The 144179-nt window shown below is 40.9% G+C and overlaps 8 protein-coding genes across 12 annotated transcripts in view; 4 read left to right on the top strand and 4 right to left on the bottom strand.

Moving 5' to 3' along the window:
• sacs (sacsin molecular chaperone) overlaps window positions 1-26218 on the top strand; it is a 34773-nt gene extending 8555 nt beyond the window's left edge. Inside the window, exons 4-12 of the mRNA XM_080428837.1 lie at window positions 1536-1626; window positions 2258-2343; window positions 3774-3885; window positions 4604-4750; window positions 6039-7234; window positions 7730-8019; window positions 8610-8701; window positions 12000-12026; window positions 13146-26218. Coding sequence (XP_080284963.1) covers window positions 1536-1626; window positions 2258-2343; window positions 3774-3885; window positions 4604-4750; window positions 6039-7234; window positions 7730-8019; window positions 8610-8701; window positions 12000-12026; window positions 13146-24697 — 13593 coding nt within the window. The 3' untranslated portion in view covers window positions 24698-26218. The remainder of the gene's footprint in view (window positions 1-1535; window positions 1627-2257; window positions 2344-3773; window positions 3886-4603; window positions 4751-6038; window positions 7235-7729; window positions 8020-8609; window positions 8702-11999; window positions 12027-13145) is intronic.
• Window positions 26219-28615: 2397 nt separating this feature from the next.
• On the top strand, window positions 28616-36208 carry LOC308085399 (uncharacterized protein). Of its 2 annotated transcripts, none has more exons than XM_080428554.1 (5): window positions 28616-28913; window positions 32869-32952; window positions 33299-33394; window positions 34128-34378; window positions 35864-36208. In XM_080428554.1, the coding sequence occupies exons 1-5, from the start codon at window positions 28684-28686 to the stop codon at window positions 35950-35952; spliced, it is 750 nt and encodes a 249-aa protein (XP_080284680.1). In that variant the 5' UTR covers window positions 28616-28683; the 3' UTR covers window positions 35953-36208. The 2 variants fall into 2 exon arrangements, with proteins under 2 accessions (XP_080284680.1, XP_080284679.1); XM_080428553.1 differs by having other exon boundaries at window positions 34128-34476.
• Window positions 36209-37727: 1519 nt separating this feature from the next.
• Window positions 37728-59727, bottom strand: sgcg (sarcoglycan, gamma). Of its 2 annotated transcripts, XR_013933174.1 has the most exons (9): window positions 59505-59727; window positions 52713-52907; window positions 50167-50268; window positions 48309-48396; window positions 46736-46855; window positions 43895-43964; window positions 42440-42563; window positions 38414-39051; window positions 37728-38375 (listed from the first exon to the last, which is right to left on the bottom strand). XR_013933174.1 is itself a non-coding variant. In XM_080428630.1 (8 exons), exons 2-8 carry the CDS (start codon window positions 52905-52907, stop codon window positions 38884-38886), a joined length of 867 nt encoding a protein of 288 aa, XP_080284756.1. In that variant the 5' UTR covers window positions 59505-59727; the 3' UTR covers window positions 37728-38883. The 2 variants fall into 2 exon arrangements, 1 of the variants encoding a protein (XP_080284756.1); XM_080428630.1 differs by having other exon boundaries at window positions 37728-39051.
• A 6662-nt stretch (window positions 59728-66389) lies between these two features.
• rps25 (ribosomal protein S25) lies at window positions 66390-71357 on the bottom strand. The gene is made up of 5 exons (XM_080428632.1): window positions 71310-71357; window positions 70724-70813; window positions 69425-69608; window positions 67280-67463; window positions 66390-66451 (listed from the first exon to the last, which is right to left on the bottom strand). Exons 1-4 carry the CDS (start codon window positions 71310-71312, stop codon window positions 67285-67287), a joined length of 456 nt encoding a protein of 151 aa, XP_080284758.1. The 5' UTR covers window positions 71313-71357; the 3' UTR covers window positions 66390-66451; window positions 67280-67284.
• Window positions 71358-73797: 2440 nt separating this feature from the next.
• On the top strand, window positions 73798-76799 carry trappc4 (trafficking protein particle complex subunit 4). The gene is made up of 5 exons (XM_080428356.1): window positions 73798-73984; window positions 74997-75171; window positions 75606-75709; window positions 76166-76292; window positions 76624-76799. Exons 1-5 carry the CDS (start codon window positions 73810-73812, stop codon window positions 76700-76702), a joined length of 660 nt encoding a protein of 219 aa, XP_080284482.1. The 5' UTR covers window positions 73798-73809; the 3' UTR covers window positions 76703-76799.
• Window positions 76800-77795: 996 nt separating this feature from the next.
• Window positions 77796-86800, bottom strand: slc37a4a (solute carrier family 37 member 4a). The gene is made up of 8 exons (XM_080428774.1): window positions 85652-86800; window positions 84395-84627; window positions 82724-82970; window positions 81167-81325; window positions 80966-81051; window positions 79753-79866; window positions 79114-79252; window positions 77796-78040 (listed from the first exon to the last, which is right to left on the bottom strand). Exons 1-8 carry the CDS (start codon window positions 85797-85799, stop codon window positions 77874-77876), a joined length of 1293 nt encoding a protein of 430 aa, XP_080284900.1. The 5' UTR covers window positions 85800-86800; the 3' UTR covers window positions 77796-77873.
• A 576-nt stretch (window positions 86801-87376) lies between these two features.
• On the top strand, window positions 87377-97290 carry cfap45 (cilia and flagella associated protein 45). The gene is made up of 12 exons (XM_080428723.1): window positions 87377-87484; window positions 88263-88385; window positions 88851-88993; window positions 89564-89708; window positions 91150-91320; window positions 92137-92315; window positions 93078-93207; window positions 93681-93827; window positions 94430-94543; window positions 95496-95689; window positions 96727-96951; window positions 97175-97290. Exons 1-12 carry the CDS (start codon window positions 87482-87484, stop codon window positions 97248-97250), a joined length of 1650 nt encoding a protein of 549 aa, XP_080284849.1. The 5' UTR covers window positions 87377-87481; the 3' UTR covers window positions 97251-97290.
• A 1895-nt stretch (window positions 97291-99185) lies between these two features.
• LOC308085725 (clathrin heavy chain 1-like) lies at window positions 99186-143043 on the bottom strand. 3 transcript variants are annotated; one of them, XM_080429001.1, is made up of 32 exons: window positions 142667-143043; window positions 139553-139760; window positions 136306-136574; window positions 135519-135680; window positions 135058-135171; window positions 134649-134822; window positions 131448-131645; window positions 130329-130529; window positions 129637-129789; window positions 129340-129462; window positions 128829-128966; window positions 127533-127697; window positions 126896-127076; window positions 126527-126690; window positions 126090-126215; window positions 125242-125384; window positions 124656-124890; window positions 118081-118203; window positions 117771-117916; window positions 116825-117008; window positions 116183-116375; window positions 115243-115400; window positions 114439-114603; window positions 112943-113050; window positions 111825-111992; window positions 110883-111032; window positions 110148-110279; window positions 109574-109684; window positions 109150-109320; window positions 108279-108500; window positions 101635-101710; window positions 99186-100977 (listed from the first exon to the last, which is right to left on the bottom strand). In XM_080429001.1, the coding sequence occupies exons 1-32, from the start codon at window positions 142706-142708 to the stop codon at window positions 100841-100843; spliced, it is 5040 nt and encodes a 1679-aa protein (XP_080285127.1). In that variant the 5' UTR covers window positions 142709-143043; the 3' UTR covers window positions 99186-100840. The 3 variants fall into 3 exon arrangements, with proteins under 3 accessions (XP_080285127.1, XP_080285125.1, XP_080285126.1); XM_080428999.1 differs by having other exon boundaries at window positions 110148-110289; window positions 110884-111032; XM_080429000.1 differs by having other exon boundaries at window positions 110148-110283; window positions 110884-111032.
• Between the last annotated feature and the right edge of the window lie 1136 nt (window positions 143044-144179).

Below are 144179 nucleotides of genomic sequence, written 5' to 3'. Positions count from 1 at the left end.
GTGCAAATCTTTGAATATGTATTTTTTTAAACAACATTTTTAACTCAAATCTTTGCTTCTAGGGGGGGGGGGGGTCCCTGGAACAACATATTTCGATGGGGGTCGGCGGCCAAAAACATATAATCTTGGGGGTCCTCGACATGAAAAAGTTTGAGAACCACTGGTATAACAACATGTATTTTTTTTTAAAACACTGTTAGGATTCAGAAGACATTTGTAAAGATTTGTACAAATGTTCACGTGTTGTTCACACAAAGTGGGGAGTGAGTGCACGATCACTACTGAAAGTCCCCTTGAAAGATAGATGCTTGCCTTAGTTGGCTTATAAAAGGGTTTATGGCAAAGGTCATTTGTTTATCTTTTGAGATATTTCCAAGGCTGCTCTTTTGCTACCATATTGCAGCTCACAGCTGAGCTGTGAATGTTTTTATTTGATAACAGTTGGTGGTACAGTAAATCCTTTATACATGTATTATTTTCTGATAGAACCAAAACATAAGCCAGTTTGGTTACCGTAAAGCTGTAACTTTCCTCTTCTACCCCGGATTTGAAATCCTGCGCGAGTGCTGACATGTTTTACCATTGAGCTAATAGAGCCTGCCTGCTTGCTCAGGGGATAAATCTGAATCTTGACCATCAGGTCAAAATCTGTGTCAGATCCTGTGTCTAGGTGAGACATGACCTTTGACACGATCTAAATATCTCAATAGAAGAGCAGGGAGACAACCACCCCAATTCTATAAGTTATATTGTATTAAAGGAGAATTTCGGACTAGCCTTTTTCTTACTTTTATATGATATTATTATATCCTAGGACGAGTGGTGCTGTAGAAAATGTTCATAACTTCATCCCGAGTCCACCGCAGCTAAAAACATGAGCGGACGGTCCATGCGATAGATTACCTATTTTTATCGCTCGAAATGTTTTGGTGATATCTGACGTTCATAATGACAGAAACCTCTGTTTTTGTCCCAAATTGGCCGCCGTAGTGTTTACAAGCGGACTTGGATGAAATCACAGGTGAAATCTTGTCTTGCGAGTCTTCCGGAGGGGCACATCTAACACAAACACTGTGGATAGTTTTCTGTCATTATGAACGTCAGATACTGTATCACCAAAAAAAGAACCGAAAGAAATTGATAAAAACGCATGGACCGTCCGCTCAGGGTTTTTAGCTGTGGTGGACTCGGGATGGAGTTATGAAAATGTTCTACTGTACCACTCGTCCTAGGATATAATAACATCATATAAAGGTAAGAAAAAGGCTAGTCCGAAATTCTCCTTTAACATACTTTACCATACAGATTGGACAAAATTACATTGTATTCATTAAATAGTTACATAGTGCCGTGCCGCTTTAATAGGATGCTATCAAATAGGCTAAGTAAATAAATGAGACACCAGTGAATAAAATCCATCATGTTCAAATGTTTTGACACCTTTTTGATTTCTGTTTTCAAATCACAACTCTAAAGGTTTCATTATGCCATGTTACTGAAAGGATGTTGTCCCCTGCTCCCCCCTTCTGTTTTAGCTGGATGACAGCGTGCAGATTGGGACCCTGGTGCCCACTGGGAGCCCAGAAGTATCCTTCACACTGGAGGGTAGAGGCCTGAGAGGGGGAGGTAAGCCTAAAACTGACTGCAAATTTTGATTTAGTTTTAGTCATAGTCTTTTGAATACAATTCTATTTAGTTTTAGTCATATTTTAGTCATCTGAAATGTTTTAGTTTTTGTCTAGCTTTAGTCGACTAAATATCATAAGAATTTAGTCGACTAAATGTACAGTTGATTTAGTCGACTAAAATGTATTTTGGCGGGTCCTTGATGGCGTCGTAATGGCTGATTTTACACTTGGTTGCATGCTGAAAATAGCCGATCTACAAGCTCACAACGATTTGCAGCGCGACACGTTGTGAGCTTGTAGATCTGCTATTTTCAGAGCGACACCTGAGCGCAGCCAAACATAAAATTACATGTCTTAGTTCTACTGGATCTCTTCTCCTCTAGTCCCTCACTAACATTTTAGTCTAGTTTTTATTTGTCGACGAAATTGTCAACATATTCAGTCTTAGTTTTAGTCATCATAGCTTAGTTTTTATTTCGTTTTCGTCAGTGAAAAAAGGTGGTCGACGAAAATGTTTCGTCATAGTTTTAGTCGGCGAAATCAACACTGCATCAAACCACATTCGAAAATAATTCTACAGTGGACCAGTTTTCAGAGCAGAAACTCTTACACCAAGTCTTTTTTTTCAGGGAGGTTTGGACAGACTACACCACCACTGGTCGAGTTTCTAAAAGACATTCTCAGAAGGTATCCCGAAGGTGGACAGATTTTGAAAGTAAGTGCTATGTCTTGTAAGTGCAAAATCAAAGTCTTGGATTAAGTAGCTCTATGGTGAATTATTACAGGGACATTTCCGCCACTTTTGAACCTAAATCCCATTGTTCTGAGGTGGGGAAATCATATACACGGATATATACACACGATATACGTGTATATAATGTAGGGAAAAATACCCTATGTCACAACGACACATTTGATGTAATTGGGCTTTTCCACATTTCACTGACAAATACACAGAAGGGATAGTGACATTTCTTCCCTCTTTATGATATCACATCAGTACAATGGGATTCAGGTTCAGAATCAGCAAAATGTTCCTTTCATCTGTAATTAAGGTTTACTCTGTGTCTGTTAAGTTGACCATTTAAATTCAAGGTAGTGTGCGGTAGATGTCTCCAAGGAGAGAGAAGGCTCATACAAGCTCATTTAGCTGTTATTGTGTGAATGAGCAGCCATGTATTAGAACTGCTCCTAGGCAAAGGCGATCCTCGAGAGGAAATGCAGAGTCATGGGGTTTGAAACTTGAAATCATGTCAGGCCTGTTGTTCTTCAGCCAGTCACTAGAGTCATTGTAACCATTTCACACTGCAATAGAAGCAGCAATAGTGCAATTAAATTAGATCTGTTAATAACTAAAGTACCATACACATGTACACTTGATACGCTACAATAGTATACACAATATGTTAACTTCAAAGTAGTGCTTGCCAATATGAATAAAAAGCAATATACAGTATTTATGGGCCAAATGTCAATATTTGTTATGTGTCAAATTATCTTTTATATTTCCTTCATTACACAATTCATTACATTGAGATGTTGAAAATAATATTTTATAATACACTTTCCATATTCTTCATTAATATAATATAATATGTAGCAGTGTTTTGATTTCGTTTTAGTCATAGTCTTTTGAAAAAAAACATATTTTAGTCATCTGAAATGCTTTAGTTTTTGTCTAGTTTTAGATTTTAGTCGACTAAATCTACAGTTGATTTAGTCGACTAAAATGTATTTTGGCGGGCTTTGATGGCATCGTAATGTCTAAATTTAACTTGGTTGCATGCTTAAAATAGCCGATCTAAAAGCTTACAACGCGTTGTGCTGCGACGCGTTGTGAGCTTGTAGATCGGCTATTTTCAGAGCGCAACACCCGAACCAAACATAAAATGACTTGTCTTAGTTCTACTGGATCTCTTCTCCACTAGTCCCTCCCTAACATTTTTGTCTAGTTTTTATTTGTTGATGAAATTGTCAATATATTTAGTCTTAGTTTTAGTCATCAAAGCTTCGTTTTTCGTCACAGTTTTAGTCGACGAAATCAACACTGCTATGTATTGGATAATTCTATATATTGTCCATTGCTACATCGAAGCCTTGCTTTGATGGTTGTGTATCTTTGTTGTCGTGTGTTTTCATGAATAGGAGTTGATCCAGAATGCGGAGGATGCTGGAGCGACAGAGGTTAAGTTTATGTACGATGAGACAGAGTATGGAGTGGAGTCGCTGTGGTCGCAGAATATGGCTCAGTACCAAGGTAGTGTGTCCTTCCTAACCACGTTCATCTTTATTACAAATTACTGAAGCCTAAAGCAGTGACATGTAGCTACACATTTAATCCTTAAAAATGGCACAAAGCATAGCTTGCAGTAGTGGTTCTCAACCTTTTCAGACCGTGACCCCCCAAAATAATCATATTTGAACTGGGGACCCCCCCACCCTGACAAGCACTTGGAATTGTAAGAGTTGAGGCATTACATTTAGTTAGACTCGGTTCCACAGATACAAAATAGCCGATCTACAAGCTCACAACGCCTTGTGTTGCGAGGCGTTGTGGGCTTGTAGATTGGCTATTTTCAGAAATGTTTCCCTCTTTCTTACATTATTTGACAATTTATCATTTCTATAGTATAGTTTGTTGATCGCTTTTGTTGCAGTAATGGTCTTTTTTCTTTTCTTTCTTTCTGTCTTTTTTTGGAGGTATTAAAAAGGTCTTAAAAGTCCTTAAATTGTCACTTCACTGTCATCTGGCGACCCCCACAAAATCATGTGGGGACCCCCCTGGGGATCCCGACCCACAGGTTGAGAACCACTGGCTTACAGAACAAAGGAAGCTGTGTAAATCATATACAATACAACATATACAATTATACTGTATACCGACAGAGTAGACTACACATATGTATTATATACTGTAGATACAGTAGAAGTAAAAGATTAATTCAGTTTCTTTCTGGATTGAAATTGTATTGCAGGTACAGCCTTGTATGTGTATAATGATGCAGTCTTCACAACTGAAGATTGGAATGGAATTCAGGAGATCGCGAGGAGCAGAAAGAGAGAAGATCCTCTGAAAGTCGGACGATTTGGGATCGGCTTCAACTCTGTCTACCACATCACAGGTAAGGGTCGTCCCAAAAAATTGCAAATATACAAGCTCACAGAGTGCCGCGCTATGAGCTTGTAGATCTGCTATTTAAAAAGAAAATCGTGAACATTAAATGTTGTGCAAATCTTTGAATATATATTTGTTAAAGCGAACATTTGTAACTCAAATCTTTGCTTCTGGGGATTCTACAAATGTCTTCTAAATCCTGTTTTTTGAAAAAAACTTACGTAGCTATAATATCAGTGGTTCTCAAACCTTTTCATGTCAAGGACCCCCAAAATGATATGTATTTGGCCGCTAACCTCCATTTCAAAATATGTTGTTCCAGGGACCCCCCAGAAGCACAGATTTGAGTTAAAAATGTTCCCTTTAAAAATATATATATATTCAAAGATTTGCACACATTTTATAGCGTGGCACTCATGCTATGAGCTTGTATATCTGCTATTTTTGAATAGCCAAAAAAAGGTGGAAAAAGTACTCAAATGTTTTACTTAAGTAAAAGTATCAATACTGAGATGTAGAAAATACTCTGTTACAAGTAAAAGGCCAGAATTCAAAATGTACTTGAGTAAAAGTATAAAAGTATTGGCATCAAAATATACTTAAAGTACCAAATGTAAAAGTACTCATTATGCAGAATGTCCCATTTGAAGTTTTCAAAATGTCAAAAACGTTTTGTCAAAAATTGAATTTTGAAAATAGCAGATCTACAAGCTCACAACGTGCTGTGATGCGACACATTGTGAGCTTGTAGATCGGCTATTGTCAAATAGCCGAAATATATATAGAGAGCTGAAGTGGTTAATGTATGTTTAGTAATAAAATCTAAATCTACAAAGTAACTATTAACTAAAGTTTTCAGATAATTGTAGTGGAGTAAAAGTAAAAGAAATCCTCAGAGATGTAGTGGAGTAGAAGTAAAAGTATTGAAAATTGGAAATACTCCACTAAAGTAAAAATACCTCAAGATTGTACTTAAGTACTTGAGTAAATTAGTTTACACCACTGCATGAAGTTATATCAGCCAGGGGGCCTAGCAATTAAAGTGTATTTATTTTTCCCACATAAGGCTTTGTGGCATACATTTTGTAATATTTAATATTTCAGTGTTATTGGTTAAATATAATATTAACATGATTTAGATGTATTAATAGCAACTATCTCACAAAATCTTAAATGTTTGCACTTTTTCATGCTGTGGTATTAGGGTTTGTTACTGTCGTTTTTTTTGTTTTTTTTTGCTTAACATTTTGAGCTCATCTATTGTTGTTCCATTGTCTGCTTCCTGAATGTTTCAGATGTTCCAAGTATATTCAGTGGAGAGCAGATCGGCATACTGGACCCTCATCAGACCCTGTTTGGTGTCCACGAGTCTGGCCAATGCTGGAACCTGAAGGCAGACATAAAGGAGATCACGGAGCTTACCGATCAGTTCAGTCCGTACGTCGGGATGTTCGAAAGCTCCGACAAAACCATCAAGGACGGCAGCTTTCCCGGAACGCTGTTCCGCTTTCCGCTTCGCATGACGCCGTCGCAGCTGAGTGCCAACATCTACAACAAAGAGAAGGTATTGGAGCTGTTCGAGTCGTTCAAAGCCGATGCGGACACCGTGCTCCTTTTCCTCACGCACGTGCAGAAGGTCTCCCTGCATGTGCGCGAGTCGGACGGCACCGAGCGCATGCTCTTTCAGGTCACGGCGACAGAGAACAGCGACGATAAGCTGGAGAGGCCCACCTCGCTGAAGACGCTGGGCCAGGCCATCGACAGCTACAGCAACGGCGTGCCCAGCAGCACCGTCAGGTGTGCCACGTACCAGGTGAACATTGACACCCAGGACGAGATGGCTAAGGAGAGTCAGAGGACCACCTGGCTGGTGTGCAACGGGGTGGGGGGCAGAGGGATGTGTACGGAACTGGACAGTCTAGCGGACGACCTGAAGTTCATCCCCACCATCGGCATCGGCCTTCCTCTCACCCTCATCGACACGGAGGACAAAGGCGCCGCGTCGCATTTCTCAGGGCGAGCGTTCTGCTTCCTCCCCCTTCCCCCCGGAGATGAGAGCCTGACCGGTCTCCCGGTCCACGTCAGCGGCTTCTTCGGTCTGACGGACAACCGGCGGAGCATCAAGTGGCGGGAGGTGGACCAGTGGAGGGACCCGGCGGCCTTGTGGAACGAGCTGCTCATCATCACGGTCATCCCGAGGGCTTACTTCACGCTCATCACCGAGGCCATCGACAGGGTCCAGACCAAGAAGGACCAAGACTTTCCGCTGTCGCCCGCAGGGACCTACGGCGCCTGGCCGGACCCCGAGCAGGTCAAGGCCCGCTGGAAGCCCATCCTTCAGCCTCTGTTCCAGGACCTGCTCCAGCAGCACGTCATCTACTCCCTCAGCGAGACCTGGATCCGGATGGACGAATCCGTGTTCTCGGAGTTGCACGACGACGAGGACATTGCGGAGACGGTGATCAGCTACCTCCAAAGCTCAGGAATGCAGGTCAGTGTTGATTTCGTCGACTAAAACTATGACGAAAAATGTTAGTCGACTACCTTTTTTCACTGACGAAAACTAGATAAAAACTAAATAAAAACCAAGCTATGATGACTGAGACTAAATATATTGACAATTTCGTCAACAAATAAAAAACTAGATTAAAATGAGATCCAGTAGAACTAAGACAAGTCATTTTATGTTTGGTGTCGGGTGTTGCGCTCTGAAAATAGCCGATCTACAAGCTTGTAGATCGGCTATTTTCAGCATGCAACCAAGTGTAAAATCTGGTTTTACGACGCCATCAAGGCACCGCCAAAATACATTTTAGTCGACTAAATCAACTGTAGATTTAGTCGACTAAAAATCTTATGATATTTAGTCGACTAAAACTAGACTAACAGTAAAACATTTCAGATGACTAAAATATGACTAAAACTAAATGGAATTTTGTTCAAAAGACTTATTCAAGATTTGCTGTCAAATTCAACACTGTTGCAGGTGGCCAAAGTGCCTGCCGCGGTGGACACCGTGATGGCCACGTACGCGGCCGAACCCAGCATCGTGAAGAAGTTGACCCCTTCGCTGGTGCGGCAGGCGATCAGGAAGTCCAAACACAGAGGCTCCTCCCAGGAGAAGCTGCGGCTGCTGGAGTTCGTGCTCAGTGACGACTGCTACACCGAGCTCATCGGCCTGGAGCTCCTTCCACTGCAGGACGGCACGTTCGCGGCGTTCTCGTCCTCTGTCAGCGACAAGGACGCGGTTTATATTGCATCGGAAGAATACCCCAGGTACATAAAAAGTTAAAAATGTTATACTATTTAAAAACATATTTCTATGCTGCCCATTTTCTATTATGAATGTCTTGGTTGTCTCAGAAAAAAAGGAAAAGAAATCTTTAACCTGTCTCCTACCCTCCATCACACTGGTTCTCAACCTTTTCAGGCCGCAACCCCCCAAAATAATCATATTTGAACTGGGGACCCCCCAAAATAATCATATTTGAACTGGGGACCCCCCAAAATAATCATATTTGAACTGGGAACCCCCCAAAATGATGCGGGTACCGACCCACGGGTTGAGAACCACTGTTCTATCACAGTTACAGGCTTTACATTAAACATTTGTTTAGTCTCTTCATTGTTAGAGAAGCTTTGAATATTTTTACATTCAATGTTTTTGCAATATCCATTATTCTAAAACTGTAAGTACAGCTTGTGTATACAGAGACTTGTTTGGCTTAGCCACTGTATAACAGTCTTGATACTGATTGGCATCAAGAAACATACAATACAACTAATGGATATAAGTGATAATGCCTACAATAGCCTGAAAACCACGACAGAATATTGTTTGAAACGTGTTTTTTCCCTGTGTTAAGGTCTCTGTACCCAGGACTGGAGGGCCGATTCCTATTGGAAGACATTAAGCCGTCAGTAATGAACAGCTTAAAGATCGCATCCAAAAGCAGAGGTATAACCTTACAATACGCTGTTACAATCTCTCTCTCTCTCTCTCTCTCTCTCTCTCTCTCTCTCTCTCTCTCTCTCTCTCTCTCTCTCTCTCTCTCTCTCACAAGCATTCTATGATAACATGTTTCAATGAGTCTTGTATGCAATTGAAATACAGTGATTTTACATGGTTAATGGGTGCATGCCTACTGGGTGTTCCCCTTAATTCAGGGGTGGGGGTCTTCATAAGTATTTCTTTTTGAGGCATTTGTCCTATACAGACACACCAGTCTGAAGCAGAAGTGCTTACTCTCCTAATATCTTGCTTCAGACATCATACAGGCACTCTGGCTCCAGCCACAAGTTAATAAGCTTTTATTCCGAAGGCTCCGTTGCCCATTATGCTTCTTTTTTTTTTTAATTGACATAAATGGGATAGATAATGGGGATACAAAACAAACATTTGTTTTGGCCAAGTGCCAGGCTCTCATTGGCTAATGCTAAGCATTGGCACAAAGACTGCTGCATCATTCTATAGAAAATATTTGATTTATAGCTGCTCAATAATAATAATAATCTTTATTTCAGACCTGTGGGTCCATATAAAAGAAGACAGCACATAATATAAAAAGAGACAGCAGTATATAAATATGTACAATATATATATATAAAACAAAACAAAACGGATCACTCAATCGCAACCACCCCCCACCCCACCTCGCTCACACATACACCAATTCATGAGGCGAAAAATATTCATCAAGGCATATCAATGCCCGACTGGGGTTAACAATCATGCCTCTGCATTCAGGATTTTGTCCCGCCCCCCAAAAAAACTACACACATACATTGGCCAGTAATCTGAGTCTGTCCTAAATCGTGCATTTAAGAGAGCTAATAAGTTGGTCAAATATAGTTTCTCACTCAAGGGCAGCTGAAAACCCTTGACAGATGCTGAGGATTTATGTAGGCCTTGAAATTGGCTTCTTCTGACACTACAGTAGGTCACCTCATTCGCCTGCACAGCGTCCAGAGGGATGGACTGATAGATTCAGAGAGAGAGAGAGAGAGAGAGAGAGAGAGAGAGAGAGAGAGAGAGAGAGAGAGAGAGAGAGAGAGAGAGAGAGAGAGAGAGAGAGAGAGAGAGAGAGAGAGAGAGAGAGAGAGAGAGAGAGCTGGCAGAGTTGGTTTGGTGCCTCACATTCCACTGGCTTTCAGATCCTGGCCACGTTTACTTGCATACTCATTCCTGGAGTTTGCCAAAAGGGCCATTAGCCAAGCAATGAGAATATGCTGAATTTACAGATTTGTCCTCTAAAACCCACTTTGAAAGACACAGAACAGAACTAGGCCTACTACTTCCATAATGAAACAACAACATTTTACATAGTCAGAAATAGCATAATTCTTAACCCGCGTTTACATGGTCACAGTATGTGTGGTATGTTTCTTTTCTTGAGCCAAGAGAGAGAGAGAGATCTGTGGATCTAGTGGGTCACTATGTTAACCCATTAAGACCGGGAAAGGATCTATCATTTTAGATTTTAACCACTTTAACCATTATCTTATACTTTGGCTATTCAAAAATAGCAGATATACAAGCTCATAGCGCGGCACAGAGAGTGCCGTGCTATGAGCTTGTATATCTGCAAAAAAAAAAAAAATCATTAACATTTTTGCAAATCTTTGAATATATATTTTTTAAAGCGAACATTTGTAACTCAAATCTTGGCTTCTGGGGGTTCTATTCAAAGATTTGCACAAATGTTGCCGCGTTATGAGCTTGTAGATCTGCTATTTTTTAATAGCCAGAGTATAAGATAACGGTTCATGTGGTTAGATGCGTTCCCGTTTTTTAATGGGTTAAAGCTTACACAGCAGCTAATATAAATAGCCAGACAAACTCGATGTTACACTGACCGCATACATGTCGGCATTTTATATACTTGAGGCGTTCTGATATGCTGTAGCATTAATCAGAATTGAATCTTGTTAATGCAACCACACCCCTCCCACACACACACTTCCCTGGCAGAGCGCACAGCACCCCCCCCCCTCCTCCTCCCCTCTTTCCACCAATCTATAAGGAGGAGTTTCAGGGCTCCTACTGAACATTGCTATGTCATCATTACTGTCTCCTGGCCAGCAGATTGATAGGTTGCGGTGCTATCAAGGGAAATTAAATCCTCTCTGCATTGTATTTCTTGCTTATTGGGGGGAATTAATAGTCTCACGTAATTTACGCATTCCTACGATTCCTACCTGGGTCACGGTCACTGAATTCCCATAGACGTGTTTAATATCGCGTCATATAAGAACTGTGTTACAAAAATAAAAAATGTGCACAGCGGTTTGACTCGTATATGGATATGAAGCATCAACCGACGGCGAGAAAACGCTAACGTTACCGCCGCCGAATTAATCAAATTTTCGCCAGAAACAGACTGTAACAAATATGATTGACGGGTATCATAAACGATACAGAGCCACCTCCCTGACAATAGCGCCGGGACAATTTGTTTATTTTTGGACCACAATTCTTATATGAGACGATTCTAAGCTGACCCAATGTTATTCTCCATAGAGAAATTACTTCCACGACCCAGGGGATGAACGAGTGACGTCAGGACTTCGGTACTCTATTAACCCATTCAATCCGGGAACGCATCTGTGTAACCACTTAAACCATTATACCATTATACTTTGGCTATTCAAAAGTTGTAGATATACAAGCTCATAGCGTGGCACTGAGTGCCGCGCTATGAGCTGCTATGATCTGCTATGATCTGCTATTTTTGAACAATCGTGAAAACTCAAATCTTTGCTTCTGGGGGGTCCCTGGAACAACATATTTTGAGATGGGCCAAATACATATCATTTTGGGGGTCCTTGACATGAAAAAGTTTGAGAACCACTGATAGCACTGATAGCAACACACGTTTAAAAACAAAAATGGATTTAGAAGACATTTCTAGAACCCCCAGAAGCTAAGATTTGAGATAAAAATGTTTGCTTTAAATATATATTTATTCAAAGATTTGCACACAATATTAAAAAAATAGCAGATCTACAAGCTCATAGCGAGCTTGTATATCTGATATTTTTTTATAGCCAAAGAAATCAAAAAATTACACAGATGCGTCTTAATGGGTTAACAGAGTCATAGCCTAATAAATAGCCTGAAATAAGTAGTGATGTTGGATGTGTGAAATGTATTATGTTTGATTAAATAGCAAGGAAGCTAAAACAGGAAATGAAAGGGAAAATATTAAATGTAAGTGTCATGGTCTCTAAAACATGTCACTTGAATTGAATTTCAGTGCAACAGTATCTTTGGGGGTGTTCTGGTAGGTATTCTACAGTGTGATGACGAATGTTACTTTTTTAACATTAACCCAAACCAATGCAGCATTCTAAAAGGCATCTCTTCTACAACATTCTTAGAAATGTGCATGTGAGAAATACAACTAAAAAACGATGCCTCCGGCCACAGCTGTTGCCGGCGGAGGCATAAAAAACCTTGAAAGTCTATAACATTTTCCTTGAAGTGTGTGTGCTCCATAATATCCTTCATAACTGCATTGGTCTTCTAGCTTGGTCTTCTCATGGTGTAGTAGCTGTCTCTCTTATAGCCTTAAAGCTGCATTATGGCTGTACATTGACTGTTTATGGCAGAAGGAGCGAGTGCATTCTCCGGCAGCGGCAACAGCCGCGGAACGTCCGCGGAACTTCCGGTGGAGGAGCGGCAGCTCCCGGCAGTGACTGCCGGCGGTGGAGCGTCAGCTGCCGGCGGAGCAGCGGAACTGCCGCGGAAACTGCCGGTGGAGGAGCGGCAGTCGCGGAACTGCCGGTGGAGGAGCGGCAGTCAACTTCTTTTTCCGCCGATAAAGTATAGTTTTGGACCATGACGGAGCCGCGCCGAATCAGCAGAACTTGAGGCCAAGGAGTCGCGCCCGAGCGCCTCCAGGCGCGAGTGCCCGCGACGACCGGCCGATGGTCTGCTATTCGACTAAGCGGCGTCCGAGTTATGTACCGATAGGCACAGAATCGTAAATAATATTAGTGGGGACTGCGTTACACAAACGCAGCACACTCCCAAAGCTGACGCCACCGGCAGCTCCAGCCGCCGCCGCCGCCGCCGCCGCCGCCACCGGCAGCAGCCGCTGCCGGAAAATGCACTCGCTGTCCCTCGTTTATGGTGTGAAATTAACAGCTGTGTGTGTGTGTGTGTGTGTGTGTGTGTGTGTGTGTGTGTGTGTGTGTGTGTGTGTGTGTGTGTGTGTGTGTGTGTGTGTGTGTGTGTGTGTGTGTGTGTGTGTGTGTGTGTGTGTGCGCGCGTTTGTTGTGCAAGTTTGGTGTGTTTCTACGCACCTGTCACCAACCTTTGAGGTTATAGGAATAGTAATATAAACAAAGTTATCAAGAAATGATGATACATTACTCTCTCTTCTCTGTCTTCTCAACAGGAAGACCCTGTACTCAGTTACAAGTGCTCACCCCAGAGCGCTCAGCTCGACTCATCAAGGAGATCCTCACGACCGCATGGCCGTCCAGAGACTTCACGGTCCACTGGGATTCTGAACAAAAAGAGCATCTGACATTCTCATGGTTAAAGATGGTTTGGAAACATCTATACATTCATTTTGCTGACGATTTAAGCACCTTCGAAGACATGCCTTTGATCCCAAGTGCGCCGCTTGAGGACGGCATGGACAAAGTGGAGCTCATGCGCCTCAAAAACCCCTCCCCCATTGTTCTCATCGATCACGAGGAAGAGGCGCCAATTTCCGAGAACCTCCTTGACATCATGAAAAAGCTGGGAGCGGTGACGATGAGAAAGCTGGACCCTTCTTTGCAGCACCCTCTTCTCAAGAATTACATCCATCCATGCTCTCCCAGTGTGCTCTTGCAGATAATGGATAGAACGGCGACGCAGCGCATATCCAGCACCGTCTCGTCTTTTTCTGTCAAAGAAAAGGTTGCACTCAGAGACTTTTTAGCAGGGCTGTCTGACATCACAGAAAAAGAGAGACGTCTTCTGCTGGAGCTCGCCATCTTTGAGAAACTGGGACCCTGCTCCGAGAAAGGAACCCCAACATTTACCTCACTGAGAGGCGCCAGAGCATTACATCACACCGCCAAATATCCTCCGCATGTAAAGCTATCTCTCAATGTTGTGGGCTGCGGTGATGAGGCATCAATCCGTCTCATCAAGATGCTAAACGTAGAACAAGTGAAAACAACAGAGTGTTTGAAGCTTGTCATTCAAGATATTGAGAAGGGGTTCTATTCAAAGGACGAGATCACCAAAATCATGCTCTGGGCCCTTAAACATCTGTCCTTCCTCAAGAATGAAAATTCTTCCGTAATCGGATGGCTTTCCACCCTGAAGTTCATTCATATCTCCCCAGGAAAGCCTGTCACAGCCACAGACCTCTTTGACCCTGAACTGGAAATTTTACAGGATTTGTTTTATATGGAGAAGACCAGGTTCCCCACCAGTACATTTACCTCAACCCCTGATATTCTCCATTCACTCAGACAACTGGGACTGAAAAATGAGGTGCAACTCACTGAAAAAGATGTTATTCAAGTGGCAAAGAAGATAGAGGAGTTGCAAAACGACAAAGAACCGGAGTGGGATTCTGTGGTGAAAAAGGCGAAAACACTGCTGCAAATACTTAATAAACAAACCAAGTTGGTGAAGTCTGCAGACACTCAGACATCATTGTTAAAAATGAAATGGGTGCCAGTTTGCAAAGAGAGACCTCTAAATTACCCTAAATCCCTTGCTTGGTTGGGAGACACAGTCAACATCTGCTCACTATCTGAGATGTGTGATATATCTCATGCAGTGCTTGTGGGGTCCTCTGTAGCACTTGTTGAGCGCACATCTGCAGGGATGAAGAAGGCCCTGAAATTATCGATGGAGCCGCAAGTGGATCAAGTATTACAGCACCTTAAAGCAGTGAATGACTGGCATAAATCTCAAGCGTTCAGCACTGAGGATTGGTATCAGTTTCAACAGATCCTTTTTGAGATCTATGGCTTCATGCAAGCTCACCTAGAGGATGCAAGAGAAGCAATGAAGTCATTGCCTTTTGACTGGGTGTGGACAGGGAAGGCATTCTCATCACCTGCCCACACTGTGCTAAAGTCCATCCCTGATTTAGATTTGCAGCCCTACCTGTACTCCCTACCAAAGACCATTCGAAAGTTTCAGAAACTTTTTAAGTTTTGCGGCTCCGTCGAAGAGGTTGTGCCAAGCCATGTGTTTGGGGTTATTAAGACCATCCAGCAAAGATGTGCGGAAGAGATGACAAAAGAGGAAAGCAAACATGATCTCCTCCTTTTGATAAACATCCTGAGATGGCTATACAGCAGTCAGATATCAGTGGATATTGACATGCACGTGCCAATCCTCTGTTACAAAGAACCAAGTAAATTAGGTATGAAGCCCATTCATGAATGTACCTACTGTGACATTAAAGTGGATGATCTGAACGACTTACTTGAAGATGCATCAGAACCGATTATATTAATCCATGATGACATCCCAATGAAAACTGCAGAGTGGCTGAAAGTGCCATGCCTCAGCACGAGACTGATAAACCCAGAGAACCTTGGCTTTGAGCAGTCAGGCCAACGGGAACCTCTGACAGTGAGAATAAAGAACATTCTGGAGGAGTATCCATCTGTATCAGATATCTTCAAAGAACTTCTCCAGAATGCTGATGATGCCAATGCAACCGAGTGCAGCTTCATGATCGACATGCGCAAGAACACTGACATTCGGGAGAACCTCCTTGATCCCGGCATGATTGCTTGCCATGGCCCCACCTTGTGGTCCTTTAACAACTCTGTGTTCTCCGACACTGATTTCCTGAACATCACAAGGTTAGGAGGTTCAATGAAGAGATGTGAGGCAGACAAAGTGGGCAAGTTTGGCTTAGGCTTCAACTCAGTATATCATGTCACTGACATCCCTATCATAATGAGCAGAGAGTTCATGATCATGTTTGATCCGAACATCAATCACATCAGTAAGCACATCAGAGACAGGTCCAACCCAGGGATCAAAATCAATTGGAGTAAACAGCAGAAACGACTTAGGAAATTTCCCAACCAGTTCAAACCATTCATCAATGTCTTCAACTGCCAACTTCCTCTAGCTCAGGAATCCCCTTACAAATACAACGGTACACTGTTCAGGCTACCATTCAGAACAGAGCAGGAAGCTTCAGGGAGTGAAATCAGTAGCATGTACTACAACACTACAGACATCTACTCTCTTGTCGATGAGTTCAGCATATGTGGCCACCGGCTCATTTTGTTCACTCAGCACGTTGGAACCATGGTGTTGAAATACCTGAAATCTGAGGAGCAAAACCCTGCTGCAGCCCAAGATGTTGTGACCATAAACAAAAGTGTATGGTCAACCAAAGCTTCATACGGACCACTGAGCATCCTGAAATCTGCTGCCAAACTCATGAAACGGGTAGCGAGCACCAACAGGGTTCCGGCTGATGTTCCCAAGTCGGGCTGCATCATACGCATTATGGTGGAGGAGTTTCACAATGTGTTCAAACGCATTGTTGATCTCCAGTCTCCTCTCTTCAGAGGCTCGGAGGAAGATCCCAATCAGTACTTTGAGATGGCTGCTAAAGGTGGTCAAAGTAGAAGACTCACAGATGAAATGCCCCAAAAAGCAGTCGAGGTCACTAACTGGCTAATTTGTTCTTGTATGGACGTTACTGAAGCTCTCAAATTCTCACTGGGCGAGAGTGGAAAAAGATTAGGACTGGTGCCTTGTGGAGGTGTGGGCGTTCTCCTCACAGAAGAGGAGAATCGTAAATGGACTGTGAAGACAACCACCTCCCCAATCGGAGAAGTATTTTGCTATTTACCACTCAGGATAAAAACAGGCCTGCCAATCCACATCAATGGCTGCTTTGCTGTAACTTCAAACCGCAAAGAAATCTGGAAGACAGATACTAAAGGACACTGGAATTCAGTGTTTATGAGACATGTCATTGTCCAGTCATACATGTCCGCGCTAGGTATGCTACGTTCAATGTCTGAGAGTGGAGAACTGCTAGACTACAGCTACTATGCTACATGGCCCGACCCAAGTCTGGTGCATGATGACTTCACACTGATCAGCCAGGGGGTCTATCAGGAAATTGCCAAAGGCGGAGACAATGAGCATGCAAAGGTTTTCTCAGATGGGAAAATGTGGGTATCAATCAAGTACGTCAGATTCCTTGATGACACTTTGCTTTGCAGACCAGACATTGGCCCTGCTGCATTCAAGATTTTCTTAAAATACCTCACGAAGAGTGGCTCACAAGACCTCTGTGCCGTTGAGTTGCCTGATTGGGTGAAGGAAGGTTTTGACGATGCTGGATGTAAGGGGAGGTTAATGGAAAACACTCTTACGGAGAAACAGTTTTTCTCAGATGTCTTTTTCCCTCATATCCAGGAAATTGACAAAGAGCTCCGAGATCCCTTGATGCATTATGTCCTAAATGACAAATTGGACGAATTTGAATCGATTCTAAGAGTGACTCCGTGCATCCCATGTTCTGGCCCTGAAGAGAACTTGGTTTTGCCTTCCAGGCTGATCCATCCTGAGGGAAGAGTGGCTAAGCTTTACAATGATGACGATGGAAGATTTCCTAAAGGAACCCCAAAAGACTACCTAAACCCTGTGTGTTTGGTGAAGCTACTGCAACTGGGAATGGTAAAGGATGACCTCTCATGGGAAGATCTGATTGAACGTACAGAGTCTGTGATTGATCTGAATGAAAAAGATCACATAGCTGCTTGCGCTCGTAGCAGCATTCTGCTCAGTCTCATTGACGAGAAACTGAAAATTAGAGAGACAGTAGAAGCCGAGCTCTTAGAGAAGCTACAGGACATCAAGTTCCTTCCATTCCTTACAAAACCTGCAGGGTTTTCCCTACCATGGCATGGGAATAACTTCTCCCCTACTGCTATGTTCCCTGCCAAAGAGCTCTTCACAACTGAACATCAGGACACGGTGTGTCTGATCAAGCCAATCCTGAATGAGAACTCACCATCTTTCAAAGGTTGTGGCCCTATCTCTTTGGCTGTGAAAGACTTCCTAGGATTGATAAGAAAGCCCATCGTTGGCCTAGTCATCGGTCAACTCAAGGAACTGTCTAAATCATTTGATGGTGTCACTCTGTACCAGGAGAACATAACCAATGCCTGCTATAAATATCTACATGAGGAGATGCTACAGCAAGATAGTGCAAAAGATCAAATCATGGAGGAATTGAAAAACTTCAGCTCCATTCTGGTGGAGAACACATACGTCAATCCCTCCAAAGTTGCATTCCACCTGAACTTTGACGCTGCTCCATACCTTTACCAGCTCCCTAACAAGTACAGAAACAGTTGCCGTGAGCTGTTTGAAAATGTTGGTGTCCAAGCAAACTTCGCAATTGAGAATTTTTCAGCCATTCTTGAAATAATTAAGGAAGAATGTGGGCGAAGAGCACTCACTGAGGAAAATTTTCAGCTGTCCCGAAGAATCATTAGTGAAGGAATATGGAGCTTGATCCGGGACAAAAAACAAGAGTACTGCCAAGCAAATTATGAAGGGATTCTCCTACCTGACTCCCATATGATATTGCTGCCATCAAAGTCATTGTGCTACAATGACTGTCCCTGGGTTAAAGTCAGAGACACCACTGTGAAATACTGTCACTCTGATATTCCGAGAGAGGTTGCTATTAAGTTAGGAGCTGTTCCCAAACGGCACAAAGCCTTGGAGAGATATGCCTCCAACATCTGCTTCACTACACTTGGGAGTGAGTTCGGACAGAAAGAGAAGCTCACAGGCAGGATTAAAAGTATTCTTAATGCATATCCATCAGAGAAGGAAATGCTAAAAGAGCTGCTTCAAAATGCAGATGATGCCAAAGCCACTGAAATATACTTTGTTTTTGATCCAAGAACGCACGCCACAGACAGAATATTTGATGATAAATGGATTCCAATGCAAGGCCCCGCACTCTGTGTATACAACAACCAGCCTTTCACAGATGATGATGTCAGAGGAATACAGAATCTAGGAAAAGGAACAAAGGAAGCCAATCCTGGCAAAACTGGGCAATATGGCATAGGATTCAACTCTGTCTATCACATCACTGACTGCCCCTCCTTCATCTCAAACAATGACATCCTCTGCATCTTTGATCCTCATGCTCAGTACGCACCTGGGGCAACATCTGTGAGTCCTGGAAGGATGTTCAGGGATTTGGACTCTGACTTCAGATCTCAATTTTCAGATGTTCTAGATCTTTATTTGGGAGCTCATTTCAAGCTAGAACGCAGCACAATGTTCAGATTCCCCATACGCTCTAAAGAGATGACAAGAACATCTGAGATCAGCTCTGTTCCGGCATCAGACAGAATGGTACAAAACCTTCTAGATAAATTGAAAACGGATGGTGCAGAGCTTCTGATGTTCCTCAACCACATGGAGAAAATATCAATCTGTCAAATTGAGAATGCAACAGGAGAGCTGAAGGTGCTATATTCTGTGACTGCTAAAATTACAGATGGTGATCGACTAAAACGCAAGCAGTTCCATGCTTCTGTCATCGATAGTGTCATCAAAAAGAAACCGCTCACTGCTATCCCAGTCCAGCAGATAACCTACACAATGGATATAGAGGACAAAGATGGTAATTTAACAACGTGGATGATATGCAACCGATCTGGCTTCCCCAATGTTGAAAGTGTTTCCAAAAGTGTGATTTCAGCCCACAAAAATGAAGACATAACTCTCTTTCCACGTGGAGGAGTAGCTGCATGTGTAAGCCACAACTACAAGAAACCTCACAGAGCTTTCTGCTTCCTACCCCTTTCACTGGAGACTGGCCTGCCATTTCACGTCAATGGACATTTTGCTCTAGATTCTGCAAGGAGAAACCTGTGGAGAGATGACAATGGAGTAGGGGTAAGAAGTGATTGGAACAATAACTTGATGACATCACTGATAGCTCCTGCCTATGTGGAACTGATGATTCAACTGAAACGTCGATACTTCCCAGGTCCTGATCCCACCATGACCGTGTTACAGGGAACCTCAATTAATGCGGTTAAAGACACTTTACGGAAATTCCTGTACTTTTTCCCAGTCAACAGGGTTGATATACAACCAGATTGGTACTGCCTGGTTAAAGCCGTGTACAGCTGCATTCATGCTGACCTGAAGCGTCTACTTCCTGTCGTCAGGGCACCGCAAATTGATAATTCCGACATGCACTCTGTTATTTACATCTCGTGGGTGAACACATCCACTGCACACAGAGGCAGAGCCTTTTTTGACAATCTACTGCAGGATGAGCTTCAGCACCTGAAAAACACAGAGTACAACATCACTTCAAGGAAATCTGTTGCAGATAATGTTTACAGGCTGAAGTCCTTGCTCTTAGACATTGGCTTTAACTTGGTCCATGGCTGCGATGAGACAGCAAGTCTTTACTTCTGCTTGGAAGATGCAGGAATTCCAGTGAGTTATGTGACATCTGAAGATGTTCGCAATTTTCTGTTCACATTTTCATCTCCAGACACATCTTGCCAAGTTGGGAAACTCCCGTGTCGACTGCAGCAATCAAACTACAAGCTTTTTCACAGCTTGAAGCTTCTAGTCGACTACTGCTTCAAGGATATAGAAGGGGATGACATCAAAATAGAGGGGTTGCCTCTGTTGATAACAATGGACAACATGCTTCAGGTATTTGACTCCAAAAGACCAAAGTTCCTGACGACACACCATGAGCTGATCACGCCAAGGAAGGAAATGTTCATGAACACATTGTACCTCAGGTACAGCGACCTCCTGATGAAAGCTGGCGTTGCAAAGACCTTTGATATCAACAGCTTTGGTGAATTACTGAGTTCATTTCTTCCTCGAGAGTACAGAACACGCATCCCTGTAAAGTGGAGAGATGGCTATGCAAGTGAATCCTGGCTGAAAAGTGTGTGGAACTTCATTAGCGAGAACATTGCTGTCAAAGAAGACCAGGAAGAAGTTAAACCAAGTTTTGACACAGTGCTTGAGATTCTGAAGGACTGGGCTTTACTGCCTGGCAACAAATTCATGGCAAGAGAAAAGCTGGTTGTGCCTGAGCATGATGTACTGTTGCCCCTGAGTTTGATTAATGTTGCCATCTTTCCACAGGGGCAAAATGACAAAGTCTATCACTGCCTTATGAAAGCAGGCTGCATTCAGCTTGCAGTGAACAAAATCTCTGGCAAAGACACTCCAATCATGTCTTTTCTGGCACAGCACACAGCAAACATTGATAATCCATCCAGCATCTTGAAAGCACTGGAGTACATGATTCAGACATCAGCATTCAAAGCAGCAAGCTTGACCGACAAAGACATAGAGGCTCTTCTGTTGTATTTTAATTGCAACCTGGTTAATCTCACACAAGAGGATGCACAGAGCCTCAAACTGATCCCATGCTTCAAAACAGTGAGCGGCAAGTACATCAGCATTGCAAACTACGGTTCATGCTATGTTCTTGAAAATTGCATTCCTACTGCTGATATGGACAAATGGGCACACACAACATCTTTTGCATTTCTTGCTGACAATCCACAAGTCAAAGAACTGTACAGTTTCCTTGGATGCTCTGCAATTGATGATATGGAAGTCTACCATAAACATCTCCTGCCAAAGTTTGAAAGTCTCTCATATGATGCAAAAATTGAGCACATTGTCTATTTGAAGGAAAGACTTGTGTCAATGGAGGACTCGTGTGAGATAAAGGACCAGCTGTATGAAAAGCTGGAAGGACTGTCGTTCATCTATGACTACACAAACAGGCTCAAGTCAGCCAAGTTGTTCTATGATGAGACGGTGAAAGTGTTTGAAGTTATGCTGCCTGCAAAATCATTCATACCCAAAGATTTCTTCAAGAAAATAGAGCAAGTGTCAAAACCCAAAAATGGAACTGCATTCATAACCTCCTGGATCACATTTCTAAGAAACATTGGACTCAAGTATGTAGTCTCACAGCAGCAAGTTCTCCAGTACGCAAAAGAGGTCAGCATCAAAGCCCAAACCGAGAGCTGGACCAAAGAAAAGGCACAAACCATTGTTGATGTTCTCCTGAATCACATATTCAATGAGAGGACTGATCTGTTTGTTGGTGCTTTCCTCAAAGAGCTCTCAATGATACCATTCTTGTGTCCTGAGCGAGCTCCCACAGAACTCATCCGCCTTCATTCACAGTACCAAGAAATGAGTGGCACACTTCCACTGATTCGTTTTAGTGGCTCTCAGGTCAATCCAAAATTTAAGCAAACGGATATAATCCACTTACTTTGGACATCTTGTCCTATTCTACCAGAAAACGGTACACCATCAAGTTTAAAAGATCAGGAGGATAGTACACTCACTGGGCAGGAGCAGCTTGACCAAGTGCTGACCATGTTAAATGTCAACATGGAGCCACCCCTGGAGAAAGTCATAAATAACTGCAAGAACATCTGCAACATATCTACCCCAGACGATGATATGGTGAAAACAAGGAACAAAGTTTTAAGGTCCACCTATGAATTCCTCAATGCAGATAAAAGAGAGTTCCGCTACCAGCTCCGTGGGGTGACCTTTGTCATGGTTGAAGATGGCTGGAAACTACTGAAACCGGAAGAAGTTGTCATTAACTTGGACAATGAATCTGACTTCAAGCCCTACTTGTACAAATTGCCACTGGAGCTTGGCATATTTCATCAACTGTTTAAACTCCTGGGCACAGAAGATGTTGTATCAACAAAACAGTATGTTGAAGTGCTGTGTCGCATTCACCGAAATTCAGAGGGCAAGCAGCTTGATCCAAATGAAATGAGAACTGTGAAGAGGGCTGTCTCCGGTCTTTTCAAAAGTCTCCAGAATGATCCAGTGGAAATCCGTAAAGATCTCGAAAGCCTCAGAGATGTAACTTTTTACCTGCCAAGCCATGATGGTAGATTAGCCAAATCTAACAGCCTAGTGTTTGATGATGCCCCACACTACAAGAGTAGGATTCAGGGCAATGTTGGTGTTCAAATGCTTGTGGACATGAGCCAATGCTATCTGGGCAAAGATCATTCTTTACATACAAGGCTGATCATGCTACTTCCACAGAAGCTAAGACCAAGACTCCTGAGTAACATCCTGGAAGAGCAACTAGATGAAGACTCTCCCAAAATGTGCCAGTTTGGAGCTCTGTGTTCACTTCAAGGTCGACTTCAGTTACTGCTGTCTTCAGAGCAATTCATCACTGGACTGATCAGAATAATGAAACACGAGAATGACAATGCATTTCTTGTAAATGAGGAAAAAGCCATTCGACTCTGCAAAGCACTTTGTGAGGGCCTGAAAGTCTCTTGTTTTGAGAAACTCCAGACAACGTTAAGAGTCAAAGGATCCAGTCCTATCCCGCACAGCCGCAGTGAAACACTGGCTTTCCTGAAGAGGTATGGGACAGCTGTGATTCATCTCTATATCCAACACTCAGACAGCAAAGATATTAACTTTCTCTTGGCGTTGGCTATGACATTGAAGACGGCTACAGACAATTTGATATCTGACACTTCCTATCTCATTGCTATGTTAGGCTGCAATGACATTTACAGAATCACAGAGAAACTGGACAACCTGGGTGTAAAGTATGACTCATCAGAACCCTCAAAACTTGAGCTTCCACTTCCTGGCACCCCTATACCCGCAGAGATACACCACTTCCTCCTCATGGATCCCATGAATGTATTTTACCCAGGCGAATATGTGGGTTACCTTGTAGACTCTGAAGGTGGAGATATCTACGGGTCGTACCAGCCTACCTACACGTATGCCATCATTGTTCAAGAAGTTGACAAGCAAGAGGAAGACAACCCAAGCTTCCTTGGGAAATGCTTCCAGATTGATATTGGTTACAGTGAATATAAAGTAGTCAGTTCTCTCGATTTGTACAAATTCTCCAGACAGGATGAAAGCAGTAACGTGCGAGATAGCGGTTCCCCATCAACTCCAACGAGTCCAGATTGTCGTTCCACTGGACCACGAATGGTGCCTCCTCTTTTTTCTGCCGGCAAGGAAAATCAGAGACCCTCTACCCAGAAACAATCACCGAAAAAGCTCAAACTTCACAAATTGCCTGAGATTCTGAAAGAAGTGACCTTAGTAGTTGAGCAAGCTTGGAAACTTTCTGAGACGGAGAGAAAGAAGATAATTCGCAGGTTGTATCTCAAATGGCATCCTGACAAAAATGCAGATAATCTGGACATTGCCACAGAGGTCTTTAAGCACTTACAGACCGAAATCAACAGGTTGGAGAAGCAGACACTGACAGATCAACAAAACACAGAGAGGGCCTCCAGGAGACCCTTCTCGTCGTCTTCCACACGATTCCAGTCAGAGAAGTCCTCCTTTCAAAGGTTCTACACATCATGGAACCAGGAGGCAACAAGTCATAAATCGGACAGGCAGCAATTCCGGGAGCAATACACTAGTTATGCAGGTACTTCACATTCTAACCGTTTCTTCGTGCCCCCAACTTTTAAGTCTGTCGGAAACCCTGTTGAGGCCCGCAGATGGTTGAGGCAAGCAAGGGCCAACTTTTCCGCTGCTCGAAATGACCTTCATAAGAATGCTAATGAGTGGGTATGTTTCAAATGCTACCTGGCCACAAAGCTGGCACTGATAGCTGCTGACTATGCAGTCAGAGGAAAGTCGGATAAAGACGTGAAACCCACAGCTCTGGCACAGAAAGTGGAGGAGTACAACTCCCAGTTAGCAGGACTTAGCAATGACGTTCAAATCCTGGAGGGATATGGCGTGGACAGCCTAAGAACTCGTTATCCTGATCTTCTTCCGTTTCCACAAATCCCAAATGACAGATACACATCTGAGGTGGCGATGAGAGTGATGGAATGTACCGCACGGATTATCATAAAACTTGAAACCTTTGTGCAGCAAAAAATATAAAACAGTCTTCATAGCACTGTTAAACATCAGAAAACGTAATGTAAATCAAGTAATTATGCATAGATCATCTGAGCAAGAGAGGAACGATAGCGGCTGTGTGCAATATAAATCATGTATATTATTGTTTTGGGGCAAATTGAAGTTTCCAGCTGGCAGCTTATGGTATATTTGCTGTTTCTACTTTTGATGATGGAAGGTGGCCCATGCACCGTGTTTAAATGTACGGCTCCCATATCTAGGCTGTCAAAATAATGTTGCTACTGTATAACTTGTGTGAACAGACACATGTTCTGTAGATGCTGTACATACAAAAGCCTCAGCAATACATTTTGGCAACCAAAGTCCCCGTATTGAATATATTTGCTCTGAGTTATATTAGAAAATGTATGCTGCTTTTTTACTTTATCTTTTATAAAAATATATTTTTTCTGCCACAGATAACCCAGTTTACTGTACTGGGTGTCCTAATCTGTTATATATGTTATGAAACCTGTTATTTCTCTGCAACGGTCAAATGCCACAACTATTATCATGCAATGTGTCCAATTTGCAAGATCTCAAATCAAGTCAAGGAAATTACAATCACATTTGTATTTGTACATTACTTATTTTGTATTTTGATGGTTGATTTCATATTGTTTCTGTAAAAGTTGTAAATGTTATGTATCATAGCCAATTGCTTGTTAATGACAGCACTTTCGTGAAACTCATGTAATTGCACTTGCACTTCTAGAGCGCTTGTGTCGCCCCAGCAACTAGGGAGAATTCAACTGTGAACAGAATGTTCTTTGATGTTACACTAAGCTTAACTATGACCTCTCTCAAGATATAATAATGTTAGCTGTATGTTCAGATGTGTCTCCATATAATTATGATGATGACATGGTGTCTGATGGCTTTGTATGATCATGATCATTACCATTTGGTGTTTGTATGTTGATTGCTAGCACAAATTACCTTCATGTTCTATGGCATTCTCTGGAGGGAAGGAAGCAGGCTGAAAAATAATGGGACAAAATGGTATAGTTATTAACAAATGCTTTGAGAATTTTTTATGGATATTTTCATTTGTATGTACCAAGACAATTAAGAGCCAGTTATTTTTCCAGTGATGGCCTCATCATGCATAGTGTAAAATATTTTTGGTACATTATGTTACATGTTGATGATTTAATTTGGGTACGTTTTTAACTGGTTTACTTTTGCCAAAGCAAAATCATGTTCATGTCTATTTGGTTATTTGACCTTTTCTGGTTTAAGGAACATATAGTACCCTCCAGTTATGGTGCTTGTTAGTTGTTTTTAGTGCTTTGTTTTTCCATCATTTACAGTACTACAGTACAAAATACAGCATACTGTAGCATAATGTAACTTCAAAAACACATTTCAAATGTTGTGCTTATTTTCTTATATGTCTTGTTACACCTTGATGTTGAGGTCACTCAAGGGAACTCATTGATGACAAATTTTACTAACATTAGCAAATGGAAAAACCTTGTATATCACATGTTGATGTACACTGTGCCATTGGTAATAAATCTCCCTTAAATACATTTTGCTTGTTTTTCATAATAGTTTAGTGGTGGTAGACCGTGGGTCTTCAACATGGGGTCTGGGACCCCTAGGGGGTTCTCAGAGTTACTACTCAGAGTTACTACTCTGCCAAATGTTTGTGTGATTAGAACTTTTTTTTTTACATGAACCACTCGAAAGCATCTCTATTCTGCGGGGAACATTTGCCGAAGAATAGTCAATCTACAAGCTCACAAGGTGTTGCGAGCTTGTAGATCGGCTACTTTCAGCAAAGAGATTTGGTGTAGGGGGGAAAAGAGCAGACCAAGTACAGAGCCAAAGGTCAAGTTTACCACATATTGAGGGTTTAAAGGGATATTTCACCTTTAAATAAAATAAACATCAAAACAATATATAAAAAATAAACAAAAAAAGCAATGGAAAAATCACGCCCCCCTCACGCATTAGAAGGACATTCTAATGCGTGAGGATGCTGTGATCTTTCCATAACTTTTGTCTTTTTTAATTTATTTTGTTTATGTTTATTTCATTTGAAAGTGAAATATCCCTTTATGTGGTTTAATGTCTGAAAATACATAATAACATGAATCCAACATATTAATAGAAAAGATGATGTTTAAACAAACAAACAAAAACACAACACTGATACTAATAGTGCTGTAAAACAAGTCTATGAAGCTATCTATGAAAAAGTGTAATATGCAGCACAATTATACTACAATATGTAGTGGGGGTCCCTGCTTAATCTTTCTCTCAGCTAAGGGATCCTTGGCCTGAAAAACATTGAAGACCCTGATGTAGACTATAGTAGTCATGGAGAATGTTTTCCATCATTTTGAAAGTTAATTGAAACCATGCTTGCCCTGAAATATAGCTATACCTGCAATGTACTTCATATCAGCTTCTTTTTCCCCCACTGCCCACAAAATATTATACTTAAACTGTTAAGCATCAGAATCCAGTTTAAGTAATGCTTGTTTCACCAAATATTAAAACTATAATCCCATGACGTGCTGAATCATATTATAGTGCTGTGTACAGTAGGTTAAAAAAAACAGAAAACTAAATTGCTTAAGTTGCAAAATATATCTTTCCTATCCTCTACTATCTTATCTAAACAGAGGTAAAGAAAACCTGCCTAAAGAAATTATAGGCCTATTGTCGTATAATAGTATAGTACTACAGTGTAGTATAGTATTGGTTGTATTATTTTGCATAGTGTCTTTAAAATTCGTTTTATATCTTTTGTTTTCCCAGTGGAAAATGTACCTTCCATTAGACAGATTCAACATGAATGAACACAGAAATACAATGCAGTGTTGACCAATGAACAATAACATTTGCTTGAGACTTCATCCTGCAGATATAACAAATACCCACTAGATGGCATTAGAGAGACAAGAATATTTTTAAGAAGGAAAAAACTAAAACATTGTCCACTTATTTTAATGAATTAAATTGTATTTAACCAATCTGTATGGTAGAGTTAGTAGGCTTTGTTAATATAACTAGCATATTTTCAGTGGTTGAAGGGTGGTCACCTCACCCTGACACCCTCAGCCTCAGTGGTGAAAAAGGTACTTCTTTTTTTTTTTTTACTTGAGTAAAAATATCAATACAACAACGCAGAACTACAATGTAATACTCCGTTACAAGTAAAGGTCTGGTATTAAAATGTACCTGAGTGTATTGGCGTCAAAATATACTTAAAGTACCGAAAGTAAAAGTACAATATGCAGAATGTCCCATTTCACAAGGTATCATAAAATGTATTAGAATATTTTGAAAATAGCTGATCTACAAGCTCACAATGCAACACAAGTACAGTACTCGAGTACATGTACTTAGTTACTTTACACTACTGAATCTAGCAGAAATTCTATCCTCATGGGTACTTGTTGACAATAATGGCCAATAAAGTTATTTGAAGCAGACGGCGCACCGGAAGTTACGCATTTCTCGTAATTACAAGTGTTGCCATGTCTGCTTATTATAAGCGACTTTGGGCTTATTCTTCTGTAAAGTTGCTTGTAAATATTGGTAGTTAATTGCGGGTTGCAGTTTTTTGGGTCTTGTTTCTAAATATATATATATTATTATTTAAACCGGTGGTTCTCAAATATTTTCATGAAAATTTTTGTGCCAGGGGGAGCATTTGTCAGAATGTTTCAAAAGAATATTCCAAATATTCCACATTTTATTGCAAAGAGTTTGAAATTAGTTGAAATTAGCAGATCTACAATCTAAAAACGTTTAAAGTGCTCATGTGGCCTATAGTAGTTGCTTCTTTTGGCCTTGTTTTCCAAGACCCGGTTGCTTATTTCTCTCACAAGATCTGGCAACGCTGACAGCAGCAAAAAATAATAATAATAATAATAATAAGTGGCGCTCCACTGCTGTAAGTGCAGCAGAGCTCCTCTCTTCCTCTTAATGTTTCATTCAGTTCCATTACTATGGAACATTCAAGCACCAAACGGCAGGCTTCCTCCACACAGCCTCAGGGCAAGAGGAAGAAGAAGCGCTGCCGGTCCGAGGCGGGTCAGATCGCCAAGAGAGAGGCCGACCGGAGCCGCGCTCAGACCCGGATCAACATCGGAGCCTCCGCCTACCCGCGCTGGAAGCAGCTGCAGCAGGACAAGGGGCTGAGGCTCGATGCGGACGTCGCTCTGCTGCTGCTGGACACGTAAAGATATTATTATTATTAATAATCATAATATAATAATAATACATTGTGTAGGCCAGTGGTTCTCAAACTTTTTCATGTCAAGGACCCCCAAATAGGGCTGGCAAAGTTCGCTTGGGTGGGGGAGTGATTTGGGGGGCGTGGCCAAGATTCACCATGTTGGTTGGGTCACTACCAGTCTACAGACCCATCCAACAGGGTACACTACTATATAGCTTGTACACACAGCGGCACATACAAAGAATGACATCAACAATGTTAAAAGCCAACTGCAAAAACACACTTTCAAATGTATAAAATGTATAATAATTTGAAAATAGCAGATCTACAAGCTCACAATGCTTGTAGATCGGCTATTTTCAAATGGCCGAAATGTATGGGCTGAAGTGGTTACTGTATGTTTTGTAATAATAATCTAAATCTACAAAGTAACCACTGTAAGTCAACGTCACATGAAGGTGTCTTTTATTTGAAAACAAGGTACATTTACAGGATACTATGTGTATAAAAAAGGAACCTCATCAGGCTCAAAGAGGAGTAAAATGGTCTCTGCCCATCCATATTATAATGTGATCATTAACAGGTCAGGCAACTGGTGACTTGAGCCATCATCATCATCAGGATTCGGTTATATTTGCATTGAATGAAAGCACTGCATAATAATATAATGGCCTATGCATTTTAGCCATGTGAAAGAATGCGGTTCTATTTGCATATAATCATTTTATGTAGAAAGACTATGTATTTTATTTGAAAACATGTACAGGTTACTATGTACATAAAAAGGGAACAGATAATGTATCTACAGAGCATAACCTCATGTCTGCTTTTACTATGCAGAAGGGTACTATTAAAAATAGTTTCAGACGCTCAGACAACTTTGTCAAGGATTGTCATGTCCTGCCCACTCCTGGTTTATGCTAGCCTGATTATCAGCCTGTTTGGAACCAGGCTAGGTGTATGCATCAGAGTGATGGGTACCCTACCATTTAATATATGGTACTTGTTGCGTATAGTGCCTATAACTCTCTCTACATGGATCCTGAGGTGTGACTTAGGCCCTCATTGGAAACATAAAAGTCCGCAAGGACTTTTATGAACGGACCTGTTAGACAAAGTATTTTAAATGTAACTGTGCTGTTTTACATTTTTTGCCTAATAAAATATTCAATCAATCAATGACAACCAAGCCATGCATCGTCTCTTTGTTACGTCGGGAGACCTGGCTGGCTTCCATTTGGGAATGCAGTGAAAAGTTAGTCCGTTGTCCATTTTAGCCCCTTTATTCTCAACTCGTCGATGGTGAGAAGCCGTGGAACAGTTTTCATACAACAATTCATTCCCATTTTGGCGAAACACTGCTGAAAGAGCACCAACTAGCAGGCTACTATTAGCGAACCTCAGAGTGAAGGGAGATGTTGACCCCACCGACCGGGGGCGGGGCTAGCCGCAGCCGTGGAGTGACACCAGCCTTGCCAGCCTAGGGCTGGCAAAGTTCGCTTGGGTGGGGGAGTGATTTGGGGGGCGTGGCCAAGATTCACCATGTTGGTTGGGTCACTACCAGTCTACAGACCCATCCAACAGGGTACACTACTATATAGCTTGTACACACAGCGGCACATACAAAGAATGACATCAACAATGTTAAAAGCCAACTGCAAAAACACACTTTCAAATGTATAAAATGTATAATAATTTGAAAATAGCAGATCTACAAGCTCACAATGCTTGTAGATCGGCTATTTTCAAATGGCCGAAATGTATGGGCTGAAGTGGTTACTGTATGTTTTGTAATAATAATCTAAATCTACAAAGTAACCACTGTAAGTCAACGTCACATGAAGGTGTCTTTTATTTGAAAACAAGGTACATTTACAGGATACTATGTGTATAAAAAAGGAACCTCATCAGGCTCAAAGAGGAGTAAAATGGTCTCTGCCCATCCATATTATAATGTGATCATTAACAGGTCAGGCAACTGGTGACTTGAGCCATCATCATCATCAGGATTCGGTTATATTTGCATTGAATGAAAGCACTGCATAATAATATAATGGCCTATGCATTTTAGCCATGTGAAAGAATGCGGTTCTATTTGCATATAATCATTTTATGTAGAAAGACTATGTATTTTATTTGAAAACATGTACAGGTTACTATGTACATAAAAAGGGAACAGATAATGTATCTACAGAGCATAACCTCATGTCTGCTTTTACTATGCAGAAGGGTACTATTAAAAATAGTTTCAGACGCTCAGACAACTTTGTCAAGGATTGTCATGTCCTGCCCACTCCTGGTTTATGCTAGCCTGATTATCAGCCTGTTTGGAACCAGGCTAGGTGTATGCATCAGAGTGATGGGTACCCTACCATTTAATATATGGTACTTGTTGCGTATAGTGCCTATAACTCTCTCTACATGGATCCTGAGGTGTGACTTAGGCCCTCATTGGAAACATAAAAGTCCGCAAGGACTTTTATGAACGGACCTGTTAGACAAAGTATTTTAAATGTAACTGTGCTGTTTTACATTTTTTGCCTAATAAAATATTCAATCAATCAATGACAACCAAGCCATGCATCGTCTCTTTGTTACGTCGGGAGACCTGGCTGGCTTCCATTTGGGAATGCAGTGAAAAGTTAGTCCGTTGTCCATTTTAGCCCCTTTATTCTCAACTCGTCGATGGTGAGAAGCCGTGGAACAGTTTTCATACAACAATTCATTCCCATTTTGGCGAAACACTGCTGAAAGAGCACCAACTAGCAGGCTACTATTAGCGAACCTCAGAGTGAAGGGAGATGTTGACCCCACCGACCGGGGGCGGGGCTAGCCGCAGCCGTGGAGTGACACCAGCCTTGCCAGCCCTATTGACACTTATTAGCCCGCAGACCCCCATTTGAAAAGATAAGCCAGGGACCCCCATAAGCAGTGATTCTCAATCATTGTAATTTAAGGACCCCCCCCCCCAGTTTGACATGCATTATGGCTACGGACCCATTTAATGGCATTTCTATCTCTGGGACCCCAATTCATATTGTAAAATCAATGCTAATTTAACTCTGAGAGTGTACAACTTTGGTTCCATTTGTACACTCTCTGAGTTACAGACCCATAAGGGTCCATTTGGTTCCTATACATCATTTAGCTGGGGACCCCCTGGTATCCCCTCAAGTACCCCTGGGGGTCCCCGGACCCCACTTTGAGAACCAATGGTGTAGGCTGAGCTGAGTGAAGTAGTGGATCTGACTGTCAGTCATGCATGCTGACGTTAGCCACTGGCCTCATTCATTCACTATGAGATGTCACAGTGGTTCTCAACCTGTGGATCGGGACCCCCATGCAGGGGGAAAGAGAAACGGAAAAGACCATTACTGCATCAAAAGTAACCACAAAACTGTCAAAATTAGCCAAATTGTCAAATAATATAAGAAAGAGGCAACATTTTTGAAAAATAGCTGATTTACAAGATCACATGCGCAGTGAGCTTGTAGATCTGCTATTTTCATAATATCTGTGGAACCGAGTCAAACTAAATGTAATGCCTCAACTCAAATGCACTATGAGATCACAGTAAACACTGAAAACGGTTACAGCAGTGCTTTTTACAATGAATAGTCATTGTGCATTAACTGTAGACGTGTCATAGTAGCTGAGTGGTCAGCTCAGCTGTGATGATTGATAATTGAGCTGCTGTATTTATGCTGTATTTATTGCAGCTTATGTTGTATTACACAGTTACTAAATGTTGTTATGTTGTATTACACAGTTACTACATGTTGTTATCTTGTATTACACAGTTACTACATGTTGTTATGTTGTATTACACAGTTGCTACATGTTTTTATGTTGTATTACACAGTTACTACATGTTGTTATGTTGTATTACACAGTTGCTACATGTTGTTATGTTGTATTACACAGTTGCTACATGTTGTTATGTTGTATTACACAGTTACTACATGTTGTACAACCCACTGGAATCCAAGCCCAGGAAGTCACGCCCACCGTTATCCAGTATTGGAGCTGAATCTGACAGGTTAGTTAAATGTGTTAACTCAAAAACGTTGGTTTGTTTACAGAAGCCGGAGTTTGATTGCATTAGCAATCTTAGATCTTCATCAGATGCTGATTCCTTATGAAGATGTCTTGATTGAAAGGTTATTTTTCACCAGTGTGCGGTCTCATTTTTCTTTTATCTTTTAATAGCCAGACATCTTTAGAACATAAATTAACAATATTTCGAATGTCAACCAGTGACATTTAAGGTGGGAAAATATCATACTTTACAAATAACCAGTGTGTTTGTTCACTTGTCAGAAGGGATAAATGAGAGCTTATTATTTATTACTTTTGCTTTCATGTGTTTTTTGTTTGTTTCCAAGAATCAAAATGGGGGTTACTACAAGTTCTGATGAGGACTGGTATGGCGAAGAGGACGATGGTTCTGACGATGACTATGTACCCTCTCTCTGTGCGCGGTATGTTTTGCTATTCATAAATAATCAATCTGTTTTTATTTTTATTATAGATTGACACATCCTGCTAGTCACCATCATATCGTCCATATTTCAATGTTTTTCATAAATGAATGCCCTACTTCGTCATAAATACAAAACATCACGTGGATGCACCTGGGACCTACTGTATCATCAGTGTTATAGCCTGGGGTCATAGGGTGTTTCGGATCTCGCAACATACACCCTCGCCCAGGTGACTCAGCCGGGGTTGATCAAGCCCCCGACTTACGTCCCAGTAGCTACGCACGGTCAGTCCTATAGGGAAAGACAGGGCCCCTCAGTCCGCTTCTCCGGAACTACTCTGCCGGGACTCGGGGAGGCTCTGGCACGTGGAGGGACTAGGCTCTGTGGATGGCCTCCTGTCCGGGCCCCTCCTTCGTCTCACCAGGTCCAGGACCTGAGCGTTGCATACGTCATACTAGTGTCACACAAATGTTGCAAAAATAGCCAATCTATAAGCTCACAGCTTGGCGCAATGCGATTTTCAAGTGAAAGTGGTTAAGTCTGTATAATATACAGACTTAATTAAAAGTGTAAAAGTGTAACAAGAGCTTGTGGCTAGATACTAACTACATTGGATCCATTGGTTCTCTTTTTGTTTTCCGTTTTCTTTTTGTGAAAAGTAACCGTATTTGGACATCGACAGCGATGATTAAACCCCCTGTATCTAACGTTTCTCTCTCCATGAACACAGAACGGGTGGTGGCGCTCTGCAGAGACTTTTTCAAGTGGAAACGAGCCTCCCGGCCGCCAGCGTTGACGCTACGGTGCAGCGCGACGCGCCCGACGGCGAAGAGCCCCCGACACCGGACACCATGTCCTCTTCGCCAGAGCATCCTCGAGTGTGGTGTGAGGACGATGACATTGTTGGCCAGAAAGCATTCCTCACCTACGAGAACAATTTGAGGCAACTCACCACCTTCCTCCAGCTTCCGGTGACAAAGTGTGGGTACTTGGACGATAGCACAGGAATGGAGTGTGACAGTACGCCCCCCTATGACGTGCACATTCAATCTAGGGGGACCGCAGCCATTGTTCAATGGGTGAGATTGCTTTATTACCAGTGGTGGAAAAAGTGCTACATTTCTTTACTTAAGTAAAAGTATCAGTACTGCAATGTAAGAAATACTCTGTTACATGTAAAAGTCTGGAATCAAATGTTTTGCTTGAGTAAAAGTACAAAAGTATTGGCATCAAAATGTACTTAAAGTACCAAAAGTAAAAGTGCTAACATGTTTGAAAATATTATTACTATTTTCAAATAGTCTAGGTATAAAATAGGGCTTAAGTGGTTAATGTATGTTCATAATATCATCATTTATATCTGAAAAGTAACTAGTAACTAAAGTTTTCAAATAATTGTAGTGGAGTAAAAGTATAATATTTGCCTCTGAGATGTAGTGGAGTAGAAGTAAAAGTACCGGAAACTGGAAAGTAAAAACACCTCAAATTTGTACTCAAGTACAGTATTTGAGTAAATGTACTTAGTTACTTTACACCACTGCTTATTACAGGTTTTGGTAAAGAATTGCTCTACATAAAACATGTTGTATTATGTGTGTGTATGTATTTATGTATGTATTTATTATGTAACATTATTGTTTCCAACTTATCAATGGCCCACAGTGTTGCTGTGGCTATTGTTTTGGGCCACTAATATGTACAGTAGGGCTGAAACTATCGATTATCTTCTTAGCGATTATTCTATCGATTGCTTTAATAATCGAGAAGCGTGTTTTTCCGTTTCCTTTTTCTATATCAACGAATCGACTAACGACGTGAGCTTTATTTCATGCTTTTGTCACACAAAGGTGTCATGCAAAAATAGTGAAAATACCTGATCTACAAGCTCACAATGCATTGCTATGCGACCAGTTGTGAGCTTGTGTATTTTTGGCATTTTGTGACACTTGGCCTATAATGATTTGCTCAGAATAAGGTGGGATTATTATTTGATTAACCCATTCAATCCGGGAACACATCTCTGTCATTTTAGATTTCTTTGGCTATTCAACAATAGCAGATATTCACACTCATAGCGCGCCACGAGCGCCCCGCTATGAGTTTGTAGATCTGCTATTTATGAAAAATCATGACATTTTGTGCAAATCTTTAAATATGTTCCAGGGACCCCCCCGAGAAGCAAATATTTGAGTTACAAATGTTCGCTTTAGAAAATATATATTCAAAGATTTGCACACATTTTCAAGATTTTTCCAAAAATAGCAGATCTACAAGCTCATAGCGCTATGAGCTTGCTATTTTTGAGCTTGCTATTTTTGAATAGCCATAAAATGACTGGATTGAATGGGTTAAATTATCGATTCTCGATTTAAAATAATAATAATTATAATCGATGAAATGTATTAGTTCGATGAATTGATTGTTGCACCCCAACTAAAAATATTGTGATGTTCAATCTGGTTCAAGGTGTGTTCCCGGGAACATTGCATCTGGAAGTGGAAGTCACAGCCTGCTATCAGGGTGGAAGCATTGCAGCCTTGTCTCCATCCTCCTGACTAAAGGAGCCTCTCCTCAGCCTCTTCCTCCTCCCCAACTCGCTCCTCTTCCCCCCTCAGCTGGTCTGCTACCTCTAGCTTGTCTTCCTCACAATCACATTTACTAACTTTTGTTGAGTGGAAAAAAAACAAGCGTCGGCTTCACTGGTTTCAATAAATGATTTCATATCAAAGTACAGTGATTGCTCTCTTATATACAACTCTGCTGGATTGCCGGAAGCAGTGCTGGATAGCAGAGCCACCATCTTGTTTGTAGTTCAGACATTGTTGCTGTTACCTCTCTTTGTCAGGAAAGGTAGACAATGTACATAACACTTACAAAGCTTTAATGCAAAACATGCAAAAACATGCAAGGCTTAGAGAATCTGAAATGTTTTAACTGATTGTACTGATGGACATATCTACGACTCAAAATAACTTAAAACTGTTTATTCAAAAGTGTCAAATGAATAAATACACAGCGTTCAACATTGTATCAAAATATACCAAATCCTGAGTTGAAAAATTCAAAACGGCAACTTTTCAACACTATCGGTAACACAACACAAAAGACACATGAAAATGTTTACACGTTGATGTTAATACGTTTTCTGGGGAAAAGCACTCACGTGGACTCTAAACAAGATATATAATAATAGTCACTCAAAATCATGAACTTTATAGTACATTGAACAGGCAGACTACTTTATTTAGTCAGCCTCAACTTTAAATATTTACCCAAGAAAGCCAATTACCGATGGATAGTTACAAACTCCTCTCCATAATCGTTTAATGCTTGATAGATGTAGCTGTAAATTAGGAGACAGAAAGAAAACGGACTCTTCTTTGACACTTTAAGCAGTGACCTGTAACAAACATAAATCCTGACTTGAGCTGGCAGGCTAGAAAATAAAGCAGGGTGACACAAACAAATTCAAAAACATGAAAAACTATATTTGTTTATCCCTAAAGGAATTTATTTTAAACACTGCAATTGTAATACTGTCGCTATAGAGCGGGTGGCATAGTATCCAATATGTCGTGAGATCCTATACAGTAAGTTCTAACGCCTGATACAGATATGTGTTGTATCTGGATCTTGGAAAAAAATCATACAAAAGCAGTCTCTAATGTTATTCTGGACTGGGTTTACTCTTTACTAATATCTCTTATCATGCTTTTCTCCCCAATATATGCAAAACATATTACACTTCAAATAAAAATACTACATATCGAGGGCTTGGCACCAGAAGGTCATAACTAGACTTTAACTAAATTTACAGAAAAGACAAAATACAACACACATTCCCTTCTTGTTACGGTCCAGTTTAACTCTGGACATTTTGCTGATTAATCGAAGCCCTTGATATATGTATAGTTTAATTATTGCACCTCAAAATGATATTGCATAGGATGTAAGCTGGTAACCAGCTCCTCATTGCCCAGCCATAATACCGTGTACAAAAAACATAACCTCTGGAAAGTCCTTCAATACAGGAGGAATCCACCACTAGCTACTCATTTCCAACATGATTCAGTCAAATAGTAAAATGATCATTCAGTAAAAGAAACAATTTGCATTTTGGAGATGCATAATATTCATCATGAGGAAGCACCCATTTAGACCGGTAAATAATCTGTCATTTTTAGATTTCTTTGGCTATTCAAAAATAGCAGATCTACAAGCTCGTAGCACGGCACCGCGTGCCGCGCTACGAGCTTGTAGATCTGCTATTTAAAAAATAATCGTTAAAATTTTTTCAAATCTTTGAATATATATATATATATATTTTTTTTTTTTAAACAAACATTTGTAACTAAAATCTTTGCTTCTGGGGATTCTACAAATCTCTTCTAAATCCTAACCGTTAAAAAAAAAAAAACGTATGTTGCTATAATATCAGTGGTTCCCAAACTTTTTCATGTCAAGGACCCCCAAAATTATATGTATTTGGCCACGGACCCCCCCCTCCACAGATGCAAAGATTTGAGTTAAAAATGTTCGCTTTAAACAATATATATTGAATATATTCAAAGATTTGCAGAAATTTGCTGCTATTTTTGAATAGCCCAAAGACATCTAAAAAATTACACAGATGCGTCCCTGGTTTTAATGGGTTAAAGAGTCACCGGCTGCAAGACAGTCGGACTCCTGCACCACCAGCTGCACTTACATTGAATAGGTCAGGATGGATGAAGAGGACCTTTAGAAACCCCTTCCGTGGTCTATAGGAGGTCTGTCAACTCCTATTGTCCTAAGTGTCCTTCCTCTAAATTAATGCTCTCCAGGTAGCGCCCATTTGCCTTAACACTGTGCTGATTTACAATGATCTGACTCCTGCCACTTATATTACAGTATATTGTGCTTGTACTTGTACAGAATGTATGTAATTTGTACATAAAAGATTCCTTAGATCCCCCTGACCAATATGATGCTATATATCCTTATTATTATTATTATTATTATTATTATTAATACAACTTTTTTATTATTATTATTATTACCTTATTTTTTAATTACCTTATTATTATTTTGATATTATATTTTTTCTTATATCCAATTACAATACCACCCACCAGGGGTAAATATGTGACTCTTTCCTTTTACTGAACTGTGACACTGAAGAAGCCCTGCTGGGTGAAACGTCTGTTAAATTAATCAGATTTGTAACATTCTGAGACAATCCCATATCATCCTAAGTAGTTATGGACAGTCAGCTGGCTGGTTTTCTAAAGGCCTTTTCTTTTGCCAGAAGCATCTTAGCACTGTGATCATCTTCGATCCATCCATCCACGGTATATAAAAGGAATATGATTGAGAGTGCTGAGACTCCTTTGGCAGACTCCTGGCTCCAGATATAAAGAGTTGTGCTTTCTCTTGCTTCCCAGAAGAGTTGCTCCCGGGATGTTTTGACAGTGGCGGTAATCTGTTCTGTTGTCAGAGTCTTATATCTAGCAATCCTGGCTCCCGCTGCAAGTGGACTGGAGTCCAGCCTTGGACACCACGACCCTGCCACTGGGACAGACGCACACCTCGTACAGACCCTGAGCGTTGCCAGACACCTCTCCTTCACTCTTGGGCAGGTTTGGCAGTTTCAGCATCTGGGTGTCCAACACCAACTACACAGTGGAACACATGAAGACATTTTAAAGGGCAGATTCGGTTGTCCTTTGAATCACAAAACAGAATAAATGTACGGAGCTGTGTTGGTGATAAGGGGCGTAGAGATGCACTGACAACTTTATAGGGACTACATCAGTGGTATTCAACCAGAGTAGGCAGGGGGCCACAATTGTAAAAATGACTTGAAGTCGAGGGCTACAAGAGCGTGTTCGTGGTTAATGTATGGCCGTTTGTTGTGTGCTATAGGACACAACAATGGCCATATTATGTCCATTATTGTAACTTATTAGGGCCTGCTTCATACTGCATTTATGCCTTTTGATGTTTGATAGGATCATTTCTGTTCCAGTTCTTTATAATGCACAGGCTTTGATGTGCATATTGAGAAAATAGGAAGTAGATATTTCAGTGTGTTCTGTGCAAGGGTCCTTGGCATAGAAGCATATCTTTGTGAGGAAAGTGGTGGAGGCAGGCTGGCAAGGTGAAAGTGTTTACATGTTCGTATGAAGGAAAGGTGTTTACTTTATGTTTTTGAGCACCCGGCTGATAAAAGCACAAGCTCTTACGATGTATTTTAAGAACCATCAGTTGAGAGTGTCGAATGACGAATGAAAACATACTGTGTAAAAAAAGTGGATGACGATGTAACAGATGGAAGATGGACAAAATCCACTCAAAAGCTAATGGATGCAGAAGGAGAATTCTTTCTTTGGTGTAATGGATGACAGCCACTCAAAACTCAGAAGTAGCTACAAATGGGTGGCATATGGTGTATGAAATGCATTCAAAGCTCACAGAATTCTAGTACATTATGTGCTTTTGAGCTTTTTACACAGTATGTTTTCATTCGTCATTCGACACTCTCAACTGATGGTTCTTAAAATACATCATAAGAGCTTCTGCTTTTATCAGCCGGGTGCTCAAAAACATAAAGTGAACACCTTTCCTTCATACGAACATGTAAACACTTTCACCTTGCCAGCCTGCCTCCACCACTTTCCTCCCAAAGATATGCTTCTATACCAGGGACCCTTGCACAGAACACACTGAAATATCTACTTCCTATTTTCTCAATATGCAAATCAAAGCCTGTGCATTATAAAGAACTGGAACAGAAATTATCCTATCAAACATCAAAAGGCATGAATGCAGTATGAAGCAGGCCCTAATAAGTTACAATAATGGACATAATATGGCCATTGTTGTGTCCTATAGCACACAACAAACGGCCATACATTAACCACGAACACGGTCTTGTGGCCCTTGACTTCAAGTCATTTTACAATTGTGGCCCCCTGCCTAATCTAGTTGAATACCACTGGGCTATAACCTACACTGCTCAAATATACAGTACCATGAGGACATTTTAATCATACTGAACTGAATAGAACTATACATGAAATAAATGTGCTTTCTGTCAGTCCATTTCATGTGAGACACACGGTGTCATTGTGCACATGCTAGGAAAGGTGTGATACACAGATAAGGTGATAAAGGATAAGGATAAGGATAATTCCTTTTAACAGGTCGTTCATGAAAGTCCTTGCGGTCTTGTTTCCAATGAGAACCTGTGAGCAATTGGGGTTAAGAGTCTTGCTCAGGGACAAATTTCATATCATCGGCACATATGCTGGGATAGCCTGGAATCGAACCTGGGGCAACCAGGGCCAGCTGGTTCCCTAGGCGGGCTCACTAACCACTCAGCTATGGCCGCCCCTTGTGATTAGCTCCGTAGCATCAAATGAAGAAAGAATAACATAATTTATACTATAGATACTGTAGATGATAGACAGACAGACAGACAGACAGACAGACTTGAGACTAAATCAGTGTTTCTCAACCTTTTTGGGGCCAGTGCCCCCTATCCAATATCCAGGTCCCTCCCACACCCAATTAAAATGTAAGCTTTACTTTTATTGTGTATTGTATTGCTTATATCATTTAGAATCTCATTGATTTCCCAATATCAAGATTTTACGTTAAACTGGACTATTGAGTGTGATTATTATAAGTAGAATTGTATATGGATGTCAGGCCCTGTCACATCACATCAGGCCCCTCTCATAGCACTGAATGACAGGGCTGTCATGGCCCTGTTACACGCCCTGTCAGTTACCATGGTAACATGTTACCAGCCCTGTCACAGGGAACATCCCTGGCACACAGTGCTGACAGGAGCCTGATATCACAGGCCCTGTCACCGGGATGACAGGCCCTGTCACAGGGATGTCAGGCCCTGTCACAGCCCTGTGAAATTATCATGTGATATGATACTTATTGATAGATAGATAGATAGATAGATAGATATATAGATAGATAGATAGATAGATAGATAGATAGATATTCCAGACACACAGAGGGTCCATAGAGTACATACAACAAATAAATAAAAACATTTAAAAAATGACATATAAGCATACGTAGAGGCTGACTCTCCAATGTTTACGTAGCATGGACGAGTACCGGAGACAGCTCTTGCCAGGATTGACTATATCCTCAATAATACTGTTCCGGGACTCATCCAGGCGAGACATGAATCCATCTAGGGACCTTAAGTAGTATCCTCAGGGCATCATTGTTGGCCACTTTAAGCCTCCACATGCTACCTTTCTTGTATGTGCATCACAGGAAAGCTGTATAAATGCTTTCAAAAGTGCACACTTGACAGGACCTGAACACATACTGAACCTGCGAAGCAGCATATTGGCCTGGGCATAAAGTATGTGGCACTGCCTAGAGATATCTCTATCATCATGGAGATTGTCAGTAAAAATGTGGCCCAGGGACTTGATTTCCTGGCACACAGATAGACGACTGTCACACAGGTGAAAGGCTGTTGATTTCGTCGACTAAAACTATGACGAAAAATGTTCGTCAACTACCTTTTTTCACTGACGAAAACAAAATAAAAACGAAATAAAAACGAAGCTACGATGACTAAAACTAGACTAAATATATTGACAATTTCGTCAACAAATAAAAACTAGATTAAATTGTTAGTGAGTGGAGAAGAGATCCAGAAGAACTAAAAGACAAGTCATTTTATGTTTGGTTGCGTTCGGGCGTTGCGCTCTGAAAATAGCTGATCTACAAGCTCACAACGCGTCGCAGCGTGACGCGTTGTGAGCTTGTAGATCGGCTATTTTCAGCATGCAACCAAGTCATTACGATGCCATCAAGGCACCTAAATCAACTGTAGATTTAGTCGACAATAATCTTATGATATTTAGTCGACTAAAACTGGACAAAAACTAAAACATTTCAGATGACAAAATAATGCAACACTACTGGGAAGGCCAATGTCTTGTCCTCGTGGCTTCTCACTATCATGACACTAGATTGATGCTCTAAATAGGAAGTATAAACAATTTAAATAATACTTACTCCATCCTTGGTGCTCTGCAGTAAAATGTCCATGTTGGAGACAACATCGATGTTCCCATTCAAAGCGGTGATCACAACTCCTTTAGGGCCCTCCATACTGAGAGCGCGGGTGGGGCATTCCAGCCTAATAAAATAACAATCAGATAATAATAATGCACTTTATTTATAAACTGCTTTTCAAAACAGGGTTACGACCCAGCAACAAACAGGCATTTGTGTTGAAAATAGTGTCGTGAAAGAGAGCGGGCGGTGGGGGCTTTTTTACTGTAACATATATATGAAGGAGAGGATGTGAAAGACGCTGTAAACAGGAAATGTCTTATTTGGGCATTTCCTGCTGAGAGCAGTTATTCTGGTCTATACACCTGTTGACACCAAGGGTACAGCTTCCTGCTTTGAAATTGAATCGATATAGGAAGAGAGTTCAAGTGACAGTTCAAATGAATGGCCTGTAGTTTCACTGTTTTACCCCCGCTGGTGTCAGATAGAATTTATCTTAATGCAAGCGGGTGGGTTTTAGACTTGATTTTCTTACCTTAATAAACATTGTCATAAATACTATATGCTTCCAGTCGCTAGTTTAAAGTCTTCTTTCAGTCATCATGATATGCGTTTTGGTAAATTATGGTCCCATTTATTTTAATAAATTGACGATAAAGTAGGTTATGTTCTAGGAGGGGCGGGATGATTTGATTGACAAGCTACCCAACCAATAATGGTCTGGTTGCATTGCACAGGATATAACGCGATATTGAAAGATGGCGGATTTGAAATTCCTGAACAATCGGCTTCATTTACGGTCTGTAGAAACCAATGGCGTCGCTTTGTCCATTCTTTTTTACAGTCTATGGTTGACACGCTCAGGTGAGTTTCAGTGATGTCATCAGAATCACTGATGGCAGAAGACTGGTGTAGTTAGGAATTATGCCATGGTACACCCAAGGTAATATAGCAGTCTTCTGATGCTATACCCTAGAGTGCATCGCCATCTTTAGGCTAAAATAATTATTTCACTGCCTTCAGTGGACACCCCCCTACAGCCCTGCAAAGATAAACTACATTTATTTTTCATGACTTTGAAAACATTTTTTACATACTTAACACATTTTCTTAATCATTCTAATTTGGCTGGGTCAATATTATAACATATTATTCTGTGGTCTGACAAAATGTGAACACATAATATTGCTTATATGCCTACTTCCTGTTTATAGGCCTACTTTCTGTTTACAGGGTCTTTAAGCCTTGAGAAATGTTGTATTTAACACTAACGTACTAAACACATGTTAGTTGTATTGGAAAAGCAAAAGCAAAATTGCTTTGTTATCACCAGGGATAATTTGTTGGATACTGAAGCAAAAAAAAATGGTACAGTAGGGCCTATACGCTATCCTCCAAATGGCAGTACATTGCAATATACTTTGCAGTAGATTACATTATGCTTTCAGTACTCACAGCAATTCATCTGTTCTGCCTGATATTAGAGGCACCTCTACGGAGTGCTGGAACAGTGCTCCTTCAGCTCCTGATGACAACACACACACACACACGCACACACACACACACACACACACACACACACACACACACACACACACACACACACACACACACACACACGCACGTGCGCACGCACGCACGCACACACACGCACACACAGGTTTTGTAAACGTTTAGGGACACTGCAACAACTTACATTTATTCCATATCCCCTTACTCTAACCTTAACCTTAACAGATATATGCCTAACTCTAACGGTTAGAGTTAGGCATATATCTGTTAAGGTTAAGGTATATCTGTAATGGTTAGAGTCTAAGCCTAACCATTACTCCAACCTTAGCCCTGGCAGATACGGGCCTCCCTAATCAGACATGTTGTCCCAAATGAACTGGTTTGGTCCAAAATGTGTCTGAAAGAAATATGTCTGGAACACACAAACACAAAGCATAATGGGTGCCATATGACAATAATGCAATTATTTGGGCAGTTATCTTATAGCAACCAAATGCTATTTCAGAACCAAATGTTATTTCAGAACCAAATGTTATTTCAGAACCAAATGTTATTTCAGAACCAAATGCTATTTCAGAACCAAATGCTATTTCAGAACCAAATGTTATTTCAGAACCAAATGTTATTTCCGAATGTGTCATTGGTGAGAGAGACTGCATCGCGATGCAACGCATTGTGAGCTTGTACATCTGCTATTTTCAAAAGATTCTTATACATTTTTTTCCTCTGAAAACCTCTGAAATGGGACATTCTGCATAATGAGTACTTTTATGTTTGTACTTTAAGTATATTTTGATACAGTACCAATACTTTTGTACTTTTACTCAAGTACATTTTGATTATTGACTTTTACTTGTAACAAAGTTTCTACGTTGCAGTATTGATACATTTACCTAAGTAAAAAAATTGAGTACTTTTTCCACCACTGGCATTGACCCCCAGCACCCACTATTCTGGGGCGAAGAGATTTGATGTAGAAGGAATGCAAGAGCAGCAGAGCAGTGTTTGAAAGGTTCTCAACAAGGCTATGCGCTTGTATAGGTGTCCATGATAATGGCTGTCGAAATCGATGTCAGCGCCTTGGGTGTAATGATTCTCCAAATCCACGGTTCGGTTCAGACCTCCATTTGTTGGGGGGGGGGGATTAAATCTACAATTTGTAATATCAAGAATGTATATACAAAGTTATATCCATATAGTTATATCCATATATTTTAAACTTTTGGAGCATGATCCAGAGTGCAGAATCAGTATCATGGAAGACTCCCATGATACTGACCATGACACAACAGAGTATAAATTCAATTAGGCTTTAGTAGCCTTTATACAGACATGCACCTTTACAAATCCCATTCAACACTTACAAATCTATCCAAGCTTCCATCATCATCCCAATAAAAAAACGTGCAACTACACACAATTTAGAAACCACGTCTCATTGACTTCTCTGTACTGTATGGCCCCTGGGGGGCTGTACCGCCCCCTGTTGAGAAACAATAGTGTAGAGCCAAAAAAAAGGACTGGACAAAATATAGAACCCTGGGGAACTGGACTCCGGTCAACAAAGTATATAGAGTTTAACCCATTCAATCCGGAAACGCATCTGTGTCATTTTAGATTTCTTTGGGCTATTGAAAAATTGCAGATATACAAGCTCATAGCGCGGCACCGAGTGCCGCGCTATGAGCTTGTATATCTGCCATTTTTTAAGTGGTTATAAAGAAAAATGTACCACAAGTTAGCATCTGTACCGTCTGTGTACAATTTCTTAATTCTGTTTAGTGTCCTTGGTGACAGTCCTTGGAAATACTGTATATAACTTCAATGTCATCATGACCGCTTAAACAACAGCATCCATATTCTGGGGAGAACATTAGCCAAAAATAGCAGATCTAGCTTTGGCTATTTTCATTTCTGTTAACAGTAATTGTTGTTTACTTTAGCAATGAGCTCCTTTCGCTCCACTCTCTGCTGGTTGGTGTAGCTTGAAATGACCCCAGACATAATGAGGCTATCAACTGACACGGTCCTGGCCACTAATTAGCTCTCACAGTGCCAGGGCAATGACCCATCATCAATACACAAACTGGACAGCGAAAGACACTGAGACAAAGGACAGAAAACAACGGAGGCACATATACTTTAAAAAAAAAAATCTGTTATAAGAGTCTTTACTAGTAGATTTCGACTCAGATTTCACAAATATTATACTGGAAAAGTCAGGTTTCTCACACAGTCCCTTACATTCACGAATCAATCAGTTCTTATACCCATGGATACAGTGACATTAAAAGCAGAGCAATTGAAAATCCCTCATGACTGATTCTACATTTTTAATTCATATCCATGGGCACATCTGTTAATCCATTAAGACCGGGAACGCAGCACCTGTTATCATTTTTTGATTTCTATGGCTATTCAAAAATAGCAGATATACAAGCTCATAGCGCGGCACTGAGTGGCGCGCTATGAGCTTGTAGATCTTCTATTTTAGAAAAATCGTGAAAATGTGTGCAAATTACATTTCTTTGGCTATTAAAAAATAGCAGATCTACAAGCTCATAGCGCGGCACTCTGTGAGCTTGTAGATCTGCAATTTTATTTATTTTTATCGTAAAAATGTGTGCAAATCTTTGAATATATATATTTTTAAAGCGAACATTTGTAACTCAAATCTTTGCTTCTGAAAAAATATATATTCAAAGACATGTGAAATGACAGAGATGCTTTCCCGGTCTGAATGGACTAAACCAGACAGTTTTACATATTAGTGCAGTCGTGTACCTGTGACTCGCAGCTTGCCTGGTCCGACCTCAGCCTCTTTACCATCTGCTCTGAACAGCATGTTGCCATCAAGGGTTCTCATATCCAGACTCTGTGCATGGACCTGTACCTTGTCTGCTTCTACAACAATAACAACAGTAGAAGACATTAGAAAGCAGCATTGAAATCTACCACTATTATCTCAAAATAATGTTGAATGAATTGCTGTTAAAAGTCAAATTTGTACTATCACGCAGACAGTATTTTTTTTTTAAATCTATTTAATATAGATGTAGACTGTCAAAGCTCAGGTATGCACTTACATTTTGAGGCATATGCTACAGAAAATACCTGGTACTGTAGCTGTGTGACTGAAATCATGTTTCAAACATTTAGTTTTTAAAACAAAACAGAGCCTAAAAGAATTGATATCCTGGCTTCCATTTTTATTTTGTATGCACTTCATCTTACTTTTAAGTAAATCACACCATTTTAACATAGGGAATGTGCTAAATAAATACATTGATTGATTAATATAGCGTCACCTTCCTAAACTAATGGCCAAAGTTTTCAGAAAAAAATTAAAACTGATCCAAAAAAAACTATATGATATTTCTTAATCATTTCACCCAAAACGTTTATAACAAATTATGACTATTGACATAAATATAACACTGTCTGTCTGTATGTAACATAAGAGATTTAAATAGGTTTAATAGGATTAAATCTGGCCAAATGATTTACTGATTTACTCCAGACTTAGAATTTTTTTTTGGCCTAAGTCACAAAACAATGTGAGGCAAAAATATCGTTTATTCCTCAAAAAATTACTTTAGTTTAGGAAGGTGACGATAGATGAACATCAAGGCAATAACTTCAGATGAAAAATAGGCCAACTACGTATGTGGTTGTATTCAGAGTCAGTGGGCTATATGGACGGGAAAAGGGGGAGGGGGTTATGGCTTAATGATCATTTGAAGAGGCATGGTGTCTCTGTGACACAGCGTAATTAGTTTGGTCATTTGTTGGCCTTTAAATGATAACAAAGTCCTCTACGCACCCCACTGGGTTGCCATTAAATGCGAACAAATAATAGCTTCCATAGACCCCAGGCGCTGTGTATAATAGAGAACAATGTGGAGCTGATGGCTAAGAGAGGCGGCATGTTGGATGAAATGGATTTTAAATGAGAATCTGAGAGATTTTGAATGGAGGGATGCCTTCTTGTCACTGTTAATATTGGATGGGAACCTGCTGGAGGACATCGTCTGTGAGTGACTTTGCTGTTGCCCTCATAAATCAGTTGAATGTTGCATTTTTAACATACCCCCCACTCTCTCTCTCTCTCTCTCTCTGTGTGTGTGTGTGTGTGTGTGTGTGTGTGTGTGTGTGTGTGTGTGTGTGTGTGTGTGTGTGTGTGTGTGTGTGTGTGTGTGTGTGTGTGTGTGTGTGTGTGTGTGTGTGTGTGTGTGTGTGTGTGTGTGTGTGTGTGTGTGTGTGTGTGTGTGTGTGTGTGTGTGTGTGTGTGTGTGTGTGTGTGTGTGTGTGTGTGTGCGTGCGTGCGTGCGTGCGTGCGTGCGTGTGAGCCTCTTACCTACAGCTATTCTGTCTGTGACATCACCATTCTCATTGCGGGCGTTGAGGTAGACATTGTCAGATGCGTTTACTAGAAGTGAATCATCCTGGAATGTGAAAGCACAGTATAACCTTCTACTTAATGTCCTATGTGAAAAAATAAAAAATAAATAAAGGAACACCATCCCTGAGAACCAAAGAGCCCATCTGTCGCTAAGGTGTTTAGTATAACAGAGACAGTTTCACTATCTGCTGTCTTGCCTGTTTATATATTCAGTACTCTTATAAGATACTCCGTTTAAAAGAATCCTTGCAAAAAGAAATGTGACTCAAGAAGACAACTTCATTCTTCAGATCTAGTCAGATGACACAGTAAATCCTGAATCTTGTCATAACGCATAGAACACATTATAGTGAAAGTGTCAGTCCATAAATGGAGAATACATGGCTTCCTTAACGAGCCCTGTAAAGGCAAGAATAAGGGTTAAGGGAAATCGCTGCTATGAGCAAGAAAAAAACCCTAACATGTAAACAACTGCAGCAAAGTGTTCCCATCTGCTGCTAGCTGGCTTGTCATAAACTATTTTTCCACCACAAATATCCAGGAGGTTAATAGGGAGCTTGCTGCATCGCCATGTGCACAGCACAGAGTCACTGCCAAGTCCCTATTCTTTTTCGTAAAAGTTTCTTGGCTTAATTCTACAAAGCTGTGTCAAGAAATATTCCAGATAATGGAATGTTTCAGCGTAATGAGGAAGAGGTCTGAACATGGGGTGTAGCCCCCGCATTGGATTCAACAAACAATCAGCTTTTATCTCGGGGTCCCTTGACAGTGAGTCAACATTATGTTTAGACTGTCTGACTACTTAATTCAGCTTTATAAACTGACTTTTAGTTTGTGCTAGAGGGGTTAGAGGAGCGTAGATGAGGGAGCAGCGGAAAGTAGAGGGAGAGGGGAAGCGAGGGAGCAATTGGAGAATGAAGAAAAAAAACAAGTGGATGAATAATAATAGTGGATGTTGGCTGTCAGGGCTGAGGGGTAACTCACTCTCATTGCAGTTGGTCCAACAAGTAGAACTATACTATGCAGTATGCACATGATAAAGCAATTATTCATTTTGAATAATTCGTTTATAGACTGGATATGACGCCATTCATGACGATTTTATCAATTCAAAAGGCAATTTAACCCATTAAGACCGGGAACGCATCTGTGTCACTTTAGATTTCTTTGGCTAATATACAAGCTCGTGAGCTATGAGCTTGCAGATCTGCTATTTTTTTTTAAAGAAAAATCGTGAACATGTGTGCAAATATCTGAATGTATATACATTTTTAACTAAAATCTTTGCTTCTGGGGGTCCCTGGAACAAAATATGTTATTTGTCCGCGGACAAATACATATCATTTTAGGTGGTCCTTGACATGAAAAAAGTTTTTTTCTTCTTTCAAATCTGTTAGGAGGAATCCCCAGAAGCAAAGATTTCAGTTAAAAATGTTCGCTTTAAAAAAACACATTACATTCAAAGATTTGCACAAATCAACAACAAAAATAATAGCAGATCTACAAGCTCGGTTAAAATCTAAAATGACAGATGCTTTCCCGGTCTCAATGGGTTAAATGTATAATAAATTGTAATTGATATAATAATTTAAAAAAAACATTTTAAAAAGAGTGATGGTCCTCTCGGTGAAACTCTTCACTGTCATGTCAAAGGAAGTGGCTGGTGATGTCACGTGTATCGGAGGAGACTGTTGACGGTGCCCAATCCCGAGACCCAAGGGGTTAGCAGTGACAGGGACTATATGGGGGAATTGGGAATTGCCATAACGACTAAATTGGTTGGGAATCAATTTGAATGTACTGTTTATCTTACCTTCCTGGAGTGGATCTCTTGGGCGTACAGAGGCATAAGGAACTCAGACTCGCCATCTAACTTTATCCCATCTGAATGTACTTGCAGGAGTCCCATTCCTTCCTGGAATGGCAGGGGAAAAAAACGATAAGACAAAGAACAGATTAGGCTTGTTTTTTAGCATTACAAGCACATGAAAGGGAAATTGCCCTGACATCAGTGTTGATTTCGTCGACTAAAACGATGACGAACAATGTTGGTGGACTACCTTTTTTCACTGACGAAAACGAAATAAAAACGAAATAAAAACTAAGCTATGATGACTAAAACTAAGACTAAATATATTGACAATTTCGTCAACAAATAAAAACTAGACTAAAATGTTAGGGAGTGGAGAAGAGATACAGTAGAACTAAGACAAGTAATTTTATGTTTGGCTGCGCTCAGGTGTTGCACTCTGAAAATAGCAGATCTACAAGCTCACAACGTGTCACGCTGCGACGCGCTGTGAGCTTGTAGATCTGCTATTTTCAGCATGCAACCAAGTGCAAAATCTGCCATTACGACGCCATCAAGGCACCGCCAAGATACATTTTAGTCGACTAAATCAACTGTAGATTTAGTCGACTATAATCTTATGATGTTTAGTCGACTAAAACTAGACAAAAACTAAAACATTTCAGGTGACTAAAATATGACTAAAACTAAACAGAATTTTATTCAAAAGACTATGACTAAAACTAAATCAAGATTAGCTGTCAAAATCAACACCTGCTGACATTGCCCCTAAAAATAAAGCTCAAACGTTGCAATGGGAAAGGTGTGCAGAACAGAAGCCTCTCCGGCGGGCTTCAGTCTAAGAGCACTGCTAGCCAGGAGGTCAAGAATAGCGATTTCTATCATCAGACCTCCACAGCAGGGTTCACAAATTGGCAACTCTGAGAAACGTGTAGCAATCTACCCTCTAGAGATTCGAGCATGCTATATAAACACAGCCATGGTTTGAGCGGGATGTTTTCTTGGTGGCAGTGTGTGTGTGTGTGTGTGTGTGTGTGTCTGTATTGTTGTATTATGCTTTCTGCTTTGGCAATGTAAACGTATGTTTTCTCATGCCAATAAAGCCCTTTGAATTGAATTGAATTGAAATTGTGTGTGTGTGTGTGTGTGTGTGTGTGTGTGTGTGTGTGTGTGTGTGTGTGTGTGTGTGTGTGTGTGTGTGTGTGTGTGTGTGTGTGTGTGTGTGTGTGTGTGTGTGTGTGCATGCGCATGGTGGAAGAAGTACTCAGATATTCTACTTAAGTAAAAGTAGCAATACCACAATATAGAAATACTCGGTTACAAGTAAAAGGCCTGTGTTCAAAATGTTACTGGAGTAAAAGTACAAAAGTATTGGCATCAAAATACTTAAAGCACCAAAAGTAAAAGTACTAATATTTTTGAAAATAGCAGATCTACAAGCTCACAACGCGTCGCAATTGTGAGCTTGTAGATCTGCTATTTTCAAATAGCCTAGGTATAAAATAGGGCTAAAGTGGTTAATGTATATTTCATAATGTAATAATTTGTATTGCAGAGTAACTAGTAACTAGTAACTAAATAATTGTAGTGGAGTAAAAGTACAATATTTGCCTCTGAGATGTAGTGGAGTAAAAGTAAAAGTACTGAAAATACAGTACAGTACTTGAGTAAATGTGTGTGTGTGTGTGTGTGTGTGTGTGTGTGTGTGTGTGTGTGTGTGTGTGTGTGTGTGTGTGTGTGTGTGTGTGTGTGTGTGTGTGTGTGTGTGTGTGTGTGTGTGTGTGTGTGTGTGTGTGTGTGTGCGCGCGTGCGTACGTGTGAGAGAGAGAGATTTTGCATGTGTGTAGTTGTTATGAATCTATATGTCTCGCTGCGATCTGCATAAATCCACAGTTGCCATCTGGCCCCGGGACAAGGAATCAGCACTATAACAGGCAATAACAAACACATCCATCATTTAGAAAGACAGAAATCAGTAGATCAACCAAGTCATGCATGAGAACAACATGCAAAATAGCTATATTTGCTGAGATGGCTGAAATGCTTAGTGCAGTTATAACAAGATTGCATTCCACCATCCTCTTCAAATTCAAATGCATGGTTGCAAACACTACTGTGCAGCGTCTGCGACAAACATGTATATTATGGCTTCTCATGAAAAAAGAGAGCGAGAGAGAGAGAGAGAGAGAGAGAGAGAGAGAGAGAGAGAGAGAGAGAGAGAGAGAGAGAGAGAGAGAGAGAGAGAGAGAGAGAGAGAGAGAGAGAGAGGAAAGAAGAAATTAACTACTCTACATACCTATTTCCGGTACGTCATTACAGGCAAACAATAAGTAAATTCAAAGGATTTCAGGAATTCCCTATTTCTTTCTTCCTTTTTTTTTAAAACACAGACAAAATTTCCAAAAACATTTCTAAGATTTTCATCATACAACAGTAGAGTATATAGGGCATAAATGGATAAGAAAGAAAGAAAGAAAGAAAGAAAGAAAGAAAGAAAGAAAAGCAAACACAGAGTAAACGGTGAGCAGCGCCGCGGGGCTCTCACGTACCGTGTTGAACCACATGACCCTCAGGATCCAGATGGTGAGGGCGAAGTTGACGACCAGGATGGTGACGAGCAGGAGGACAAACAGATACAGGCAGCGCTTCCTCCAGCCATAGATGCCAATCTTGTAGACATGGTCGGGCACCTGCCTGGGGACACCGCTGTCCTGGGTGGTGGTGACATACTGCTCCCGCACCATCTGTTGGGGACAGGGAGATAGACATGTAGGCTAAGACATAATGGAAATTAGAGCCATGTACCGTAGGCTACAGTATGTTGCTGTCGGGCAGAAACCTTCTATCTCCATATTTCATTCAGTGGTGGAAAAAGTACTCAAATGTTTTTACTTTAAGTAAAAGTATCAATTCTGCAATGTAGAAATACTCTGCTACACAAGTAAAAGTCCGGAATTCAAAATGTACTTGAGTAAAAGTACAGAAGTATTGGCATAAAAATTTACTTAAAAGTACCATAAGTAAAAGTGCTCATTATGCAGGTCCCATTTCAAGTTTTCAAATGTATTAAAATCCTTTAGAAATAGTAGATCTACAAGCTCACAATGCGTAGATCGGCTATTTTCAAATGGCCTAAATGTATATAGGGCTGAAGTGGTTCATGCATGTTTTGTAATAATAATCTAAATCTGCAAAGTAACTAGTAACTAAAGCTGTCAAATAATTGTAGTGGAGTAAAAGTACAATATTTGCCTCTGAGATGTAGTGGAGTAGAAGTAAAAGTATTGGAGATTGGAAATACTCGAGTAAAGTAAAAATTCCTCAAAAGTGTACTTAAGTACAGTACTTGAGTAAATATACTTAGTTACTTTCCACCACTGCTTGTTGGGCAAAACAGAAAGTCCAAAGACTAAAAACACAATACACCACTAAGAAGGTAATGTAAGTAGCCTACTGTAATGTTTAGTCATTAAATTGGTATTGGTTTAACCCTTCCATTGTGTTAGGGTCTTTTTTGACCCGTTTTCAAGTTTAAATAGGTAAAAACCTCAGAAATAGCAATTTTAACGCAACAAAATTATTTATCATAATTTTAATTAATTCTGATGGTCTCAAAAAAAAAAGTGACACTTGTGGTGTTAGGGTCCGAAATGACCCGGCAAAGAAGTGTGGCTCAATTCCCCCCCAAATTGTCAATATTCAATGTTTACATGTTTGAGAGTGAGAGAGACTTGTCCTTAATAAGCATTTGCTATCAGGAGTAAAATAAAGTTTGAGTTTATGAAAAATAAATGACTTTTTACCTTCTATGGTATACGGGTCATTTCGGACCCTAACACCACTAGTGTCACTATTTTTTATAATTTTAAAAATAATTAAAGTTAAAAAACGAAAACAAGTATTATTATTTTTTATTTTTTTTGGAAGTGTGTTCTAATTATTATTCTTAATTATTCTATTCTAGCTAGATAACATAACTATTCATTGCCTTCATTATAGGAAATTTAATGAGTGAATTTTAACATTTTTATAATAGAAAACGAGATATATGAAAGATGAAACCCTAGCCCTAACCCAACATAATATTTTAAAAAGTGTTTACATGGATATGAATGCATTACAAGTCAGCTATGAGGTGGGAGAAAAAAAATGAAGGAAAATACTTATTTTTTTAGTATTTTGGGCTGATTTAAATCACGGGTCAAATTTGACCCGCTAACACCACAAGTGGATGCAGTTTTCTAACACAATGCAAGGGTTAAGCTTAAGCAACATTTCATTAATAGGGAAACATAATGCAATGTAATAGTCAACAATGGAGTGATCATGTATGACACGAGCTGTCAGACCTATATTATATTCAAATGGCCAACGTAGCATTTCAATACACAGCCCTTTTCAGACACTTTATAATAGCACGTCATTCATGAGCTCATGCACGGTTCTAGTGCATATCTGGCCCGAGTACCAATGGAAAAGTTGAGTGAATTTCCAGAAACTGCACAAACGTAGCTGGAGGCAGAGGCAGAATGCTACTTATATTCTAGTGCATGGTCTCTACTTTCTGACATAGCCAGTGGTGGAAAAAGTACTCACATTTTTGACTTAAGTAAAAGTATCAATACTGCAATATAGAAATGCTCGGTTGCAAGTAAAAGTCCGGAATTCAAAATGTACTTGAGTAAAAGTACCAAAGTACTCATTATGCAGAATGTCCCATTTCACAAGTTTTCAAATGTATAAAATGTATACAAATCTTTTGAAAATAGCTGATCTACAGCTTGTAGATCGGCTATTTTCAAATTGCCGAAATGTATATAGGGGCTGAAGTGGTTAATGTATGTTTTGTAATAATAATCAAAATCTACAAAGTAACTAGTAACTAAAAATTTCAAATAATTGTAGTGGAGTAAAAGTATAACATTTGCCTCTGAGATGTAGTGGAGTAGAAGTAAAAGCATTGGAAATTGGAAATACTCAAGTAAAGTGCAAATACCTCAAAATTGTAATTAATACAGCACTTGAGTAAATGTACTTAGTTACTTTACACCACTGGACATAGCTATGCTATCAATGACGAAACAAAACAAGAACATGAAGCACCACGGCACATTTCAAACCACATTGAACCATAAGGCATAACACCAGTTCCAACCAACGCCCAGATGTCTCTATTCATTTCATAAGAAGGGAAATTGAACCATTTCATCGCAGGAATATAAAGCCTGCCCTGCGGGGTCTGCTCATCTGACAGACTGGTGGTGTGTGTGTGTGTGTGTGTGTGTGTGTGTGTGTGTGTGTGTGTGTGTGTGTGTGTGTGTGTGTGTGTGTGTGTGTGTGTGTGTGTGTGTGTGTGTGTGTGTGTGTGTGTGTGTGTGTGTGTGTGTGTGTGTGAAGGAGAGCATTCTGTGCTTTTCAGCTCCACTGGGTCGCAGGCATCACTTTCTATTGACTAATAAGCATTAATAATAGTCCAAGATTGTGAAAGCTACTACCAACGACGAGGGCCGGAAGAAAATGTTCCCCAGTTGGTCGATTTTTATGCCTCAGAAAAATACTATGCACTCCAAATTCTTCCTTCTTTTTCAACCAGGCCTTAAGCGATATACAAATCTTGAGAGAGACAAACTTTGACAACATGACAGCATCTGATGAATCACAGAAACATCAGGATACCAAGTAAACAAAATATTTGCCAAACTCTGTCAGGCTCTCAAAGGCGCTTGTTGTTCTCATAACATACTTTACCGCCACATTTCCACTTGATGGTAAAAGTATATCTTAAGCAAAAGTGCCTGTCGTCTCAATGCTGTGATTCACACCTGACAAGCGGATGAGGCTCCAGTGTGGCCCTTAGCATGCAGATTTAAATAAGGGGGCAGATGTTGCATCTTAACGGCATGTAAACATGGCGTTCGTCATGTGTAAGGAGTCACTTTGACTCACTCCTCACGCCCAACAGTAATTCTTCCCTGACGTTAACAGATGTTGATCCAACCCGACTATCCCTCAGTGATTTCACTATGATGATTCTACCAGAAAAGGGTGAGCTTTACAGCGACTGACTATAATAGGCCTATTGATTCTGTAGATCAACTTTCTGCTATATAACTCACAGAAGGTGCAGGCCTCAGCTACTTTAAAATGATTAATGAAAGTAAATATTTCCCTTGCTCAACTAGCTATGTCTTCCCCAACCCGCCTTCTGGAATAATGGATCAAAGTAAACACTGCTGGGTCTCTAAGTCTCTCTCTCCGTCTCTCTAGGGTTCATGAGAATGAGTTTCGGAGAGGATGGGGATGCTGATGATGACAAACGTTTCTGTGGACACAAACAGCTCGTTCCCTGCGGTTCCCAGTAAACACGGCGAATGAGTGTGTTGGCATACAAGGATCTTAAGTAGCCTATAATCTCTCCAACAAAGCCTGCTTCTCCACAGGATCTGTCGCGAGCCCAGACATGATGAATAGCCTTTATTTCGCCAACAAACACATTAATGTTGCCCCAAAGAGCTTCACCTACCTAATAGCACCCCTAAAAGTGGGAAGGGGAGTGAGGTGGAAAGTTGAGGCACCTTGTTAAGCTGGACGATTATAAATGTCCCTGTATCTCTGCTCATTTATATTCCACAATCAGACTTGTAAGAGCAAGGCATGATAGGCCTAACGATGGATTGAAGTTCTGCAAGCGACAAATTCTAACTTCTATTTACCAAGTGGCTGTAAAGTGACACAACTCTGCCAATAACTCCATAGTCACGACCACAGGCAGTTTTTCAAACACATTTTCGGCTGGGTTGTTTTTCCACCGGAGCGCTCCAGTGGTCTAATCAGTGTCTGTGAACATAGCCTATTCACCATAATCATCTCCATTAGCAACCAATGCACAGATCATTTTGTGCACGTGCGCTGTGATCAGCACATTGGGTTAAATGAAGAACCAAGGTGAACGCTTTGAATGTGTTCATTATGGTGTTAATGAAATTGTTCTCCAACGTCAATTAATTTAAATGAGGAAACTAAAAACCTCTCATTTCATCACCACCAGGAAGGCAGGGAGGGAGAGATAGACGGAGATGGTGAAGTCGTTCACTCTCACTGTCCAGGTACATACACACACATGCACATATGTGCGTGCAGGTGTGCATGCATGCATGCACACACAACACACAACTAACACACGCACACACACACACACACACACACACACACACACACACACACACACACACACACACACACACACACACACACACACACACACACACACACACACACACACACACACACACACACACACACACTGACTGAATGAATGAATTTCTGCATTCAATTCAATTCAATTGAATCAAACTGAAATTAATTGAATTGAATCAAACTGAAATGAATTGAATTGAATCAAACTGAAATGAATTGAATTGAATCAAACTGAAATGAAATGAAATGAAATGAAATGAAATGAAATGAAATGAAATGAATTGAATTGAAATGAATTGAATTGAGAGAGCGTTGCCCTCCGGGAGGTGGCTAGAGTCCATATGTGTGAAGGCTTCTCCCTGCGGCTCCGGTTTCAGTGTAGCAGCCCCGGCCGCAGACCAAGTCCTCCATAGCAACCCAAATAAACATTCTTTTAAACAGCCTCGCTGCTACTGGAGTGTGCAGGAAGGAATCTTCAACATATGGCACTCATGATCCAAAATACTGTCTACTGTCTGCCCTTTTCCATCTTTAACAGAACAGCATTTTTGTTGTTTCAGTCTTCGGTGTTATTCTTTTGTGTTAGATTATAACTAGTTAATGTTATTCTACTGCTGCTGTCCCCATTGTAAGAGACCTTTGAAAAGTACATATTAAATGTCATGATAAAATAAAAAGTTGATTTGCTTTTCTTTTCAGGCCTGTGCCTTTACTTACAAAGCTCCCCAGAGCAAGAATGCTTAATTTGCTCAATCTAAAATATTGCTCATGAGCAAATTCAAAACTACTCTTGAACTCTAGAAGTTCGCTGACCTCTACAATGAAACGTGTGCATGAGTAGGGGTCTAGGGGATATACGGTACATGCACAATACATTTCAGTTGGCCTGTGTACACTATAAAGCTCTAGTAACGGTCTTCTTCCTGTTAAATCCTGAACTCACTACTGCTACTTTGAAAGGTTTTATTATCATGCAACCTGATCACCGGAGAGATCACCACATTTATATTTCTAAGGCCCTCGAGCCCTATTATTACATGGTTCTCCCCTCCTGAGATAAAGAGTATTAAGTTTGGCAGTTTTACCAGGGCTATCTATCTTGGGGCACCCCGCTCAATTAACCTCCCAAAAAAGCAGTGCTCCCTGCCTGTTCTGTGACCTCTAAATGAGAACTTGTAGCACCAGAGAGGGAGCCTGCTGCTAAAAATCCACCAGGGTTTTGGCAGTAATTGAGATTCCAGCCTTACCTCCGAGAGAAAGCTCGACCTGACCGAATCCCAGCAAGAACCTATTGGAGAACACCGATCTCACTAAAAAGTTTTAAAATGACTTGTACAAATTGCTAGCCAGGGGACAGTCACCTATTTAATACTGATGGGGAGGTAGGGGACAATACTCTTAGGAGCTCAGAGGTTGATAGATTGAAAGCAGAGCATATATACGGTCTCTCATAATTGTCTCTAGTCTCTCTGTCTGGTGGTGAGCTGCAGCCTTCATGTCTCCACCGTGCTGTAATGCTTCCATGTCTAAAAATAGGTCATAACATTGTAGACTAAATATAAAAAGACCCCCCCCTAATATACACACACACACACACACACACACACACACACACACACACACACACACACACACACACACACACACACACACACACACACACACACACACACACACACACACACACACACACACACACACACAGCATAATGCATGAGCATAACTAACTAATGACCAGTATGACACCAGCATGAGCATTATACACTGTAATAAATCATTACTGAGGTTCTCACATTCTCTCAAGTTATTTTTGTATGGCAATATTGTCGACCATTTATGGTCAAAACTGTTAACAGCCAAAACGCTTCCCTATAAGTCCAAAACTATCTTTCAGTGCGAGAAGGTGATAAAACTACACTTAACCACAGCACATGTGAAAGAAAAATACTAGCTCAGTCAGCGACAATATACCACCACACACAGACAAGCTGATCCAGTACAGTAGGTCAAAGTTTAGACAGTTGAACACTTTTCAGTTTTCACCAACTGTACCTAGAGTTGAAGGACAAATCACAAGGAGCCTAATAATGAAAAACCACAATGACAGCAGACAACAACAACAACAAAAAAGCACCTTTACTTACCTTTTTGTGTGCTGAAGCACAGCACTGGCTTCTCTGTTGAAATGGCAAGCAGGGCTGTGTGTGTGCGAGAGGCAGCAGCTACAGCAGTAGCAGTGATAGTGGAGCTCCTCGCCTGTCTGTCTGTCAGCCACTCAACAGCTGTGTGCCATAAATCTAGCTGTGGAAATGCCCCCCTACCTAATCACCACGAGACGGCGCTCCCACTTCCTGCTTATCCAATGTACTGTTCCCTCTCTCTCTCTCTCTCTCTCTCTCTCTCTCTCTCTCTCTCTCTCTCTCTCTCTCTGTGACTCCCTGCCTAAGGCTTACCAGTTCTACATGCTACTCAGTATCATCTGAGCATGTGGGTGGGTCAGTGAGTGAGGGAGTGAGGGAGGAAGAGAGAGTGAAAGAGGGGTTTGAGAGATAGAAAAGGAGGGAAAGAGTGGGGAGAAATAATAGGTGAAATGTTATGTACAGAAAGAAGAATAGAAGTGTTCATATCCAACACTTTATTTACTTTAAAGTAAAAATCCTCCAAGTTCTTCAGCCTGTTTAACTGTTATCTTTTTCCATTTGCCCTTCAGTGATTTAAGTTATCCACTGTACTTTAAAAAAAACAGTCATTTATTTTAACTTTGTCTAATTTGTTCAAAATCCTTTTGAGAGAGGAGCTCATCACTTTCTTTAGTTGGGAGCAAAACTTAAGACTGAGATGCCTCTGGTACGCACTCCAAGGGAGACATCCACAGAATAATCAGAGTTCTGCCCTTAACTGCCACTGGAGGACCTTCCCTAAGGATTCCTTCGCCCTGCCATCATGTGCACCAGTGACTCACTCTCACCGCCCCAAACCAGGACTTCAGTCCAGTCTAATTTGAGGCTTCAGTAAAGGTTTTCAACATTGAGATTGGCCGGCCCTTCTGATACCACCACTGTGTGACAGCCGGGGAGAACCGGTGGACCCTGAAGAAGGGCAGTTAGTCAGTCAGTGTGTGACAGAGGAGACAGCAGCAAACTGGGTGTATTAATAGACAGAGGGGTGTAATTGCAACTGCAGCTGAGAGGGAAGTAGTCGGATTATAGGGGTTATTTCACAGTCATGTGAGGTATATGAATGAATTATTTCAGTAACTCTGTTTTTATCTGTTTTAGATTAAATTTGTAGTGGTACCACAATGTCAACCCAGGACTCCAGTTACCAGTTGCTATGATTTCTTATTTTTTCTGCTATTATTGATTTTATAGATCAATATAGATTTTTCCCTCAAATTGTGTATACTTTGTTTGCCGCAAAACTCTTCATATTGATCCAAATAAGTGTGCAAACTGATATACAGAATATCAAACTAGAAAATGTAATAGCAAAATTATTCTATGCTATGATATGATGTCATGTGACATGACTATGGCTAATCTACAAAAAATAGACAGTTTCTGTAGACAATCAAGCTTTACAGTAATCAAACTTTTGGCTAAATAAAAGATAGTTCCTATCAAATACAACACATTTGGTAGGAACAAAAACCTGATGCCACTGACTTACTTGAAGACAGTTTCTACCTGTTCAAGGTGTTAAAGGGATAGTTCACCCCCAAAATGACTTATTTTCTATCGATTAGTCACCCCATGGAGACTTGAATTCATGGATATGTTTTTATCGCATTCCTAAGCCAATAATTTGATGATATGCATGAATTCAAGTCTCCATAGAGACAGTGATGGGGTGACTAATCGAGAGAAAAAAGAACTATCCCTTTAAGGCAGTTACCAACCAGTTGCTTCAGTGCCTCACAATTATATATTGTACACGGCTAAATCCTGGAGTATCAAGTTAAATGTAAAACATTTAAATAACACTCAGGATTGTGCAGTGCATGAACTACGTCCAAATTCCATTTATTTGTAATAAATCTCAGGCTGAATGTTTTGACAGCATGTTTGCTTCAGTGCCCACAGGGCACCGATGAACATCATCAGAAAGCCCCCCCCCCCCCAACCCAAGATGATGGATAGATTTGTATAGTAATAAATGGATCACGATAAAACCCAAAGAAAGACAATTTTGTCAGGGGATGATGTGTGAGATAACCCGTTATGCATGTGCGATATGCATTTCAATGTGATGCGCGTGGCCCTCCTGTGTCCTGAAGACAGGGGGCCGTTCATGAGACGAATCAACGACAAGTCACATCTAAAGGGATAAATAATGGGGGCAGTAATTGTTTTTCATTCCTCGCAGGCGCACTTGCCAGAGGACTTGGTGGTGGCGGCAGAGGTGCTGCATCTGTCACAGTGGCTGTGCATGCTGCCGTCGCTGCTTGAGGTAGCGCTGCGTGTGGTGACAAAAAGGGACATCTGACAGCATCGATCAGAAAAGCTACCCTGCGTCTTCCACGCCCCCCAGAAGAAAGAAGGAAAAAAACACCCTGAGCTCTGAGCTGAGAGACGGTGAAGATAGCTGCTTCGTTTTTCAGACGCCTTCTTATCAATAACTCATGACGCTCCACTGCCTGTGGCTCTCTCTGCACAGTGCATTGGAACAGACAGAAATGAATGATGAATCCCCCCCCCCCCTGCACAAAAGAGTTTAAAAAACACACAAGCTACCTCACACACTTAAGACCAAGATGAGTCTGGATGTCCTGCTGAATTTAATGGATGGAGACACAGGCTGTAAAAAACAGGGCACTCTGATCGTGATAGTAATTGAATGAACACAACACATGCCAAATGAGGTGGAAAACACATTCAGCGACAGGGTGCCAGAAAGGAGGGGACCCCCGAGTCAGCTATGAAGCACACATCTCTGGTTCCTGGTGTGCCGTATTGATATTAAAGCTTTCAAAAAAAGCTTTTACACTCTTGCCTAATGAGCTAGCAGTACTCCATGCCATGGACCCTTTTGAAAAGCTTTTGAAAGCTTCTCCACCAAAAAAGCTGATTGAATCTGCAGCCTTCATCACAAAAGGCTTTTTCAACTTCACGTTCAAAATAAAATATTGGCTAAAACCCCATGTATTATTGTGATATCGGTACGATACCAATATTGCATTTTCAAGGCAGATATTGATATGACGACCGATAATCGGCGCATCCCTACATTGTATCACGTAGGGTTTCTTTTATCCCATGAAACATAAACCATGACCAATTTGATAACTCAGAAAACAAGGCAGAGTTTGACATTTTTGATAGGGTAGAGTGTGAGGGTGTATTTGGATTTTGTTAAATATATAATATAAACAAATCTAAAGTAATAAATATATAATTGCTCTGTACTACCCCCTGCTGACATGACATTTTCCAGGTCCAGAGTAAAAATACTGCAAAAAGCATTCAACACCAGTGGTTCTCAACTTTTTCTACACTACATTTAATGCATGGTTCATTTTATCCTGCATCTGGATATCAAATTAGAGCAGAGTAGGCCCACTAGAGAGAAAAACTGGGTAAATATTGAATTTAACTTGGTATGGATCTTTGGGATTTCTTTGAAGTTGGACTGATCTGGTTAAATAAAGTGATTATATTGTCACTAAATTAATCTCAGATTCTGCAGTTGAAAGGAACATCATTAAAAGATTATTGCTGGCCTAGCGGTCCGGGCACCTAGACTCCATTGCAGCCTGACAGTCACGGGTTCGAGTCCCGATCCCCTTCGCTGATGACCTTCGCTGCGTAATGTAATTTAAACCTTTATTATCCACTAATCATTTTCTATAGCAAAATCCTACGAGACAACTCTGCATTGACCAAGGTGGAAAAAGGTGGACAGATGTCAGTGACAAAAAAAGATCACATTTCAGCATTTGGTTTGAGGGCAATTGCCATCTTAAAGTGAGTTTCTGTATTATGCAGCGCTTCATCATATAAGCAAACCTACGCCATTAGGGCCTCTAATGGAGCCCTAAAAGAGCTACCAGGCACCTCTAAATTAGTGACCAGTCGCTCAACCAGTAGTGCACTACTACTAATCACAATGCTCTTTGTGGGTTAAGTCATTGTGAGGAGGACCTGGGTACCAATCAGACTCCTGATGTCCTGTCTCGCGTCGTTTCTCCTCTCCGCCCTAGGTTCCCCAACTCTCTACACGGTCCTATAGAAACAAGCAGAAAATTCATATCTACACCATGAACCCTTTAAGACCGGGAACGTATGTGTCATTTTAAATGTCTTTGGCTATTCAAAATTGCGAGCTTGTAGATCCATTGTTGGAAAATCGTGAAAATATGTGCAAGTCTTTGAATATATATTTTTAGAGCCACCATTTGCAACTCAAATCTTTGCTTCTGGGGGGTCCCTGAAAACAAATATTTTTTATATGGGGGTTCTTGACATGAAAAGGTTTGAGAATTACTGATGTAGCAACAATTTTTTTAATTGGTTTTCATAACCTCCTGAATGTAGCATCAATGTGATTTTCAGTAGGCACGTGAGCTATACATCTCATGTGGGTTCAACTTGCCATCAATATGGTAAAATGAGCAGCAAGTTCATGCAGTTTAAAATACTCAATGTTATGTTTTAAATATCTTACGTTCACTGCCCCACTTGTGGAAGTGTACACTCGTTTGCTGTGGCACAGCAAGTTCTCAACTGGAGGTCTCTATTCCACAAACACCAATTGCATGTATACTGGAACTTTTAAAAACCCCTATGCGAATATATTTGAACAAATACATACCAATAAAACAATGACAATGGAATACATAATTCAATATCCACTGCCAAATGGATATTAAAAAAAGGCCCAAAAGATCTGCTTTTAGAGCTGTGGGGGCCCCTTGAATATCTTGAACCTATACTTAAGCAATATTACACGAGAGGGTGTGCTTTACCGTCATTATTGGCACGCCTGTGATGCGGTCAGGAACGAGGCGAAGCCGAGTTCCGCGAGCATCACAGAAGTGCCAATAATGTAAGGTAAAGCACACCCTCAAGTGTAATATTGCGATTATACAACAGTTACCAACAAAACACATCCAAATGTATTCATATTGTGAGCAATTCATAATAAAGTTTCGCTATTATCCGTTTCCCTGTAAAGAGAAGAGTTTTTCACTCAGACATTAAATAGTCCCTGTAGCAGCGCTATGAGCCTGAGGCACCGTCTAATCAACACAGCTGAGCTATCAATGCTTGCGCAGTGGAATGAATTCCAGTAGGCTATATGCGCCGTCGTACGACAGTGTCACGTGGCCAAAATAACTGATCTACAAGCTGACAACGCATCGCGATGGCGACGCGTTGTGAACTTGTAGATCGGCTATTTTCGCCGTGTGATACCTGGCGACGCGTTGTGAACTTGTAGATCGGCTATTTTCGCCGTGCTGTTTGTTTTCCTACCGTGGGACAGAGTGACGTCTCAGCACACTTGTGCCATATATGGTCTAATCAGGTGCGGACTGCAGTGCGGAGTGATTTATTAATGTGATTAGGCCCGTGCTATGATACTGGTTTGAAGCACGGCTAGAAAGCTATTTCAACCAATCAGATTGCTTGGTCGGAACTACCTGTTGTATAATAACATTTTAAGTACAGATTGTCAGAACTATAAGGACAGTGTAAAAGAAAATGTGTATCTAAGGAATAGAAGAGTTTCCACAGTCTCTCCTAGTGTCGCCAACACCTGCTGCTAACATCTCATCAGCCACCCTAAGCCCCCAAGAGACAGTGCGGGCAGTAGCATGCCACTTGGACACAGGCCGGGGTCTGATCACAGCCAGACCCGAAACCCCCAGTGACTCCAGGAAACTACACCGATGACGTCCAAGTTCATGCATCAGTAGATGTTTTATTAAATGCACATTGTTGCTCCCTTCAATGACATTGCGGCATCCACTTAAGTGACGTTTCAAGCACACTGCTCTTCTTCAGACAGACCATTCTGAAGAAAAGCAGTGTGCTTGAAACATCACTTACGTGGACAGTGTTTGGACTCTTGTATTGCTTTGATCTTCATCCACTTTGAGTTCTGCACCCGTCTTTAGTTCTGCACCCGTCTTTAAAGAGTGTGGACATTCATGATCTCCTTTGATCCTCATTTTTTGTGTGTATAAAATAACCACTCATTAATGATAATCAAGGCATAAGTTTGAAATAATCAAGATCCTTTTTTGAAGTCATATTGCCCAGCCATAGAGCACCGAAGTCCTGACGTCACTCGTTCATCCCCAGGTTTGCGGAAGTAATTTCTCTATGGAGAATAACATTGGGTCATCTTAGAATCGTCTCATATAAGAATTGTGGTCCAAAAATAAACACTGCGTGTCGGCGTTATTGTCAGGGAGGAGGTTCTGTATCGTTTATGATAGTCAGTCACTTATATTTGATACAGTCTGTTTCTGGCGAAAATGTAACTAATTCGGCGGAAGTAACATTAGCGTTTTCTCACCGTCAGTTGATGCTTCATATCCATAAGAGTCAACCCGCCGGGGTCATGTGTTTATTTTTGGAACACAGTTCTTATTTGACGCGATATTCAATACGTCTATGGGATTCAGAACGGGGGTGGAAAACTGCAAACCAGGTAGACAAACAAAGGATGTGTAAATGACGTCAGATTTCGGCGGTCTATAGTGGTCGCAAGTAACTTTTAAGTGGTGACTTATTTTGTTTGCAATTACACTTCATCCATTGTTCCTTCAATTATTTTCATATTCAAACCTTACATACTGGTGCACGTAAACCAACAATTTAGTTGGTGTGCAGTAGTGCTTCCCCAACTCATACCAAGTAGTATCACTGGTTTCCATTCTTGTCATCTAACTGGGGACCAAATTAGAATCTGGGATACCAGGGAAGGCAAATAACACGTAGAATAGGAACTCTGTCCTCAAAGTTGAAAATGGAACACCCCTGCTGTAAAATGTATACAGAAAAAAAACAAAGTCTAAACAGACAGTCTTTTCAGTTTTTATTCGCCTCCCATTACAAATTGGTCATCACCAGAAAAACAGCAAAACCTGGACAGAAAGAGTAAAAAGATATTAAGAGTCAATTACAGTCTTAACCCACTCAATCCAGGAACGCATCTGTCATTTTAGATTTCTTTGGCTATTCAAAAATAGCAGATATACAAGCTTATAGCGCGGCACTCGGTATGAGCGCTATGAGCTTGTAGATCTGCCATTTTTGAAAAATTGCGAAAATGTTTGCAAATATTAGATTTTCTTTTTTTACGTGGACATGGGGGTCCCTGGAACAAAATATTTCACAAAAGTTCACTTTAAAAAAAATATATTCACCGGGAAAATTCGATCAGGTTTGGGGCCCTATGATTAAATATATAACTAAATTAAAGACGTTACAGGACAGATAAAGCAAACACCGCCATCGACAAGCTCTAGGTTAGTATGCTAAAGGAAGAAAATAATGGATTCCTACTTTTCTTTTTTGTATACACTCCATATGTACCATGGGGAGGGTTAGCGAGGGAAATCATAATACATATGAATTGATTATTTTTTTATTTTTTTTGAGTTAAGTGTATGTTTATGTTACATGTCTGAATGTTGTATGTTGTATGTGGGATTGGGGTGGGGGTAGATCTGTAAGGGCACCAAAAAAAAAAAATTTTGACATCCTATGGCAACTGTATTCTCATATATGTGCTGGTCAAAAGCAATAAATACACATTTAAAAAATATATATATATATATTAAACTTATTTTTGAATAGCCAAATAAATCTTAAATGACACAAATGATGCTTCCCCGGTCTTAAAAATGTTAACAGTTCAATATATAATTTGTTACACGTGCAGGCACACTACTGCTCAAGCAATGACATACCCCGTTTATGCTTTCTCTGCTTTCTCTGCTTTCTCTGCTTTCTTGTCTGCTTTGTCTTGTTTTTCTGGTTTTTCAGTTTTTTCTGGTTTGTCGCTAGGTTTGTCGCCATCCTCATCATCGCCTCCCTTGGTGTTGCGTGTGTAGATCAACTGTGCTCTGTGTTTGGACACCAATTTGATCATGCCTAAGAAAACAACATGCATCATATTAGTATTATAATCAGCGCTTATGCTCTTTTAGCACAGTTGTTACAGCATTTCTTTTATTGTCCTCATTTAGTCAAAGTGCATTTGCATTTCAGCTTCACCCAGAGCACTGCTGCTCAAGTGGTCAGACAGAGCACAGGGGGGGTTAAGTGTCATGCTCAGGGACAATGTCAACACATGCTGGGGCTTGAACATTTTTAACTCAAACCTTTGCTTCTGGGAGTCCCTGGAATAAAATATTTTGGGATGGGGGTCGCGGCCAAATACATATGATTTTGGGTCCTTGACATGAAAAGGTTTGAGAGCTGCTCTACCCATTCAGCTATGGCCGCCCAAAACTAGGGTCTGCGCTTAAGCCAGGGTAGTCACCGGAAGACAGACAGTCTCCCCTGTGCTTGCCAATCCCCAGATAACTTTATTACTTGCACCCTGGGTGAACCACCATCTTGATCATGCATCTCCCCTGCCAGAGCATGACCCCAGTATGTGACCCACTGAGCTCTGCTGTAGTGGTGGGAAAAAAAACGTTGATTTCAGTGAACACACGATTTCGTTCACGGCAATGATTTGTTCAAATGATTCAGTCTTGTCTTCTCTGCTGGAGAACTGTTGCCATTCCAGACAACAATTTTCTCCAGCAAAGTAATGCCACCATGTCTTACATTGGTTTGGCTTGGTTTATGCTAGTGACTACCATAAATACTGTCTGTAGGTCCATTTTTGAAATATAACACCTGATATTCTTTGCCTAACAAGATAGTTCACCCTAAAAAAAAAATTTTTTCCTCTTGTCACCCCATGGAGACTTGAATTCATGGATTTTTTTTTTTGTCGCATTTCTAAGCCAATAATTTGATGACCAGCAGACCGGTAGGCAGCGGTTCCGGTAGGAGACACAAAGGAGACTGTCTCCTACCGGAACCACTGCCTAGAGTAGACTATCTACAAGCTTGAGATGTGATGCATTGTAAGCTTGTAGATTGGCTATTTTAGTAAGGGCTTAAATGGTAAAGGTGGCCCTGAAAACATTTTACGCATTTATGCACGTTTCAAATTCCTGTTCAACACCAACAATGTACTGGTTGTGGAGAAAAACATAAGCTTCATGTCTAATGACGTATGCCGTTTTGAAGAAGTATAACTAATGGTAGCATCCAACTGACCTCACTGTCTGACAAACAGGCTAGAAATGCCATTTATCAACCGTCATCTATATTATAAATGGCAAAAGGCAGGATATGATTGTAGAGGTATCTGCTGTAGACATCGGGAGTCACAATATGAAATCAGATTTTTCTACCATTGAATTCCTTCTCACAGGAAATTTGAAATGACTTTGAATATGGTCAAATAGAATGTCACTATTTGCCGTGTGCATACACATGGTAAGCCAACAGTATTCCATGTATCTTTTGAACACCAATGTAGCTAGGTCAACAGATCATGAAGTTGGCATCTGTAACTGCCATAACTAGTTCAATATTGGTAGGACTCATTCAAGTCATGAGGCATGACAACACCATAATAGTCTAGCTAATGCTAGGTCAGTCGGAATGAAATACATCTGACCTGAAATAAGGACACCAGTTCATTTTCTTACGACAGAATCCTGCCTCAGCTATAATGCTGAACCATATTGGGGTGTTAACGCAAACTAAATTATACCGATGTAGCTGCATGGATCTCCAATCCAGTAGTTTTTCAGGCCACGACGCCCCAAAATAATCATTGGGGGGGGGGGCCTTAAATTGTCACTTCTCTCTCATCTGGGGATCTCCCCAAAATCATATCTACTGTGTCACACCAGTAAGCAACGGTCATGAAAAAAAGGTCTGCACACAGAGGAGCACAACTAATGACATCTATTGAACAGGCTCATAAACCAGATCATTTCCCCCCATTACATTGGAAGACTTAATGGGCAACATTTCTAGTTCACCTTTGGCTAGCAGTTCCTGGAGGGCGTTCCTTGCCAAGGAGCCACGGATCTTCAGCCTCTCGGAGACGACAGCGGGGGTGATGAGCTTGTAGTTGGGGACCTCCTTGTACAGCTTGTCGTAGGTCGCCTTGTCGAAAAGGACCAGGTTGTTGAGCTTATCCCTCACTTTTCCCTTGGACCACTTCTGCTCAGAGGGAAAAGGCAGAAAGGGAGGTTTGAATTGAGCACTAGTCTTAATCACAACCAAGAAAAACACATTTTACAACCTAGCCGCAAGCAACTCTTACGATGCCAGTTTTATAAGATATCTGGAATCTTGAGTTGCAATACCAATCCTTGACAGCCCATTCATCCAGACAGAAAAGTCAGATCTGATTGTATTAAACAGCATTAAACTCACCAACATTGCAGTTGTACAGAGAGCTTGGATTATGCTCTTAAGATCTATCTGCCAAGTTTTTGTTTCATAAGAATGCACCATAGACATATTAGGGGCTACTTTCTGGCAATACAGAAAGCTCAAAATATGTTTATGGTTGATTATTATGAATCAAAAACAGATACTAAGAGGATAATCCGTACAGCTGCAATGTTGGCAAGTTTAACATTGTTTAATAAAATCAGATCAGACTTTTCTGTTTGGTTGAATGGGTTGTCAAGGGTTGATATTGCAACTCTAGATGCCAGATTTTTTTTTTAAATCGAAGAGTTGCTTGCGGCTACTTACAACCATCACATTAGAAACGGGTATATTGTGTATTAAATATTTGCTTTGTCATGGTGCAACAACAACCTAATATCAAATGTTTAAAAGTACATGGGAATACAGGACACAGGTGCATCCATAAGGAGAGTCAAGACTAGTCATTTATGACAGTTTTTGGTGGTGTCTATGATCAGTATAGGATGCATGCACATCCTGCCCACGAGAACATTGGTTCTCAAAGTGGGCTCCGGGGACCCCTAGGGGTCCTTGGGGGGTTCCAGGGAGTCCCCAGCTTAATGTGTTAATACAGCATCACAGTCACTTTAAGCCCTTTATCCATTTATATGTTGGCTATGCAAAAATAGCAGATCTACAAGCTCACAGCGCGTCACTTTGTGCTGCAAGCTTGTACATGCTATTTTTTACATTTTCTGAAACATCTCAAATGTTGAATTTTTTGAATAGTTTAAGAATGTTTTAACAAAAATCTTCTGCGGGTCCCTGGCATAACTTTTTCAGATGGGGTCTGTGACCAAATATATATTATTTTGTTTGAGAACCACTGCACTAGAAGCCAGCCATAACAACATTACCTTCTTCTTGGCCTTGCCTCCGGACTTGTTGACTGGGTCCTTGTCCTTCTTGGACTTCCCAGAGTCCTTCTTCTTGTCCTGCTTGGGAGGCTGTAGACAGGAGAGCAGATGTCATGTGTTAAAGTGATACAATAATCAGTAGATTAAGCCGTCAACAGCACACACGGTCTGTGGTAGTAGTCAGGTTAACCGGCCTGGGATAGGCCTCGACTGCATGAAGGGGAATCAAATCAACTGCATTGATCTAAAGGTTATACTCGTATTGTATTAATACAAGGGGATTTCTATGTCTAGATACCATTAAAAATATATGGTCCCATGTGTCCATAGTAGCCGTTATTGTGTTTTAACTTTGGTCCGCGAGCACCGGACAGCATGAGAGCGTGGTGCTCTTCGCTAGCTAACGGTTAGCCACGGAGACATTGAATTATAACGTATAACCGTTCCATCCAAACACTTTATTCACAGCGTGGATGATGAACACCGGGTTTAACACATCATGATCAATTTAGAGCCGTAGCTGTGTCCTAGAAGTACATTTGTTTGATAAGTAGAGTATGTAAAAGGCTCCGGTGGTCGTTCTCACCATGTTTCCTCGTCAAGATGTCGGAGCGAAAGGAAGTTGGAACGTGCAGCGCCCGTGAATGAGTCGCTGGGAAAACCCGTACATCCGGATATAGCCCACGGGGCATTCTGGGAAATGTAGTTATTTTTTTTAAATATTTTTTATTTTACTTTGTTTATATTTCAGTTTTGGCAACTTGTACAAATATATTTTACGTATTTTTTTACAACTGTCTTTTTTTGTTCTTCAGTTGTTTACAAAAAATGTTTTAGACAAAGCAGAAAACAAAAAAAAAAAAAAAAAAGCATAACTCAAGATACATGAGTAAAACATTTATGACAATGACAGATTGACAATAATAATAATAATAATAATAAACTTTATTTGTATAGCACCTTTCATGACATGAAATGCAGCTCAAAGTGCTTTACAGAGCAAGAATACAATTACAGTTAGAACCAATTTAACAATAAAGCAAACAAAGATAAAATAAAATAAAATAAAAGCAAAGGCAAAAGCAAAGGCATAAAACAACATTAAAATAGGGAATACAGTGAGGAATTAAAAATCAACCAAAGAATCAGCTAAAAGCAAGAGTGAAGTAATAGGTCTTGAGCTGTGCTTTAAAGCTATCGACAGAGGCTGCCTGTCTTACTGTAGGTGTAATGGGAGTTTATTCCACACTGTCGGTCCGTAAAAGCAGAATGCTGCTTCACCGTATTTTTTATATGTCATTGTAGGCACCTCGAGCAGGTCAGCACTTGAAGACCTGAGGGCCCGGTTTGGAACATATCTCTCTAGGCAGTCAGAGAGGTAGGTAGGTGCCAGACCATTTAGAGCTTTATAAACTATTAAAAGAATTTTAAAATCAATCCTAAAAACAACCGGGAGCCAGTGTAGTGAAGCAAGAACTGGAGTGATATGTTCTGTCATCCTGGTTTTAGTTAAAATTCTGGCTGCCGCATTTTGAACAAGTTGTAATCTGTCAGTTGTTTTCTTTGGCAGGCCAGAGTAGAGTGCGTTGCAGTAATCAAGCCGAGAGAAAACAAAAGCGTGGATCAGCGTCTTTGCATCGTCTAACGACGACAGATAGTCTCTAATTCGCGCAATATTTCTAAGATGAAAGAAAGCAATCTTGGTGACATGATTAATGTGTGTATTGAAATTCAATTCAGAATCGATAATCACCCCCAGGTTCTTTACTGTGGTGTTACTTTCTACAGCCAGGTTACCAAGTCTACTTGTTATTGATTCTCTCTGCTCACTGGAGCCAATTATGAGAACTTCTGTTTTATCCTCATTTAGCTTAAGAAAGTTCTCACTCATCCAGCATTTTATACTGGACAGACAGGTCAACAATGGGTCTAGAGCGCAGGGGTCGTCTGGAGCTACTGAAAGATACAGCTGGGTATCATCAGCATAGAAATGGAAGTTCACTCCGTGATCGGCGATGAGTTCTCCCAGCGGTAGTATATACAGGGAGAACAATAAGGGACCCAGAATTGAGCCCTGTGGAATACCAGAACAGATGTTGTGTTTGTCTGAGTCAAAGTTAGCTAGACTGACAAAATAGCTTCTGCCTGTTAGGTAAGAGTGAAACCAAGACAAGGCTGTGCCTGACAAACCAATCCAGTACTCCAAACGTTGTAGTAGAATTGTGTGATCAATCGTATCAAAATGAACCTGCTTTTACTACAGATACCTTATTTTAAGAAAATAACGAGAATAAAAGTGGTATAGATAGAATACTGAACAAACTAATGTGTAATTAGTAGAGTGAAATGTAGTTTTTGCATCCTTTTGCGCTTAACCCCAATATTGCATACACTATATTTTTATATATATTTTTTTTAAAGATACCAAGTGACGCATAAATCCGTTAGCTGTGCAAGAATACACGAGCATTTATTATTATTATTATTATTATTATTTATTTACGTTTATCTGAAATATTTATGGTCACATGACACTGTCAGTGTAAAGACTGGTGACGCGAGGTTACTGTCAGTGTGTCAGCTTTTCCTCCGAGGTGGAAAGACTGGTGACGCGAGGTTAGTGTCAGCTGGGAGGACCAGCGTTGCCATGTCCGCTTATTATAAGCGACTTTGGGCTCGCTTGTAAATATTGATAGCTGCGGCTGGTTGCGTTTTTTTGGGCTTGTTTCTAAAGTTGTTGAAACCAGTGGTTCTCAAACATTTTCAAGTCAATGACCCCAACATGTATTTGTAGACCCAACACCTTCTGAAAATGTTTTGTGCCGGCAGCCAAAGACCCCATACAAGATTTTGTGGTTTTGAAAATATTCCAAAATGTTTTCTAAGATTTTTCTCTGAAAATAGTGGATCTACATGTGTGAGCCTGTAGGTCTACTATTTTCAAATAGTCAATGAGGGTTAGTTAGAGTGCTCATGTGATGTGGGCATGTGGCCTAATAGTCGCTTATTTTGGGCTTGTTTCCCTAGACACTGGCTGCTTGTTTCTCTCTCAAAACCTGGCAACACTTAGGACCTACTGTGCAAAGATGGCGATCTTCAGTGTGTATGTTGTGAACAAGGCCGGTGGTTTAATCTATCAGTTTGACAACTATGTCCCCAGAGCAGAGGCAGAGAAGACCTTCAGCTATCCTCTGGATCTGGTGCTGAAGATCCACGACGAGAAGGTGGTCGTTTCCTATGGACAACGTGATGGGATCCGAGGTAAACTAACATGGCAACCCGCAGGTTGGGTTATTGTTGTCAGTGGTGGAAAAAGTACTCATTTTCTACTCAAGTAAAAGTATCAATACTGTCTGCAATGTAGAAGTGCTCTGTTACAAGTCACAGTCTGGAATTCAAAATGTACTTACTAGTAAAAGTGCAAAAGTATTGGTATCAAAATGTACTAAAAAGTAGAGAGTACTCATTATGCAGAATGTCCCATTTCGCAAGAAAAAAAAAGAAACCCCTTTGAAAAATAGCAAATCTACAAGCTCTTGTGAGCTTGTAGATTGGCTATTTTCAAATGGCCTAAATGTATACAGGGTTGAAGTGGGTAATGTATGCGTTGTAATAGTAATAATATAAATCTACAAAGTACCTAAAGTTTTCAAATAATTGTTGTGGAGTAGAAGTAAAAATATTGGAAATTGGAATTACTCAAGTAAAGTACAAATACCTCAAAATTGGTTACTTTCCACCACTGTTGATATTATCATGGAAAATATATTAATTTAGTAATATTTCCACATGTGTAAAGCCTTAGATCCAGAGTTACATGAAGCATCCATAATGCTAGATATGCTTCACTGAGAGTGAGCCTCAGCCTACCAATAATTTCCAAGTGAATTGATGTGATATTGTCTATGTTGAACATTATTTACAATAGCATAGATCTTAATACCACATAGATCACTGTTTCTCTATGGTCCACAGGTCTGTATCTCTGATGTGTACAAATGGAACCAAATGGACCCTTGTGGTCCATTTGTACTCTCAGTGTTACATTAACATTAGCCTTCAATCAAAATGGTCATTGTATCAAGGCTACATTAACACATTTTACAGTATAGATTGGAGTCCCACTGTCCCAGAGATAAAAAAAATAGTTCTATTTGTACACTCTGAGTTACAAGTGTCCATTTAGACCCCTGGTGGACCAAACAGTGGCATAGATTAAATGTTATTATTTGTTTTACAAATGACATCTCTTTCTGTCATGGTGTTTGTATAGTGGGCCACCGATTGCTGTCCATCAACGGGGCGGATGTAAGTGGAAGGGACACGGCCGATGGCAAGGACATCATCGAGTACTTGAAAGATTCCGCAAACTACCCCGTGTCCATTCGATTTGGACGGTCTCGCCTGAGCTCCAACGAAAAGCTGATGCTGGCCTCAATGTTCCACTCGTAAGCTCCACTCCTAGTTCTACCATTAACCCCATTAAGAACGGGAAAAGCATCTGTGTAACCACTTTAACCATTATTTTATACTTTGGCTATTAAAGAATAGCAGATATCCTGTACAAGCTCATAGCGCGGCACCCACTTTTTCATGTCATGGACCCCCAAAATGATATGTATTTTCAATATTTTGTTCCAGCAGCCCCCCCCCCCTTCCAAAAAAATAGCATATCTTCAAGCTCTTGCCGCGCTATGAGCTTGTATATCTGCTAGGCTCTGCTAGGCTATATCTGTATATCTGCTAGGCTTTTGGATAGCCAAAGAAATGACACACAAACGCGTTCCCAGTCTTAATGGGTTAAACATCTCTTGTTTCAAAATGAATAGAGCAGGATGTTTCTAACTACAGAGCGTTGTTGTTGTGTTTTTTCTTCCCCCAGGTTGTTTGCCATTGGTTCACAATTGTCCCCTGAAGTTGGCAGCTCAGGGATTGAGATGCTGGAGACGGATGTATTCAAACTACACTGCTTCCAGACTCTCACAGGTCAGTGGTGAAAAGAAATCCGATTTATCTAAAGCACATTCTTTTATTTAGGGTGGTTAAAAGAACTAAAACCTATTTGATTGAATTTAAAGCACTGAAACAGGCAATATTGTTTTTTTGTTTTCTACATATATATTTCCAAAGCCACAATTTGATTGACTACTGTAGAGCAATTTACTGAAATAGTACAGATAACAATGCGAGAGAGAAATAATACCAACAGTATTCATTACATTCATCACTTGTCACTTGATATATAATATGGTTATCAGCACTGTTTTAGTTGTATTTATAAATCCCTATGCCAATTAAGTTGGACAAATCAGTTTAAAAAATCTTTAGAGCAAAAGCAGTAGGCGTAGGTTTGTAAAAAGGGATAGACTGCCTAAAACATATCTAAAGCACTTGTTGATGTCGTGAAATAGACATCTTACTGGTCGATTCATTTTCTTGCAGGGATTAAGTTCATAGTGCTGGCAGACCCCCGCCAGTCCGGCATCGATGCACTGCTGAGGAAGATTTATGAGATCTATTCTGACTTTGCCCTCAAGAACCCCTTCTACTCTCTGGAGATGCCTATCAGGTAACTGACACAAAAATATAGAAAATAGTGCATATGCATAGACATGTCATGGCCAGCGTAATAATACATTTGATTTGTAACGCACTTTATATTTGACACAAATCTCAAAGTACTAGGGTAAAGCTTAAGTGAAGTCATTGCTGAATAAAGGAGGAACACTTACATTGTCTTTCTCCTAGAAGATTTAAGATATTCAGACCTTATTGTCCCCTACTAAGGGCTGCCTGAAACATTGTCTAAGTAATGCTTATTGGAGCTAGGATTCAGTGTGTAACACATGCATTGTGTAAATCACTGACAATGCCCTCATTGCCTTGTCTTCTGATTTCAGGTGTGAACTATTTGATCAGAACTTGAAGAGTGCACTGGAAATCGCAGAGAAAGCTGGCAACTTTGGACCCAGTTCTTGAACCAGGAAACTGCTCATACTGTCATTTTCACCCAAATGTAAATATTTAATGTTTTGTATATAATTGAAGAATAAATCTGTCTATGTCAATGACTTTACGACAGTGGTCGATCACTTTTAATGTTGTACTGTATGTGGGATCAATGAATTGCTGTATAATGTAAACATGGGATTAAGGACAGAGCTTTGAGTTACGTATATTATTAGTCATACCAATCCATGATAATTTCGTCAAGCCATAGATTGCCATTTCTTATAAAATGACAGCATCTTGCAAAGTATATAAACTAATTTAATACATTTCAACAAACAAACAAATTAAATTAACAATACATTTCAGCACATACATTAAAGTAAGTTAAGTGACAAAGTTGTGCCAAGAGTTTAAAAACATGCGCTTCTTGGAGAAATTTGAAATGTTCTCTCCAGTTGTTTTATCTGCCGCATTAACTTTTTAATGGCATATACACTGTATACTTTTGCACATACCCAAGAAAACTTATTGCAATAAAAAAAAAGAGTAATGTATACTGGCACAATATACGTATACGTATATTAATTTTAGAAAGGAATTGGTCAGCTGGAAAACAGGAACGTGTGCTATTAACTCATTCAGTGCCAATGACGTCGCCGACGTCATGAAAAAAAAATATATAAATGCAGAACCCAAGATATGATGATTTGAAGATTTGCTGCTCCATTCACTTCTTGTTTAACTTCTTACAGAAAAAGGCTGTATCTCGGCTCCTAAGCACTTTTTTTTTTACAATGTATTTTTGGCCTTGGCACAGGGGTGATAAAGCCAGAAATAAGTTTGGCACTGAAGGAGTTCATACTCACTTTGTAACACACAATTGTATTCTGAACGACTGGCATAAGTAATGCATTGAATGAAAAAAACAGACAATGGTGAATCATCCATTCTCACTAGTTTTTTTCATCTAGTTCATACCCAGGTACGCATGCATGCCAACTAAGTGCCAACTTGGTTGGGACTACAGATCCCGTAGCTTGTGGCAAAAAATGCTAAAAACAGCTTAAACTTGGGAAAAAATTAATCAAATTCATATAAATTGGTCAACCCACAAAAGGAGAAAAATGCATGAGAATGGATGAGGACAGACAAGGGTTTTCTGTATATTATAGTAGGATAGTAGGACTTCTGATGAGTTTCAGTCAGCTTTCTTGGCAACATGGCCCATCTTGGTTCTGATATTGCGCAACAGGAAAAAGCCAACAGCGGTGGCAGCACAGACGACCTCTGCTACCCAGAATGCCGTTTCCCAGCCATGGTGCTTGGCAATGGTGCTGAATGGCAGCCCAGACAGGAAACCGCCAACTACAAATACAAATGTGATATTTATTAGTTTATTTTAATGATTATACACAGCATACTAAGCAGAGACAAGTTTCAGATGAAAGGCATATAAGAGCAGAAGGCTTAAGAATCATTTGCCTCTATTAACCCTTTAAGACCAGGAACGCATCTGTGTCATTTTAAGATTTCTGTGGCTATTCAAATATAGCAGATATACAAGCTCATAGCACGGCACCGAGTGCCGCGCTATGAACTTGTAGATCTGCTATTTTTGAAAAATCTTGAACATTTTTGCAAATCTTTGAATATACATATATTTTTAAGCGAGCATTTTTAACTCATGTTACAACTTCTAGGGGTCCCTGGAACAAAATGTTTTGAGATGGGGGTCCGTGGCCAAATACATATCATTTTGGGTGGTACTTGACATAGAAAAGTTTGAGAACCACCATGATTTTTCCAAAAAAATAGCAGATCTACAAGCTCATAGTCCGACACTCGTGCCGCGCTATGAGCTTGTATATCTGCTATTCTTTAATAGCCAAATAAATCTAAAATGACAGATGCGTTCCTGGCTTGAATGGGTTAATAATACCTAATAGTTAACTGCATTCACCTAGTGTTCTAATCTAAGTATTAGTCCCTGATTAGATGGGAACAACAATGACAGCCAGTTGTGCTCTACTGTTCTAAGGAATTCTAAATTTATCCTGGTTTAGCAACACTGCGCGTTACATGCCCTGCGCCAAGGAAATATTAAAAATGTAACTACAGGCATGATTTTTGGGAATAGCTATGCAGTTTCCTCAGCACTGCTGTTTAGCCACATTGGAGAATCTGAGCAAAAATAAGTATTTGAACTTCTACATTGCATAATGTATCGCAATACTCAAAAAGGTGTTACCCGTAAGCGGTAATTTAAGGTGATGCCATACGCAACCAATCTTTCCATAGGTGCTTGGCTCTGCATGAGTGGCGGCTATCATTTAAATACACGAAGATAACGAAGAACCCAATATTTCCAAATGATGTTGATGCCTTATGGTTAAAACACACTAATCAATCTGGAAAAGAAACAACTGAACAGAACTTACTGTTGGCCATGAGAGCAACAATGGCATGCGACGTGCCACAGTAGTTGGAGGGGGCACTCTCGTTGGCTATAACTCCAAACAATGCTATGGGCCCATAGGATGAAAAACCAAAAGCAGCACCCAGGGACAGTATCCACACCTACATGTACACAGAAAACACACCGTGACAGCAAACTGTTGCTATGTTTTCAAAAACATGTACTTCAGATGAAAACGCATACTTTTAAATCAGCGGTGGACAAAGGCCTGTGTTCAAAATGTTACTTGAGTAAAAGTACAAAAGTATCGGCATCAAAATATACTTACCCAAAGTAAAAGTACTAAAATATTTGAAAATAGCAGATCTACAAGCTCGCGACGCGTTGTGAGCTTGTATATCGTCTATTTTCAAATAGCCTAGGTATAGAATAGGGCTGAAGTGGTTAATGTGTGTTTTATAATATAATAATTGGTATCTGCAAAGTAACTAGTAACTAAAGTTTTCAAATAATTGCAGTGGAGTAAAAGTACAATATTTGCCTCTGAGATGTAGTGGAGTAGAAGTAAAAGTACTGAAAATGTAAAATACTCCAGTAAATGTTCTTAGATACTTTACACCACTGCTTTTAATACACATTAACTTTTAAGATGTAGGCCTACCTTAGGGCTGTCTGGAGTGACTGTCATTCTAAAAAGGAACATGGACACGGACATGCCGGCCATCATGCAGATCAGGATGAAATGACGCGGGTTCCCATGAAGTCCCATACCTTGCTGTACAAAAAGGACATGTTAAGAAAACTGCAGAATGGCTTGTTCAGAGGGTGTCAGAATCTTTAAACAAAAAAAGAAAAAGCTTGATATGCATACAACATACAGTAAAATACATGAAAATGTGCCCAATGTTGGGACCACTTGTCTTATTCTGATGGAAGGGGAGACATGGGTGTTCATGGTCATTAGGAAGACGGTGTGTCTATCTTTACCTATTTTTATTGTGTCTAGCAACATCATGGGCTCGACTCACGAGCTTGCGCACAAGCTTGCGCAGGGGGCTGCGCACCGAGGTGACGCAAAACGTGTCACCGATGTGAAACGTGTCACAGTGGCCCCCAAATAGGCCTCGCCCGTCACACTTCACAAGCCGGAAGAAGGGGTGAATTCGCCTCATGCGCTGGGTGAGCAACTCAATGCAAGTGGATGGGAGGCGATTATTTTTAACTCTATGGAGTCATATCACACAGCAGGGGTAAGCAACCTTCGGCACAGGTGCCAACATTGGCACAGGGGAGGGTGATCACTGGCATAAGTGTGAGAGAGGTTTTTTCTTTTAAAATGTAATATGAAAAAAAAGTTTAGTCTGTTAAATTAAGTCCCCTCACATCTATATACAAATTAAATTCTGCACATACTTCTACATTCATTCAAACTCCTAACTCTGACTGGGGAGGGAGTCTGGGAGATAGGTGGGTTATTGCTAATGATCTAATGATCATTACAATGTCCCGATGTGAAAATATTTCTAAAGAAGAAGGAAAAAATAAAGGTTGTTATGTATAGCCTATGGACAATCAAAATCAGATGGAAATATTACATTTTGATGTGTTTCATAATTAAACTTAATGTTGATATGACGGCACACTGACTATCAAGAAAATGAAAACTTAGCACTTCATGTCAAAAAGGTTTGCCGACCCCTGCTCTACAGTATGAAAATGTTATCAAATGCCTCCCTTCTTGGCACTCAGCATCAAGGGTTGGATTGGGGGTATGTCCCTGCTAGACGCTAGTACATACTGCACTAGCATCAGGGCCGCCCAGTTGCTTGACTGAATGGCATTTAACATTTTGCAGACATGCCATGTCAACTCACTTTAGCCACAGCCTTATCAGAGAAGTATCCAGCAGCTAGACTTCCCAGCAGACCTCCTACCTCCAGGGCACTCATGTAGGAACTCCCTGTGTAAAGCAACAACATTTTTCGGCAAATTTCAAACAGGAAAATGGACAAGTATTGGTTCATTTGGTTGACATACTATAGGCCGTAAATCTCGCTTGCATCCATGTCACATACCCATGAGTGTGGACTGTCCCTTGTCCTGAATGAGGAAGAGCTGACCCCAGTCGGTGCAAGCCGTCTTCACACCGAACACCACTAGGTAAGACACGGACAGCAGCCACAGGTAGGGAGACAGCAGGAACTCTTTCAATGTGCTCTCATTGCTGGATGATCCTGATGAGAAAAAACTACAGTGAGCTATTTTGGGCACGTCATTATAGGTCAAAACGTGTCATGTTGCCATCCTTTGTGAGCTTTTAGATTGGCTATTTTTGAAATTTTCTGAACAAGGGTTAAGTGGTTAAATGAATGAAAGTTCTGTTTATGTGTTTATTTTGTATCTATCAAAAATGTATTTGTGTTTATCTTTATTGATTTTTTTGCTTATAATCAATTTTTTTCAAATCGATTTCCAGTGTGTGTGTGTGTGTGTGTGTGTGTGTGTGTGTGTGTGTGTGTGTGTGTGTGTGTGTGTGTGTGTGTGTGTGTGTGTGTGTTTGTGTGTGTGTGTGTGTGTGTGTGTGTGTGTGTGTGAGAGACTGGGTACAGAGTTCAGTGTCACTGACCCTTGGACACCATAGGCATATGCAGAACTTATACATACTGTACACACGCTCACAGCACGCTGGGCAAGACCTAGCCGGTGGAGGGTCCAAACGGAAGTAAAGGAATTTGATGGAAGTACCGCCCAAGGAAATGACGTGGACGCTTTACAAATCTGTTCTCAGTGAATGAAACGAGTGTTGTGATTGGTCGAAAAATATCGTTTCCGGGGGAAACACGTACGACAGTCCCGCCCCTAAAGACACTCCCTGCTTTAGGTCGTGACCAGGCTTTTCTCTTCGTGGATGAGTAAGGCTGGGAACGAGGCTACGCACACAGAGACTCTCACCGCACGCACGCACACACACACACACACACACACACACACACACACACACACACACACACACACACACACACACACACACACACACACACACACACACACACACACACACACACACACACACACACACACACACACACACACACACACACACACACACACACCTGATTGAGAATGCCAATGCTGAGGCAGATATCTCAAAATATTTAATGAAAAAGGTAAAACACTGGTTGAAATCAAACCAAAGTGACTCACACTAATATGTTATGCACGTTTTAAAACGTTAACGTCATTGCTTTCATGACTATAATTTGGGATCGTTATTGTTTTTGTACTTGTTTTTGTGTTTTTGTTACAGTTTTTGTTTCTAGCATGTGCTTATTGTAATTGTAGTATTATTTTAACTAGGTAGATATTTGTAAAGAACGGTTTCTTGTTTTTATAACTTGATACATTGTTTTTTGTATTGTCCCTGTCAAATAAACATATAAATGATTACAAATATGCATGACCCCTCTAAAACATCATTATACAACCCTTGTTTGCCCCTGATAAACACCTGAGCCATATTTCATGGCTACCAGATGTGACAGGAGAAAACAACAGGAGCTGGACAATAATTATATGAATCATTAAGCACAAGAACAGTTATTCTTGTTCAGTTATCAACCCATAACCCTCACCTGCGTTGCCCTTCTTGGCTGCTGCTGCCTCGATGTTGGGCAGCCCCACGTCCTTGGGCTCGTTCTTAATGAGAAACAGGCAGACAACGGACAATGCCACGCAGGTCATGCCTGAAATGGACATGGTGGTTCTCCAGCTGTAACTCTGGGCCATCACGGTGGCGATGAGGGGGCCTAAGCTGCCGGCCAGGTTCATGCTGCAGGACAGGATGGCCCACCATGTCCCGAATTGAGAGGGCTCGAACCACTGACAAAAGGAAGAAGAGAAATAAATAATTATGGCATTTAATCGTAACAGTTTTTTCTGGGTGGTGATGTGCAGCCTCCTGGTTTGAGTGCAACTATTAACCCATTAAGACCTGAGATACGATTCTACAAAATTTCTTTTTGTAGAATTTTGTAGAAAATGTTGCTATTTCAGTGGTGCTCAAAGTTTTTCATGTCAAGGACCCTCAAAATTATATGTATTTCGCTGCGGACCCCCATCTCAAACTATTTTGTTCCAGGGACCCCCAGAAACAAAGATTTGAAGTTACAAATGTTCACTTTAAAATATATATATATATATATATATATATATATATATATATATATATATATATATATATATATATATATATATATATATATATTCAAAGATTTGCACACATTTTCAAGATTTTTCAAAAATAGCAGATCTACAAGCTTGTAGCGTGGCACTCTGTGCCGCGCTATGAGCTTGTAGATCTGCTATTTTTGAATAGCCAAAGACATCTAAAATGACAGAGATGCGTTCCCGGTATTAATGGATTAAGTGACAAGTCTTTGACAGCTGACATAAAGCATTTTTTTCAAAAGAACAGTTGAGGAAGATGTGCCTATTTTCCACAGCACAGACTGTGCTATATAGTTTCTGAAAATAGTCTATTTTTAAGCCATACCACTCCACTGATAAACCACTGTCACTGCCACAGGCAAACTTCCTGAGCTATACAGTTGCAGTTAAATAAGTGTTAAAATTGCCCAGATAAATAAATAACTGTCAACAACAACAATCCTACATGAGAATAGGGTGTTTAGTTTAATAACCAAACGTGAAACTTATGAATAAATAAACAATTTACTTCCCAATTTATGGGTATAGGCCTGTAACTGAAAACTCATAAAACAGGAAAAGAAAATCGTGGAAACTTTAACCCTTTAAGACCGGGGACGCATCTGTGTCATTTTAGATTTTAGCTATAACCATTATTTTATACTTTGGACTATTCAAAAATAGCAAATATACGAGCTCATAGCGTTATGAGCTTGTAGATCTGTTATTTTTGATTTGATTTGTGCAAATCTTTGAATACATATATTTTTTTAAACAACATTTTTAACTTAAATCTTTGCTTCTGGAGGTCCCTGGAATAAAATATTTTACAAATGTTCGCTTTAGAAATATATATTCAAAGATTTGCAGAAATCATCACGATAAAAAAAAAAAAAAGCAGATCTACAAGCTTGTAGATGTGCTATTTTTGAATATGTGCCGCGATATGACTATTTCTAATAGCCAAAGTATAAAACAATGGTTAAAGTGTTTAAAATCTAAAATGACAGATGCTTTCCCGGTCTTAATGGGTTAAGGTAAAGAGTCTAATTTACAAAAGTTAGACCCCTTTGGCCTATCATCACAAAAGGATGTACCTTCCGCAGCACCCGGCCACAGGGAGGCCAGCCCAGGCCCTGTCCCAGGCCATTGAGGAACCAGAGGCCGGAGAAGACGGCCACGGTAGAGGACCAAGAGAAGACCACGTTGATGCCTCCCACCAGGCACAGGCCGATGGAGAAGAGCCAGCGGGCGCTGATCTGGTCCGACAGCACGCCGCTGATGAATTTACTGATGGCGTAGGCCAACGACTGGCTGCTGGTGATCATGCCTGGATGAAGATATGTGGGTGGGGCATACACAAATAACACAGCACACATTTGAAGAAAGAAAATGCACCCAAAGGTCTTCATGTTATGTTGATAACACAAGTTCAGGAGTTAAGACCACCCTCTACATCAGTGTAGAGCCTTTACGGGTCCATTTGGTTCCATTTGTACACTCTCAGAGTTAGGATTTTTTATAGTATAGGTTGCAGTACCAGAGACAGGTTTATGCATATCAAACTGGGGGTCCTTGAAATCAAAACGTTTGAGAACCACTGCTCTACATCTCCCTGACACTTTCTGTTCCAATTAATCACAATTATTTGTATGACACTTGATCGTCAACTAAAATGTCATGACGTGACAGCCCTAGTAGACAATAACGTGTCAATTAATTAACTGTATGCATCTGGCTGCCAGCTGGGCCATCTCTGGGGTCATGGATATTATGACTGAAAGTCAAGGTTGTCTATTGAGTTTTTCTTTTATAGACTATAATATATTATTTATATAGTCTATAATTATAGGTGGCCAGTGCTAATGGATGGCATCATGCTCATATTTCTGACATTATAAATGTAATGTTACTTAATAGAGCAAGTGGTTCCCAAACTTTTTAGCTCGAGACCCAAAAGAAAAATTTGATGTTTGCCCGGGACCCAAACTAGTGAAAATAGCAGATCTACAAGTTTTCACAACTTCTTCAACTTTTTTTTTAATTTTTTTTATGGAAATTATTCGATAATTTTTTATGAATGACATACTTTTGAAACATTTTGAAATTGTTTTTAATTGATGAAAAGTTGCGATTTGTTTTTTTAAACTTTTTAAAATCTTTTGAAATAATTATTTATTTATTTTAATCTCGGAAATTGTCCACGACCCACATATGGGTCCCGACCCACTGTTTGGGAAACAGTGTAATAGACTGTCTATCTGAGCACAATTATAAGTGGGTTATAGGCCTACCTTTAACTCTATGGGTTATACAGGGCCTAGCAGATTCAACACACAAAACAAGTCTCATACCCAAGTCGTCCTTGTCCAGCGTGATCTCCTGCATCAGAGAGGGCATCACGAAAGAAAAGGTCTTTCGGTTGAAGTAGTACAGTGTGTAGCCCACAAACATGGCCAGAAAGATGGTGGTACGGTAGTAGCCATACCCTGCGGTCGCCATGGCTGCTTTTTAAATGTTAAAATGCAATGAAAAAGGAGGATCAATTGTAGATCAATTGTCAGAGGAGCGAGTGAAGCTCCTCTTCTTGTGCTCGTCAGACAGGGACTGAACTTTGCTTCAGGATCCGCCATCATACCAAACAGGCGCTGTAATCAATACAGGGTTAATGGTTATCTAGCCCTGAAACATGACTGTCATGACATGACAGTCATGGATGAACTTCAACCTGATGTTTGCATTTTCTCCATTTATGACTCGTACATCTACATAAATGTTCGAATTTGAAATATAAAGTGCTTACCTCATGGCCACGGATGTTACAATTATGTACGGATCCTCAGAAGTACCCGTATCGTCTGTATTGTTCAATAAAAAGCATTTTAATCCAATCGGTGGCCATTTTCTCTGTATTTTCTCCATAAGCTTTCAACTACGCCGCTCTATCGGTTGGGAGATGTAGTGCACTCTGATACATTATAACTCTATAAGAAAATGGCCACCGATCGGATTAAATTTATTTGTATTGAACAATACGGAAGATACGGGTACTTCTGAGGGCCCGTACATAATAGTATCATCCATGGTCATGGGGCAAGCACTTTATATTTGAAATCTGAACGTTTATGTAGATGTACGGAGGAAAAAGGGAGAAAGTGCAAACACCAGGTTGAAGTTCCATCATGACTGTCACATGATATATGACAGTCACGTTTCAGGGTTAATGGTTATCTAGCGTTGACTGATTTAATCGGTCTTGTTATAATTCACTATATGGGCAGCGCATTTTCAACAGGAACAATTGTTTGTGTTCACAATACTGAAGCAAGCCTACTGACTGTCTTCAGGAATCGGGTGTGGGAAAAATAGCCAAAACATAACAATAATCTCCTCTTTTTAGCCTTGACCTTGGCGTTGTGTGTTGTTGCTCGTAGCTCCTCGTCCACATCATTGTGTACCCGGTTGTTCTCAGAGGGAAGTTAATGATTCATTGAGGGAGATCCTGTGGTGATCATGGCATGTTGCATGTTGAACAACATGATCCATATATTATGATGTCCTACAGAAACACGAGATAAACATGTGCAGTTATTATGAGTGCATTGTAGAAGTGTGGGCTTTAAAAATAACTTTTGAGCAAAAATAACAATAATACTGTGCAGTTCAGGGCTTTAAATGCTTTGATAAGATACAGAGAAATTTATGGATGAAGCAATCAAAGCGTATCGAAACTTTACCTTCACTAGTTCACTTTGTCTAAAGTCTCCGGCAGTTTGTTCTGTTGGCATGGCGACGCGGCGACATAATGTTGATAATGTCACACACACACACAGTGCCATTTGGCGTTATGAGCGTTATGAGCGTATTGCTCATTTGCTCTCTTAACACATAACACGTGAAAGGCTTTGAAGGTGTTTATGTTTTAACACCCGCCACCAGGAGACCACGTGGATGATGACGGCGCCTGTCAAACGCCCTCCTCCTCCCCCAACACGTTTCCATGGTGACACAACCACAACACGTTCTGTGGGGATCTACTTCTTATCGCAACCCACGATCATTATCAAAAGATTAGATCGACACAGTTTAAAAGGCGTATTTAGTTTAAATGCAACCAATGTTGAGATTGGTGACTTTATATTCCGCATCTTAGTTGCTTTTATTTCTTCATTCCTGAGTCTGTCATGGTAAGTTTCAGTATATATTCGCCCTCCCACTGACTCAAGTAGCTTATATTATACATTATTATAGGCCTATTACTTTAACATTAATGTATACTGATACAGTGGTGGAAAAAGTACTCACATGTTTTACTTTCATTAAAAGTATCAATACTGCAATATAGAAATACTCTGTTACAGGTAAAAGTCCAGAATTAAAAATGTAGGCCTACTTGAGTACAAGTATAAAAGTAATGGTATAAAAATTTACTTAAAGCACCAAAAGTAGAACGTAGCCTAGGCTACTCATTATGTAGAATGTCCCATTTTACAAGTTTTCAAATGCATAAAATCTTTAGAAAATAGTAGATGCGAGCATGTGACACATTGTGAGCTTGTAGATCGGCTATTTTCAAATGTCCGAAATGTATATAGGGTTGAAGTGAGTAATGTATGTTTTGTAATAATCGAAATCTACAAAGTAGTGGAGTAAAAGTACAATATTTGCCTCTGAGATGTAGTGGAGTAGAAGTAAAAGTACTCAAAATTGGAAAATGAGTTAATATAGCATCAGTTGAACCACTATATGAATCGGCTATAGCCGATCTACAAGCTCTGCTATTTAAACAATTTGAAAATAATTGAATATTTTTGAAACATTTTAACAGCACAAATATTGTGTGGCGGTCCCTGCACAAAACGTTTTCAGATGGGGGTTAATATCTATGTATATTAATTTGGGGGTCCTTAACATGAAAAAAGTTTGAGAAGCATGATGTATATTATAATGCATTTCATAATCTAGCCGCAGAGTGTGGGGACCGTCTCGTCTGCGTCACGGCACAGTGGCAGCTCCTATACACGCCGTTACAGAACCCTGGCCCTCACCTCTCAAGTGGACGAGAGCCTCTTCGGGACCCCAAAACTGGTATTCATTGTGTGTGTGTGTGTGTGTGTGTGTGTGTGTGTGTGTGTGTGTGTGTGTGTGTGTGTGTGTGTGTGTGTGTGTGTGTGTGTGTGTGTGTGTGTGTGTGTGTGTGTGTGGGGGGGGGCTAGAGAGGGAGGGAGAGAGAGAGAGAGAATAGAGAGAACCAGGCCATGACATCACTTGTTTTTGGCCCAGACCCAACACCCCCCTTAGCTCCACCCCCTGCCTGCTTAAGATGGGTAGGGTTCACTTGATGATAATTTAGACATTATTAGTATAAGTTGTTTAATACTGAAAGAATATATTGAATAGATTTTCTAGCTATCAGTAGACCCCAGCATCTGCAAATTTGAGGGCAGCGAAGAGACAAATGCTTAAAATAGTTTTACCATTCTACTTGACCCTGGTCATGGTAAAAACACACACTTGATGATGGGCGTGTTTGTTATGTTTCTTTCTGTCAAGGAATTGCCCCATGACACTAAACACTTGGAGCCACGGAGAAACTCAGGGCCCAGGTCTAAGGGTCAGTCCCGCTCTGCTCCTTCTCAGAGGAGTCAACCGGACAAAGTCCGCATCATCACCAAGGACCTCATCCGTGACCTGAGGTAGGTTATATACGTACTTTATGATTGCTAACTCACAACTTAATAATGTAGAGATAGTGGTTCTCAAACATTTTCATGTCAAGGATCCCCAATTTGATAATTATGTATTTGGCCGCAGACCCCAAAATGAAAATATTTTATGCCATGTACCCCCGAAAGAGAAGATTTGTGTTGTTATGTGTTTTGTAATGTTAAAAATTATTCAAAAATCTTCTAGATTAAAAAAAGAAGAAGCTCGCAACACGTGGTAATCTTGTAGATCTGCTGTTTGAATAGTCAAAGTATTAAATAGGGTTAAAGTGGTTAATCCTACATACTAAAATACATTTTGACCCCCTGGAACTCATTTTGACCCCCTGGAACTTTGAGAACCTCTATTCTTATATAGATAAGAATATACCAGCCTTCTGTTCTTCATAAAGTAAGCACAATTGTTTAAATGTCTTGCTATTATGAGTGACAGGGGACATTTGGGGTGCACACCCACATCACACACACAAAAACGTTCCCCAGCATCTACCTAACTGGTCAAGAAATCGCAACCTATTCAAACATTCATTATTTTTCCAGGATCCGAAGCAAGGATCCATCAGGCCTGTCTATCATCCTGCCGCCGCGGGAAATGCAGCGTATCACCTCCGCATCCCGGGTTCCCACCAAGGAGGAGAGGGAGGCCATGACAGAAGAGCTTCAGAAGAAGAAAGAGGAGACCATTGTGAGAATGTTATTATATCACCAATAGAAATGCATTAACTGGCATTTGCATACATGTTTAAGAATGTTTAGGTATTGTCAGATTACTAGTTAGCTGCTTATTAACTATTAACACTTATTAACCTTCTATAACTTAGTGTTCCCATGGCAAACTCTACCCATTTGGCATGTAAGTAAGATAAAACAAATCCTTAAGCACATGAAACCTAGCATCGCTATCCGCAAGATGTGGTGGAAAAAGTACTCAAATTTTTTACTTTAATAAAAGTAGCAATACTGCAATATAGAAATACTCCGTTACAAGGAATAACGGAGTATTCGGAATTCAAAATGTACTTTAGTAAAAGTACAAAAGTATTGGCATCAAAATGTACTTAAAGTACCAAAAGTAGAAGTACTCAATGTCCCATTTCAAGTTTTCAAATGTATAAACATCTTTTAAAAATAGCAGATCTACAAGCTCACAACACTGTTATTTTCAAATGGCCGTTAATGAAGTGGTTAATGTATGTTTTCTCTTCTTTACATGTAAAGTGTCTTGAGACAACTTGTTGTGATTTGACACTTTAATAAAATTGAATTGAAAATTGAATTGAAAAAATGGAAATACTCTAGTAAAGTAAAAAATACCTCCAAACTGTACTTAAAGGGATATTTCACTTTCAAAAAAACTTTTGGTCATTTTATCGTCTACTCAGGCCTTTGTGAGCCCCCCCAGACAGTTTTTAAGTTGCTCGATTCAGTATTTAGACATTTGATATTCATTTTATCAGACACGCCCCCTTCCTATACAAACCCATTGTAACTTCAAACTCCATTTTGACCATGTTAGATTCATCAAAAACACCCGTCCTTGGTTCTGGTGACTCACCCTGCCCCCCTAATGCGCGAGGGGGCCGTGTTTTTTCAATTACCTTTTTCATTTATTTAAAAAAAAAAATTTGAAAATTGAAAAAATAAAATACAATAAAAAAATTAAATAAAATAAATGAAAAACATAATCGGAAAAACATGGACCCTCACGCATTAGGGGGGCAGGGTGAGTCACCAGAACCAAGGACGGGTGTTTTCGACGAATCTAACATGGTTAAAATGGAGTTTGAAGTTACAATGGGTTTGTATAGGAAGGGGGCGTGTCTGATAAAATGAATATCAAATATATAAATACTGAATCGAGTAACTTAAAAACTGTCTGGGGGGCTCACAAAGGCCTGAGTAGATGATAAAATGACCAAAAGTTTTTTTGAAAGTGAAATATCCCTTTAAGTACAGTACTTGAGTAAATGTACTTACAGTAGTTACTTTACACCACTGCCATGGACCACCTGTTATAACTAGTAAGAAACAGCGTTCCATCATCACCCATTGTGTCACATCCCACCCATCTCTCAATCCCTCACTCACCTTTCCACCCACCCCCACCCCTTCCCCCATCATCATAGGCTGCAGCAGAGGAGAGGAAAGTCCAGACGCACCAAGCGGACCTGTCCCGTAAGAAGAACCAGCCGCTGAGCGAGCTGGAGTCGGAGGCCCGCGACCGGGCCCAGTACCTGCTGGAGCGGGCCAACGCCATGCGCATGGAGCAAGAGGACGAGGTGAAGAAGTTCAACGAGGTAGGAAGTACAGATAAGAGCAGCCACGGTGCTCTACTACCGCACAGACTGTGTGTGTGAGTGTGTGTGTGTGTGTGTGTGTGTGTGTGTGTGTGTGTGTGTGTGTGTGTGTGTGTGTGTGTGTGTGTGTGTGTGTGTGTGTGTGTGTTTATTTTTTAATTTTTAATTTAACCACTGGATCTTCGTTCCTACTCTCACCTATGGTCATGAAGTGTGGGTCATGAAACCGAAAGAATAAGATCACGGATACAAGCGGCCGAAATGAGTTTTCTCAGACGGGTGGCCGGCCTCTCCCTTAGAGATAGGGTGAGAAGTTCAGTCATCTGCCAGAGACTCAGAGTTAGAACCGCTGCTCCTTGACTTGGAAAGGAGCCAGCTTAGGTGGTTCGGGCATCTAGTGCGGATGCCTCCCGAGCTCCTCCCTAGGGAGGTCCTCGTTGCAAGTCCCACTGGGAAGAGACCCCGTGGCAGACCGAGGACCAGATGGTGTGATTATATCTCCACACTGGCCTGTGAACGCCTCGGGATCCCCCAGGAGGAAGTTGCTAATGTTGCTCTGGAAAGGGACGTCTGGAAATCTCTGTTGGAACTGTTACCCCCGTGACCCGATTCCGGATAAGCGGTTGAAGATGGATGAGTGGATGGATGGATGGATGGATGGAGAGTTAGGAACTGAATACACTTCCACACTTCCCTGCGCTTCACAGTCACATACATTGTAACTCAAACTCAAAGTGCACCTGTGTGTGTGTGTGTGTGTGTGTGTGTGTGTGTGTGTGTGTGTGTGTGTGTGTGTGTGTGTGTGTGTGTGTGCAGCTGATCCGCGGTGCACAGTGCCACGCTGTGCGCGACGCCCAGATCCTGGAGAAAAGGCAGATCCAGGTGGAGCTGTCGGGGGAGGAGAGACGGCTGGACGGCATGATGGAGCTGGACCGCCTCCGCGCCATGGAGATCCAGGAGCAGATCGACCAGCTCCGCAAGCAGCAGATGATACGGTGAGCGGTGCGGTGTATTTACACCTATTAGACCTGTGGCATCCCACGGGGGAAATTCAGTTAGCAGGTTCACCCAGCTGAGTGCTTCTCAAGTGGGGGTGGGGGGGGTGGTGTTAAGTGTCTTGCTCAGGGACACCTCTTGACACATTGCAGAGGCCGGGGACCTACTTCTTTCTCTCTACTCCATTTAGCTATGGCCGACGATGGGACGTGTCTGTGTCCACTGGGACGCACACATGCACGGGCGGCAGTGGCTCAGGGGTAGAGCGGCCGGATGGCAACCGCAAGGTTCCCAGTTTGATCCCGAGCTCCCCCAGAGTTAGTGTCGAAGTGTCCTTGAGCAAGACTCTGAACCCCTAATTGCTCCCGATGAGCAGGTTGGTGCCTTGCATGGTTTCCTCTGCCATCGGTGTATGAATGGGTGAATGTAACGCACAAACTATGTAAAGCACTTTGGATAAAAGCGCTATATAAATGCACCATTTACATGCGCGTGCGCGCGCACACACACACACACACACACACACACACACACACACACACACACACACACACACACACACACACACACACACACACACACACACACACACACACACACACACACACACACACACACACACACACACACACACACACACACACACACACACACACACACACACACACAAAGAAGACTGCTTTTCATATGCAGGTTCATATCACACAATCAAATCTGTACTCTCCGTGCTTGCGTGCATGCGTGTGTGTGTGTTATTCCAGGGGGAAGCAGCAGATCATCTATCAGATTGAGGAGCGTCTGGAAGACAAGCTGTTGCAGGAGGAGATGAAGGAGCAGGAGGGACAGCAGATGCTGGAGAACCTGGAGAGGATGCAGGAGGAGGAGATGGAGGTGTGTGTGTGTGTGTGTGTGTGTGTGTGTGTGTGTGTGTGTGTGTGTGTGTGTGTGTGTGTGTGTGTGTGTGTGTGTGTGTGTGTGTGTGTGTGTGTGTGTGTGTGTGTGTGTGTGTGTGTGTGAGAGAGACAAGGTCACGAGTCACGACACACATTCACATGTACAACACAGACAGAAAGTCTTTGCTTTTCAGGAAATCCCACAGGCAGACTTAAGCACTTTCAAATGTTAATGTTATGTCTTTTTCAAAAATAGCAACTCTTCCTCTTGTGTGACAAAGTAGGGCATTAATCTACAAAAGAAAACATACAAAGTAAAAAATATGGAGCTAGACTATGTGTGCATGAGAAGGACAGGTGGTCAGATATTATGGCTCAAACGGTGTCCCATATCTTCATTTATCTTTAGGTCTCTTCACATGCATTTGTGTATGAAGTATTCTATGCCAATAAACGTGCGTTGCCTTCCAGGCCATGGAGCGTAAGAGGGAGGAGCATCAGCTTCTGCAACAGGAGATCATCCGTATCAACGCTGAGGTCCAGAGAGCCAAGGAGCAGAAGCTAGAGGAGGAGAGACTGGCAGACCTCCGAGCCATGGAGTTCACTCAAAAGAAAATGGTCCGATTATTATGGAGAACAAGCATTGGATTGTTGTTTTTTAAATCTTCCTGTTGGATAATATTAGAGGCAATCGCTGATCATTAAACCGTCCAACAGGCATGTCTTCATCTCTGTCCTGACTTTACACTTCCACATGGTTTTGCCTTGTGAACGTTGAGGATGTGTGTAGGGTTGTCACGATTACAAATTTAAGTTGACGATTAATTGTCACTCAAAATAATTGCGATTAACAATTTAATTGTGTGTTTGGCGTCGAACATTGGAACATATGAAGCCTTTTAGGCTTCATAATCAAAAATAGCCCAGGGCAGATATGACACATAATAACTTAAATATACAAAGAAATTATTGACATATTTAATAATGTTATACATGTAAAAAATAGCAGAAATAGCTGATCTACAAGTTTACAATGCTCCACAAAGATACGAATTATAAGCTTGTAGATCAGCCTTTTTTATATATTTGAAAATGTGTGAACATTTTTCAACATGGAAACGATTATGCAAAAATAATTGCGATTAGTGTGTGGGGTTAAACCAAGTCCCACAGCACTGTGGGGGTTAACCTTAACCTTTGTATGATGAACACCCCTTCAGGAGCGTGAGGCAGACTACGAGGCGGAGCAGAGGAGAATAAAGAGGGAGAAGGAGAAGGAGGTGGCCAGGCTGAGAGCCCTGCAGGAGAGAGACAGAGACTACAAGGCAGAGCAGGTGAGCAGCATTTCACCTCCTGGTGTGTGACCCATAGGATGGAGAGCTCAGTGTTGTCTACCTTAACTATAACCTATTAAAACCGGGAAAGCATCTGTGTCATTTTATACTTTGGCTATTCAAAAATAGCAGATCTGGAACAACATATTTTCAGGTGGGGGTCCGTGGCCAAATACATATCAATTTGGGGGTCTTTGGCACAAAAAAACATTTGAGAACCACTGCTCTAGTGCCACCCTGTTATCCTCACCTCCTTAATATGGACATTCTCTCTCGCTCAGGGCCCAGCAGGAGGCCATTGCCAAGCAGAAGGAGGAAGAGGAGAGGCAGCTCCAGAGAAAAATAGCAGATCTACAAGCTCATAGCGCGTCACTTCGTGCCGCTTGTAGATCTGCTATTTTTTTTTAATCATGAAAATGTGTGCAAATCTTTTCATATATATATATATTTTTTAAAGCAAAATGTTTTAACTCAAATCTTTGCTTCTGGGGGTCCCTCGAACAACATATTTTGAGATGGGGGTCCGAGGCCAAATACATATCATTTTGGGGGTCCTTGACATGAAAATGTTTGAGAACCACTGATATAGAAACATACGTTTTTCAGAAAACTGTTGGGATTTAGAAGACATTTTGTAGAATCGGCCTCAGGTGTTAATTTTGTGTTAAGCATACTCTCAGAACATAAAAGGGTTTAAAGGAGTAGTTCACCCAAAACATTACTTATTTTCTATCAATTACACACCCCAAGGCTTTTATGGGGTGTGTGATTGATAGAAAAAAGTCATTTTGGGGTGAACTTCCCTTTAACAAAATAACCACTGAGAATACATGGGGATGAATGGACTTTACTGTATTCTCACAATGAAAAAACATTCATTCTGTAAAACATTTGGTGAATGGAAGAGGAAGGTTATGCTTCAGCATAATAACATGTTGTTCCTGTGTTAAAGGATGAGCTCCGCGCCCGGAGGAACCGGGAGGCGGCGGAGAGGGAGTGGAGGAGAAAGGAGAAGGAGCAGGCGCAGAGTAAAGCGCAGGAGGACGCCCTGCTGAAGAACTCTCGCCTGGAGCAGGTCGTCCACAAGGAGCGTCTGCAGGCCATGGAGGCCGGCCGGGCGAGGGCCGAGTTTGAGAGGGTGTTGAGGTATTCATTCTCAGTGGTGTAAAGTAACTAAGTAAATTTACTCAAGTACTGTACTGAAGTACACTTTTGAGGATTTTTTACTTTACTGGAGTATTTCCCATTTTCAATACTTTTACTTCTACTCCACTACATCTCAGAGGCAAATATTGTACTTTTATTCCATTACAATTATTTGAAAACTTTAGTTACTAATTACTTTGTAGATTTTGATTGTTATTACAAAACATACATTACCCACTTCAGCCATATACATTTCGACCATTTGAAAATAGCTGATCTACAAGCTCACAATGCGTCGCACCTGTGAGCTTGTAGATCGGCTATTTTCAAATGATTTTTATACATTTTGAACTTGTGAAATGGAACATTCTGCACAATGAGTAGGCTACTTTTACTTTTGGCACTTTAAGTATATTTTGAATACTTTTGTACTTTTACTCAAGTACATTTTGATTACCAGACTTTTACTTGTAACGGAGTATTTCTACACTGCAGTATTGATACTTTTACTCAAGTAAAAAAAAATGTACTTTTCCCACCACTGTTCATTCTTCCTTTTATCTAGCACCACCCTTGGGCCAAATTCTCCAATTGCACAAATGTATATCTCAAAATCTAATGAGCAGATTGTCATGAACAACTCCATTGATTTTGGTGACCCCATCATGGCCTTGCCTCTAGAGCCACCCTTAGGTCAAACTTTCTACCTACGCACAATTTTGGGGGTGAACTATCCCTTTAAGTTCATGATCCTTGAAAAGTGAACCCTAACTATTTGCACCGATTGCCGCGCTATGAGCTTCTCGAAAAAAATCTCGAAAATGTGTGCAAATCTTTAAATCTATTTTTTAAAGGCGAACATTTGAACTCAAATCTTTGCTTCTGGGGGTCCCTGGAACAACATATTTTCAGGTGGGGGTCCGTGGCCAAATACATATCAATTTGGGGGTCTTAGGCACAAAAAAAATTGAGAACCACTGCTCTAGTGCCACCCTGTTATCCTCACCTCCTTAATATGGACATTCTCTCTCGCTCAGGGCCCAGCAGGAGGCCATTGCCAAGCAGAAGGAGGAAGAGGAGAGACAGCTCCAGAGAGTGCTGCACCATGCGGACGGCGTCCGGCAGCAGGTGAGGGAGCGAGAGATGCTGGCCGTGGCCAAGCGGAGGGACATCTTCAAGGAAGGAGACCAGCTGAACGAGGAGGCCCGCCAAAGACGCGTCCGTCTCAATGAGATCAAGGAGAAGAAGCTGATGGAGCTGAAGTAAGTATAAAGGCCAGGCAATATAAAGATCATATTTAACACTTGGAATTATTTTTCACTACATAGGGCTGTCCACACCGAGAACTAAGTATAACAATTGTGTGAGTATCCACACTAATTCTGTTGAGCTGGTTAAGTTCGCCGTGCTCAACACAGGTAATGAAAGTTAAACAGCAGTTTAATCCAAGTGCCCTCATTCTGAAATGTTTGTGTGTTTGTGCAGGGCTGCTGGTTTACCAGAGAAATACTGCAAAGACGTGGAAAGGAAGGCCCGTGTATTGTCTGCTGTAATTCACTAGCTTGATTTTCATCATGAAACACAATCCCAAAATACACTCAGAGCAAAGAGCAAAGACTTCACCCATACTGTCTTGTCTTGTCTTGTCTTGTCCGTCTCCACCAGTACATTTTCATAACCAATTTCATTAAAGGTAGTTAATGGAAACAGTATAGGAATGTAAGAATAAAGCTTCACTTTGCACTTTCATGGCTGTTTTATTATAGAAAAGTTTGACATTTGTATCTTACTGTATTTCTTGATTCATCTCGGACTGTCTGCCCCTCATGGAAATGTCCAGTTTGTCCACCTCATCCACTTCCTTCAAGTGGGCAGGGAATGAAGCCTTTCAATTTCAAGGACCCCCTGTATCTGTGTAACTGGTCCATTTTGACCCCCCTCAAGGAACCCCGAGGGCCCCTTGACCTCACATGACTGATTTAACCCATTAAGCCTGAGGCGATTCATAATTTTTTTCTAAATCCTAAATTGTTTTGGAAAAAAAATCAAAAAAAAAAAATGTTTTCAACATAGCAGATCTACAAGCTAGCAGATCTATGAGCTTGTAGATCTGCTATTTTTGAATAGCCAAAGAAATCTAAAGTGACACATACGTTCCAGGTCTTAATGGGTTAAGGGTTATACCCCGTTGGGTGGACCAGTGACCTGGTGTCCTAGGTCTAAATGCCTCCCCAGGGTCCTCAGGACCAGAAATAAGAACCACCTTATAGAGTGGACATTCATATTTAAATAGCATTGAGGTCTGTGGTTGTGTATATTTTCAAATTATCCAACTACATTCTCAATGTTGAAATCAGTGGTGGAAGAAGTACTCAGATATTTTACTTAAGTAAAAGTAGCAATAACACAATATAAAAATACTCTGTTACAAGTAAAAGGCCTGTATTCAAAATGTTACTTGAGTAAAAGTACAAAAGTATTACTTACTTATGCCTATCGCTCCTTTTCATGGAGCATAGGCCGTTGACTACAGTCCGCCAGAGTCCTCTATCCTGGGCGGCTGGGCCTTCTTTTCCAGCTGTTTCCATGTCAGTCCACACTGCTTGATGTCAGTCTCAAGGTCCCTGCGTCAGGTGTTCTTTGGCCTTCCTCTCCTTATTGTGCCTTGCGGGTTCCATCTAGGGCTTCTCTCATGATGCTGGTATTGGGTTTCCGGAGTGTGGCCAATCCATCCCCACCTTCTTCTCTTTATCTCCTCTTCCACTGGTGATAGACCCGCTCTCTGCCAGAGATCGTTATTGCTGATGGTGTCTGGCCAGCGAATGCTCAGGATCCTCCTCAGGCAGCTGTTGATGAACGTTTGTACCTTCATAGTTGTGGTCTTTACAAAAGTATTAGCTTACAATGTTTGAAAATAGCAGATCTGTAAGCTCACAGCGCGTCGAGCTTATAGATCGGTTATTTTCAAATAAGGCTGAAGTGGTTAATGTATGTTTTATAATGTAATAATTTATATCTGCAAAGTAACTATAAGATAAGATAATTCCTTTTAACAGGTCTTTCATGAAAGTCCTTGCGGTCTTGTTTCCAATGAGAACCTGTGAGCAATTAGGGGTTATGAAATTTCATTTCATCGACACAAATGCTGGCTTGGCCTGGAATCGAACCTGGGGCAACCAGGGCCTCTGGCTCCCTAGGCGGGCTCACTAACCACTCAGCTATGGCCACCCTAACTAATGAGTAAAGTTTACAAATGAATATAGTGGAGTAAAAGTACAATACTTTTTTTAGTAAAAATACCTCAAAATTGTACAGTACTTGAGTAAATGTACTTACACTTTACACCACTGGTTGAAATGCCCCAATATTAAGGGTGCGTTCGAAAATACAGCACTGAGCGCACTGGCCCATACAAAATAATAGGCGAGTGTGCTCCGGTGCGTAATTTCCGAACGCGCCCTAAATCTTCCTTGCGCCACAGATGAACTCCACATCGTCGGGATACAATTTTTTATTATTTTATTTAGGCTAGCAATTCCCTTTCAGTAAAGTCGTCACCTTCCACGTATCACTGGCAGAGTCCCTTTTGCTGTTAATGTGCATGACAACAGAAAGGAAATTCAACTCAAGGATGACAGTTTTACACACGCACACACACAGCTCAAGGTATTTAAGGGAGGTTTTAGTACATCAAGGTAAATACAGGCTTTTATTTCAGACCATTCTTGAGACAGAGAACTGTATGATGTACTTGAGAGATTTAAAGTTCTTCATCATAACCATCTAAATACATAACCTACAGGAGTGCTTAACTGATCTAATCAAGTCGACATTAGGACATCAAAAGGTCCCCCCCCTCCCCCGCCCTGTCCTTAATTTTTTTTTGCTCCTCTTCTTTTCTTGTTTGTTCTTGGCGCTGAACACATTGACCGAGTCGATTGGACAGACAATAGGGCGGAAGGACTGGGCGGGACTTCTGTTTTTTTCTTCAATTCATCATTCCCCCCCCCCCCACACACACATACACACATCTGTACACACAGAGAAAAGTAACGGTGACCTAGGAAACATCACGACACCTGGCATACACGGACTCCCAGCACGAGGGGAGGGCGGGGTCGGAGTAAATACACACACACTGTAACGTTATTAAGGTCCCCTGGGGATATTCATCGTAGCCGTGGGTGGTCCCCTCCCTGCACATACACGGACTCACGCAACAAGCACTGTACACGGCACAAGAGAAAGAAGGTCACCTAAAACACACGGAGCCAATGAAGGAGTGCTAACATCTATGGGGTGGACTGGACAGCCCTGTACAGGCTGAGGGGGTTTAAAATTCTTATTTAGATCATATGCACGCACACTCACACACACACACACTCACTCACACACTTAAACACGCGCCCCATTCAATCACCGACACACATCTGTATGCATTTAAAACTCCATAAAGTTACACGCCTGTGCAGAATATACTATTGTTACTTAGTGTTGCTAGCTATAGCCACCCAAATGGCAATATATGTTCAAATATTATATGTAACTTCTTTTTCTTCTCAGAATATACAATGATGAAATGCATTATACAGACAAACAAACGAGAGACAATGTAAGCTGTTCACATGTTCAGTACATCAAAAATTAAGAGCTTTTCTATATTCATTTCTTCTCACGACAGAGTGCAAATCCGATGCTCCTCCACCTTCTACAAGAGGTTCATTTTGCTGAGCTCGAGCAAGTCCACGCCCCCCACAAAAACCATAAAAACAAACATTACACAAAGAAAAAATAATAATAACTCTAACACAAAAAGTAGTCATAAATATGGAATGTGAAAAACAAACATAATGACATATGTTCCGATTTCTTCTCAAACAATACAAATAAAAGTCCTTCATCGCACTTTGCATTATTTTTTTAACAGGAAGAAAGTAAAAAATTATAATAAAATAGCAATTAAAACGAGAACGGGTTGCTGCTTGCGGCCTCTGTTGTGAGTAGAAGACCATGGTAAAGCTGGTGTGGGAACACAAAAAAGAGAAAGCAGAGAGAGAGAGATGGGTATGATGGGTGACTGGGGAAGTTTTTTAAGGGACAGGGTTTGGTCAATTCGGATGGGGTGCTGGCTGGGCGGTAAGAGGGGTGTGTTCACATGCCGTAGCCAAAGCCGGGCTGCGGCGGGGGTTGGCCGTAACCACCGGGCGCCGCTGTGTATCCATAGCCATAAGGTTGCTGAGGAGGCACGGCCACGTTGGTCCCTGACGTGAGCATCAGTTGAGGTGTGCCTGCCAAAACAAGGACAAGAATTATTACAAAATGCAGCTCCTTCCAACTGTTTCCAGATATTTACTGCACAGATATAAGCAGTGGTGTTAAGTAACTAAGTACATTTACTCAAGTACTGTACTTAAGTACAATTTTTAGGTACTTTTACTTTACTGGAGTATTTCCAATTGTCTATACTTTCACTTCTACTCCACTACATCTCAGAGCCGATCTACAAGTTCACAATGCACGCATTGTGAGCTTGTAGATCTGCTTTTTTCAAAAGGTTTTAATGTATTTTATACATTTGAAAACCTTGTGAAAGTGGTCATTCTGCATAATGAGTACTTTCTACTTTTGGTATTTAAAGTACAGTTTGATACCAATACTTTTGTACTTTTACTTGAGTACATTTTTAATTCTGGACTCTTACGTGTAAGAGTATTTCTACATTGCAGTATTGATACTTTTACTTAAGTAAAAAAAAGGTAGTACTTTTTCCACCACTGCTGCACAGATATAAGAGAAAGTATTCCCATACAGAGATGCAAGGTTATCCGTTTGAGACGCATCTCAATAGCATGCATCGTCGTGCATTTTGTTCAAATGTACATCAATATTATTCATTTACATGTGTCATTTTATATGTGTTGGTGATATATTAGTTGTGTTTGTACCATAAACTATGGGCTGGGACTCGGTGGCCTGCTCCTCCTGTTTCCTCAGGGACTCGGAGGCTTCGAGGTTATCGACCTGATTGAAAAACAGAACAAATGTTGGAGTGAGACCAACGGATAATGCAACACAAAAGGTGGCTCTTGAAGAGCGAGGGCAGGGTTTTGTAGAGAAACTGACCTCTGGCTCTGGGTTATTTCACTGGCTGACGGATGGGACCATTCCTGACAGGCGAAGATGAATAAGAGTCCAGATTAAAATAAAATAAGGCCCGAAGAGGCCGACCTTCTCTACTATGGAGGGAAGGCCACTATACTGGCCAAGGAGGAAACTACTATGAGCTATGATCCTTATTGGCTACTCTATGAATGTTAGCTCTAGAGATATAGACACATAGCCTGGCATTTTGGCAGGTGGTGAGGGAGACTAGCTAGGAATTAGAAAGGGAAACTAATAAAGCTACTAAGACTATAATGGTCCCACCATCCAGCCACCCAATCAATCAATCTAAATCTCAAGTATTGTTAACACATCCACTGCCAAGGGCTAATCTCATAATGTACTCACCAGTGCCAAGGTGTTTTTGTTGTTTTTTTGTTTTTTTCATGTCGCCATAGATCTTGTTAAAATCCTTAAGATTGAGCGCTACACAGTCTGTTTACATCCGCGAGATCTCCCTGTATCTCCCAGTGAAAACCACGTGTCAAACGGGGCATCCATGTTTGAGTTAGAGCGGATTACGTTAAACAGTGAAATGCGAGGAGAAAAAACTACAGGAAGAGAATTGAGTTTCAGTTTCGTCTGTAGAATGGGAGCGGGCGTGATCGTGAAAACCGGATCCCAAATAATTCTATTTCCTGTCATCAAACCGGAAACGGAAGTGGATCAAAAAAATTCCGAAAGTGCACCCGGACCGCGCATGCGCGAAAAGACCGCAGCCCGTAGGGCTACGGTCTCGGCGCTTAACAGTTGGATTTAACGGCCCGTAGGACTACGGTCTTGGCAGTTAATGTGTTAAGTATGTAGAGAACCAAACCCCTTCAAAGTTTCAACTACCACATTCTGAATAACTAGCATTACAAACCTACGTTAAATTAAGACCGGGAACACATCTGTGTAACCACTTTAACCATTATTTTATACTTTGGCTATTAAAAAATGGCAGATAGCTTGTAGATCTGCTATTTTGGAAAAATCGTGAACATTTTTGCAAATCTTTGAATATATATATTTTTTAAGCGAACATTTTTAACTCAAATCTTTGCTTCTGGGGTCCCTGGAACATCATATTTTATGATCGGGGTCAGCGGACAAATACATAAACTTTTTTCATGTCAAGGACCCCCAAAGTTATGAGAACCACTGATATTATAGCAACATACGTTTAAAAAAATATATATATATATATGTTTTCGCGAAAATGTTCGCTTAAAAAAAAAAGATATATTCAAACTAAAGATTTGCACACATTTCCACAATAAAAATTAAAAAGCAGATCTACAAGTTCATAGCGTGGCACTCAGTGCCGCACTATGAACTTTTATATCTGCTATTTTTTAATAGCCAAATAAATCTAAAAATGACACGTGTTCCCGGTCTTAATGGGTTAAGATACATAAACTATTGCCATACAGGAAGACCAGAATTCAGTCAACTTCTTACTGAACACAGAATCTAAGCATTAAATGCGGAACTCTGATTTGACTCTCTTAAATAGGTATTTATTGGCAGCTCAGACAAAGTGTGAATGGCAGAGGACAAAAAAAAAGTTCTGACAAATAATTCACGTGATTACATAGGAAGCAGCTAATTAGTCTCAGGCTATAGGACAGTCTGCGGTTTCAGCATTATAGCTCACAAGTGTCATACGATAATACCTCTCTCACAAGCCTGGGGTTCAGTTCTCAACATACTTGCTGATCAACAACCACCCAGTCAGTCAGTCAGGTTAAGCAGGCTGTTTCAAGTCAAGTCAGGCTTTAGTTTCAATCGAGTAGGTATTACAGGGAAAGAGACCAACATGCTGAAGCGGCAGTTTTGTTAATTTCTCTGTTAAAAGAGAAGAGTGCAAGAGAGACAGACGGACAGAGACAGATAGAGAGAGAGAGAGAGACAGCAAAGTGGAGGGAGAGTGAAAAGAGGTGAAGAGGGGATGGTTTTGTACGGCCAATTCAAGGCTTTCAGGCACAGCCAACAACGATGTCTCCTAGCCCTGTCCAGAGTGCTGCTATAGAGGGGCGGAGGGGAATGCATGCTTGTTGCTCTACACATTTCCTTTTTCAGACTCAAAAACTACTGCACAGGTTATGCTTTTTCCACAGGCCCTAGTCACATGTCACTGAAGAGACCACACTTTACAGTAGCAAGGAATACTCAAAGATGGGGAGAAAAAAAAAGTAAAACACCAAAGAAAAGTGCTCCAAATGAATTGAAAAGTAATGGAAATGTCTGTTTTCTTTTGACCGCTTTGAGGTCCATTCAGTCGAATAGCCAGACATAGAAAAAATAATGTGGAAGAAATCTCTGAAAAGGATGGTCACTTCATCAAATGCTGCACTGGGTCTTCTATTCCTGCAATTAAGTCTTGACGCCTTGCTGCGGGTCTAGATTGCTGCCCGCCAACCTGGCTATGAACAAGCACTGTCGCCTCCTCTGATTAAATGGCTTAACGTTCATTCAATTCACGCCATCTTCTAATACAGTGGTTCTCAACCTTTTCAGCCATGACCGCCCAAAATAATGATATTTGAGATGGGGACACCCCCCCACCCTGACAAGTACTTGGAATGTAGTATTTGAGGCATTACATTTTGTATGACTCGGTTTCACAGATAAATATTGGGAAAATAGCACAATCGGCTATTTTCTAAACTTTTGCCTCTTTCTTATATTATTTGACAATTTGGCCTATGTTTCACCAGTTTTTATAGCATAGTTTGTTGATTACTTTTGGTGAAGTTATGGTCTTTTTCAGGTATTAAAAAGGCCGTAAAAGTCCTTAGATTGTCACTTCACTGTCATCTGGGGACCTCCCGACCCACAGGTTGAGAACCACTGTTCTAATAAACAGCTTCCTTAAAGAATGTACAATAAATTCCCAACCAAAAGCGGACTCTACCGGGGGAGAGTAAGGATTGGCGGTCAGCAGCAGACTGCAGCTAAGCGCCGTTACAGACAGTGTTGACATTAGTATCTATCTACGGGTCTAAAAGGGAGAGAAGAGGACCCGTGACCCACAGCAGGTCTATCAGGTATCCAGAGCAGTGCTCTCCACGTCCCGCCCCCCGCCCCCCCCCCCCTGGAGAGGCGAGGCCACCGGGCATGCTGGCATCAGGGGCAGCGGTTGAACCGAATACCACTTTGTGTGGGGTGTTGGAGGACATGGTTTGATGCCTCTCTGACTGAGGCTTGGAGTAAGGACTTTATTTATCACACAGTGTACTGTACACAAACTTACTGATGGCGGAAGTAGTTTCACGGCCGACTTAAAGAATAGAACTTCAGCGTGGATACCCTTTTGCAGGATGGACAAATTGATGAGTTTCATGGTTGACTGTTTAATCAGTCAGTCTGAACTAGGTCTAGGATATACAGTATATTTAAAAAAATCGTACTCTGATTAGATTAGGCATAATGAAGTAAAAACAAAACAATTAATTTTGTAACTGTAGCTCAGGGACTTGCAACATTTCATTGGTGCCTGCACTAACAATTAACTGTATTTAATTGTAATGTATTGGTCTAACCGTTTGACCAGCTCTTTCATAAAATACAGATTTGTCAGAGAACGTAATAATGCTGAGCCATCCGTATTATTACCAATTTAGGTTTGGAAACTAAGGTCAGCTCAAAAGTAACTTTGCTGCTCAACAAAGTTACTTTTTATATATTTTTTAACATCCCGTGACACTATGCTTGTAGTAGTACTTTCTACTTTGACGACAACCTTTCATTCCTTCCCTGTCCCTAATCCAGCCATAATCATTGACATGGTATTCTGACCGGACACAGAAAGAACTAATAGAGCCAGCCATCACAGATGCCAGTAAACCCAGTGTGTTTGTGAGGGTTAGGGTGAGTACAGGAGAGCACCGCTCTGGAGTCCTGTGGGTTTTTACAGGTAGAAATCTAGTGGAGGTGTGGAGTGTGGACTCAGAAGCAGCGGAGTGACATATGGGAGAGGAGAGGAGAGGAGAGGGTTGGGGGTCAGACTCATGCAGATTCCGCTAGTATATCACTCCTCCAAACTACAGGCTACAGGGGGGACGGGCTCAAAAAGAATGAATGGGAAAATGGATTCGACTTTCACCTTTTCCTTAATCGCATCAACCTGAAAGGGAAATTCAGAGAGGCAACTTAAGGAGAAAAACCAAAAAACAGAAGTCTCCCAAAACATATAGGAAGAGAGGGACAGAAAGAGAAAAATAGAGCCAACAAATAAGAGAAATCATCGCTTACAGAAAACCAGGAGAAGAGAAAAAAAAAAGTTATCAAAAGCCATGCGACATACGCCACTTTTGATACAAATGCACACTGTTGAGATTACTCTGGCACATTGCACTTTCTATCATTTACTTACAACACCAGGAGAGATTATTCCCAATGCTTATAGTTCAGACATGGACACCAACTACTTTAAGAGTCACATTGTTTGAAAATCTTAAAGAGCTATTACTACGTTCTGAGATGTTAAATTGAAAGGAGCAGAACTAATTGATTTTCAGACCTGGGTAAAATAGAAATTAACAAATGAGATGGTGGGGATTCGACACAGAGACGACAAAACAGTGAGTACCAGAAGGGTTGAACAATCATAGCAGGCTGTCAACTGAGCTCAGAAATGATTTCAATTAACAATTGGCAGATTTTCAGTTATATTCAATAATCATTATATTTTACATAGAGAAAGAGAGTATGCACATAATGCATGTAACGTCAGAACTGTTCAGTACCGTTATATCCACAAGAGGGCGCTTGCAGCTGATCGTCAACAAGCTGACAAAAGGTAATGAATAATTATTACGTCATTATGTCTGACAACATTCAAGTAGAACTAACAGAACAAGGTGTAAAATAATAAGTCTTTCTGCAATAGTTTATAGTTGACCACATGTCCAAAGTCAGTTAAACTCTATGTTTGTCTATGTTATGGACATGTGTGTTTACAAAGTGGTGTTTCAAAGACTGTGCACCGCTTTGGTTGAATTGACATAAAACACTGAGCGGAAGCCACGACTACTAATCGGATGTACAGTATATTTTTACAATCAAATGAGCATTTCCCCCCCAAAGTCGACGATTATTCAAGGATCTATTATTTGTTTGGCAGCCCTACTAACACACTATAGCTAACGCCTATCAAAATTGTCCACCACCGATTTGACACTGCAACCAGATTAAACCGTCTGCATTAAACAATGCTAGGTCGATTATTTGTAAGTGTATCTTACTGTATGACCCAGGTCTAAAGCCTACACAATGTCTTGCCTAACAGTTCTATAGTGCAGAGTAACAAAACCATGAAGTGAATAGGATCTCATGCCATGATGTAACACACACGAGGCACGGGAGAGAATCTCTTCTGGAACACATTTGTATGGAAAAGCAGCGGAAAACTGTAACCCAAAAACAACAAAAAAAGGGACACACCGATGACAATGAGACACGTGGCTGACAGGAGGATAATGAGAATGAATACAAGGAGTGAAAAGGCTTAGACTGGAGGCTTTTCAAATTAGCTTTTAACACTGTCTGGAGGAAGTGAGGCAGTCTATTCCACAGGCCAACTCAAGACCTGGGTGAAATAGGGTAAAAAATAAATTTTAAAAAAAATGTTTATTTTAAACCGGCTTGATGGTACCAGATGAGCAAGTTGTCATTTTGGACAGTCAAAGGAAGTATGTCAAAGTCTATAATACTCTTGATTGACCACTTAATATGGAAACGGAACTGTCTGAATAACACTAATTCTGTACCCATGTGGTACTCTCCAAGTGGACGAAAAACAAACTTACGGTATACTATTTGGCCCAGGTCTTTCTACCTTGCAGTTATTAAGACACCCCCCGCCCCCCCCCCCCCATTTGGGGTTATCTCCTCCAACCAAATTTCTTCTTTTAACCCTTTAAGACCGGGAAAGCATCATTTGTGTCATTTTAAGATTTCTTTGGCTATTCAAAAATAGCAGATATACAAGATCACAGCTTGAGCTTGTAGATCTGCAATTTTTTGAAAAATCGTGAACATTTGCGCAAATCTTGGAATATGTATTTTTTAAAGCGAACATTTGTAAAAAATATTTAGTTCCAGTGACTCCCAGAAGCAAAGATTTGAGTTACAAATGTCCGCTTAAAAAAACTATTTGCACACATTTTCAGGCAAAACAAAAAAAAAAATCAAATCTACAAGCTCATAGCGTGGCACTCGGTGCCGCGCTATGAGCTTGTAGATCTGCTATTTTAGAATATCCCAATAAAATCTTAAAATGACAGATGCGTTCCCGGATTGAATGCCAAGTTGTGAAAAGTTACCACTTTCTATCCCTTCCCACAGAGTTGGTTTTGTTGATCACAACTGCCCTTTCTTTATCCAAGACCGGTTTGTGTGTGATTTCACTTCCACTTAAGGCCTTCCTTGGCCAACCCACCTTGCTGAGGTACTCCCTCATGACCTGGATAAAGTAGGGCATGGAGAAGTCCATGAGGTTGTGCCTCCAGGCCGTCTCCAGCACCACGTCGGGCCTCAGCAGGTCGTAGCAGGTGAAGAGGCAGGCGGCAAAGCACTCCTTCTTGTCCTCCTCTAGGAACCAACCCAGCAGCTCCTCGGCCAGCTCCGTGTCCTTGGACTCTGACGCGTACTGCATGGCATCCTGGTGACAAGGGGAAAACAACATTTAAGAAATGATGGAAACAATTCAGATGTTTTGAGAACAGGAAGGCCGATAGGCCAATATCAGCCAATATTAACCAATTATTTTTCTCTCCCCAAGATTCCCTATAATTAATGTAGCACATTCTGTATCCTAAAAGGCATCTCATTCCATTGTTTTGACATGTGCCTTTCATTTTGCGAGGCATGTTTATGGTTTTGCCTGCGGTATTTTACATTTAATACTTGTATGCATCCAAAATACATGTAAAATCTTTTGAATTACTCTTGATACTCAACATCAACAATGTACAAAATTATCTATTTTGAAAAAAGTACCAAATATTTGTGGAGAAATAAAGAAATCGGACATTTGAGCATCCTACCGATATCGATATTGTAAAAAGAAAAGCTAATATTGATTTATCAGTCAATCCTTATAGTTAGTCACCATGTTGTAATACAGAGTTACAAAACTGAAATAAATAAATATAATAATAAATAAAAAGAGCCAAACTGGTAATAACAGCTGTCTGATCCTGCATCTTGTTGGCATTAAGCAAATAACTGCACCACCCCCACAGACAGTACTCTTTGCATGTGTGCAATAGATTCATTATATTAACAAACACAACATTATGTTTCAGTACCTTGTACAGTTTGTCCTTCTTGCAGAGCTCAACACTCTGTTTCCAGCGGTTGTTGCCCTTGAACAGGTAGGCAGCAATCCTCCTAAACTCTATCAACTCGTGCTTCTCCAGGCCCTGGGCTAGCGAGATGTTGTCAAAGTTGTCATAGGCGTCGATTGAGGTACGCAGGGCCTGGGGAGAAAGGAGGGGGTTATTAGGAGATAAGCGAGAGAAATAAATTGTTTTGTTTTATCCAGTATAAAAAAAACTAAAACAGAAGTGACGAATCACAACTCGCTGAATCGTTTACATGCGAGTTGTCCAGATACCCTTCCTGTCTCTTCGGCGTGGTAGTTTATGGCATGAAAGATGAGAATCAATCTTTCTAGAAAGAGATGACATGTGACATGGGTCAGGTTGTGGCAAGAATATTTATACATCTTACAGCATAGTCTTCCTCCCCAATGAAGAGGTTGTTGAGAGCTTCGTTGACGGACTTGTTGTTGTGAGTCTGGACTGACCGCAAGTATGGTTTGACTAAGGACAACTGCTTAACCTGAAGAGAGAAAGAAAGACAAAGAGGGAGAGAGAGAGAAAGAAAAGCAGAGAAGGAAAGGGAAGGCACACTTTAATACTTTATTTAACCAGGAGACATGTCAGCAATAACTAAACATACAAGTAATAAACCACACATTAACTACAGAAAATACTATCATCTATTCTATTCAACCAACTTCTATTATTGTTAGACATTTTGGAGTTAGTTATGAGTTGAATCATAAAGCTAACGAGATGTATTATAAAACTTTACCGTACCATATCTTAGAGTTGTACAATTGCCAACTGTAATAATTCCTCTCATATGTCAGTGGAACACAGTGTCTTTACATTTTAATGATCCATCTGGTACAGACACTGATGCTTTATTGTAGGCTGACAAAAGTGATTCCAACTCAGACATCGTGGAAAACTCGCAGCCAGACTAATTGGCAGAAGAAAAGGAACACCATCTTAAGTACCTTGCTGAAGTTGTTGACGGCGCGCGTGTGGTCGAGCCTCGGGGAGAGCACGATGAGCAGGTCATTCAGTAACAACGGCTTGAACTCCAGGTAAAACTGGACGGCCTTGTAGTACAGCTCCACGTTTGCCACCTGCAGTGACAGAACCGAACACGTGCAGAAATACAAGTAAAGTCAAGTGAAGATATGTCCTAGGCCTGTCACAATTATTACATGCGTTATACATTAAATATTTGGTACTTATATTAATTGCGATTAGACGATTGTCAAATAATCACAATTATTTTTGCATAGTTGTCATAATTGTTTTCATGTTGAAAAATGGTTCATACACTTTGAAATATATTTAAAAAAGCAGCAATAGCAGATCTATAAGCTTACAACGCGTGTAAGCTTGTAGATCAGCAATTTCTGCTATTTTTCTATGTATAAAATCATTAAATATGTCAATAATCTCTTTGTATATTTAAGTTATTTGTCATATCTGCCCTGTGCAATTTTTGATTACGAAGCCTAAAAGGCCAAACAGAAATCAAAATTCTATCCACATGTTCAACGTCAAACACACAATTAAATCGTTAATCGCAATTATTTGAGCGACAATTAATCGTCAATTTAAATGTGTAATCGTGACAGCCCTATAGTAAAGTCAAGTGAAGGATATGTGATCATGAATGAGCATATTACTCCCAATAATCCCTGGGTCAATAACAGCGAATAGGCTGTAATTAATACCTTGGTGACAATGTCTTTGAACTGCCCCTCCTTCCAGGCGTCTGCGGGATGGCTCATCATGGTGATGATGGCGTTGTCGTACTCCTCGTACTTGTCGTAGAGGAACACCAGCTCCCCCCACAGGTGGGCCTGCTCTGCTGCCCTCAGAACCTGACAGACAGAAAGTATACGTTCATTAATTCATTGGTTCTCAAAGTGTTTTTTCCAGGGGGACCCCAGCAAGATATGTTAATATAGGATCACAATGATTTAAACCACTTTTATACTTTGGCTATTCAAAAATAGCAGATCTACAAGAATTTTTTTGCGAACCTTTTGAATATATATATATATATATATACACATTTTAAAGCGAACATTTGTAACTCAAATCTTTGCTTCTGGGGGGTCTCTGGAACAATATATTTTGAGATGGGGGTCCGGGGTCAAATAAATATCATTTTGGGGGTCCTACTTTTTTTTTAGACCTTTTTTTTGAGAACCACTGCATTCATTGACCAACTAATTTATGATTTGGTTGGCAATGATAGGCAATATTGGGTGAAAGAGTAAAGGTAGGGTAAGTGATTTACTGTGTTTAAAATAAGTGTTAAATAGCTCTATATTCTGATAGTACTCGTTGTTATAGAGTGTTTGTTCAGTAAAAGGAGTCTCCCATGTCTCTCCAGCTCTTTATTAAACAGAAAATGCATTTTCAGTGCTCTCTCCTGATTGGCTTAGATTGTGTCACCTACCTGAAAATGTCCTATATTCTGTTTACTAAAGAGCTGGAGAGACCCCTGTGACCGAACAAACGCTCTGTAGCAAAATATATCACTTACCCTACCTTTAACTATCAGTGCTGTGTGAAGCACATCACTAGATCATATTCTTTCAAAAAGGAAGTCACAAATAATGTCATTTCATTTAAATGTATTATCGTTTTTCCCCTCCACCACCTACCTTTGGAATGTTGACGCGGGACCAGAAGAGTTCCAGGTGCTCCCGCATCTTCTGGGGTTTGAATTTGGAGTAGAGGATGGCCAGCTCGGTGAACATGCCCATGTGAGCGCGCTCCAGGCCCAGGGCGGCCTCCAACATGGTGATCAGCTCCTCAAAGTAGCCACGGTCCTGCAAAGCACAGATATTTACACCTTCATTCACAGCGGCTTACAGCTAGCTATGCATTGCATTCAAACTTGAATAGATTGTTAAGAGCACACGGTACACGCAATCTTTACTAAATTGCCATGATCAAAGTGCTAGTCTCCATGCAATATTCCTGTGGTCCTTGAATAAAACACAGTGAGATGGTCTTTCCTCCATAAAACCAGGGAGGGAAATAAACACCTGTCAATGGCTAGTCTGCTTAACCCATTGATACCTGGAACGCATCTGTGTCACTTTAGATTTCTTTAGGCTATTCAAAAATAGCAGATATACAAGCTCATAGCGCGGCACCGAGTGCCGCGCTATGAGCTTGTAGATCTGCTATTTTTGAAAAATCGAGGAAAAAAAAAATGTTTTTTTTTTTAATTTTCTTTTAGGATTTAGAAGACATTTCTAGAATCTTCTCAGGTCTTAATGGGTTAAGTGGTTTACTCTACTAGCCACCCTAAACCCTGAAATTATTTCATGTTGTGTTTATTTATTTTTTTACTTCCTCAATTCAGCAGGTGAATAAGAGAAACTGTCTGGTGAACTTTGAAATGCACCAGCTTCTAATGCCAGTTTTGTCCTGCCCTGAATAATACCATCCTTTAAAAACAACAAGACGACCACGTCTAACAACGGTCTTTCCTGTGCAATCTGTAGCTATGGATAACAAGTTACTAGGTGCGGATTTGTGAACGTCTTGCTCACATATGAACATTAGGTACATATCTTTAGATACAGACAGACAAAAATACAAACAATAAGGAACACACCTGGCGTTGATGTATGTAACTTAAATGTTAAAAACAAATATAGAACAACAACAATTTACTATGGTGCATGCTACCGTGACTGGGGTGAAGGGACATGCTAAGTAGCAGGACAGTTTACATTTCTTTGGACTGATGGGAAATTGAGCCACGTACCTGGTAGTAGTTGATGAGCTCCTCCAGTTCGTCAGCATGGACCACGATGTGCAGACCACACATCTGGGCCAGGCGGAACTCCTTCCCCTCCACACAGGCGAAACATACCTAAGGGAACATACAAAACAAGTCTTAACTCATTTCCTGACAAGTTTCATGTTTTTAGTCTTTTTCCAATCAGAGAAAAAAGGACCATAGGTGGGGAAATTTCTTATCTCCCTTTCAAAAAGGTCAGTTGGAAAATGGATATAAATACTATACTGTGTACAGTTATGTTTCAATAAATCAAAATATGTATCAAATGACAAAGAATCGCATTAGAAAAGCTAAACGGAAACGGCAAAATATTATTCTAATATTCTCACATGAAGCACATGGTCAACATGGTAATACATCTGTCAAATAATGAGTATGTTTTGCGACACAACACAGCTGATGAAATATCTACTAGAGTTCTCAAATTTTGCCCGAACCCGACCCTAACCGACGTTTTCGGGCCGGGCCCAAAATCTATGTTAATTAGCCGGGCTGGGCCGATCCTCGGTAGCCTGGTAAACCCTCCCTCCGGAAATCTCATTTCCATTTGATTCCAGGAGTGAGTCTGGCATGAAGGCTTGTATGGGCGTTTCTAGTGCATTACCAAATAACCGAGCCAATCAGCGTCCTCGCTCATTGTTTTGTGATTGACAGCGGGGGTAGGCCAATCAGGTGGAACCAGAGTGGTTCACACGTCATTAATCAATACACCTTTCATACAAGCTGCTCATTAACCAATTACTCCTGGTGATAATCACTGCAGCCTAAAGTGGCTTAATTGGACATCAAAGGGCCACTTGGACATCAAAGCTACATTACTCCCGCCCAGCTCCAGCCCACAGCCAAATTGCCCATATAGGTCTGCAGGCCAGACTCACTCCTGAAATAAAATACAAATGAGATTTCTGGAGGGAGGGTTTACCAGGCTAGATCCTCGGGTTCCATGAAGAAAAAGAAACAAATCTATTACCCCCAAAAAAGACATTTCAATTTCCCCTAGCGGCCGACGGAAATGATAGTGGATGTGTTGGATGCAGCTCAGAGTGAACTTTCCTCAGGTATCAAGTTTGTCGCCGTCCGACCTTCCTAGCCCGTGTTATTAAAGAAAAACGGGCGACAATGGCCTAAACTCAATCGAAAATCAGCGAAAGTGGCCGTTTTCAAGATGTTTTGGCCATTATCTCTGGAACGGACCAATCTGCTCAGTTCAATGCTTGTAAGATGCGTGACTTTGAGGACATTAAGTAAGACATATGACACCTTTTCGGGTTTTTAGGGCCTAAAAGCATGGTAATTGTTTGGAGGGCCGGGCCTTAATTATCAGGCCCGTTGAGAACTCTAATATCTACTAACTTTGAATTTAGTTTTTTTCCTTAAAAAAACATAAAAATAAAATCTCAACTGGATGTAAATGTAGTTGTGTTAGCGTGTTATATAACCCAAGTGGTGGGCTCTCTGACCTCCTTCCATGTTCGGGTGCTGTTGGCCTTGCGGGCTCCATCCACCGCGGCCTGGTACTCTCCCAGGTGCACCAGGGTGGAGGCCAGACGGCCAAAGTTGGACACGTTGTTGTACAGTAGCTTCGCCGCGTCGTACATCTTGTCGTCGTAGCAACGGTCGCCCACCTGAGCGAGGAGGAGGAGAGAACGAGAGAGAGAGAGCAGCGATAGTAAGGGAATTAAATCGGGTGGGTTTGAGAGAGAGGGAAGACAGAATGCAATGTTGAGTGAGACGGGAACAGTGAGATGTTGAGAAATCAATGACGACAGCAAGAAGGCACTTTATTTTCAAGCAACATCTGACCAGTGGTGGAAAAATATTTTTTCTACTTAAGTGAAAGTATCAATACTGCTAAATTGAAATATGGTGTTACAAGTAGAAGTCCGGAATTCTAAATTTACTTGAGTAAAAGTACGAAAGTATTGCCATCAAAATTAACTTAAAGTACCAAAAGTAAAAGTACTCATTATGCAGAATGTCCCCATTTCAAGCTTTCCAATGTATATGAAAATAGCAGATCTACAAGCTCATAATGCGTTGCATCGCGACACATTGTGAGCTTGTAGATCTGCTATTTTCAAATGGCTGAAAGGTATTTAGGCTGAAGTGGGTAATGTATGTTTTGTAAGTAATAATAATCAAAATCTACAAAGTAACTAGTAACTTACGTGTTCAAATAAAGTGGAGTAAAAGTACAATATTTGCCTCCGAATGTGCATGCTATGCACCCGTGTATCTACGTATATGTGCAACTTAAAGCCTACTTGTTGGATGTGGGCATTGTTGGGTCCGTTGATAAACTCCTCCAGCTCGGCCAGGCGGTTGGTCTTAGCGAGGGCGAAGATCAACTCCGTTTCCACGTAAGACTCGCGGGCCTTCTTACGAGCCATCTGGAGGAACTTCACCAAGTCCTCCCAGTTACCTACGTACAGCATGGATGTTGATAAAGTACATGTCACAGGCACATTTCAACATCAAATGTGATTAAATATTTTTACATGAACCACTTAAACCCTATATACTTCGTTCCCCAGGGGTCTATACTTGTTCCTCTACTTTTTGTGGTAGATCTCCTATTTTTGCAGAATGTACATTTACTGAGTGTCGGCCTATTATAACATGCCCAGAATAGGGATGCTAGGGTTCATGGGGTTAATAAGATAATTAACCCATTTAATCCGGGAACGCATCTGTCAATTAGGATATTAAAACAAATAGAAGATATACAAGATCATAGCACGGCACCGAGTGCCGCGCTATGAGCTTGTATATCTGCTATTTTTTTTTTATCTTGAAAATTCTGGCAAATCTTGAAATATATATATTTTTAAGTGAACATTTGTAAAATATTTTGTTCCGGGGACCCACAGAGGCAAAGATTTGAGTTTCAAATGTTCACTTTAAAAAATATATATATTCAAAGATTTTTCCAAAATAGCAGATCTACAAGCTCATAGCGCGGCACTCTGTGAGCTTGTAGATCTGCTATTTTTCCAAAATAGCAGATCTACAGATCTATATTTTGGAAAATAGCCAAAGAAATCTAAAATGACACCCCAGATTGAATGGGTTAATATCATGCACACATGGATTTGGAGCAATTATTATGAATACATTAATGGATAAAACGATACATTCACGTGTGTTTATTTGCTACATTGGAGATGGTCAAATGTCTTGATGATTTAACGGAGATCCTCTTACCGCTCTGGGCAGCAGCCTGTCCCACCTCCATATACGCTGAGGGGTCATCGGCCTTGATATAAGAGTCAATGGCCTCCTTCACCAGGCCCTTCTGCAGCTGAGCCTTGGCCAGCTGGCTCCACACCGGAGGCTCGTTGCATCGCTCCGCAAACTCGTAGGCCCGGTCCAGGTTACCGATATGCTCAATAAGGACCTGGATATAAAAACATTGAATGTTGACCAGTTGGTTTGTGATCCACATACATATAGAATGTGTACAATGTATATAAAAAAAACAATAGGATTTATACAAAGATATATACATTTTAAGATCGAGGGAAGGGAATCCATTTAGCCAAAGGGCTTGAAGTGCTTTTCCATATTACATTTTTAAAGATTTCTTTTGTGGTCTTTTTATGCTTTATTTCAGATTTCATGTCAGTTTAGAGAGATATGCACTGTAAGATGAGGGTCGGATTCGAACACCGATGTGTACTCCTGCTTTTCCATATTTAATGAGACAGAAGAATGACTTGGCTAAGACTCCATCACAGTAGCAAATTTGCAGCCACTCAAAATCAATGTTTAGGTCAATGGTCTCATCTTTCATAGACTACTAGCTTAAGAAACGGCTACAACGAGCCAACCACACTGTGCACTGACCTGCACGGCGGAGGTGTTGACGTCAAACTTCCTGAAGATGGCGAAGGCCTCCTCGAAGAGCTCGTTGCTGATAGCAATGTTGGCGATGTCTGGGGCGTCGTAGTTGTCCAGCCTGTTGATGTACTCCATGACGCGGGTCCGGTCCGCCTTGATGGCCGTCAGAATCAGCAGGTTCTGGAGGTTTCTGAGAGAAACAGGATGGAATGGTTTTCACTTGACTATACATCAAAGAAAAGTGCCTCAATTGACTGATGAGAAGATTTTGGGATAGACAGATTGTGCTGAGGAAGGTCCCCATGCTCATTTCTAGAAACTGACACCCTCTCTGTCAGTGTAGACTCATTGACATACTGAATCAAATGGGCACCGGCCCATATTCCAGAAAATATTCTCTCCTGATTTTGTTTTAACACATTGATCGGCAAGATCACATTGATGTGTTCTTTCAAATCCATCACTTGATGGCCAAGATCACATTGATGCGTTCTTTAAAAAAAAAACATTTTTCTTTTAATTCAACAAGGGGCACCCTAACACAGCTTGGGAATGATCGATCGTCACTCAGAGAAGTAGTATGTGGATGTGATGTCATCCCAAAAAACGTCACATCCGTTCATCCCAACGATGGGATTTTCAGAAAAACAGCTGTAACTCAGTTTCTTGTTTTTGCATTGAAATCCACCCGTTTTCAACGGGCCGTAGCCCCAAAATGGCGGATCGCGGTTGGAAGGTTGTCGTTTCTATGGATACACAGATACCTCCGCCAACCCACGGGGACTATTATTTTATTTTTTTTGGGACACAAATGTCGCTTCCACGGCGTTTCAAATATCATCGGATTGAGGTTATTACGCTGGCAAGGGGATAGAAAACTATGTTTAATATCTTGGCAATAAATGTGTTAATACAGTCAAATCCTAGTTCATCTGTATGCAAAGACCCTCACCTGTGCTCACTGAAGACAGAGTTGTCCAGGACGATCTTCTCCAGGAGTTCGATGAGCTCGTTGGGCAGGTCAGCGGTCATGAAGGCCTTCACCGTGACGGAGACCTCCTCTGGGTCCTGGGTCTCCGACAGGGCTGTCTGCACCACCTGGAGTAAAGATGAAGAGCAGATTAGCTCAATGGCAGCCAAAGGTTCATGGAGTAGTAAGTAGTAAAGTAAAGTTGTGGAGGTTCAAATACAAACTAACAAAACCTGCTCATACTTGGCTGGTGAAATAACCAAGATTGGGGCATTTTGTGCCTTGATCATACCTGGTCAATGAGAGGTCTCCTGTAAGGGTTGGTCTCCAGCAGCACACTGGCCCACAGCTCCGGGTCCTTGCGACGCACCAGGTAGCGAGACAGGCTCTTGAACAGGGAGTTCTCATTGCAAACCTACACCATGACAAACAATGGAAAACAAATGAGATAAATCTATGTCACCATAGTTTAACGACTGTGATGAGGAGAAACAGAACCGTTTATGTCGAAACATGTTTGCCAATAAATATGAGATGGAAATGGTTGATTGATTGTCTCGGTCTCCTCTTTTTGTTTTATTATTATTCTGCTATGATACGTAGCCTGCGAGTTAGTTCAGGCAGTATACACTCGAGAGGTTACACACTGCGGTTATGCAGGCGCTTACGGCGCTTACTACAATACTATTACTCAGACCATACGTCATAGCTGACGTGACATCAGCTGACCAATCAGCGGGTTATTTAAGCTCACCTCAAGTCTCTGTTCATTCTGCTGTCATTTGTCCCCTGGTCTGTTGGTATGCAACTGCTGGCTGCTCTAGCTCTTCTCTCTAGCCTTATTGTCGTCATGTCCTCTGCTCACTCCGAGTCGGACGACGACATAGGCCTATTGTCCAATCCTGATAATGGTCCTGATGATCCAGACGAGGAGGATGAAATTCCCCCTACTGAAGTAGGTCTGTCACAGAAAAGACGTAGCATTCGTGGCACTCGAAAATTATCTGACTGGCCTGTTGAGCGTATTTTGCAAAGCCTCTATGCCCGTAGCGTTCCCGTGACTCCAGGTCTAAGTCACGAGCAACTGCTGCAGTTCTTGGTCAACTCAGAAGAGGTGCATGCAAGCCGGGCGGGCGATCATGTTCAAGTTGGTGCGGCAACAACACCCTCCACCGAGTATGCCGGTAAAGGAAAAGGTCCAGCTAAAAAACGCACGGCAGGTCGCCCCGCTGGTCCCGCTGCTTCTACCAAGAAGAGTAAAAGTACTCAACCGCCCAGTAAAACTACCGATGATATCATCATGTCTACATTGCTAAGCATGAAAACTACACTTGACCAGGTGAATATCAGGATCAACGCGCTAGAGAGTAGCAGCAACAGTCCAGGGGTTTCCGGTTCATCTACGGGGTTTTCCCCAGGGACAACCACAGTGTTTTCCCCAGCAGCATCTGCAGATACGCCAGCAGCCGCTAGTATCACGCCATCCCCTGTGGTCAACGTGGCGCATCAGAAAACCTGGGGTACAGCAGTTCCAGGCCCTTCCACAGGCGCTTCTTTCCTCTCTCCTGCTGCGGCCATCTCTGAGAGTCTCAGGAAGCATATCATTGCAGGTAAAAAATCTCTGAGATGTTTTAGCTATATTTATTAAAAGCGCTTCCTCTAATTGTTCGCTTTTTCGACAGGGCATGACGTTAATCTGGTCAAGATTCTGATAAACGCAGATGCTACTGATAGGAGACTGGTGGACTGTGGCGATGTTACTTTTGTGCTGAAAGATTCGGATCCGAGGCTAACTAAAACACTGACATTAGCAGAATTTATTTCAGCGTTTGGGGTCTATAGAGACTGCATCTGTGAGGTTTACCCTCAGCGTAGAGAAGAACTGGACACGTACATGGCCATTATAGCCGATCTGGCTGTATCTTATGGCGGGTCCTTGTTTTTCGAATACCATAAAGCCTTTGCTTCTAAAGCTGCCATGCACATCGTCAAATTTAATCAGCGCTTGGACTGGTCAGTGGTTGATCTGACTATCATTAGTAGACATTTCTCTGGGCAGAAATTTCTATGCTGCGCAGTCTGTGGTTCTTTTAACCATACTTCAAATTTATGCCCCAAAACCGTGGCGAAGCACGGGTTGCCTCAGCAGCCTCAGGCAAATATAAATCCCCCGTCCCAGTCCAACTCATGGCAACCAAAGAAACAGGTGCGGTATTCACCAGGAAATCAAGTTCCTACATGTCTTAATTTCAATGATGGTGTATGTTCATTCATCAATTGTAAATTTATGCACATCTGCAGTTGGTGCGGGGACAGCCACCCGAGATCAGTCTGCCCGCGGAGAGTCCGCCCCACAAAATCAGCGAAATAATAAAGAAGCATCCGTCTACGCCTGTGAACGTTCCTGCTTTGTCCAAGGCCCTCAAGAACCATCCGAATCGTTCTTTTGTGAACTATTTAATAACTGGATTAGTTCAAGGGTTCATGGCTGGGTTGTGTTGGCTCCCTAAAATAACTCATGTCTGCAAAAATCTTCAGTCTGCGCTTCTAGAGCCCAAGGTAGTAGACGAGCTTCTCGTAAAAGAAACTACAAAAGGTCATATGATTGGGCCTTTTAGTAAATCACCTTTTTCTCTTTTTAGAGTAAGCCCTATAGGGGTAGCAACTCGAAAATACTCTGGGAAAAAGCGTATGATTGTTGACCTCTCCGCTCCACATAATGGCCCAGTTTCTAGCATTAACGATTTAATTCCTCTATATCCGTTTTCCTTATATTATGCTTCTGTCGATAATGCTATCCAAATGATTAAAGCTGCAGGCGCAGGAGCTTGGTTGGGCAAAGCAGACATAACGGATGCATTTAAAGTGATGCCACTTCATCCTTCGCAGTGGCACCTTTTCGGGGTAAAATGGCGTGGAAAGTTTTATTTCGCAGTTAAGTTAACTTTCGGGTGTCGCAGTAGTCCTCGTATATTCGATTCTCTGTCAGAAGCGCTATGTTGGATTTTATCTAACACATTCAAATTACCGTTTGTTCTTCATCTGCTTGATGATTTTCTGGTTGTGGACTTTTGCTATTCACCTCCAGCGCGGTGCATTTCGATTTTAAGGGATTTATTCTCTTCTGTGGGAGTTCCTTTGTCAGAGGAGAAAACAGTAGGCCCCCTAACTAGATTAGAATTTCTCGGAATCATGCTAGACAGTGTCTTAATGCAAGCTTCTCTGCCAGAAGAGAAATTAATTCGCATCAGAGGATTTCTTAAACAGTGTTTAGATTTAACTTCGCTGTCTAAACGACAACTTCTCTCGCTGTTAGGCCATCTTAATTTCGCGATGCGAGTTATTCCTCAGGGCCGCTCATTTGTATCGCGTCTTTTAGATATGGCGAAATCTGTGCCTAATCTACAGGATTTAATCGCATTAGATGAAGGCTGCAAATCCGACATTCGTTTTTGGTCTGCGCTACTGGACCAGTGGAATGGTGTCTCTTTTTTTTACCATGATTTGGTTGAGACTTCTAATTCTCTAGAATTCTTTACAGATGCCGCCCCGTCTGTCGGGTTTGGAGGGTTTTACCATAATCAGTGGTTTGCAAAGCCTTGGCCAATTGAGTTAACCTCAATGGCAGAAAATCTGAAATCTATTGCGCTGTTTGAACTTTACCCAATCGTCATGGCTTGCTTAATTTGGGGGAAGGGATGGAAAAGGAAACAAATAACAGTGTTTTGCGACAATGAGGCAACAGTCACTATAATTAATAAAGGTCGTTCGTCCATTCCAATCATTAACAGTCTAATCAGAAGGGTATCATGGACGTGCATTAATGATAACTTCATTTTACGTGCATCTTTTATTCCGGGCTATAAAAATTCGATAGCTGATGCTCTGTCCCGATTTAAATTTCAGGAGTTCAGAGCGATGTGCCCCAACGCCGAGCCAACCAGCCTGCCATGCCCTCCGTTTTGCCAAGCGATTCTCAATTAGGATCTAATGATTATTTAAAAGGTCTTTTGAGCTCAGCTGCTAAGCTTATGAGGAAAGGTCTGTCAAAAAATACATTAAAAGCTTATGATTCAGCTTGGTTTTTCTTTTCCTCTTTTTGTTTAAGTTTTTCTATTAACCCTATCCCAGTAAACATTCCCTTAGTGTGCGCTTTCATAGTGCATTCCTCAGAATCACGTAAGCTTCAGCCATCTTCCATTAAAGCTATGTTAGCTGGCGTTCAATTTCATTTGCGATGCCTGGACCCTTCATCATGCAGTCTTCTAAGTCATCCTTCCGTTCGCCTGCTGCTCAACGGGCTCAAAAAAGATCAACCTCAAGGGAAAGATAAAAGATTGCCTCTTACAATTAATTTGGTGCACCAGTTGGTGGGAAGACTTAGGCAAGGGTGCTTTTCTTATTATGAGGATAAAATGTTGGAAGCTATCATTCTCACCGCCTTTTATGGTTTCTTAAGGTGTGGGGAATTCACTACTCGGTCTCTCTCTTTTGATCCTCAGCATGATCTCACAATTTCTGATTTAACTTTTGAAGATAATTTATTCACTCTATTTCTGAAACACTCCAAATCTGATAAATTTAAAAAAGGAGTACCTGTTATCATAGCTAAGACTAATTCCGTTTTTTGCCCTTTTTCTTCTATGTCTGTCTACCTGCAATGCCGAGCCCGGCATCATCCTCATGATCCCCTGTTTCTCATCCCCGGTGGCAAACCTATGACGAGATCCTGGTTTGCTGAAAAGCTAAAAACACTGTGCCAGTGCTGCGGGCTGTCTCCAGAACTCTACTCTCCTCACTCCCTTCGCATCGGAGCGGCCACTACTGCAGCCATGAAAGTGCCAGTCGCCACCTTAAAATCACTCGGCCGGTGGTCTTCAGCTGCTTACGAACGATATGTGCGCTTAAACCGGGGAGAGATCATTTTAGCTCAGAATCTAATGAGTGCAAGTGTGTTGTAAAAAATTGCTGCATCTAAGTAGTAATAAAACTGTTATTATGCATATCTGGTGGTCGCTGGGTGGAATTCATTGGTAGTTATCATAGGATTCATGTTAATAGTTCTGTAGATAGGTTATTATGGTATTATTAGGATGGTGAATGGTAGCAATGTCTATCAGCGTTCTCATTGCATCATGGTTGATGCGTGCATCAGGTTGATGCGGTTGGTATAGCATCACGGTGATGCAGTTGGCTTGCATAAGAGTTGATGCGGTTGGGGGCATCAGTAGGATGCGGTTGGGGGCATCAACTCTTAACACTAGGCATGTTAAGTTTATGTAGTATATTCTTCTATGTGGCTATTAGAGGAATGGTTAAGTGCTGCCTGTGCATGGCAGCTAAGGCCTTTTAGTTCACATAAAGTTAGTATGTCCTCGCTGATCCCAGACGCTGGTCTGTGGTGGATGGGATATCAGCTTGGTCAATTGGTATGGGTTTGAGAATTCACCCCACACATAGTTTTAGTTCACATAAAGTTAGTATGTCCTCGCTGATCCCAGACGCTGGTCTGTGGTGGATGGGATATCAGCTTGGTCAATTGGTATGGGTTTGAGAATTCACCCCACACATAGTTTTCCTATCATATAGAATAAGGCTTACGGAAAGCGTAGCCATGGCTTCACATTCAAGTTCACATAATGTTAGAATATCCTAGCATGATCCAGAATTGCTAGCTGCATATTCGTCACTGTCTCCTGAAGGAGTCTATTGGGATATCTGCTAGGATGAATCGGTGAGCGTTCACCGTAGGGCGTTCTTGGTTCCGCGTGTTGGGGGTTATGTTAGAATATCCTTGCATGATCCAGAATTGCTAGCGGCATATTCGTCACTGTCTCCTGAAGGAGTCTAGTGGGATATCTGCTTGGATGAATCGGTGAGCGTTCACCGTAGGCGTGTTGGGGGATGTTATGTTATGTATATCTATCTCCCTGCTCTTTATGGTTAATGATGGCTGTATGATATGTTGAGCAGGGAGAAAATTATGTTGCAGAGCCTGAACGCCAAGATAAATTATTATATCACACTTGTATTCACATTCAAATAAATATTGATTCAAAATATTCGTGAGTTATCTGACTGAAATGATACGTAGCCTGCGAGTTAGTTCAGGCAGTATACACTCGAGAGGTTACACACTGCGGTTATGCAGGCGCTTACGGCGCTTACTACAATACTATTACTCAGACCATACGTCATAGCTGACGTGACATCAGCTGACCAATCAGCGGGTTATTTAAGCTCACCTCAAGTCTCTGTTCATTCTGCTGTCATTTGTCCCCTGGTCTGTTGGTATGCAACTGTTTCTCCCACCACCACCCCAGCACCACCAGTGGGCTCTGCTATTGGTTCTGTTCCCCATGGGGGATGTTATGTTATGTATATCTATCTCCCTGCTCTTTATGGTTAATGATGGCTGTATGATATGTTGAGCAGGGAGAAAATTATGTTGCAGAGCCTGAACGCCAAGATAAATTATTATATCACACTTGTATTCACATTCAAATAAATATTGATTCAAAATATTCGTGAGTTATCTGACTGAAGTATTTTTAATCTATGTCTATTAAGTCTTAGTGGAGAACTAGAGGACAATAGTGCAAAGTGAAGACATTTTCAATATTCTTTCCACATTTTAAGTACCGGTATATAGATTATAGAAAACATAGGAACACAATCACAGTTATTCACCCGGTTTCACACAATCCCCCCCGCCCACCATCTAAGATTTCTCAAAACACCTTAATTTCTGCTGAATCCTTCAATCCTTTAAGACTGAAACAAGTGAAAGCAGAAACACGTCTGCACAGGAAAACCCAGCGTAAGGATTCTCTCAGTTCAACGTTATGTTGCACTCCCCCCACTCACATGAATGAGCTCCTGGTCACACTGTCCTCTCTCGTAGGCCACGCAGGCCAGGTGGGGGTCCCTCTTCTCGCAGTACTTGCCCACCACGCGGCTGTCATAGAACGGGTTCTCCCTCAGGAAGCGCTCAGGGTTGTTGTTGCTGTCGATGTAGATTTTGGCCAGGGCGTTGTGGGTGGCAGGCTCCTCACAGCCTTCGTGAATGCGAGCTTCCAGCCAGGGAAGCAATAGCTTCAGTCTGGGGAACACAAACACACAGACCTTCTGACTATTTTTCTTGAATATTAACATTTCACAAGAAAGAAAAATATATATATTGTGAAGCATAATCCACATACTATATATCCACGTACGTTTACAGAAATGCTCAAATATCACTACCATAGCATTTGTTTATATGGTTCATGCTATGCTGTATTATTATGCATTTTTAAAACCTTCAAAAAACCTTCCCTGTGGGACAATAAAATATTTGACCTGACCTGAAATGAATAAAAAAAACTATTTGCACAACCATTTTTGTGAAGTTAGCAAATGCTGACAATGCAGTTCTGGTTTTGCTGTGCTGGCTAATCAACCTCCTCCTTACCGGTTTCTCTTCTCCACTTCGGCTACCAGCTCGTCAGTGGAGAACTGTCCCCTCACCACCAGGATCAGGTTTTTAATCACGTCCTCGGCACAATCCACGTCCAGCAGGCCTCCAATAACCACTGGCAGACGGCTGGGGTTCACCTGGGGACAAACAGCGGTCTTAATTACTGCACTCCAAAACATCGTTGTTCAACATTGTTGTTCCAATTCAATGAGGAAAAAAATAATATTTAAAGAAAGTGGGAATGCAGAGAAGAGCACTAGGTAGATGCAGCACAGAAAACTAAGTTTCTGCCTACCCTACATAGCAAGAGCCTCTGACTTCAGCAAGAGTGACTTAGTCATTTTATTGCTTAGGTGTAGAGTTCAGGTGTTGAGTGTTTGTATTATGTGATTCACGTTGTGCTATGTACTCTGCTTGTATGTTATGTTGACTGATTAATCCATCCCTAAAACGGGCAGCAATGATACACAGTAGAGACAAATACACAGCCTTTCAGTGGAACAAAGAGGCATCTGCAGTTGTAATGCAGACTGAATGTAATTCTAAGATCATTAACAATACTAAACATAGGATGCAGAGCAGTCTGCAGCGTAGTTTTTTTAATAGTGACCTATAAAGAGTTGACGATGAAACTGAAATTATACAGCCCGTCTTTTTATAGTTTTGTTGATCCTGTTTCTGTCATTGGCAGTCATGAGGCTCCCCCCCAGGGAAAGCACAGCATAAAAGAGGACACTTACTAAAATTATCTTATAGGTATATTATTTTCAGTGATGGAAAAAGGAAAAAAAAGCATAACAAGACAAATCCTATCCATGTCCACACCTAAGAGCTTCACATACCTTCTGCACGTAAATCTCGATGTACTTCTGCAGGCTGTTGCGGTAAAGGTACAGCACCAGGTCGTGGACAAAGTCAAAGCGATCGCACACAATGATCAGAGGCAGCTGGTCAGTCAGCTTGGCTTCCTGTAAAACATTTAAAAAAAAAAAATGAAATAATAAATCATGATATTAGTCCATTTAAAAAAAGGAAATGAAAAGCATTTACGCTGGCTAGTGAAAACACTTCTATTCACCCGTGATGGAGGATTGTTTTCCCCATGGTTGCACTTGAATTGTCTGACTAACAACCCTGTTCTTTCACAGAGTCAACATGAAGGGTTCCTACAACTTCATTCATTAAATACATTCCAGAACTTCCTTCTTAGAAGCCATGAAACAAGGTTTTTTCTTTTTCTTTTATATGTATGTATACGGTATAATGATCTATTAGTCACCTTGAGGAAATTCTTGACACGTTCAGGGTCGTAGCAGTTGCTCTCACGACAGATCCTCTCCACTTCTTTGATCTGTCCCGTCTTGCAGGCAGCCTGGATGTACTTGAAGTGAACCTCTGGGTCCTGGCTGAAGTTTACGATAGAACCCAGGAAGTAAAACAGACCTGGAAGCATCAAGCAAGCAAATAAGTTGAACAAAGGGAACGAAAACTAAAATAAGCACACACAGGAGGGTTAAGGCAGCGTAAATTGGCAGCTGACTATTTATCTGTCTATCTCACCATCCGTCTATCCACTTATCTATCAACCATCCATATGTATAAATATGATATATATTCAATATGAAAAGTGTGTGCCGTCAGAGCTTACCCTCAAAGCTTTTAAAAGACTCAAAGAGTTCTGTGAGGGACTGAGTGGAGAGCTGTTCATGGTACTTGGAGGCCACCTGGACACAGATCTGCAGATTTTGACGGATGTTTGCCGACAGCATGGCCCTCAGACACTCCAGGGAGTCCTCTACTGACAGGGAGCCAAAGAAATTCACCAACCACTGGATGGAGTAGAGTGGAGAGAAGCAATATGGTCAGTAGGACAACTCAAAGGCAATCGTGTTTTACTGAATGGTCTGAATGGGAAACAGGCAGTCAGGCCGTTACATTGCCGTGCCTTACTTTTTTAGTTTTATTTGAATTATCGTTTTATTTGATTTTCAACATAAAAAAACATTTCCTTGCCCCATGCCTTCCCCCCCAGCACAAATACAAGTTTATTATTATTCTCTCTTCGCCTTGCCTTACTTGAGGCAGCTGTTAATTTAATTCACCCTAAAGGACTTTAAAATGTATGAATTGACCGGTATGGAAAACGGGGAGTCAAGGCATGGCTCCCACAGTAAAATGCTACTATACATTTCAAATGCAAAATTGATAGTCATTGTTCAAAAACCAATATGAGTAAGTGTCATAACGTTGTCACTGTTGTATCATTACTAGGTGGTGGTGTTTACCTCAGGGTTGAGCAGGTGTGTGTGCACCACAGCGCGCTTGATGTCATAAAGGTCGGTGTAGTGCTCCAGTGCCCTCTGGAGGAGGCCGGCTTTTTCGCACAGCTGAGCCACGTGGGCGCGGTCATAGTGGGTGAACATCTGGTTCCCAAGGATGGCATCTGCAACCTGTGAAACATGACATGACGACAAAAATAGATTTAACTAGTGGCTAGGGCCCTGTAAATAGCAGGTCTGCTTTGGTTCCACTATCTCAAATTGGGATGTTGTTATTAAAACATTTACAACACTATCCTGCTCTTTCTCACACACGCACAGAACCTAATTTTGCTACTGAAAGTCAATCATGAATCAGATTATAAGGTGAACACTTAAAATTGGAGGTGAATGCACAACAGCGCTGCCGGGAGCATGTCAATGTCAGCCTAAACTTATTTGTAATTTCATCCAACCCATTTAGACCAGAGTCCTGCAACGGGCGGGGTACCCGTTTGACGGTGAAAACGGGGACGGGCGGTACTGAACTAAACGCGGGTGGGTAACATTTTATTGTGAAAATCAGAGAGCACCGTTTCCGCCCAAACAACGTCACTTGTGTAACTTAACACAGCACAACGGCATGGAGCACGCCGGTCAGTTATCTTAACTCACAAAAACACATCGAACATCCTGTTAAACCTTGAAATTAAAACCATCTGACAATGTAAACAACGACACATGCGTTATATACGCACTAAGTGCGTATATGCGTAGTGCGTATATGCGTGTTCGCGCGTGTGGCTAAAGCTCGCTCCTCCGTCTTCACTTGATTGCTGAACTAATCTGACCACTGAATATAGTGCTATTGTTGAAGGCTGCCATCTTTTTCAACACTTTTAAATTGAGTGACTGTCTGTAGGCTATTTACATTTGACTCTGCGTGTAATCATGGGTAAACGGGCGGACAACGGATCCACTATTTAACGGCCGGGGCGGTTCTGGTTCGTATTTTGAAATAATCACGGGTGACGGGTCGGTCTACGGATCTGATTATTGACGGGCGGGGCAGGCGAGGGTTCTCAAAACTGGACCCGTGCAGAACTCTGATTTAGACCCGAGGCTGATTCTAAAAACACCTTCTAAAAGTTTTCTGAAAAACTTCAAATATTTATTCAAAAATTACAACAAATGTATGTTACTATATACTGTACATAGCAACAGGAACCCCAAAAGGGGTTCCCGTCCTGAAAGGTATTACAAATAGGGGTTCCCGCCCATAATGGGTTAACCAAATAGCAAAAGAAAAGTGTATTTGTTTACCTGTGGAGCATGGACTAGGTTCATTTCCAGCAGGCGTGTCTGGAGAGGTCCCTCCATGGGTCTGTTGTTCTTCAGAGCGTCCAGCAGGAACGACGTGCATTGCTGGATCAGGTTGTACTCCATGAAGACATCCACAATCTGCAGAAAGAATGAACAGTTACAACAAAAACACATTGGTCAAGATATTATCTATGGAGGGCCTAGGGATAACGTCTTTTTGTAGGCCAAACCGTTACCTCATCAGATTTCCAATATAATTTATGCATCAGTTTTGCATTATTCACGTTTTTAGTTAAAAAATTATATATTTTGTGATCTTTGAGGTCACTGGTATGAGACTGATTATGATAATACTGTACATACATACAAACACTAGTATGCCTTGGCTGAAGGTCTCAGCATAAAAGAGCTTCAAAATTCACTGTTAAAATAATATTTGGAGAGGCATTAACTTCTGGATTTTAGGACCCCCCCCCCCCCCCCAAAGCACTTTTGATTGTGTGCGCCTGACCTGTGTGATGTCAGCCAGAGGCTCCTCGTCTTGAACCAGCATTTGGGAGAACTGCAGGCCCTGCTCTGGGTTGATCCGCATCACGTTTCTCAGCAGGAAGATCCAGTCTGGAGTGTAGCCCACCTTTAAGATTATACAGTATTTCAATGTATGATATATGATGATACGATGATGCAGCGCAAAGGGACACAACTTTAAGAGCTTCTTTAATTTCCATCAACAGAATAATAATGACTTTAATCGGCAAAAATCTAAATCTCGCCTATTTATACAGGATAAAATCAAGTGTCCTCTGACCTTTTTGGCATAGAGGACAATCTTCTGGAACTGGCCCGTCTCTGCGAAACACTGTATGACCTTGTTGGGGACGTTGGCTCTGAGGTAAACGCTGAGGGCCAGAGTAGGGTCCACTGACTTCACCAGGTCCCCGAGCTCCTCAGAGCACTCCAGCTATAGACACACACAGACACATCTATGAGCTTAGTGACAATACAAACAATTTGCAGAAAAACAAGCACAGTGTATCTATAATATAGCGCGTCACTTCGTGCCGCGCTATGAGCTTGTAGATCTGCTATTTTTGAAAAATCATGAAGATATGTGCAAATCTTTGAATATTTTTAACTCAAAACTTTGCTTCTGGGGGTCCCTGGAAAAGAATATTTTGAGATGGGCGACTGCGGCCAAATACATATGTTGGGGGTCCTTGACATGGGAAAAGTTTGAGAACCACTGACATAGAAACATACGTTTTTCAGAAAACTTAAGGTCTTTTTTTCATGCGAATAATACTTTTTTTTAAAAAACCTTATAAAGTCAATGCAAGCTTCCACATCAGTGAAGGAGCGAAAAAAGCGTCTATTAATTATTCGGAACGAGTCCGAATTTTGCGTATATTCGCATATTCGCCGGTGTATAACCGCCTTTAGGATTTAGGACATTTTTAGAATCGGCCTCAGGTCTTAATGGGTTAAACTCTACAAACTTGCCTTATCCTCCTTCAGCCATTTCTCCAGGAGTTGCTTGCGGCCCTGCTGGAGGACCGGCCTGCATAGCTCCAGGGACTCGAACTTGTTGAGCTGACCCTGGTCCAGCAGGATGCCAAAGTACTGGAGCAAGGGGGAGGTCTGTCCCGGCTGGGCCGGCACGCTCTGGAAGCGACGGATGGTGTCTGGGGTACGCAGGATTCCCTGGAGGACATAGAACCAAGGACGGGGGGAAAAGAAAGGAAGGATTAATTATGCATAGACAAACAAGTCAATGTTGAGCATTCTAGATCATGATCATTTCCGGTTTTTAGAATAAGAGGATGCTTGTGAGAGTGAAAAAGCAACATAAATAATTCAGTGGACTTAAGATGGCTGGCTGATTAAATCAACGCTAGCCATGTCGTCACCGTTTACATCCAAAAAGAAAGGCCTCATGCTGACCACTGAGACCAGTGCAGTACAATTGTATGTATAGCCCATTATTCATATACTGTAACAAAGTCTTGTGTTTTTGATTGAACACAAAAGCATAAAGTAATGGTGACGGGGGAATTTAGCCAATCACTAAACTTTTACAATGGAAAAGTGTAAAGGTTTTACATTAAGCCAAAGAATCCCTGTGAGCAGTGTAATTATACTTTTTTCACTCGGCATCACAGGTTGGATTGGCGGTAAGTCCCTGCAACATGCTAGCATCATGTGCACTTATACATCAAGCTGCCTCACGCTACAGAAAAAGGAGACTCCTGCCCTATGGGCCACAAGGCTCGGCAAGGCTTACTTAAGCTGCGAAAATCTTTATCTGCACAGTCTGAGCTTGTATTAGAGGAAGTGCAGCTAAATCATGCTGGTTGAACCATCTTTTAGGGCCCAACCAATATATTGGCCATTATTTAACTTTTTTGCCGACGTCGGTAATTGTGCAGCCGAAGTGTCTTAATTTTAGCCATTTTCAACCAATTTAGGGCATGTTATTATAGGTGGAAATGTTCTAAATTTGCCTTTTAGCTTTCAGGTTTTTTTTTTTTTTACAAGATATCAGTTCCAAAATAATCTGGCATCGGTCATGCTCTACTTGCTTGGGAGCAAGACGGTTGCATTGGCTTGATGGTGCGGTACCTTGGGTGCATTGGCGGCCACCTTGGCAGCCTCTGAATAGTTCCCTGCGGTGAACAGGGTGTTGAACTTGCGGGCGAACAGCTCCTCTGCGCCGGCCAGGTTGTTGCGGACGGCCATGCGCAGGGCCAGGTCTGGGTTTTGGAGGACATTGGTGATGTAAGGGATGATGTTCTCCTCTTCCACACACACTGACAGCACCTGGAGACAAAACACATTTGCACTCAGGAAGCATGAATTACAGATATTGGGGTTCTAAAAACATTAATAATTTTGAGACCCGATGCCGATCACGCATTATGACTTTTGCCGATTCAAGTTGCTATTGCCGGGACTCCAGTCATGTTAGGGGTGCAACACTTAATCGAACTAATCAATTTATAATATTTTTTTCAATCAAATGGATTGGTTATTATTTATTTAAAAATATTGTTTTATCATTTATTTCTTCAGTTATATATTTTTTAATACAATAGCATAAATGGACCGTGAAATCCAATAAGGCTGCAACAGTTAACCACTTTCAACCCAACATCCCTATTTTGCCATTATAGGTGAAATTTCCAAAGATACAAAAAATTGCATTATATCCACAAGCTCATAGCACTCTGTCCTTGCTATTCTCAACCCAAGGAAGGGGAGTCCCACAGGCTCCAAACGTCTGATATGTTTTCGGGCAGGGGGAACATTTCAACCTGTAGATGGCAGCCCTGACACATTATCTACATTTTTGATTTCATGATTATATTCCTGGAATGGTGAAATCATAACCAGGATTGACACAATTTACCATACGTAAGGCATGTTTTAAGAAAACAAAATTACTCTATAAGCACAACGTCTAACTAATACTTCCACCAGGCCTGAATGAACACTGCAATTTCATAGAGCTGGAATAAAATGAAAAAACTTTCGCATTTAACCCTTTAAGTGTCATTTTAAGATTTCTTTGGCTATTCAAAAATAGCAGATATACTGTACAAGTTCATACCGCTACGAGCTTGTAGATCTGCTATTTTTGAAAAATCGTGAAAATGTGTGCAAATCTTTAAATATATATATACTTTTTAAAGCGAACATTTTTAACTCAAACTTTGCTTCTGGGGATTCTACAAATGTCAAATATTTTTTACTTATGTTGCTATATCAGTGGTTCTCTTTTTGCATGTCAAGGACCCCCAAAATTATATGTATTTAGCCACGGACCCAAATCTCAAAATGTTCCAGGGACCCCCCCAGAAGCAAAGATTTGGGTTAAAAATGTTTGCTTTAAAAATATATATTATATATTCAAAGATTTGCACATATTTTCACGATTTTTCCAAAAATAGCCAAAGAAATCGAAAAATGACACAGATTCTTCCCTGGTCTTAACTCATTCACTGCCACAATTATTGCTGGCCGCGTTTGCCCACTGCCAGAGATTTTTCATTTAAAAAAAAAAGTACTCAGGAGCCGAGATACAGAATTTTTAAGTTTTAAGTTAACAAGGAAGTGGATGGGAGTGTAGATCTTTAAACAATCATATCTCCTTGGTCTTTGGGTCAAATTTGAAAAAAAAACTAAAAAAAATTACGTTTTTTACGTCAGTGGCAGGATTGGTAAACGGGACAAATTACGTTTTTTACGTCAGTGGCAGTGAATGAGTTAATGGATTAAGCAAACCATGAATTTCTGTGGCACTGTGACTTTTAGGCACTTAATGTTTATGCATAAAAAAATACATCTAAGTTACCGTAATCACATTCACAGCATTAGTCAAATTGGCCTTGTCACATTCCTAAATCACACAGATGGCTTAGTAGTTGCGGTATGTGGTGTACAAGTGTGTGTGTCTGTTTCAGTAACATAATGTGCCGTATCGGGCCAGACTTGGAGGTGAAAGCCAAGCGCAATAAGGAGATTAGGATGCCTAACTGGCAAGCTGGGATGGGCCCTCCCGCTGTGGCTGTCACATGCCTCACACTGCGGCGAGTGCTGCCAGCCTGTGTGTTGTTTACAGGGATTTCCTCTCGATCAAGGTCACACGATGACACGCAAAACTGACACATTTAATCGGGTCTCTCTTCATGACGAATAAGCCTTTTCACCTTTTACATTCCACAGGGCCTGTAACTCAAAACATGTCAGCACTAACCGACTGAGATGGACAGTCATAATAAAGGCACAGATAATGGAAATCAACTCGATGGAAAGCAGAGAAATAAACAGAAGTCTGTCTAGAAGACCCATCAAATGTGATGCCTACACACAACCCAACACACCGTCTGCAGTGGTGTGCTTTTGGACAAGAAACTCGATAAGACAATTGATCGGATCAATAGTATCACGTTACACCCAACATTACACAATAATAATCATCATAGTGTCTTGGTGGATGACTGTAACACGGATGTACATATAGACAAATAAAACTGAGCTAAGCCCATAAAACATCCCAATAGAGTTCACAGCTTCTCCCTGATTCTATAAGTAGGCAAATGTATTTTTTACCTCTAGAAATGTACTTATGGCTCTATGAGTTACTATATATTTTCCTCTCTTCATGGTTAGTGGACAGTTGAGGTGAAAACTAAGCAATACCTCCAGCTACATGGATTTAAGAGTTAGCTTTTAACTAGCCAGTAAGCTGGACCTCAGACAGGTGCTGCATAAACCTATAGTGTGACTCTGGTTCACACTATACTGTCCTAAACTGAGCACTGAAACATGATCAGAAGCATAGGACACTTGAGAAGAACTGATGACATAATGAAGGGGCATATATACAATTAATTGTACTATAAAGTATTAATGATCAATATGTGCAGTTCATACAAATGTCATAGTTAACCCATTTGTGTCATTTAGATGTCTTTGGCTATAAAAAAAAATAGCAGATATACAAGCTCATAGCACGGCACAGAGTGCCACGCTACAAGCTTATAGATCTGCTATTTTAGAAAAATCGTGAAAATGTGTGCAAATCTTTGATTATATATATATATATATATAATTTTTTTAAGCGAACATTTTTAACTCAAATTTTATTGCTTCTGGGGATTCTACAATTTTTTTCAAAATGTTCATGTCAAGGACCTCCCAAAATTATGTTTTTGGCCGCGGACCCCCATCTGAAAATATTTGGTTCCAGGGTCCCCCAGATGCAAAGATTTGAGTTAAAAATGTGTGTGTGTGTGTGTCTTAATGGGTTAAACACAATACCTGTCCTTTCCTGTTGACACCAATGATGCCAGCTGTGGGCTCGTGGGGAGCGGTGACAAAGATGGTCTCCCCACTAATCCTGTTCATGTAGATGCAGGTGCCGGTTTCCAGGTCATATAGGTGGATGTAGCCATATTTGGTGATGAGGAACACCACATCTTGCTTGGAGCTGATCTAAAGGGGTGGGCAAAGGAACAGACACAAGCTTAACTCAATTTATTCACACACAAACACTTTTGCTTTCAACAGAGTGTGACATTCCCATTGTACTGGGAAATGACTACCATATTATTATTATTATCACCATGCTGGGCCCAGTGTCACGATTGCCTTTTTGTGTTGAGAATGAAGACAATATTTGAATTCAAGAGCGGGTACCGTAGGTCTACTCTAATTTAATTCTTATTACCTGCATGGCGACGGGGAAATCATTCTGAGCCTCTGGAGGGAAGAACACATCCACAGCTTTCTTTGGAAACGGTTGGTTGCCTGTTGGAGGAGTCCCCACTTCGATAATGTGCAGCTAAGAGAACAAAATAGACATTAGCCAACAGGGAAACAAAGTTAACATTCATATCTCAATACAGCTTTGACTTTGACATCTTTATTGATAATGTAACGTAAGTAAAATAATAAATACCCCAAGAAATACATACATTGGCCCACCACTACCAAAAGAAAACTGCAAAGAAAGCACCTGTATGTCTAAATAAATAAAGAGTTGCCATGGATTACGAACTGCCATCAAGATTAACAGAGATGTGAGGTCCATTTCCCCCTGTAGCAACACTATTTTTTCTGTTTGGATATCATCCCCATCACTCTACTAATGCAGCACTAAAGGCTGGGACTTGGCACTGTGGGTAATACCTTTCCCCCTGCTTGTCCTCGCACAGCGAAACAGAACAGGGTTGATTCCTCCGTGTTGCCCTCCATCTTGAACTGGGCAAATCCTGCAGCGTGGCCCTCAATGGGCTGAGACACCTTTCGGTCCACAGAGTACAGCTGCATGGCTCCCACAACACGGTTTTGCTGGAGGAAAAAAGCAATATCCCCGTTTTTAAGCACCACGCTGTAACAGTGACCTTACTGCTGCTCAAACACTGGTGTCTCAATACTAGCTTTTGTTTACATAGTGTTTTATTGGAAGGAATAACCTTTTTTCTTTTTTGCTTTTGCAACATATTGCCGTAGCTTATCGCCACAACATTAAACATTTATTCATCTGTAAGGTTTGATCACATCCATGTTTGCAGAAGAAAAAACAGATCCGTATTCAGAAATTTGAGTAAAAGTTCTAAAACCCTTATTTTCTATCTACAGATCAAAATCTTAAAATAACTACAAATACACCCATGACCTGTGATCATTCATATGAATTGTTTTAACATCATATTTTTGCAAAGAGCTTTTTCATAATGGCAGAGGGAAAAGCACATGAACACTTTCAGGAGACATGGTATTTTTGTTAGGCTACAAAAACAATTAGGTATATACAGGTATATTAAATCAACCTACTGCTTACATTCAGAAGAAAGTATCCTACAGTAACGACTTAGAATGTCAATAGAACGTAATGGAGATTGCATTAAAAGAGCAGCAAATTAGTGCCGATCGGTTAAAAGCTCTTCAACCAGAAGGGGGTCCGTTTGTCTACCTGTGCCGAAATGCCAATGAGCAGCAGCCATTTCTGTTTAGCGTCTGTGCGGTAGTTGATGATCTGGCAGCCAGCCAGGCTGGAGTGCCGGTCAAAGACCTTGAGTGGCTGTGAGTCTCCCTCCATACTCCAATGGTAGACGGCGTTGTCTGTGACCAGCGCCACCGTGTTGAGGGAGATCCACTTCCAGAAGGTGACATCGTCCGTCATGGTGTGGGCCTTCATTTTGCTCTTCATCTCGATGTTGAATATCTGCAGGGTCTTTGCCGCTGAAAACATTCACAACCCAAAGTTGAGGTGCGCTGATTGCATAGGTGCAGGTTTGATAGAAGCAAAGTTACTTAAGTGCTACTGAGACCAATACACACAAACCACACCAGGCGTTGGGAAGGCGGGGGGGGGGGGTAACTACCAAAATTCCACTTGTTGGAGAAATGTTGGTAAGTCAGGGTTTGGTGTGAGTTATCACCAAATGACCATAACAACAAGACAGCAGCAGTTGAAAATGCAAAGGGGGCAAGGCCAACAAACGGGCAAAGCAAGTTAAGTGCTAGGAGGATCTGCATTCAGTTAGGTCTGAGACAATAAACAGGTGTGGGACACACAAATGCAGCTGTGGCTGAATATGTAAACATATTGTGATACAGTGAAGTGACAACTTTCCAGGAACAGAGGGAAAAGGAAAAAAAACAAATAATTCTAATGAGAAAAACTCAAGTATGCCATTCAAGTGTAGTGGATCTAAGTCTGGGCTGTACAAGAACATATGGGATCACGCACTAAAACTATTCTTCAAGCCTAGGAAAACCTTTCATTATAATTAAACTCTGCAAATCTTAGGCATTAGCGTCCACTGCAGACCCCCCACATAGGACTATAGTCTCGCGTAGCCAGACTATAGGTCCGCCTGCTGGTCAGGTGACATTTAAATTCAATGAATGGGCTAAAACTGGTTGGAAACAATCCGGATATTTAAAGTTGATATATTCGGATATTGATAGATTCAGATATATAAAGCTTTCACTCTATTTACGTGACCATTTACCTGTCATTTTGTTGACTACTGCCATTTACTCTGATTAAAATAATAAATATGTGCAGACCAGTCGAGTGCTCCAGTATTTTATTTTGGGTAGTCTCTCTTGAAGTGCCCAGGCATTATCCTCTCTGACACTTTTTAGAGCGTCTACTAAATGCCTAAATTGTAAAATTGATAACTGTAAATGTATCATGTACAAACTATAGAGCGATCCAGCAGGAAAAAGCCAATGTGATTTATTAGTTTATATCAAGCAGTTCTAAATGCAAATGGATTTCTTGTCCGTTTCTACATCTGTACGGTCAATTGTCTTCTTGACCTACAAATCTGATAATTGGGAGCCCATCATTTGAGGCATAGCGTCCAATGTGATTTAAGATAGGATTTTCTAGGCCATGTGAAAATCCCCCCCCCCTCCAACGTATTATTTAACAGTCTGGTTAATTTTTCTCAAAGCTCCACAAATATTTATACAGAAATAAAAAATAAAATAAAAAATAAAAACTTCAGGCATGTGATCAGAGCCTCTTAGGGATTCACAGCAATTATGTTAATCCTAAAATGGGGACATGGGAGTTTTGGTTTGGGGCTGAATGCAGATTAAGAAAAGAGGACCACAAAGCAGACAAACAGATGTGATGACAGAAAGGTTGGTGACTGGAGGGATGCACTCACACCCATTCCGTTTCAAGCCCCTCCCCCCCAATACAGGCTTCTTTCTTATCATTATTATTATTATTAGTGGAGGAGTTCTGATCCTTTTGGCCTATAATATGCACCTCAGTCAAGACCAATCAACAGTCTCCTTCTTTCAACTTAACTACACCCAATACTTAACTGTGCTTTAAAATATATAAAAAGCTATAAAATTCATATATTATGCACAACTACTCACACTCAAAACCGTGTGAATAATAATGTTAACGTTTTCTCCTGTTATGTATACACAATTGATGCTGTGTAGACACACAACTGTTAGTTTATTAAACTCTAGGACAACCGAAAACAATAGTTCCCAACAACACAATTAGTTAGGTTACAACTTAAATACAGTAGGGGTGGGAGTATGATTTTTTTTTTAAATTAAATTAAAAGAAACTACCATTTACATGGCTTCTCTATTTCGACTAGAATTAAATTAGAGGTTTCTGTAACAACAAATACTTAAGCTTAGATTTCTTAAGCTACTTGGGCCTAATCCTGCGAGGTAACTGTGCATCATCAGTATATCAACAAAAATATACATATATATCATGCAATGTGCTTGAAACTTAGTTTTCTGAGGCATTATCCTGAAAAAGGTTAAGAAATGCTAATAGTCTGTGTGTTAAATAATTCAATATAATCTTAGGAATCTTCAAAGATGCTGCTAATAATACACGTGCAAAAACACACAAACCACACTGTCTGCAATATATTCAGATTATAATGGATCATGGTGGCAAAACACCGTGATCCCAATGCCACTGCTTGCTTTCTGCCATCTAGATTATTTAAGTAAATAAATGATGCAGGATTTCATTTTATTATAAAATCCTCCATAGTCGACTATGTCTGTCTATGTCTATGTCTGTCTATCAGACTATGTCTGATACTCTAATACTTAATTAACTGAATCAAATTCTGGAAAACCTTCCCCCTGTATTCTACTGTTATCACCCAGCTTCAGCTTGCACTACCATTATACATTCAAGCACGCATTTACTACAGCAGCGAGGAACATCAATACTGTGCAGACATTTCAACACAGTGCATACAGGATTTACACTTTGACAACTCATGAGGTAAAATTCAACTCACCGTCTGCAAACATAAGAAAGCAGTAAGAAATGAAAAAGAGCAAAAACAAGCAAAAATAGACAAAGCATTCATGATAGTGTGACATTTCTGCTAGCGTTGCTACCTGCAACTTTTAGTTGTATCATAATAATATTAATGTCCTGTAGGTCGCAGTTTGAACAAATCTTAATTACGGTTTCATTTTTGCTTTACAAACAAATGGGTATGCCTGCATAACGGACATCAATATGTGAAGCAGACTATGCAGACAACTTGGCAATTGGCAGACAAAGACAGACAGAAAACTACACCAATGAGGCTATGATGTTAAAAAACTAGTAAGACATAGATGAAGGTTTGGCCATCCTCTGAATCTGTTTTTTATTTGGTAAAACTATATGCCAACAGCCCTGTGTGTCTGGAACTTACCTTTGAGAGCGATAACTTTACTGGCAGGGTTCATGATGGCGCTGTCTGCAGAGATGGGCCTGCGGATAGGAGTGTTTGGGTCTGCCATGTCGATGATGACAACTTGGGCCTGCTCGCCCACCTTCTCCCTGATGCAGATGAATTTATCCGACTCCATGGTTAGAGTGCTGAATCCAATGTTGGCTGGGTTGATCCCCAGGTTCTGGAGCTGAAAAGAGGAAAACATACATATAACATAATATGACCTGACGAAGATGTAATCCGACATCAAAACGTTGTCGTTCGTTTGCCTTGCACCCTGTTCTATATTAAAGTAAAAGGCTCTTATCATCCGAGTTGCTCCAGCGCCTTCTTTATTCGGGAAAACATATAACCTCTTAAAAATCAAGGAAGGAAAATTCCACTGACCTAGTAAGGCCAGTACTTTTCAGTTTAAGTTAATGTAATATTGCATCTTCAAGGTGAATTTGGGGCTCATAGCCGTACAGTATTGGTTCTCAAATTGGGGTCCGGGGACCCCCAGGGATCCTTAAAGGGATACTTCACTTTCACATAAAATAAACATTAAAAATAATTATTTAAAAAAAATGAAATAAGTTATGGCAAAATAAAGGCCCCCTCACACATTAGTAGGACAGTCTAATGCGTGAGGGGGCCGTGATTTTTCCATTACTTTTTTCATTTATTTTTAATATATTTTTTAAATGTTTATTTTATGTGAAAGTATCCCTTTAAGGGAGTTCCAGGGGGTCCCCAGCTAAATGGATAGTTAGGAACCAAATTAACCCTTATAGGTATGTAACTCTGGACAAATGGTGGTCTGTATAAATGGACCCGTTAGGGTACATTTGATTCCATTTGTACACTCAAGAGTTAATTTAACAATATAAATATTTATATTTTAGAATATAAATTGGGGTCCCAGAGATAGAAATGCCATTAAATGGGGGTCCATAGCTAAATGCATGTCAAACTGGGGGTTCTTGAAATTAAAATGGTTCAAAATCACTGCTAGAGCCGTAAAAATCTTCTCTTATGGGGGTCCTTGGCATATCTTTTCAAATGGGGGTCTGTGGGCTAAGAAGTGTCAATTTGGGGGTCCTTGAAATGAAAAAGTTTGAGAACCACTGCTGTACAGTACGGAAATGGCAGTCAAAGAACACCACATCCCCTATTTAAATCCCTATTGTTAAAATGATGCTTCGGTGGTGGTGGTATATGTATTAGTGGAAACTGCTTAATAATTGTGCATCTTTGGTTTCTTCTAGTCTTAATTTCCAGAAATAATTTAGTGTATGATTCCTAACATATCAGGCTGTTCCAAGCTCACAGATGATGACTTGTGAGAGAATGTGTACCAGTTTGGAAGAGAGAGAGAGAGAGAGAGAGAGAGAGAGAGAGAGAGATGGGTAGTGAAGTGAGATGATGTCACACTCAAAATAATGCTTGGAATTCCTCAGTTTCACCTCAGCTCTCCTCATGCAGGTATGAGCCCAAACTAAAGCAGGTCTGTCAAAATGGCCCGCATACACAGTGACACAGTGATGTGAGCAATGTGATGATGACAACATCATGCCGGGCCAGTATTGACAGCTATGTGGGGGGTCTGATGATGTTGATCGTGATATATTGTAATAAAACTAACGAAACACCGTCATACGAATCAACTTTGCCAGCTCCATTATAATGTGCCTTAGGACTATCACCGTCACAGTGTTAGTCCGTTTCATCCTTATTTTTAACTCTATGGTTTCATCACGACACTCACAGCCTAGTCCACTGCTAGCTTAACAGGCACGCAAAGGTTAAATAGCGTGAATGGATCACGTTAGAGCAGCATCGCAAAAATAATGAATTTATGCGTTTATTTCACAGAGTCGCCCGTATAGCTACGTTGACAGCTAGGCTGCTAATACGGATCCAAGCTAAATAGCCTCGAGAGTCGAGCTAGTAGGATGTTGCACAGAAAACAGTGCCCTATCAAAATATGTTAAGGTTACGGTCGCTCTTTGATTGATTGAATTCTTTATTAATAGACAGAAATGCACATAGTACGGGTACAGTCATACTCGTGAGCTAAGAGGATAACCCAATCCATTAAGGTCCTATGTATTCAATTCATCAACATAACAAATACAATTTCAGACAGAAATCATGACTCCTTGCGCAAAATAGGTCAGATTTAAAGCGTTGATTTGTGTTCGGGGTTTATTTAGTTTGTTTATTCAGAATGTCTACTGTTTGTCCTGTCGTTCTTCTCCTTTGGGTCACGTAATTCAATGGTAACAGGATAGGTGGGCGTGGGCACTATAGGGACATCTGGGCACCTAGATGTAAAATTGGCTATTTTGTCCAAAATGTTAAAAAATATATATATATATATATTTGAAAAATGTAAAGTATACATGATTAGAAGTTACATGCTTAAACATTTGAGAATTAAGGTCTAATATCTCCACAAATTGCTACAACCCCTGTATATCCAGTCATTTTGGGGCATAAACAAGTTGATCAAATGAAGTCTGATACTGATGTACCATGCATGTTCACATCATGTATACTTTACATTACTTTTTTCAAATATGAGATTTTGAAAAAACATTTTGGACAAAACAGCCAATTTCACATCAGTGTTAATTTTGACAGCAAATTCAGATTTAGTCTTAGTCTTTTGAATAACACCATTTAGTTTGTCCTTTATTAGTCATCTGAAATCGTTTGGTCTTAGTCGATTAAATATCAAAATCTTTTAGTCAACAAAATTAACTGTTTCACATCGAGGTGCCCAGATGTCTAGGTGCCACAATCCTGTATCCAGATTCAATAGGTCACCGACGTCGGTGTAACCGCCGCTCGTCAGACAGCTTGGAACGGGGCTAACGCTAACTAGCTGTCGGCTAAAGAGAAGTAACGGGGGAGGGGGGAGGTCATTCATTTGCTGCGGGTTGGTGGTGGTGTTGACGTTTAACATTAGCTTTAGCCAAGGCTAGCCTAACGAGCTGTCAAAACAGACAAGTAAAACCTGGAAGAAATGAATAAACCCCAGAGCCAGGGTCTATTCAAGCTGTGGGTGTTCTGGGTGTTAAGTTGGTGTGTTGGTTCACACTTTATTACCTGCAGGTGCTCCTGGAAGCGGATAGGGAGGATTTGAGCCATGGTTGTTGTCGGTTCTGTTCGGCTTTTTCCCCCCGGAATATAAAGCTAAGCTAATGCTAGCTTAGCTCAGCTAGCTTTAGGAAGTAGCGGCGTTAGCTAGCTACGACCTCCTCACTGTATCGGTGTAGGTCGGAGCCAGAAAGAAGAGAAAACACCCCCGTCGCGTTGCGTTACTAGCAGTACTCCCCCACCAAAAAATACAGTTAAAATTCAGTTTTTTGTATTCCCCCCGTGCGGTTTCGCCACTGCATCAATGAACCAGCAGTGGCTTCCTTAAACACGGCGCTTGGTCTCCGGTTCCTAAAATCCGCAATGGCGGCGGAAACGGTGCCTCGGTAAACTGTTCACAAATCCGGAAGCGTCAGGAGGGGAGCCGAGTGGAGGGAGGACACACTTCTGACCGTAACGTCGTGCGTGACGTTACCGTATACGCACAGAGCCGGTCACGTTTCACATCATTCAGTCGAGTAACATTATTATTATTACACCCACTGGTTCCCACACTTTTTTAGCTCGAGACCCCAAACTAGTGAAAATAGCAGATCTACAAGCTCAATGTGATGTGTTGTGAGCTTGTAGATCTGCTATTTTCACTAAGTATTTATTCCCCCTCTAATTAATTAACTAGTTCTCAAACTATTCATGTCAAGGACCCCCAAAATGATATGTATTTGGCTGCGGACCCCCCTATCTCAAAAATATTTTGTGCCAGGGATTTTTCAAAAAAAAATATTTTTTTATGGAATTATTTTGAAAAAAAAAAGTTTGATTTTAGATTTTTGGGGGGAATATTTTGAATAAAAAAAATATATAATTTAAAACAAAATGTAGAAAACACAATAAAGGAGTATTTCACTCGTGACCCATACAAATTGGTCCGTGACCCACATATGGGCCCCGGCCCACTGTTTGGGAAACACTGCATTACACTATTCATCACACTGACAGTTCGGTGGTGTGTAGTGTACGTCAGTTCCACGTAGTAGCTAGCATCCATGATAGGAATATCACATTGCAATGCAAACAACTTGCTGGCAACCTCCAGTCCATCCATCGATTTATTCTAGTAGGACTGCGTGATATATGGACAATATCAAATATCCCTTACCTCAATATCGAAGTGGGTAAAGGCCAAGGGCAAATAATATAACAAGTCAGATCATTTCAGAAATGTACATCACTTTACCCTAATGCAGCCTTTAACCACAGGATAGTTCACCCCCCAAAAAAAGACTCAAATTCATGGATAGTTTTTAGTTTTTGTCGCATTCCTAAGCCAATAATTTGATGACCAGCCGACCGGTAGGCAGCGGTTCCGGTAGGAGACACAAAGGAGACTCTTTGTGTCTCCTACCGGAACAGCTGCCAGTCATCAAATTATTGGCTTAGGAATTCGACCAACACAAAAATATATCCACGAATTAAAGTCTCCATGGGGTGAGTAATCGATAGAAAAAAAGTCATTTTGGGG

The sequence above is a fragment of the Gymnoscopelus braueri genome (genome assembly GCF_963280865.1).
Source record: "Gymnoscopelus braueri genome assembly, chromosome: 5".
In the NCBI taxonomy this organism is placed as follows: Eukaryota; Metazoa; Chordata; class Actinopteri; order Myctophiformes; family Myctophidae; genus Gymnoscopelus; species Gymnoscopelus braueri.
Note: the sequence above shows the minus strand (reverse complement) of the source record. Positions and strands in the feature narration are given on the sequence as shown.

Bases quoted from the DNA above. Each gene is read 5' to 3' on its own strand.
- LOC308085399 (XM_080428553.1), top strand. From the start codon at position 28,684: ATGGAACATTCAAGCACCAAACGGCAGGCTTCCTCCACACAGCCTCAG. The intron at 28,914-32,868 runs GTAAAGATATTA...TGTATTACACAG, and splicing joins GCTCTGCTGCTGCTGGACAC to TTACTACATGTTGTACAACC. The intron at 33,395-34,127 runs GTATGTTTTGCT...CCATGAACACAG, and splicing joins GTACCCTCTCTCTGTGCGCG to AACGGGTGGTGGCGCTCTGC.
- sgcg (XM_080428630.1), bottom strand. From the start codon at position 52,907: ATGGTGCGGGAGCAGTATGTCACCACCACCCAGGACAGCGGTGTCCCC. The intron at 50,269-52,712 runs GTACGTGAGAGC...CTGCCATTCCAG, and splicing joins GGGTCATGTGGTTCAACACG to GAAGGAATGGGACTCCTGCA. The intron at 46,856-48,308 runs GTAAGAGGCTCA...TTATTGTTGTAG, and splicing joins CACAGACAGAATAGCTGTAG to AAGCAGACAAGGTACAGGTC.
- rps25 (XM_080428632.1), bottom strand. The intron at 69,609-70,723 runs GTAATGTTGTTA...CCCTCTGAGCAG, and splicing joins GAGGCAAGGCCAAGAAGAAG to AAGTGGTCCAAGGGAAAAGT. The intron at 67,464-69,424 runs GTGAACTAGAAA...TTGTTTTCTTAG, and splicing joins CCAGGAACTGCTAGCCAAAG to GCATGATCAAATTGGTGTCC.
- trappc4 (XM_080428356.1), top strand. From the start codon at position 73,810: ATGGCGATCTTCAGTGTGTATGTTGTGAACAAGGCCGGTGGTTTAATC. The intron at 75,172-75,605 runs GTAAGCTCCACT...TTCTTCCCCCAG, and splicing joins CTGGCCTCAATGTTCCACTC to GTTGTTTGCCATTGGTTCAC. The intron at 75,710-76,165 runs GTCAGTGGTGAA...ATTTTCTTGCAG, and splicing joins CTGCTTCCAGACTCTCACAG to GGATTAAGTTCATAGTGCTG.
- slc37a4a (XM_080428774.1), bottom strand. From the start codon at position 85,799: ATGGCGACCGCAGGGTATGGCTACTACCGTACCACCATCTTTCTGGCC. The intron at 81,052-81,166 runs GTATGTGACATG...TGCTTTACACAG, and splicing joins GGGACAGTCCACACTCATGG to GGAGTTCCTACATGAGTGCC. The intron at 78,041-79,113 runs GTAAGTTCTGTT...TTGTATTTGTAG, and splicing joins TGTTGCTCTCATGGCCAACA to TTGGCGGTTTCCTGTCTGGG.
- cfap45 (XM_080428723.1), top strand. The intron at 88,386-88,850 runs GTATTCATTGTG...CTTTCTGTCAAG, and splicing joins TCTTCGGGACCCCAAAACTG to GAATTGCCCCATGACACTAA. The intron at 89,709-91,149 runs GTGAGAATGTTA...CCATCATCATAG, and splicing joins AGAAGAAAGAGGAGACCATT to GCTGCAGCAGAGGAGAGGAA.
- LOC308085725 (XM_080428999.1), bottom strand. From the start codon at position 142,708: ATGGCTCAAATCCTCCCTATCCGCTTCCAGGAGCACCTGCAG. The intron at 129,790-130,328 runs GCAAGTTTGTAG...GTGTGTCTATAG, and splicing joins AATGGCTGAAGGAGGATAAG to CTGGAGTGCTCTGAGGAGCT. The intron at 125,385-126,089 runs GTATGTGAAGCT...GTTTGTCCCCAG, and splicing joins TCGAGATTTACGTGCAGAAG to GTGAACCCCAGCCGTCTGCC.